The sequence below is a fragment of the Sabethes cyaneus genome, chromosome 3, assembly GCF_943734655.1.
Source record: "Sabethes cyaneus chromosome 3, idSabCyanKW18_F2, whole genome shotgun sequence".
Lineage (NCBI taxonomy): Eukaryota > Metazoa > Arthropoda > Insecta > Diptera > Culicidae > Sabethes > Sabethes cyaneus.
In genome coordinates this window covers 245957452-246101630 of record NC_071355.1, presented here as the reverse complement: position 1 = coordinate 246101630, position 144179 = coordinate 245957452, and the positions used below count along the sequence as shown (strand labels likewise).

The 144179-nt window shown below is 41.0% G+C and overlaps 6 protein-coding genes across 15 annotated transcripts in view; 2 read left to right on the top strand and 4 right to left on the bottom strand.

Annotated features, from left to right (window-relative positions):
- LOC128741020 (uncharacterized) overlaps nt 1-1189 on the bottom strand; it is a 5829-nt gene extending 4640 nt beyond the window's left edge. Inside the window, exon 1 of the mRNA XM_053836595.1 lies at nt 1-1189. This exon is cut by the window's left edge and continues 4640 nt beyond it. Coding sequence (XP_053692570.1) covers nt 1-1189 — 1189 coding nt within the window.
- A 9828-nt stretch (nt 1190-11017) lies between these two features.
- Nucleotides 11018-14250, top strand: LOC128742149 (facilitated trehalose transporter Tret1-2 homolog). 2 transcript variants are annotated; one of them, XM_053838384.1, is made up of 6 exons: nt 11018-11113; nt 11693-11867; nt 11978-12398; nt 12457-12809; nt 12883-13349; nt 13403-14250. In XM_053838384.1, exons 3-6 carry the CDS (start codon nt 11995-11997, stop codon nt 13553-13555), a joined length of 1377 nt encoding a protein of 458 aa, XP_053694359.1. In that variant the 5' UTR covers nt 11018-11113; nt 11693-11867; nt 11978-11994; the 3' UTR covers nt 13556-14250. The 2 variants fall into 2 exon arrangements, with proteins under 2 accessions (XP_053694359.1, XP_053694360.1); XM_053838385.1 differs by lacking the exon at nt 11018-11113 and adding an exon at nt 11518-11615.
- A 9878-nt stretch (nt 14251-24128) lies between these two features.
- Nucleotides 24129-38552, bottom strand: LOC128741019 (restin homolog). Its single transcript, XM_053836593.1, has 6 exons — nt 38454-38552; nt 38185-38391; nt 37943-38115; nt 37718-37884; nt 37447-37514; nt 24129-24338 (listed from the first exon to the last, which is right to left on the bottom strand). Exons 1-6 carry the CDS (start codon nt 38550-38552, stop codon nt 24129-24131), a joined length of 924 nt encoding a protein of 307 aa, XP_053692568.1.
- Nucleotides 38553-47147: 8595 nt separating this feature from the next.
- On the top strand, nt 47148-47597 carry LOC128741018 (callisulfakinin). The gene has a single exon (XM_053836592.1). It carries the CDS (start codon nt 47148-47150, stop codon nt 47595-47597), a length of 450 nt encoding a protein of 149 aa, XP_053692567.1.
- Nucleotides 47598-47914: 317 nt separating this feature from the next.
- LOC128743453 (piezo-type mechanosensitive ion channel component) lies at nt 47915-141231 on the bottom strand. 9 transcript variants are annotated; one of them, XM_053840032.1, is made up of 29 exons: nt 140565-141231; nt 124470-124881; nt 104174-104267; nt 97349-97444; nt 96747-97260; nt 96400-96688; nt 89498-89617; nt 89102-89195; nt 88623-88747; nt 88365-88562; nt 87739-88298; nt 87532-87675; nt 78074-79570; nt 77672-78013; nt 77449-77609; nt 70812-70871; nt 69223-69371; nt 68522-68806; nt 62758-63081; nt 62622-62704; nt 62149-62442; nt 61450-61527; nt 60997-61104; nt 60566-60731; nt 60086-60507; nt 50543-50864; nt 49295-50477; nt 48871-49096; nt 47915-48815 (listed from the first exon to the last, which is right to left on the bottom strand). In XM_053840032.1, exons 3-29 carry the CDS (start codon nt 104235-104237, stop codon nt 48500-48502), a joined length of 8220 nt encoding a protein of 2739 aa, XP_053696007.1. In that variant the 5' UTR covers nt 104238-104267; nt 124470-124881; nt 140565-141231; the 3' UTR covers nt 47915-48499. The 9 variants fall into 9 exon arrangements, with proteins under 9 accessions (XP_053696007.1, XP_053696009.1, XP_053696010.1 ...); XM_053840034.1 differs by having other exon boundaries at nt 62149-62439; XM_053840035.1 differs by having other exon boundaries at nt 88623-88729.
- LOC128743454 (uncharacterized) lies at nt 76142-77390 on the bottom strand. The gene is made up of 3 exons (XM_053840042.1): nt 76874-77390; nt 76665-76814; nt 76142-76607 (listed from the first exon to the last, which is right to left on the bottom strand). The coding sequence occupies exons 1-3, from the start codon at nt 77030-77032 to the stop codon at nt 76248-76250; spliced, it is 669 nt and encodes a 222-aa protein (XP_053696017.1). The 5' UTR covers nt 77033-77390; the 3' UTR covers nt 76142-76247.
- Nucleotides 141232-144179: the final 2948 nt, after the last annotated feature.

The following is a 144179-nucleotide window of genomic DNA, read 5'->3' as shown; positions in this document are numbered from 1 at the left end:
GGTTAACTTTGTCCAGAAGATTCTGTAGTAGTTGTTCTGGACGACCGTAATGGCGACGCAGCTTCTCGATAACTCGCGGAATCGACTCAGGGAGGAGTAGTTGACCGGCTACCAATTCGAGAGCTTCGCCTTCGAGTGATTCCTGCAATCTCATTAGGTTCTCGTGGTTCATATAGCCACAGGTCTCGTTTGACGTTTTGTAGGCCGCATAGAAAAGAGGCCATTGCGAAGGTTTGCCCGAGAACTTCGGAAGTTTAAAGGTCAACCCCTTTCTCGCAGCTAGCTGAGCCTTTGTCGGTCCTACCCGCTTTTGACTCACTTCTTTCCCACTTTTCTTCTTTCCCGGTTTGCTCTTCATCGACGGACTGGACACTTCAGACTCTTCGTCCTCCTCTTCATCGTCTTCTTCGCTATCAGCATCTTCCTCGTCCTCGGTTTCACTCTGCTCCCCGTCCTCTTCACTGTCCGCACCACCTGCACCACCGTTCTCGAATTCTTCGGCAAGCTTCTTTACGTTTGCTTTGGTCAGCTTCAACGACTTGTTTCCTGCACCGGACGATCGTGCTTTACCTTCATCGGCCTTCTTCGGCGTGGATTTCGGCACCTTGCTTGTCGACAACTTCGCCAACTCTTTATCCAGATCCGCCATCTTCTTTTCGAACGCCCTTTGGTTCGCCTTCATTCGATCGATCTGCTCTTGCTTTTTCCGAAGCATTTCCTCCTGGAACACCATCTGCTGTTCTTCTTCTTCGGCGCGCATTTTCAACTCCATCTCCATCTTCTTCTGTTCAAACGCGCGCTGCAACTGTTTCTCCTTCCTCTTTAGCGTTATTTCCGCCTCTAGCTCCTGAAGCTGTTTCTTCTGCTTTTCTTCCAGTGCTTTCACCCTCGCATCTACGAGAGAGGATCCCTTCTTCGATTTGTCCGACTCTTCGGTTGTTTTCCGACTTCGAGACGACTTCTTGGCATCCTTCATCTGCTGGGATTTCTCCTGGCAATCCTTGTTTTGACAGTACCACTTTTTCGGGGCATGCTCTACCTGGATTTCCACACAACGGCAATGGAACCAGAGGAAGCATCCATCGCATCCGATCATCGGCTCGACGCATGTCGATGGACCGCATATTTCACAGGGAGTTTGCGTCAAGTCGACGCTCTTCTCCGTTTCACTTTCGATGTCGGAAGGCATTTCGTGGGGAGGTCCGAACTTCTCACTGTACACCTCACGTGTCACTTTATTTTTGAGATTGTTCCGGGACGGAACCAAACTTTCTGAAGCAGTCAACTATTTTTGTTAACGACGCTCAAACTGTAATTTATTTTCGTTAGTATACATTTTCTTTAGTTTTACTTACTACTTACAATAAAGTGGTTTCTTCTCCCACTTTGAACTTCCTTTAACTTTTCAACTTTTATTTGCTCTTAATCCTATTAAATAAATTTCATTTTGTTCACCTTTCAGTCCATTCTAAATATACTTTTCTAACTTACGATTTGTTTGAAATTGCTTGGTTGCCCAACTTCGGCTCAGCTACCCTAACTTTGGATCTCTATGTATTTCTCCTTCGTTTGGTATCTTGCTGTCGCTATCGAAGGTTTCCGGTTAATTTGTATGTTTTTAATCATTTATGTTTTTTTTACTCACAATCTAAATTCCTATAGCTTTGGAACTTTTTGGCGATAATTTTCCTTTACAGGTTTGCACCGTGATTCACCGTTCCTGCAGGTAAGTAAACAATGGTAAGTATCTTTCTTCATATTTCTTCACTAAATGGCTGTTTTTCTCCACTAACTTCTACTTACAGGTCTCGACACAGGATTACGGAACGATTTTGTCCCTCCTACAACCAAGCTCAATACTATTTAATCGAAAAAAAGGCTTTTTAAATTTCACTTTTAGCAAACTACAGTTTGTTTACTTCTAGTAGCATTTACGATGGCGATTTTATGCTCATCTTCTGGACCGTATTGTATTACTACTACTACTACATCTACACATACTCCATCTTCTTGTTTATTTACATCTTCTTTCTATCTCTATCTTAACGGCACCACTCATTTGACGTACCGCAGCGCAGTGTTACCAGATATGCTACTGCGGTGTTGCAACAGCCCGGTTTGCGTCCAGATTTTATTTTATCCTGGAGCCTTGATAATTTCTAATATATATTGGCACAGTGAATGCAAGGTCGGATGAACTCAAAGACGATAAACCCCGAAACTCGACTGCTTATTTCTTACTACTCTATCTCTTACCAGTCACTTCTTATTTCTCACTTCTTGAGTAGTCACTTGACGCTTCTCACTTTTCAATTTTACTACCACTTCTCACCACTCACTTTATTTTCATCCATTTATTTTCCATCTACTCATTTCGTACTTTTTACTTCTTACTTCTTCTTGTTTCATACTTCTTACTTCCTATTTCCTACTTGTTACTCCTCACTTCACACTTTTCACTACTGATTTTTTACTTATCACTTCTTAATTCTTACTTCTCATTTCTCATTTCTCACTTCTTACCACTCACTTTACATCTCTCATTCCTTACCCCTCACGTCTCAATTCTCACGTTTCACTTCTCACTTTTGACTCAGTTATGAATTGTCACCTTTAGCTTTTCCTTTCTCATTTCTCACTTTTTGCTTCCCACTTCTCGTCTTTCACTTTCCACTTTTTGTTTTATACTGTTCAGCAGTCTCATCAAAAATCAAAATCAACTGTGAATCAAGTCAATTTGATCCTATGCAGAAAAACTCACACAACGCTTCAACTGCTACCCGGAGCTATGCACATATACATACAAATTCGATGTTGAACAGCATAGGCATTACCTCGAGCGATAGGTAGCTGTGAGTGAGCGTGAGAGAATAAATCTCTAAAGTCTAAATAAGGCCATTGCAAATTATTTTTAACGTTTTTGTCCTCCCGCCCTTCAAAATTGGCTCTAAAAATCGGGGGGCTAAAAAAATTGTTAAACGGTTAACGGTTTTTGCATGGAAAATAATAACTTATGTATGAAAAGCAAGTATAGATTCGGGTTTCACGATTAAACTGCAGTAAAAATTCCTAAAAATTTTTTTTGTGTGATTAAAAAAATCTCTTTCTTCCCCCCCCCCCCTCCCTTGAGTTGCCCAGCATCCGAAGGACAAAAACTTTAAAAAATATTTGTAATGGCCTAAATCGCAAAGTTAAACTAAAACACGCTTTTTTTTGAAAAAAAAAAAAATTTATTACGCTTTTCAAGGTCAAGACTACAAACACGAGGTTTGGTCTAAAATACACATTTAAATTGCATGTTTATGTAATTCACATTAGGCTTTTTACTTTCTAGTTATGAAAATGTCGATTTCCGCGAAGGCAAAATGTAAATTCCGCCAATATGTTTGCCATCTTAATTCATGAATGTGTGCGGCATTTTTCGCTGCTGATGTTTTCTCTGACGGGTGGATTCTCTTTCGCTGCCAGCTGTGATAGAATTAAGCAAAAGGCTCACAGCTGAATTTGGTTCACATCGCATAGCAACAGAGACATTGCATATAACAGCGAGAGAAACTCATATGTGAGTTTGGCGCTTGTGATCAAGATTGAAATTTCATTGAGTTTTTTGCTGCTATGACTTTCTCAACACTGCTTTTCACTACTTACTTCTCATTTCTTACTATTCGCTTCTCGTTACTCACTTCTCATTATTCACATAAACAACACCGAGGAACCGAAGTGGCTCATTCCTTACAAGCAAAATGGTCTAAATGCGTTATAGTTAATTCAGGGCGACACGTTCACAGACCGCTAGTGCTGCTGGCGATCCGTCGTAATCGAGTCTCTGTAGGTTTACTCGTTTTCCTAGGGCTCCTAAAACATCTGTTGATGTGTCTTAATGGCTTCACCAGGAATTCTACGTTGTTTCCATCGTTTGAGATAGTTGGACAACTTGGTGTGCAGTGCTTCCAGTGACGGGACCCTTAAAAACCCCGCGATGTTGCTACACAATGCAGTGATGTAGCTCAATTCTATATAATCGTTGAGGCGAAATCGGCTATGCTGAAAGTGCCATCTCCAAGAACAAAAGCATCTGAACACAACAAGTCTTCTTCATCATCAATTCTCCTCGATTTTTGCAAGCGTTTTAACCACCAGAATCATGAATAAAATAATGAAATACGACAACGACTCCAGCCTTAAGAGCAGTATATACTGTATTAATTTGAGCAACATTCTCCACATGATGGAGTCAGAACAAGCTCAACTGCAACAGGTTTGTGTTAATATAGCATTTTGGGAAAAAGTCATGTTGCTCCATCGAAATGAATGATTTCACTTGGCAGAAACTCATACACAAGAATCTCCAGAAATCCGGTAATTTTCAAAAATTTTGGTTCGGAGTTGACATGGAATGGACTCCTGAAATTAAATAAAAAAGAAAACTTTCCAATTAAATTCGATACGCATTTCGTATTTCGACTTTCAGGTTTCATCAGTATCTGTTTTCAGTCAATCATGGAGTGGACTACCGTCCCATCCTCCGCACATGGGAACATCTGATGCGGAGCGTGAAAACCAAAATTACTGCAATTTTTTCGAAGAAATGCGTTTTTTCATTCATTAAAAATCGTCAATTGAGAACTCATAAAAAATTAAAAACTTGAAATATCAACAAACGGTTATGTAACAATTTAGATAATTCATTTTCATATGCTGGAAAAAAATTTGGGGCAAATTGGACCACTAGGTTGTGGGACACATATTCCGCCAGCTATAAAAACATGGTTTCAAGAAAAACGCGTTTAAAGTTTCGTATAGCGATGCACTTCCCTTAAGGCGACCCCACAGTTTTTGCCGTAACTTTTCAACGAGATCAGATAATAAAAAAATGACATATTTTTTTGAAACGATGGTTCTACAATTGATGAAGGGACGGTAGGGGAAAGAAATGGAAAATTTTTTGGTTTCTTTCCCCTTCACCAAAAAATTTTCCATTTCTTTCCCCTACCGTCCCTTCATCAATTGTAGAACCATCGTTTCAAAAAAATATTAATATATGTATGACCTCATTCCAAGGTCAAGACTAAAATCTTGAGATTAGTCTAAAAAAATGACATTTCTGAAGGTACAAGCCCCTCGATAATACAAAAAAAATGTGTTCAATGTTTCCGACTTTCCAGAGTAGGGTCCCCCCTTAAGGTAAAAAGCTGAAACAGCCAGCCAACTTTATTACCTTGAAATTGTATGTATCATACGAGTTAAAGTTTTACTGTCAGATTATTTATTATTATTTATTAATATATTGTCTATAAATTGTCATAAATATTGTCATAAGTTATTTGAATTCAGGCGATTTATAAATACGTTAATACTGATATTAAATCTGAATTCGTCAAACACTCGATTAAATACTAAACACGATCTTCTTACAGGTTCGTTCTGCACGTATTCGGTTTTATAATAATATAGTCTAAGAAACGGCCGAAGTCGGAGATTTCTTAGGGCAATGCTAAAACAGTCGGGTCAAAGTTGCGATCAGAAACTCCACCAATTCATTAACGTTCGTTGCCTCGCCGTGCCCTCGACACCGCAGTGACCGGGCACCCAAAGTAATAAAGCTTTGTTTTTGGCGGGAGAACTCCCTCAATGCTGTGCTGCACTCCCAAACTAATTTGGACACGCATTTGGCGGACGTGTGCCAGTAGTGCTGCTTGGCTGTCCGTGAAGATACCGATTTTCGCTTTCGTTTCAAGCATATTGTTGCACAGATGTATATTGCATATACTTCTGCTTGAAAAACGGTGGACCACTTTCCTAATGAGATAGTTTCCCTGATGCCGGGTCCGTAGACTCCGGAGCCTGTGCAGTCCCCCATTTTTGAACCATCTGTAAAAAAGCAGATAGTTCCAGATCGAAGATCGGGCCCTCCATTATTCCACATTGAGCGATCTGTTTCAATCACCTCATATGGAACGTCTATATTGGGCCTAGCTTCCATGCAGTCAGAGACTGAAGTTACTAAGGGTGTCAGATTGAACTCCCGAAGTATGCGAAGATGGCCGATTTGGTCACCTTCGAGAATAGTTTTACTCCTTTGCAACCGTAGTGCGCCGAGCTCTGCTTCCTTCTTCACATGAAGATGCAAAGGCAGTAAGCATAGCATTGCCTCCATGGCTGCAGTAGGTGTTGTACGCATGGCACTGGTAACTGTAAGACAGGCCAGGCGCTGAACTTTGTTTAGTTTGGCTTGGGCTGTCACCTCATTCACCTTTGGCCACCATACGACTGCAGCATAGGTTATCCTAGGCCGTGCAATAGTAGTATATGACCAAAAGGCTAGTTGAGGTTTCAATCCCCAGATTTTGCCAAACAGTGAGCTGCATGCCCAGATAGCTGAAGTTGCTTTGTTAACAGCATAATCTAGGTGGGCAGCCCAGTTCAGTTTTTTATCGAGAATTATTCCGAAGTGTTTGACTTCATTACTGAAGCCCAGTCTGACACCATTCAGTATAGGCGGAGTAATGGTATGTTTCCTTCGCCTAGTGAATGGTATAACGACTGTTTTCGTGGGATTTACATTAAGTCCCTCTTGTGAGCACCATAACATGGTGGTGTTTAGAGCTTCTTACAAGCGACTTGACAATACTGCGTCAAACTTTCCTCTGACGATAAGTACAACGTCGTCGGCGTAAGCAATGGTCTCATAACTAAGCTGTGATAGCTTTTGAAGGAGTGCGTCGGCCACCAGTGACCAGAGCAGGGGGGGAGAGAACTTCTCCCTGTGGACATCCTTTGATCACCGAAATCGTGACCGACGTATCTCCCAATGATGCTGTAATTTGTCTGCTCGAGAGCATTGCTTGAATCCAGCTCATTGTAGTGTGGTCGATTCTCTTTTGACAGAGAGCCGTACTAATTGATGCGAAGGACGTGTTATCGAAAGCGCCTTCAATATCAAGAAAAGCACAAAGTGCCGTCTCTTGATATTTGAGCGATTTCTCAATTAACGTCACTATGCAGTGCAGTGCGGTTTCCGAAGATTTACCGTGTTGGTATGCATGTTGATTTACATGTAACGGAGAGTTTTTTTAAAACTCATTGCGGATATAGTTATCCGTGATTTTCTCCATCAGCTTAAGAAGCGTTGAAGTCAGAATTATCGGTCTGAAAGCCTTAGGCATGGTTTTGTCTTTTTTGCCAGCCTTAGGTATGAGCACCACTCTTACTTTCCGCCAATTCTCCGGGATATACCCCAAAGTGAAACTGGCTCGAAAGAGGTTGATGAGCTCGGACATTATAACACCATCCGGACCTGGAGATTTCATTGGTTCAAAAGAGCTGAGTGCCCAATTGATCGAAGCCTCCGTAAACAATCGGCATGCGAGTAGAACCGAATCATTTGGCACATTGTGTAATGACCCATTCCACTGTTGCCCGCCTATGTCTTGTCCAGTGGTCACTGTCGAACCAGGAAAGTGCGTGTACATCAGAACTTCCAGAGTTTCCTTGGTGGTAACAGTGAGACTCCCATCCTCTTTTTTCAATTGCCCTAGACCATTGCAGTGGTCCTTAGACATCGCTTTCTGCAGACGCGTAGCCTCTGGCAGAGTTTGAATGCTTTCGCAAAATTTAACTCGTGATTTCCTTTTGGCTTTGCGTAGCTCAGCGTTGTATTTGGTGAGGGAAGCTCTGTAGTCTTCCCAGTTAGACGTGACTTTGGCCTTGTTGTACAGACGCCTTGCCTTCCGACGGAGATTGCTAAGCGTCTCATTCCACCAGGGCACATCACGGCAAACTGTTCGCGTGTTTACGGGACAGTTTGATTATACACGTCTGTGATCCTACATTGCAGGTCACTAGCGGCGATATCCAGCTCAACTGGAGTTAGTATATTATTATGACAGGAGTTACGTGAGGTAATCAGATGATACCTAAAGGAACTCCAATTGGTTTTCCTCGGATTCCTGAATTGTTCTCTCTTTAGAGGATTAGCCTCGAAGTCGAAAATGATATGCCTGTGGTATGATAAACTTAGTTCATCAGAGACATGCCAATTTTTGACTTTCTCAGCAATAGAGGCGCTACATAGAGTAAGTTCTAGGACCTGTTGTCTGATAGCGTTTATAAAGGTGGGGTCATTCCCTACATTGACATCGTTAGAAGTAAGATATTCAAGTAGGTACTCACCCCTGTTATTTGTGTCCGAGCTGCCCCATGTCGTGTGGTGCGCATTTGCGTCGCAGCCTATCACGTACGGCTTGTTGACTGAACATCGGTTGCTGCGCATGCAGTTTGAAATCATCATGGATATTAGCCAACTTCTCATTTATTTTGGATATTAGGCAAAATTGTTTCACGTCGTGTGCCTCCGGAAATGCAATTTTTTACAATCGGCTTCCGTGGGGACGTTGTTTGGGGTGTATACTATCATGTGATATTATGACCTCAATTTTGAAAAAAATGGCATTTTAGCCAATTTTTCATTTATGGGCGCTCTCTGCGCACCACCCAGTGTGAAGTGAGAGTGCGCCGTAAATACTTAAAATAGAGCAACACTTAGTTCAGCAATCTGATGGATTATAATTGACTCAATAAGTACCCCTTACATAACATTTTCGAATTTTGCATGGTATAGGTGTTAGAGTTAAATTAGCAAAATAGGTGCACTGAGTGCAGGACAGCCTTGGATGAGATAGTCATCCGCAAAACCATATGACAGATAGCCTAGACCCTAGACCATTGAGTTTCCTCAGTAGGCCATCCGTCACAAGGTTCCATAAAAGAGGCGTGAGAACGCCACCTTGTGGACATCCACAAACACTTTGATTCCAAATCCTTGCTTGCCGTAAGTACGAAAAAAGCAATCGGTTACTAAGCATTTGTTCTATCCACTTTATGATTATTGAAGGCACATTATGATAACGAGCAGCCTCCAAAATGGAAGCGAAAGATACGTTATCAAACGCGCCTTTACTATCCAAAAAAGTTCCTAAGCAAGATTCCTTTTGTGAAAAAGCAACCTCAATTTTATCCACCACATCATGTAATAAAGTGGTTGTAGACTTGCCACTTTGATAAGCATGTTGTGCTGAATGAAGAGGAACTTCTACTAAGCTTGTTTCGCGGATGTGGTGATCAACAATCCGCTCAAGTGGTTTAAGCAAGAAAGACTTTAGACGTTAGACTGATTGGTCTAAACCTTTTTGCTTGCTCGTATGTCGCGCGTCCACCTTTAGGAATAAACTTAATGGTTATTTCACGCCATTAAGTTGGGATGTACCCAATATCAATACTACACACAAGCATCCTTCTCAGAATGTGTTTGAAGTACTTGAATCCTTTCTGCAGTAGAATAGGGTATATTCCATCTGTTCCAGGAGATTTGTATGGAGAGAAGCTGTTCACGGCCCACTCAATCGCTTCAGTTGTGACAAGTCTCCGAGCAAAAGCCCATGAGTCTAAGCCACCCAAAACGATTTCTGGATCGTTTCGAACTTCAGGTTCCACACAGCCCGGAAAGTGACTATAAAATAGACAATCCAGGATTTCATTGTCATTCGAACAGTATTCGCCGTTCGAACTTCGAATGTTATTAACCTGATAATCTTTCGATTTTGACAGTATTTTATTAAGTCGACTTGCCTCGCCGAAACTGGAAACGTTGCTGCAGAACGTGTGCCAGCTCGTGCGTGCTGAAGATCGTAGAGCCTTTGCATAGGCTTTCCGGGCCTGCTTGAAAGGTTCCACGCCATCCCTACGACGTCTATTCCAGGTTCTCCTGCATCGTTTCTTTAGTTCCGCGAGATGAGAGTTCCACCATGGCGTTCCTCTAGTCGTTCTAAAAGGTTTTAGCGGTTGTGACATCTACAGCGACATCCAAGTCGATCGATAACTCAATCGTCGGTTCGAATCCTTGAAATTTCGTCACCAGTTCCTCCTCAAAGAGTTCCCAGTCGGAAAATCTCGGATTACGAAAAGTTGCAGCGTTCAAGGAGACACCCAAATGATCAAAATATATAAAGCAATGATCAGATATTGGTGTCTCATTTGAGACATACCATAGTGCCAACTCATGATTGATCCTGTTTGAGCAGTGGAAGCCACTATTTTAGTTTCGCCTGGTTGTCAAAATCCATGGGCTTGGGAAATTCACCTCGAAGTCTTCATTTTACCAAAACCTCTGACAGGATCCCTCTCACCCGAAGTTACTTGATAATTCGGTTATTAGGTTATAAGGTCAAAAAATGACATAAACAACCTGACGATTGTACCGTTATCCATGGTAGCACAAATATAGGAAAACAATGATTTTAATACTATCTCAAGCGTTCAGGTTTGTTTGAGCGCAAAATTCCGGGTGTTTTAGTGATCTTAAAAGGTGTACTAAGCCACAATTTATAACCCAAAGCAACCCGGATAGTGTGTTATTGCAAATAAATTGGATTGCCATTGACGAAGCGGGCTCCATCGACACCTGTAGCGTTCTGCCTATCGGATTTTTTCGTCGTCGTCGTACGCGCAACTGTGAAAAGCTTAGCTGGCTTTAATCGACAGGCATATTTTACTGCATTAGCCATTCAATATGCTAATTGCTTTAGATTATGTGGCTTGCTTGCTTGCTGTAACTACTTGGCTGAATGTTAATTGAACGTGGGAAATAGCATACCTGCCTGCAACATGTGCTGCGGCTGTGCAAACCTGCTGGCCAAGACTTTTAATCGCTAGTACCTAAACATCCTTGATCGTGCGGTATGCGGTGTGTTTATAATTTTAATTCGATTTTAAGCTGCGGCTTAATGTCTATTAATAATTTTCACCACTTTATTGTTATCGGTGGTTAAATATTTCACCAAAATCATTGTTGTTTCATTAGCCGACCCAGTTCCACGTGGAATTAAACGTAATCCCACCTGCAAACAATGCGAGAAATGCGAACAGCAAATTTGCACAGTTGTGTGCTGCTTGCTGTACATATTCAGAAGAGAAAGGATGCTGTGCTGCATTGCCGGCATCACGCCGAGCGTCAGTCTGACTGAATAGCGCGGTTGACAAACAATGGCATTGATATCGTTATTACACACCTCATTCCCGTCCGCTAATGCATGTTTTTATCCCGAAATAATGCCAGGTAAGTTACCCCATAATCCCGATGGCGCCTCATTTCCTTCTCTCATTTTATGCATGTCGCACAATAATTTTGCAGCATGCATATAGAAGAACTAGGGAGAGGTGCGGGCGCGTTTTCATTTTCAAACGATTCGATGATGATTCCATATAGAGCTGACTATCTTCATTTTACGCTTTCTACCTCGAAGCCTCGAACATGCAAACACAAAAGAATTGTCATCCATCTCAAATCATCATTGAGTCGGGCATATTTATGACACATTCTTTGTGGAACCATCAACCATCGCTTGGGAGATATAGAACATTCTGCCCCATTAGGCGCTGGTCGAATTAGACTGATTATACTGTATCATAAAACAATTAAATTGTAGAATGTTGACGCAATCTATCACATATTTGTCATTGGCTTGACAGCATAACAAAGTAGACGCCAATGCAAGGGAAGTACGTTTGATTTTTAGACAGACGGTTCAAAGCCTACTAAGCAGTTAGAAAATGGAAAAGTAATTCCTTTTGACATCGACATCGTCTTCGCAATTTCTTACAATTATTTTTCATTTTTCCCCCTGCATGCTTTCAGATAATCGCAGCCTTAGCAGTATCGATCGGACCGTTGGCAGCCGGCCTGGGGAAGGGTTACTCCAGCCCGGCCATCGCGAGTCTTCAGGAGCTGCAGATCCGTCAGCGTGGCAATTACAGCTCTTTCTCGGTAAACGACCAGCAAGCGAGTTGGATTGCCAGCCTTTCGTTGCTCGGTAGGTAACACACCTTCCACACACAGGTGTGCTAATCTAAAAAGGAAATTAAACTTCACTAGTAGTTGATATCAATTGCTCACCATCTGTGTCTTGCGTCTCGATTGCAGGTGCCCTCTTCGGGGGTATGTTCGGAGGCGCCGCAATGCAGTACGGCCGGAAGCGAGTGCTAGCACTGATGGCTCTCCCGTTTTCGCTGTCCTGGATTCTGACAGTATTTGCCAAATCAGTGGAAACGATGTTTTTCACTGCCTTCATCGGAGGTTTCTGCTGTGCCATCGTGTCCACCGTGACGCAGGTGTACATCAGTGAAATCTCATCGCCGGACATCCGAGGCTTCCTGAGTGCCATTCAGAAAATTGCCGGACATCTAGGGATGCTGATATCGTACCTGCTCGGGGCGTACCTGGACTGGCGGCAGCTGGCGATGCTGGTTTCGGTGGCACCGATTATGCTCTTCATATCTGTGATCTATATACCGGAAACGCCGAGCTTCTTAGTGCTAAGAGGTTGTGACGAGGAAGCTCATCGGTGAGTTTTAACAAATTCTACCTTTAAACAAAGTTATTCATTAGAACCTTTTTTCCAGAGCACTGCAATGGCTTCGAGGTCCACACAAAAACGTAGAGATAGAACTCGACACCATTCGATCGAACGTGCGTACGTCGAGAATTAACCTCCTCAATCGGATGTCCACGCTGACCACCACGACGACCGTAACGGCTGCCAGCAACGGGCAACCGCTTCCATCGCATCACCAACAGCAACAGCAGCAACAGAAATCGATGACGGGTCAATTGGCTGGAATAATCCGTTCCTGGCAGTTGCCACGCATTTCATTCGATGCCGTCGCAACGAACGTGAAAGCCGTCATGCGCAATGCCCGCCTAGTGAAGCCTGTCTCCATCACCTGTGGCCTTATGATCTTCCAGCGATTCACCGGTACGTACGATATTCCCTCCTCAGTGCAGTGTCATAATCCACCGAAACTAATTTAAACCGCCAAAACTTTCAGGTGCCAATTCGTTCAACTTCTACGCGGTCACCATTTTCAGTAAAACATTCGCCGGTATGAACCCGCACGGAGCGGCCATCGCGGTCGGGTTCGTGCAGCTGCTGGCCTCCATGCTTTCCGGGCTGCTGATCGACACCGTCGGCCGCATCCCGCTGCTCATCGTCAGCAGTGTGTTCATGTCGCTCGCGCTGGCCAGCTTCGGGTCGTTTGTTTACTACGGTCACACGAACAAACTGCTCGCCACGGCAAACTTCGACCTGGACGCACCGGTCGGCAACAACGACTGGATCCCGCTGCTGTGCGTGCTGGTGTTTACCGTGGCCTTCTCGCTGGGAATTTCACCCATTTCCTGGCTGCTGGTAGGTGAACTGTTTCCGCTGGAGTATCGAGGCATTGGTAGCTCGATTGCTACCAGTTTCAGTTACTTCTGCGCTTTCCTCGGCGTAAAAACGTTCATGGATTTTCAGGTTAGTTTGCTCAATCGAACTTAAGAAAGAGTTTTCAAGCTTTTCATTTTCAGAGTCTCTTCGGTTTGCACGGGACCTTTTGGTTGTACGCGTGCATCTCCTGTGCGGGACTGTTCTTCGTCATCATGGTCGTCCCGGAAACCAAGGGTCGCGACCTGGAAGAAATGGACCCCAAGTACGTGCGAACGCTGACGATAAATCGATGAGATATGGGAACGCACGTAGAGTATCTAGTATAGTATTTAATGGGCCCTCGCGCTACCTTGCTTTGTCGATATTTGCTTATCTAGCAGCAGCTGTGCGTGGCGTTACATTTTTTCACTTATACGATTGCTTATTACATTTAGCGTACATTGTTCGGGTGCTTAGCAAGGAAAAGTGGCGAGAATGACGGAGTGAGCGTAAAACATTTAAATGTTCCTAAGTAAGTTAGAAAGTGTTTAGCTGACGAATGCAACTGTGAAAGATGTTCAAGCTATAAACGAAAATCGTTGCTTAAAATTATTTTTTTCTATACATACTAGAGAAACTTACACGTGTAAATATGTTAAAAAAATTGAAAGGAAATCGTACTTACGGCAAACAATTGCAATTTAATTATTAAACTAAACTCAATTAGAAGAAACCCGCTTTCCACACACACTTACAATGCAGGTGGTAGTGATGTGTGCAAGAGCGCGGTCGAGTGAGCTGAATTTTAAGTTCGAAACTATTCACTATTAGGAACAGACAAGAAAAAAAAACACTGTACATATAGATCCGTTAAACGCACAAAGGAGTATTGATTAACGAATAGAACGACGCAATTATACAGATTAGTGTGATTCGGAGCAAGACTTTCTTGGCTTTGCTTTTGCTTGATCCGCGAACGAAGGCGCCGCGAATTTGTAGAGGTTTCCGGGGTAGGAGGAAAAATGCGAAATGACTGTGTCCAACGGAACCGTTTTCGATCACAGACATCTCTTTTTGTTTGACTAGATGTCATGACCAAGCACATAAAATCATTGGATAATATCTCCACCTAGGATGTTAGGATAATATTTTATCAGAATCATAAAATTGAAAAAAGGCTGCACAGATAGGTAAAACTAGAATCAATCACCACGTCTTTTTTTACGAAGCAACTGGACGGGTGTCCATACCGATTTTAAATTTAATGAGCCAAACTCAACCGACTAAAAACGCCTCAATACCCGAAAAACGACGAAGCTGTTTTAGTGTGGTTTCTACAGACGTTGCAGACTCAAGCTCAAAGTTTCTCAAAATATTCGAAACGTAATTAGCAAAAGAGCACGGTATTCCGGCACTCGTTGACACATTCAACAGGCGGATGTATTTCGGAAAACACTTCAATTATTAAATTCCTCGAAAAAATATTTCGCCTGCACGTCGAAGAAAAGCATCATGAGATAAGAGCGAGTTTGCTTGAGGCCGTGTCCTGCTCATACATGGATGAATCTTTGAAACTTCCAAAATATCCAAATCAAAATGCTTTCAAGTAAATTAACAGTTTTTGTTTTATCTCTCCCACGTTACAAATGAAGACGTTCTTCCGTGGTTTACTTAAGCAAAAGATTATGTTCCAGTAGGAGAAAATGTGTCGTATAAATTTTTGTGCAATGTATTGCGAAAAAAAATAGTAGAAAAAGTAGAAGACTACTTTAACGTTACTTCAACAGGGCGGCACGCGTACGCCAAAAAAGCGACTGAGTCTGCACGACCCAATAGGTTAGCAAGCGTATTTGAATTGATTGAGTCTAGAGCAAGTTGATGTCCTGAAAGTAAACCGTATATTTTTTCAAACGCTGACCCACGTGCTTTTAACGAAGCACGTGGTTTGGTTTGACGCTGGTTAGCTGCTCTTCGCTAGGTGATAAAGTAATTATTACTTTTAGCTTTCTTGATACGTGGAAGGTGTTAAAGTTGGGATCGCTATTCAGTGGATTGAGGTGCTGTTTGCAAACAAAATCCAGCAAAATCCGCTCGCCGTATATCGTCCTTTCTAGCGCCCATGCATTTTTTCGGCTTGCTTATCATTTTTTTCAGAAAGCCAGAAGCCATGCATTTAGTAGAGGAGATGTAGGAAAAATCCTCAGGCTGTTGGCTGTTCTATAGAAGCTCCGTTCATCGTTTCTATACGAGATGACTTTCGTAACGACGAGAACGTACTCTTCGTACTCTTGTTCCTTCCAACAGTACATGCAGAAGCTGTCGCATACGAAAACAGATCTGGTGTACATGCAAGCTTCATCAATCGCTTCATTCATTACTGCAAAGTACGGAATCATACGGAAACTACCTTCTCGGTAGGCGAATAGCATTTTTTTTTGCAAGGCTCTGTCTGTGCTGTGCTCTGTCTGCAGTAAACTTCAAATTATTTTCATCTTTCTTTTTTGGCAGAGCACAATAGAACGGAACGAAAGCAATAGTCTCCATTTGGTTGTCTTCAGGTGTCTCCAGATATATAGAAGTAGAAAGCAGGTGCTAAAAGTGAGGGTAAAAGTAAAGTAAGCCTATGTGTCTTCAAATGTCTCGTCGGAAGAATACCTTTTTCCCTTTTTTGCATTTCTAATGACAACTTTTACATCGAATTTGAGCCTGTCGTAGCATATTTTCATTGACATCATCGGATTTATCGTTTGTTGTTTGAAAAGCGTCTTCTAATCCTCAAACTGATCCTACAGTCCGCGGCTGATACTGCAGTAAATATGATCCTGAAAAGCAGCCTTTTCCAATAGCCGGTCACCTTCCCTCCAGATTCGCTGCAATCACCTTACCGGGATCGCAATATCCCCTGATAGGGCTGCCATCTTAGGCGTGTAGCATCTTAGAGATACAGCATTATTTCTTCAGCCTTATTGAAGAAGTGATAGGCTGGTGGCTGGAGCGAGACAGGTGCCAACCAGGGATGACTTGGTTTATGAACCTTGTTACCCTGATCGGCGACGCAAACCAGACCTCCCTAGGCTCTAGGAGGCCTGTTTTGAGATACTGCAGTCTGCGTCCTATTAGTGCTCAACAATTGCAGAGCAAGTGTTCCGAAGTTTTACTCTCGGTATTACACAGGCGACAAATGTCGCCTTGTTGTTGTACGAAACCGAGATTCCGAAGATGATATTTACTCGGACAATGTCCTGTCATAAGATCGGTAAGCGTGCTGAGATCGCTCTTATTGGGACTCAGCAACTTTTGAGTAACCTTAATACTCGGCGTTACAATTTTTCCGTATTGTTTGAGCGATGAATGGCCATCCAATTGGCCATGACTGTTCGGCTCTCCCATTGTTTCAGCTCCAGCACAGTCAGCGATTCGGCAGAGTGAATCTGGACCCCTGAATGGAGAGTTGGAGCCACATCCTCGTCTATCGACCCACTACGAGTCGGCATGTTGAGGATAGGCAACGAACAGGATTGAACTTCTGCTAGCGCATTTGCATAACGTTCAGGTACTGTTCCTGCTTCGTTTCTTTGTTTTCCGGCAGAGAGAACTTTTTTTTCAGGGGCTTTGGACCCTCTGCTCAGGTTCTCAGTAGCTTCAGATTCGTTCGAATATGCCTCTACAGAGACGCGTTACATCGCTCGCCTTATAACACTTTCTAGCGCAATGCTGAATAACAGGTAGGGAAGACCAGCTTGTCGAAGTCCTTTGCGAGTTTCGAATGGGTCCGACGTCGTCATTGTCATTGATGGCTCATACTGTTTCAAGTAGTCGTCTCTATTCAACTTAATCTTGGGCTACTCGTCGCCAATTCCCCAGTCGTCTCTTTTCCGGTGGCTTTTGCCGTATCAAGAATTCCTCTCCATTATACTCAGTCCTGGGCTACTCGTCGCCAATTCGTTGCGCGTCTCGACACACGCAAGTCGGCTTCAACCTGGTCGAGCCATCTAGCACGTTGGGTCCCACTATTCCCGGTGCCTGTGGAGTTCTTGAAGAGAACGGATTTCACTGCACACTTGCGACGTGGCCGGCACCGTAGTTTCCCAACTTTCGCCAGGTGTACAATGGAAATCTCTCCTAGTAGTGCCTGTAGCTCATGATTCATAGACTTCCGCCACTCTCTGCTTTCCGTTTGTAGCCCGCCAAAAATATTCCGCAATACCTTTTATTCAAATATGGCTATCACGTATGTCCTCCGTAAGTAAAGTTACTGTCTCAAGTCCGTAGAGAACTACCAGTCTTTTTAGCGTTTTGTACATCGTCAGCTTTGTGCGGCGGTGTATGCTGCCAGATCGAAGCATCTTGCTGAGGGAAAAGTAGGCTTGATTTCCAGCTCGAATGCGTCGTTGGTTCGTCTCAGAAGACGCAAATCACTTTCGTCCTGGTCGAGCAATCTTGCACGTTGAGCTCTCTTGTTCCTGGTGCATGTAGGATTGTTGAAGAAAACTGTTTTCGTCCCACTCTCGTCCCGCATCCTTACGACGTGTCCGCCCACCGATCCAGTCATTTTGACATTCATCAAATGTACGACATGAAGCTCTCCATACAGTGCCTGTAGCTCCGTTTTAGCCATGAGAAATCTAGTCAGCTACCCCGGAAAGTCATTTTCATTCAAGATTTTCCATAGGTCTTGTCGGCTTTGAAACTAACTGGCTTATGCCGCGCTTTGAATTTATCGGGGTTTTACTGGCAAAGCGCAGAAAACGAATCGATCTCAGTCGGATGTAACCTTCTCCGACGAACGACGAGTTTTATTTTTGCTTTTGCAGTGCTTTGCTGCTTTGATTTGCCCTCGGATGGCCGGCAGTTTTGCTTCGTCCTCTTCTGCTGCTGGACAATATGAAGCTGCGCGTTCGCGAGTGTGTAGGTAGCAGAATGTCTGCACACAGCAACGACAGCTGTTTGTCCTACGCTTGCATGAGTGGCGTAAGCGTCGTAAGCTAGGCTTCTCATACTCTCTCGCGTACGAGTAGGGATCGTTGACTTCTCGCTCGATTTCCAACGTTGGTCTACAGTGAGCGTCACATTGTTTACATCGTTCTTTTTATGCCATAGAATGCAGGCTTGCCTATTCGGTATTCTGTTCAGAATATGGAGCAAACAATCTTTGGCGTCTAGGGTATGAAGAAATGAGTGGCTCTGGCTGTAATTGTGCTCTTTCTGAGCAAGATGAGTTGTTATAAGAGAAACTCGGTGTTCTAATGCAAAGACTATGGCATGATCTGCTGCCACAACATTAGCTTTCAACGGCAGTGTACACCATATTTCACCACGATGGACAATCGTACGGGGACGTTAGACACTAAGAGCGAGTGGTTAGAATTCTTGTTCAGTCTGTGAAAAAACTCACATCGATGACATTAAAAAAGTGCCAATCATGCCAATCGGGACATAGACGAATCGAAATTAAAGCAATAGTCTTCATTTGGAATTCTTCAAGTGTCTCCAGATACATAGAAAGGGAAGGCAGGGCAAACAAGGCACACGGAACAGAAACAGTTTTGGTGTGCATTTTATTTGGTCTTAATTTCGCACACTTGCCATTCTTAGAAATGTTGACCGTACTACTTTCGGTTCAACTTGGCATGATTGATCCGAGATTTCGTCATTCGATTCCAGGTAAGATCTAAACTGGGATCAGTAGCGGGCAGGGTCGCTACATCCCCCCTCTCCTCTGAACAAGAGTGGCAACTGGCAACTGATTTTTCAATGTGGTCTTCATGTGTTCCAATATGATATTCATTGTTTTGTGGCCAGCATGTTGATTTGTACTCCGCCAACTATGGTCCGCAATACCCTCCGCTTGAACACAGCAAGAGCATGTGTGTCTCCGTGAGCAGCGTCACGGCTTCAAATCCATAATGGGTTCGACGGTACATCTGAAAATCACAGCTTTCGATTCCTTCCCTCCTAACCATGATAAATCTAGTCAGCTACCCAGGAAACTCGTTTTCGTTCAGAATTTTCCATAGCCCTTGTCGGTTTACACTGTCGTATGCGGCTTTGAAACTAACTAGCTTATATCACACTTTAAAAATAATCACAATCTACCGAATGCATGGTCTCATGGTCGCGAAGCAAATCGTTTCAATCCATATAATAGGCCTGTCCGACATTCTCTTTGGAAGTCCCCAGTTTGCGAAGAAAAGATTAGCTCTGCTTAGTTGTGTTCCTCCTTCTGTGGTTATAAGAGAAAACAGTATTCAGGCATCATGGCCGGACGAAAAATAACTTGGGAAAGCACTTTGTAGATTGCATTCAGGATAGTGCTCGCTCGGTAGTTGTCACAATCCAGCTTATCGCTTTTCTTGCAGTGTTTTAAGCTTGCAGTTGTTCGTAACCCGCTATTTGACAGAACTTTCCTGTATCATGAGACCAGTACAACGACTCAACTTCCTTGCGCTCCTCCTCTTGGAGACACTTCTTCTGGAAGAGCCGGGTTTGCAATATCGCACGGCCTAATGCGCTTTCCGCAACGCTGTTAATGGCTTTTTACCGGTACTCCAACGATCCTCAAGAAGGGGCATTATCGAAATGGCAGAGATTATGCTTAAGTAATTCCTTCCAAAACCTTCACTCTGCTTAAAACCTCTGCTTTAGCCTGATGCTGAATTTGAGTAATAAGTATCTTTTTATCTTTTAGGTTTTGTTTAGGAATTCTAATTTCGTACAATTTGCCAATTCGTACCATCTTTTCGAGCAGTTCAGCTGGTATCTCACCCGTGTCGAGTGCCAATCGTTACTGTACGTACAGACGACAGTCTTTACGTAATCCCACAGTAGTAGTCTCCTTCTCCTCCTGTAGCAGCATAGAACCAGAGCAGCTCGTGTTGTAGCAAGAACTTGCCGGCGTTTTACTCGGTTCTGGGTCATTCGTCTCCATTTCACCCGTAAGTCGGCTTCAACCAAGTCGAGACATCTAGGGGTTGTCGGGTTCTTGAAGAGATTTTGTCTGAAATCCCTGCATCCAAAGCGAGACATTATTTGCTGACCAAACTCACTTCTCAATGGATCCATTGGTTCGCGTGCAGCACGGCAATTTGAAACCACATGTCGACTAGGTTCAATTTTTGTATTTGGGGTCAAAAAAGATCCGTAATCAACGATCAACCTTACCGTACGGACCAATGATTCTGCTGTCTCATAGGCCATCCCAAACAGTGCATTTTTCTTGTGATAAATTTATGTAACGACATTTCCATTCAATAAGAAATGAGCTTCATCGCTAAACACAATTTTTGGTCACAAAAATCAAGTTGATCTGAAGCCCAATTTGGCTGTCGTCTACGCGGGTTTGGGCCAACGCCTGTTGGCATAAAATCTTCCACGTGGTCGAGTAACACAGTTCCAATTGTTGGTCCAACGGCGACAGATTAGACAATTCACGGTCCTCATTTAGTTGAGGATTTCAGAGGGAATTCGTGAACAACTATATACAAAGTATTCGGTTGTAAGATACTCGTTTGAGTTATGAATTCTTAATTCAAATGATGTACGAATTAATCGAAAAAATTAACAGCTTGGAATTTGTTTTCATTCCATAAACTGTGTAATGTGTAATTACGATACGTTTATTTAAGGAATTTCTACTCACCGTTTACGGTTGATACTCCTGTCTGAATCGATTATTTTTATATTCGTCGCAGCTCTGAAGAATTTTGAAATTTCTGGTTTTCTGTTTCTGTAAATAAAAACAGTTCCGTTACACAACGTTTAACATTTTTCAACCTCCAATATAAATACGCGAGCGAATGAATACTAGGAAAATAAAACTATAAACAACATCGAATTTTCACTTCAAAAACAGTACTGAAATACCTATAACTTTAACTTCATTACTCTTGTGCTTACCTAGGCGTAGTAATTTATACTCAGTTTCCGCATTTCTAGCCAAGTAATCGCAATTCGAGATAAATCAACATTGGTAGAGCCCATTAAATACTAAAGTAGTGCCATAGCGTGCCGTCAGGAAAAAAAATGACGCAAAACACCCCTCGATAGAAGCAGTTATTACGAACCGAACACATTCTGTGAACATAAGAAATGTAAAACCACAGTCAAATTATAGACAAAAACACTTTTAACTAAGCCGTGCAAAGCAAATTTACTACAAAATCAAAATAAAGCAAACTGTCCTGTTTTCTTAGTGACAATAAATTATTATCGCGCATAAAACTGTCAAACAAATGTGCAGATTGCTATGGAAACAAGCCTAATCATGAAGTCATGAAATTATCACGGGCAACTGCGTTGCTAACTTCGTCTGTTCGGGGACAATTCAAAGCGGCGTGTGTAGCAACATTTATTTATTTATATTTGAATAAATGCTAAACTATAATCAACTATAAATAGTCTGTAAGTAATTTGATTAAGCGAGCATCCACGTGGTGCAGCAGGACAGGGGCGTGAGTAGTGGAACTTTTTTTCGTCTACAAAACCATACCACATTTTAGGTGAGGTTGCCGAAACAAATCACACAGTTGACTGATGATTATTTCTTCATCTTCCGACTAAAATTGTGTAGTCCAACTTAACATATCGACTAATCAATATCTAGTTTCGAAAAATCCGATCAAAAAAAAAAGTACAAAATTTAAGCCGTATCAGTTTTGCGTTCTAAATTTCTCGACAGAACTCGATCATATCCTGAAAGTATTATTTTAGCTGTTTGTTTTTAATGTTTTTTAGTGTCTTCTCTCTTTCGGCGTACATCCAACAAACGCTAGGTACTTATGCATTAGAGATAATTGCGAAGCTGAATCGACTAAAACAAGAAAGAAACAAGAAACGACAATAATAGGTGTAATTAAAACTAGAGATAAATTATTCAAGGAAGAAAAAAACACTGTCATATCACGACAATAAGTAGAATTTACTCGATTATATGAAGGAGGGAATGACAGTACAGTGTAAAGATCACACTTATATATACATCAGTAAAATGTAACAATGTATGATACCTGTTTTATAAAGATTGAACAAAAAAAATGCAGAAAAAAAACACAGATCTAACTAATAATAAATTAGGCATCGCGACGAAGTCATTTGTGCGCTTTAATAACGCTAGGGTAACTTTTTGCTAGGAAACTAAAAACGGAAACGTGAAAAAATATATACTCTTTAGCTCTGCTGAAATCCAATTCTAGCCAACTCAGATTGAGATAATGTTTGCATATTGCCGAAAAATATGCTAGCTATTTAAATGATGGATGTAAAAAAAAACAAATAAAAAAAACACGACTCAAACACTGAAGTGTAGCGGAAGTTCTATTTTTTATCTATTAGCACTATCTAACAAACAAACAAACACTAGTTCTTGTTGATAATTTTCAGATTTTATTCAGAAAAAAAATAATAAAACGTCTTGAAATTAGACAGATTTTAATCTCTAGAAAATATCGTATACTTTCTCGCACGTTAGCAGTTCTTTGAAAAAGCGAAAAAAAAATTGGAAAAATGATCCTAATATTACTCGAAACATCGTCGGTTCAAACGGGGAAAAACAAAAACTAATAAAGAATTTTTCATTGCTATCACCTTTCAAGCTCACTATCCAAATGCCATAAAATAGATATGCATTTTTTAATCAACGCAATTTTAGAGTTGTAATCTTATTTTCCTTCATTGTTTAGTATTATACTGTCATGCAAATCTAGAAAATAAATTCAATTTTTTTTTTAATTTTTGAAAGAAACTTCCTTTTGTTTGGTTTATTCTCCTCCAAATCCTGTGCCTTTATGTTATTTGTTTCAAACAAAATAAAAAAAGATCATTTATACCGTGTTGAAAAAAAATTAAATTTTTAAACTAGAAGATTTTTTAACGTAAAATTCAAAATAAACTGGTAACACTAGTACCGCATTTTGTTCCAAACATAAGAGAATTCTAAAAACTTTTCGAGCAAACAAAACTCAACTAACGAGAGAGAACAAAAACAAATGATATAATAAGAATAGAGAAAAAAACCGAAACAGAACCAGCAACCAAAAATTAAATAAAAACTAAAATCTGAAACGTGTAGCATGAAACATAAAAACAAACATCCAATTTACTGAAAACTCCAAAAAAGTGTAGCTTTAAATGTGGACAATAAAATGATAGCGAATTTCAATGACCTACCAAGCGAAGATTTGATCAAGCAACAACAAAAAATAAAAATAAAAAATAGTTAAACCACTAAGTAGCCAATGATAGAATCCAAAAACAAAAGCAACCCATAGTGAAGCGAGAAAAAAAATATACATACATAGAGAGTTTGGACATAGTTTTGATAACGCGCTAACAAACAAGTGTAGTGAATGTAAACGTAAAAGAAACCGAAACGGAATCACGTTCCCTTGATACTACACTGCGGGTGTCGTTCAAGGAAATGTTGATCCTGATTTTATGCATGGATAATCCGGCCGAAAACGCACGCGAATGACGAACGCACGACGATGAATGTAAGTAAGCATCTAGGTAAGCTGGCGTTTTCTGTTTTTGCGATAAACCCATATCAAAGTGTTCAAATTAGTAAAACCAAAAATAAAAAAATTAACGCAAGGAAATCAATAATCAATCGAGACTAGATTTCTGTTCGAGAATATCATAATGGTAGAAACCTTCGGTTACGATGATAATCTAAATAACGATTGCTTGACGAAAAACAACAAACAACAACTTTTAATAGTATTTTGCCGAATATCATACATAGTAGCGTTTAACCGGGCGGGAACCGCAAGTGATGTCGCTTCAGCTAAACCTTTGTAAGAGCAAAGCAAAATAAATCTTATTTGCAATATTATTCCCAACATTGAAGTTTGATTGCCGCTCTAGTGTGTATGTATGTATTATACTGACCGCTTAGTTAGGGCCTTGTTCCGGTTGTTCGGCTGCGTCTTTCTTGGGAGTTTGCTGACGAACAATGTCTCCGCGCAGCTGGACAGCTTCCTCTAGCTGTCGAGTGAGACAATCCTGTAATGTCAGAAGACTGGAGATGTCCGCTTTGAGCTTTCTGTTGGATTCGCGTTCGTTCTCAAGCTCGTCGGTGAGAGTTTTTAGGTGGTTCTCGAACTGGAAGAAATAATTGAAGACATTTATTCGAAATATTCTTTTTTTATTTATTTGTATTCTCAAAAAACATTTTCACATGTTTTTCTGCATCTAACATCTTGTTAGATGCAGTAAAGCAAACGTTTGTTATTTTTTGTTTATTTAAAAATCGAGCGAAGACGAGGCGAATCCAGGAGACGAATTAACAATTATAAAGAATGAATCCCACTTGTCTTTTAGCCCTTGTGCTGGAAACGAAAGGTAAGCACATTGCAAACTGATTTGCAATTTGAAAAGCTAAGGGCCCAGATTGCTTCCTTGAGGAACTTCCTACGGATTGCTAAATAATACCGATTTTTCTGTACCGATCTCAACACATAAACCTAAACCGCCGGTCAAGTAAGACTCTTTCGGAAAAGCCCGAGAAATTGCAAGTGTTTCCATCCGACAGATCTTTCGACCACACTCTCATTCCAACGCAATCGATGCACTGATGGACCGAACGCTGTGATGAATGCTATACTGCAACGATCAGCTAAATCTCCGAAAAATTTCTGAGTACCTCAGAGTTATCGTATGATGCGTACGTTTTTACTGACACGTGGCTCGAATATGGATGATCGTATCATCTCTCGCCAATTATTCAGCAACGATTACAATGTTTTTCGGGTTGAGGGGTTGATGCACAAAATCGCCCTTGGTGGCAAGATTATTTTCCTTGACGTTGTCTATATCCCACCGGACAAAAGTAAGGATTGCAACGACAGTCAATTACATCTAGACACTGTTGTTAAAATCACGAATCGATCCGACTGTGACAAGATCATCCTTTTTGATGACTTCAACCAACCTCACGTTGAAGGGAGTGTATTGCTGATCCACTTTTATCGCACTTTCCACGAGCTTGTTGCATGTTACTCGATGGCTTGTCGTTTTGCCGTTGGAAATAACGTAACACGTTATCACGTTTGTAACACCAGGGATCGAATTCTTGACCTGATTTATACTTCCAATCCTGTTACTGCTATCAGCACAGCTGAAGAGCGTCCCGAACCGGTTGTCCGACCGGATCCCGATCATCCTGCTCTTCTGTTTGCCGTCTGCTTTCAAGGATAAACTGCGTTGCTGTTTTTCTGAGCCAGTACCTCCGTTTAGACCTCCCAAGAAACCACCTTGGTCTCATGCGGTTGAGATATTTGAGCAATGACAACGTTCGAAAATGTTCAAGAAATACTATCGACATAAAAACCAGTTTTCCAAATGCCAATTTGAGGAAGCGAGTCGAGTATACCGTTGTTACAATCGATTACTGTATAGACGACATATTAATCAGACAGAAAGCAAACTTACGCAGGAATCCGAAACAGTTCTGGTCGTTTGTGAACTCTGAGTAAAAGGAACCTGGTCTACCTACGTGTATGAGGTTGGGTGATCTAACCGTTTCTACTGACGATGGAAATTATGTAAAAATAGAGTAGGCCAAATCGACAACATTCACTCCGCAGTTCGGTGTTCCTCAAGGAAGTACTTTACGATCTCTTCTATTCGCTGTCTTCTTCAATGATGTCGCTCTGATCCTACCGAACGGTTGTATGCTGATCTACGCGGATGATTTGAAGATTTATCTCGCCATCCGCATGTTAGATGATTGTTTCCACCTACAGGATATGCTCGACAAGTTTACCAGATGGTGCCGACGAAATCGTCTTGTGATTAGTATAGCGAAATGTTGTGTGATTTCGTATCGGCGTCTGAGGAATCCTGCTTTGTTCAACTATTCCATCGGCGGGACTGTTTTGAATCGAGTCGACAAAATCAGGAATCTAGAAGTTCTGTTAGATTACCAACGGACTTTTAAAATGCACTGTATCTTTTGAGCAATTACAGCTCAACTAGCGAAACGATTTGACTCGACTATTGTTGATTGGAATGAAATTTTCCTGAACAAATTTACACAAACTTTTTTCTTAAACCCAGCCGTTCTCAAGTTATTGCACATTTAAAATTTACCCACAGAATGAAGTGCCGATTATTTAAGAAACATTTGAATTTTAAATTTTGGATATTTTTGAAAAATTTGTCTAACTTTAAAATTAAAAAAAAATCCGAAAGAGTGTCCATCGAAAGCTTTTCACCAGATTTTAGGGCATAATTTGAGCTAACTTTGAAAAAAAAAATTAGGCAAATCGGAGAGGAATGTTTTGAGATAATTGTCATTTTATAAGTTTTATCATGGTTTTGAAAAGTTCTTTCTTTCAGTTTTTTTTTTCTAAAAATACACTTAATTTCCTACAACTTTTCCTTTGAATCCATTTTGATCAAATAAGTAGTTTTCAAGATATGATATTTTGAAAAAAGTAATCTCATTTCTAAATACGCCCTTTTGAAAAGTTAATCGACGAAAAAAATCAAGTTTAGTGGAAAATGAGTTCTTGCCCAGCTAGCATTTTCATATGTATAAACAAGATAAATATCAGCATTACGTACAGATATACATGCTAATAAATCGTAATTAATGCGCAAAATTGGCTTATCCGTACTATTTTGGAGGCGATATGCGTGATTACGAATAATTTTAAGTGTTACGACTATATAAGTATTTATATACGATAATATCCGATTAAGCGCGACTCGCTCCGATTTTGTGCTGAAAATCGTATGTATAATAATATGAAAATGAAAATCGTATGTATAATAGTATGTATGTATAATCAACACCGACAGTCGAGTGAGACAGTTGTTTGTTTTCGCTGCTTCGAAGTTTTTATCTTTTGTCGACGAATAATTAAGTGATTTTCTCCAAATTTGTTCTAATCGTACTCTGTGGATTATTTAGTGACCATAATCAATAAAGTATACGTGATTCGTGATAGTTTGCTGAATATTTTGCTGATCAAAAACCGTTGCCTCGGTTCATCTACGATAGCACCTAGCTGCACGCTCTATTGTTCCAAAACAAAGTATAGTTCGATCAGAGCGTAATGGATAAAAAGCAATGTGGAGAATGCAAATGCGAAATCAATGATCTCGAGCCACTTCGTTGTGGTTTCTGCGAATCGTTTCTGCATATAAACCAGCAGTGCTGTGGTATTAATGCACGTGGATTAAAAGAAGCCTTTGCAGCCGGAAAAATTTTATTAATATGCTCAGCATGCAGAAATGAGCTCAAAGGCCGCAGCATTAGCCGCTATATAGATGAAACGATTGAATGCCCGTCACAGCCTCCCGTGCCCGATCTAACTACACAATTTCGGCAGCTTTGCGGAGTTGTCGAAGCGCTAAGCAGTAAAATTGACGCTTTTGCCTCTAACCCTATACCCGTTGCTACTCCATCCATATGCGATACTCCAATTTGGCCGGCTCGTGGTGCTAAGCGACGTCGTGATGAACACCAGCCCATCATTCGAGCGGCTGCTGAACGTGGAACAAAAGACATCTGTTTAGATGATCTGTCTGTTCCTTCTATCCTTCCGGCTGCACAGAATAAATTTTAGCTATACCTATCTGGATTGAACCCGCTCGCTACGAACAGTGACGTGCAAAAAATAGTTTCTTGCTGCTTGGATGTTCCTGATGCCATCGAAGTGATACGGCTTGTTCCAAAGGACAAAGATGCTACTAGCCTGTCATTTGTATCATACAAAATAGGTCTTGACCCTGCATTGAAAGAGATTGCATTGGATCCGTCTTCGTGGCCTGCAGGTTTGATGTTTCGTGAATTCATTAACCAGCCAAAAAACCCATCCCGTCAGACCAGAATGGAGCAAATGGTTTAAATGTAGAACGAGCTGTACCTATGGATTCGCATCACACTGTTATCGATTCAACTTACACTGGATACTCACCGACTGGATCTGGCCCGGGGCGCACTGATTTAAGCAAATTGGAAGCCCCCAATCCGCTCATCACAGTCGTGCCACTGCAGCCAGCGATCGTCAGCCGTCCCGGTCCTGTGTTTGAGTACGGAGAGGGGGTCTTCCAGCTTGCTTGCATGGGCAAGTATATTTCTATCCATAGTAATTCGACACCTGATCTCCCCGCACCTTCCAGACCTTCACATGACAACCTTCAACAGCCGTGCTCTGCCGTTGAGCAATCGAGCAATATTACAAACGACATTACCTTCCCTTCCACCGTCACCGACTGTACATTGCAGCGAACTAGTGTTTGCATGGACGACGTTTACATCTATTATCAAAACGTACGCAGCCTAAGAACAAAAATAAATGACCTGTTTCTTGCGACAAACGACTGCAACTATGACGTGATCATCATGACCGAGACTGGACTGGACGACAGCATCAACTCGCAACAACTGTTTGGCTCAAATTTTAACGTCTTCCGCTGTGATCGAAGCCCTGCTAACAGTGACAAATCTCGCTTTGGTGGTGTTCTGATCGCTGTCGCAGAGCGATATGCCAGCTGTGTGGTGCCTACTGTGAATGGTCAAACTCTAGAGCAAATCTGTGTTTCTATGACGATAAAAGGAAAACAGATTTTCATGTGTGCGACTTACATTCCGCCAAACCGCAGTCAAGACGTTAGTGTAATTACTAATTGTATATCTTCTGTTACCGAACTTTGCGAAAAATGCAAACCCGGTGACGCTGTCTTGATATGTGGTGATTTCAACCAGCCTCGTATGCGCTGGTGCTCAGTCGACAATGTGATAGAATGTGATTGTTCTCAGCTGCCATCGTCCAGCAGCACTCTTTTAGATGGCATGAATTATCTGTGCCTTAACCAAAGGAACATCGTACGCAACGCACTCAGTCGCATTCTTGATCTAGTGTTTTGTTTGCCCAACTGTATGGCCAGTGTGATGAACTGTTCAGTACCGCTGCTGCCCGTTGACTCGCATCACCCCCGCTCGAAATCTCCTTACCCACGCAAGTGGCCTGTGAGGAACCGATTGAAAGTCATTTTGAACGAAAACTGAATTTTCGTAAGATTGACTTTGCAGCTCTATCAGGTTATTTGATGAATGTTGACTGGATCGCATTGTTTGCAATTGATGATGTAGATGTGATAGCGGAGAACTTTTGCGATATGTTGAATGAATGGCTGTTTGCAAATGTCCCACTAATTCGACCAGCGTTTTCACCCGCGTGGTGTAACTCATATTTACGATACCTAAAACGTGTACGCAATGCCTGCCAACGAAAGCTACGTCGCCATCGGACGGTTGGTAATAAGCAAAGTTTTAAACGTGCCAGTAATGCATATCGGCTTTTAAATGCTTCTCTGTATAAAGCATATGTATTGCGTGTGCAAATGAATTTAAGAAAAAATCCTCGTGGGTTTTGGCATTTCGTGAATTCGAAGCGAAAAAGTGCTGCAATTCCGAAGAATGTATATTTTAATGGGATTACAGCGGAGTCTGCTAAAGATTCAAGTGAATTATTTGCCAAACATTTTGCTTCAGTTTTTGTATCGAATACCGCTTCAAGAATGGAAACTGATGATGCCATTCGCGACGTTCCAATGGACTTAGTTGATGTTGGAGTACCCACCATAGATTCTAATATGGTTTTATTAGCTGCAAAACAACTGAAACGGTCGTTTGTTCCTGGCCCGGATGGTCTACCTGCAGTTTTAATATGTCGCTGTATAGAAGTTTTAGCGCAACCGCTATGTGAGATATTCAATCGCTCCTTTCAACAAGCAAAATTCCCCCGTATTTGGAAGCAATCGTTCATGACACCAGTATTTAAACGTGGTGATCGTCAAAATGTTGTCAACTATCGAGGTATTACGAGCCTTTCAGCAGTTTCCAAATTGTTCGAGATTATAATGTGTACAAGGGTTCTCGGCGCTGCCAAAAATTATATAACGAAGGATCAACATGGTTTCATGCCCAGACGATCAGTTACGACAAACTTAATGTGCCTTGCAACGAACGTTATACATGGTATGGAAGAAAAAGCGCAAGTTGACGTAATTTATACAGACTTAAAGGCGGCATTTGACATAATTGACCACAAAATTTTATTGCATAAGTTGTCCCGACTTGGTATCTCTATGCAACTAATAACTTGGTTAGAATCATACCTTACGGAGCGTGAATTGCGGGTGAAGATTAATGGCTCTGTGTCACAACCGTTTTCTAACAAATCTGGAGTCCCACAAGGTAGCAATCTTGGACCACTGCTTTTCATTTTGTATTTCAATGATGCTGCTTTCGTTTTGGATGGATGTTCCAAGCTAGTCTACGCTGATGATTTAAAACTATACATGACAGTGCATACGCAAGAAGATTGTTCCCGTCTACAAAGTTCGCTGGCATCATTTGCTGACTGGTGCCATAGAAACAAACTTATTATTAGCGTGGAAAAATGCCAGGTGATGACGTTCCATCGTTTGGTACATCCGATTTTGTTCGATTATCATATTGACAGAGTTACTCTTACTAGGGTTACTAAAGTGACTGATTTGGGAATCCTACTGGATTCAAAAATGTGCTTTGATTTACATACTTCAGCAATTATATCGAAAGCAACGCGGCAGTTGGGATTCGTTTCTAAGGTGGCGAAAGATTTTTCGGACCCACATTGTTGGAAGTCATTGTATTGTGCTCTCGTCCGCCCAATCTTGGAAAGTGCGTCTATAATATGGCATCCTTACCAGGTTACATGGTGCCTCCGAATTGAACGAGTACAGAAACGGTTTGTTCGATTGGCGCTGAGAAGTTTGCCTTGGCGTGATCCTAACAACTTGCCATCGTATCCTGACAGATGCCGGCTATTGGGGATAGATACTTTGGAACGACGACGGAAGATTCAGCAATCATTATTTATAGCGAAGTTACTAAATGGTGAAATTGATGCCTCTGAAATTCTCTCAATGTTGAATTTCCGTATCCCAGGTAGAACTCTTCGAAATACGACGTTACTGCAGCCAATTTTTCATCGAACGGTGTTTGGGTATAATGAACCGTTCTCAGCATGCATTCGCGCATTCACAACTGTTGAAGACTATTACGAGTTTGACGAACCAAGTAAACGTTTTTTGTATAGAATTAGGTCCTTGTAAATTAGCTAAATTTTATTCATTAAGACATCATTGTCAGATGAAATATTGTCAAATAAACAAAATAAACAAAATGTATTGTTAGTTATTATCATTGTATACGATATAATCAACTTGATCCAACTTTATCACAGCTTAGTTACGATTTCGAATTTGTTAAGAGATATTTATGATAATTTCCACACTTTGATATACGAGTTGGTGCTAGCTGGGTGCGTGGTCATCAGGAAAATTTCATTCCAATCAAAAATAATCGAGTCAAAAATGGCCTCTTTTCAGCGTTTTGAGCTGGAATTGCTCTTTTGTAGTGGACGCACCCGCAAGACTTGCCTTCTTATGAAGACCGGTGTGTATTGATTGGCATCGAAACACTAGAAAATTGATGGAACACCAACTAAGCTGTCAATCAGAGATGGAGTGTATTGCAGATCAGATAGAGAGGGAATCGATCAAGCCGCCACCACGTGACTATTTACTGCTGCGTAAACTCCGATCACAATGAAATACTGAAATAGTGATCAGAAATACTTGTTTGACAGTATATGCGATCACAATGAAATACTGCCAAACGATGCGGGTCGGGGATCAGTCGTGAGATTGCGATCCACAGGATATCACATTGGCGATCCATTGCCAAATTGAACCATGAAATATATTTTGTATATTATACAATATATTGGCTATTCAGGTTGAATTCCGAACTCCAGTGCGTATTGCGAGACCATTATTTCAGCCTTATTTCTCACTATAACCCATTACTCGAATTTTTCCCTGAAAACGACCCATCTTCTTTTGCACCAGCCTTTTGACTGCTTGGCCACCATTTCCCAAGTATTTGGCAGCAGAATTGCAAAGCATTTTTCGTGCTCAGATTATCGAATGTACAATCTGCAGATTGCCGATTCCCAAAACTTATCGAGAATTTGTCCGTTGTGGAGCGATCATCTCTGTATGGATATTTGCCGACAAAGAATTCTTGCATTAGACCTGGTCTTAGTCTGTTCCAAAGACTAAGAATGCGGAAGAGAATTTGGTATGAAGTATAGAGAATTTTTTGGTGTATTGCTCCAATCGAATCAATGGTTCTTCTTATAACTATGACATTTGATTTTATCTAATCAGTCCTCAAGCAGTTCCTTGTTAACACGTATTGCGTGGTGCCAGTATATTGACTAGTTTTTCGACTCAACTGACATACTTTACCTAAAAAGCATTTGGTACAGTTAAAACTTTAGCATCTACTGGCTAACAGCAAAGTCTACGGTGGATATGGTGTTGAAGGGGGATGGAGTTCAACAAACAAACAACAAATTCAAAAACAGAAAATTTTTGAAAACTTCTAAACAAGATGAAGAATTTCATATTAGTCTCAACTGAATAGAAGCATTAGCGCACTCTCGCTAGCGCTGAAGTTGGCAGACTATGCTCTATGCTCTACTCCCTATGCTGAAATATGGAAACAATTCAAAAGGTTAACCCTGCTCAAGATGTTATTGCATGCGTAGTTACATTGGCAACTGCAGTAGTCACTCTAACAAGGCATATAGAAAAATATGCATTTTGCCAAAAGCAAAGTTGTACGAAGACGACGAAGGAACGGATCATGCTGACTGAATCATCTCCTCTACTGAACCCACTGTGGATTAGTAGTAGTGAGTCGTTATCAACGGATATTATTAGAGTATACTATTGGTGGGTATAAAATGGAGCGAGTTACCTGGAGGGAGTGTCAAACAGAGCTCTGGCTCTCTCAAGCTCCCACCTAGCGCCTCCTCGCAGATCTAAGTCAAATGATGACAGTCGATGGCCTTACCCGAAAATGCTTCATGTACTTACTGAAGCAGCTAAGCTAGGAGGTGCAAACTAGACCGCCTGTTCTCCATGTGAGGGGCGGCTCACACAGCGTCTGTCTCGAAACGGGCGACTGAATATGAAATGCTGTATCCTGCAAGCTATACCTAAGATGGCAGACCCATCAGCCAGCGGGATGTAGGTATCGCGACCCCGGTGACGTAGTATACCGAAAACTCAATTACCACGAATAACGAAGAAAGAAATTCAGGACGGAACGATCGGTATAGGACACGGCAAGGGACAAGGAAACGATTAAGGGATAATGATTGGAAACTTGGTACCTGGAATGCCCGAACTCTTCATGAACCGGCACGGGCTGGCTTGCTTGCTCGAGAGCTGCATCAACTCGGAGTGGAGATCACTGCTAATAGGGCAGTTCGGTGGCCAAATTCCGGAGAAAGGGAATTCCGTGCAGTAGACCCTATTGCAGGCACTTCTTTCAAGTACCACATCTACTACAGTGGCTGTAAAAAAGCAGAACATGGAGTCGGTTTCGTAGTGTTGGGGAAACAAAAGCAACGAGGCCCGTAGATGATCGCATATGCGTGTTGAGGATTAAGGGCAAATTCTTCAACTACAGCTTAATAAACTTATACGCACCGACAAATGAAAAATCCGATGATGCTAAGGACAGTTTGAGAGGACCTATGGAGAGTGACCAAAACACGACGTGAGAATCATCATCGGAGTTGCAAACGCGCAGATCGGGTGGGAGGAATTCTTCCGTCCAGTTATTGGAAGACATAGCCTTCATTTGTCGACCAATGATAACGGTCTGAGACTCATAAATTTTGCCGCGGCCAGAGCCAACTGTAGCACCTACTTTCCACGTTTGAATATTCGGAAACACACCTGGAGGCATCCAAATGGAGACTTTAGCTCTCAGATCGATCATGTCTTGATTGACGGTCGACACTTTTCGGATGTTATCGATGTACGGTCTTTTCGGGGACCAAATATCGACTCTGACCACTATCTCTTAGTGAGGAAGATTCGCGCAAGACTGTCGAACACGGCGAAAGCTCGCACTGAGAGGACGCTGCGTTTCAACATCCAGCGGTTAACGGCAGACGGCGTAGCAGTGGAGCACGCTAGGAAGCTTGACCAACGAATCGCAGAACGGGAGGTAGAAGGAGAAGATATAAATGGGCTGTGGAGTGTGGAGGAACATCCATGGTGCCATCGAAACAGCTGCGAGAGAGTTGGTAGGCACGACGCGTGGAAGACAGCGTAACAGCTGGTTTGATGCCGAATGCCAGAGAGTGACAGATGAAAATAACCAGGCCAGGGGTCGCATGCACACTGCGGCAACGCGTCAGAACAGAGAGAGGTGCAGAGAGACTAGAGCTGCGGAAAAAAGAATCCATCGTCTAAAGAAACGCGAGTACGAGGAGCTCGTGCTCGCCGGCGCAGAGGGGCGATACCCCAGCAACGACACACGGAGTTTCTATAAAACGGTTAGATACAGAAATTTTGCCATGCCTGTGATGTACAATGATAGTACTGGCAAACTTCTTACCGACAAAACGGTGGTAGCAGCCATGTGGAAGGAGCACTTCCAGACACTGTTGAATGGAGAGGTCAACGCGGAGATCAGCAGGGACCGAATAGAAATTGTAAGCGATTGCCAAGCTGTGGAGTCACCAACACAGGAGGAGGTTAAAAAGGCAATCAGTGAGCTTAAAAACGGTAAGGCTGCTGGGAAGGACGGTATCCTGATTGAACTTCTAAAAGGGGGGAGCGAGCGGCTGTACGAAGTAATCCACCGGATCATTGTCAGGATCTGGGAGGAAGAACAAATGCCGGAGGAGCGGTTGGATGGCCTCATTTGCCCAATTTTCAAAAATGGACATCGGCTGGAGTGTAAAAACTATCGAGGAATTACATTGCTCAATTCTGCCTACAAGATGCTTTCCCGTATCCTGTTCTGCAGACTGAGACCGTTAGCGGAGTCCTTCGTCGGCGAGTACCAAGCTGGTTTTCGTGAGGGTCGCTCCACGACGGATCAGATGTTCACCCTGCGTCAGTTGCTGGACAAGATCCGGGAGTACAACTTGCAGACACACCATCTGTTTGTGGACTTTAAAGCGGCGTACGATTCAGTTAAACGAAATGAGCTGTAGCAAATAATGCTAGAACATGGTTTTCCGACGAAACTAGTTACGCTGATTCGTCCGACGCTGGACGGATCCAAATCATGCGTTAGAATAGCGGGTGAGACCTCAGCTGCGTGACGTTGGATGGACTGAAGCAAGGGGATGCACTCTCTAATCTGCTATTCAACATTACCTTGGAAGGTGCATTACGAAGGGCAAACATGGAAAGGAATGGAACTATCATCACGAAATCTCACATGCTTCTTGGTTTTACGGATGACGTCGATATCGTCGGAATCAACCGTAGAGCAGTGGAAGAGGCCTTCATGCCCTTTAAAAGGGAAGCTGCGAGATTGAGACTTACCATTAACACCGCCAAAACGAAGTACGTGGTTGCTGGTAGGGAACGTGGGAGCCCAAGTGGTGTTAGTGCCGAGGTGGAGTTAGATCGGGAACGATATAAAGTAGTGGAGGAATTTATATACCTTGGTACACTCGTGACATGTGACAACGATGTAAGCCGCGAAGTGAAACGACGAGTTGCAGCCGCGAATCGGGCTTTCTACGGATTACGTAGCCCGCTAAAGTCCTGTAGTTTGCAAATTCGCACAAAACTGGCGCTCTACAGAACGCTAATCCTCCCGGTGGCCCTTTACGGACACGAATCATGGACGCTAAAGGAAGCTGTTCAGTGATTGCTTGGAGTTTTTGAGCGTAAAATTCTGCGATCTATACTTGGTGGCAAAATGGAAAATGGAGTGTGGCGCAGACGCATGAATCACGAGCTGTACCAAGTATACAAATATGCTGATATAGTGAAGGTAGTGCAGTGCGGCAGGCTGCGGTGGGCTGGACACGTGGCCAGAATACCCGACGAAAGAGTAGCCACAACTATTTTCTGCAGAGAACCAGGAAGAGGCCGTAGACTACGAGGCAGACCCCGCACCCGGTGGGTGTGTGCTGTCGAAGATGATGCACGTTCAGCTGGTGTACGTGGGATTGGAGAACGACAGCCCAGGACCGACGGTACTGGAGGACCATAATTCGTTCGGCGCAAAATCGGTCGCAGACCGTTGCCACTAAAGTATTGGTTTTTTGTTACGCGTGAATGATACAACGCAGCATTTCTCGATGCTTATGATGATACGGTTCCACTGTACAAAAATAATTTTCTGAAATTCACGGCAATCTTCAGTGTTTCTAACAACCGGAAAATTTTACAGGTCAACAGCATACAGCAAGCGTTCGATCAAACAGGTAAGATCGCAGCCATTGTGTTAGGCATGTGTCGGCACAGAGTTTAGAGATTTTGGCCAAGAATGAATCGCGATCAATTCTATCAAATGATATTTTTAAATCCCTGTAGATAGTGTCAATTTATTGGTGGTTCTTCAAAGCGTTAAGGCATTTTGAGGCAAACTCTAGTAGGTTTGTATTAACGAACGACTGGCGTAGAAATCGTGCAAATCGATCGAGATATATCGCTTACACTTAAAGAATAGGTAGTCATAGACAATCAGCTCTAACAATTTGAAAGCAGCACATAGTAACATAATTCCTCGATAATTTTCCATGTTTCGCATTGCGCCTGAATACTGTGAATACTGTGAACATGAAAGATTGTTTCCAAAGAGTAGGAAAAACTCCACTGAACACCGACTTGTTGAATATCACGGAAAACGATTATTTGCCATAGCTGTTCGCGTTCAATTGTATCGTATGCTGCCCAGAAATCCACGAAAATATGTTGTGTAGGCACGTTGTACTCCCTAAATTTCTGGAGGATTTCTCAGAAAAAAATTTGATCCGTAGCAGCACGGGCCCGCATAAATCCCACCTGATACTGCCCTACAAATTCTCTTGCTATTGGGGATAGACAACGCAATAAAATCTGGGAGCGGTAATTACAGCTATCTAGCCGATCGCCCTTCAAAAGTCCTGCCGACATGATATTTTAATTTATCTCGAAATGAGGACATGAGGATGGAGACATAAGTAGATTTTCCAAACGTCCGAAAACAGTACAGTTTCATTTCACAGTTTTATATGATCAAAACTGGTGCCTATTACTTTGTTATTGAGACTTAAGACTTCGATAATAGTTCAGTTTTACTGAAAGCATAAAATACAAAGACCGAAAATATAAATACCTTTTCGTTGACTTCCTCTTCATTTGTGGACGGCTTCTGCTCTACTGTCTGCAGTGAGATTATTTTCGCTGCAAATGGAAAATTCTGGTAAGTTCTTATGAATCCAATATTATGCATATTGACAAAAAGACATATAGACATAAGCCAGAGCGGTCCAGTATCACAAAAGAGAAAATAGATGCTTTAAGTATAGTATCATTTTGCTATAATCCGATCCTTGAATCTAACACGTAAAGTGAAATTTATGGATCTAAGAGCAGAATTAGATTACCTTTCAATTCCAGCACTTGCTGCTCGAGGGTACGGTTCTTTTCCTGTGTTGCGACCAACTCGTTTCTGGAACTGGTAATTGCAAGAGCTGCTTCCTCGGCAAGCTTCTTTGACGACTCTGCAGTTTGCGTGAGCAGCACGTGCTCTGCTTCCAACTTTTGCAAGTGGCTGCAGCGCGTTAACAAAATCAGGTAATCAACTATTGCAGTGTGTTCAACAAACTTACCCATTCAAAGTGTCCATCGCCTTCCAGATCCGATCAACACTCTCAACCGGCTGGTTGTGGGATGTTTGCAACACTTTTAGCTGTCCCTGTAGTTTGTTATTTTCGCGTGTCAGTTCCATGATTTTGGTTTGACTCGTTTGAAACTTGGCCTTCAACCGTTCGTGATCGTTGGTCTGACGAACAAACAATTTAAAGGTTAGGTTCAAAACTGTTACAATTCTAAAGTTCACAACCACACATACCAGCGCTTCCAGTTGCACGTTCTGTCGGGCTGCATTCTCCAGAACACCGGTCCGAACGGAATTCTTCTGATTGAGCGCGTCCAGTGCAATCTTGAGCTGATCCCGCAGATCGGTAACCTCTCGCTGGAAGTTTTTCGCATCCTGCTCCAAGCCGTGCCGGGACTGGCTGCATTCGTCCAGAGAGGATTTCAGTAACGTAACCTCATTCTTGCGTTGTCGAAAGAAGTAACTTTTTGATCGTAAGATGTATGTATGTGAAATATACTTACACGCCTTGATTGAAGTTCGCAGATGCACTTTATCAGGCGACTGCGAATATTTTCCAGATCAAAATCGTTTTTTGCAAGCATAAATTCCTGATTGTCCATCGTACACGAGTTTGTGACTGAATCGATCGTAGTGAACACCGTAAACAGTTCACCAGATGACTGTACAAGTCATTGAGATTGTTTTTCTGTGCACAGTTCATCCAAGATGGCTGTGAGGAAGCAACAGTCACTCGAATTATTGGTAAACAACTTTTTGTAATCCGTTTCAAAGCTATAATTCATTATGTTAATATTCGGTAATTCTTTGACGAAAATTGAGAGATTGATTAGAATAAATTAACTCGCAACAAGCAATGTACAACCATGTGTGAGCCTCCTGACATGCGCACGTGGCGTTACGAGTGACATCGATTGTGACCGAATCCGTCTAAAATAAACATCGGTCGGTAGGTGTTTTTAAACATTACTGATCGATAGGCTTATCGTAACGCTGCAGCTGTGGGAAACAATCGGATTAGAACGGAAGACTGCAAACGAAGGTAACATCAAAGAACGGCACAGAAGGGTTTTGGTTAAGGCAAGAAGCCTCACACGGAGCTTACCTTATCTTCCCAAAATACACAGCTTGATTCTGATATTTTCAGTCCACTAATTATAAATTATAAATAACGTATAAGGTTTCTCCTAATAATTTTCAATTCATGTGAATTTTTAAGTTAGGAATCCTATACCGCAACACAGTTCAATTATAAAGGGTAATAACAACATGCTTGTAGTTCAAGTTATCTGATTGGGCAAACCGTTTCAATAACAAACAAAAAGACAATTTTTTCGTTGAATGTAGTATTTCTGCAGCTTAATGTCTGCCGATTGTGCAAAAGGAAGACGCCTTTCAAACGCTAATTGACATATAATCTATCCTATACGCAACATGTAGCACTATTTTTGCGGATTTTGCTCAACTTTTCCGTTTTCTTGCTGCTTTGAAGTACTACAGTTGAATGCATTTAGCGTTACAGCACTTAAACGGATGACTACATGCAGAAGCATTTTCCCCCAAGAACGTGTCCCACATGAGACCGAAGGGACTCAAACCATAAACGGGAAAGTATTGTACTGCTGCTAGACTATTAGATCATTCCTCCGTTGAATAACAGCCTTATTCAATGCCGAAATTATCTAACATCCGCACCTTCTCTTCCGTGGTGTAATTTATGTACACTCTTTCTCACTTTTCCATTGGCAATACGTAAATAGACCAAGCCAGGACTACTTTACGCTTTCAATTCTCCATAGAATATAGAACATTTGTCGTATAAAAGCCGTCGGTTAGGCGAAGAAACCCTCCAGTGTCTGGTCGCGTATGCCACCGAACGGTGCAAAATAGAAAAAAAAAACGATATGGAAACACCCACCCGTGCTATGAGGTTGGCAAAGGAAAAAAGTCAGCAATTTTTCGCCTGCGAATCGGAAAAATTCTCTTACAAAATTGAAAAGTTTCTCACCGTCTACCACGGGTATAATCAGATTAAGCCGAAAATTTTCCCCAAACGCCTGTCGACAATGTTTTCCGCCGATGTCGTGTCCACCGACGAGGACTGTCGGAGTGAATTTTTTCAACGCAACACGACATCTTTGCTGCGAAGGCATCAGCGCGAGAAAGGAATCCCAACCGGCGGCATCAGCGGAGATCGTTCAGTGGTGGACAAAAGCAGTAAAATTAGAGTTATCCTACCGGTAGCAGCGGCACAAACGGCAAAGACCAATGGTCAACCAATAGTACGGTTGCTTGCATCGCCACGCACAAAACGATCTGCCGGTGGCGGACCGAGAACACCAACGCGGGTAGTGCTGACAACGCCGGACTCGAACGGCAGCGCCAAGGACGGTATTTTGTGCTCCAGTGTGATGTTGACCTACCGGGAGGATCTTTTCTTTCCGGAGAAAGATATGGTCCGCAAGGAAAGTGATGTGTGAAGTAACCAAGCGGAGCTTGTTCTATAATAGTAACAATAATTAAGTAATTAGAATTAGAAAACACGTTACTGTAGGTATAAAGTGATAAATTATAAGGCTGTTAATTGTGGTTGTAGTGTAATTTACACTTTTCGCTGGTTAGTAAGAAGTAGTCAACAATATCGTTTCGGGCCTGACTGAGAAACATTTTTTATAAGCCATGCTAATAAATCAACTGTTTGTTCTTCAGTGGGAATTAAAAACAAATCGGAGCTTAGTGCATATTGCATTCTCGAACAATGTTATAGCGATCTTAGCATTCGGAAAAAAATAAACCCGGACGATCAAAATCAGAAAACAAAATGAAAGTAGATCGGTTCAATCAGTGAAAACTAAATCAAAACTTTGAGTGTACATTTTATTTTAATAAATTTGTTTATGTTAATAAAGAAAGTTATCTTATTTTTCTGTCCATATCCACTGCTCCAGTAGAACTCCAAAGGTGTTTGACACACTTTCCTCCTGTTCTCAAAACTATAATAGAAGTTCTTTTATTCATCCTTTAAGAGTATTTGCTACTTTTAATAGAATTAATGAATGCTACAAAATAAGAAAAATCCTAACATTTGAGTCGGAGGTGTAGGTTAATCTCTCGATTACGTTATGGTGTGACCATTTGCCCTATTCTGTATGTCACGTCGAGTGTCACTCTGCTCGATTAGTCCACTTTTCGTATAATGTATAAAGTCCCATGCGATACGATTTTGTTGAGTTGATTTTTGGTACATTTCTAGTACGTGGTATAACCTAGTCAACTTCCAAAAATCAACTTTATTGGTTAATGGACAGCTGACATATCGCGATGGGCGTACATCATCACCCATCGGCTTATTCGGGGGATTTCTGTCTTTGAAGATATGATGAAAACTCTATCCAGCTACTCACCAACGATGTTGAAGTTCCACGCAGTCGGGCTCTTTTTGTTCTTGAAAGCGATGACCAAGCATTTCAACACACTGATAAATGAACTAATTCTTTTTGCATCAGTCGGTGAAAATAGGTAAGGAACGTCGGAATTCGCTGCAAAATGGACTTTTGACAATCAGGAAGAGTTTCGAATCATCCGCACGCAGAAGTCTGCATCCGCGAATCATGGAAGAATTTTTGGAAAAAATCAGTGGTCCATTGTGGCTCCCTTGTGGGATACCAGACCGGGTCCCACCTTATTAATTTCGGTTCATCAATATGCACCATCCAGGATGAGGGATGACAAGCCATTGTTTCAATCGTGCCGATTTTGACCTTATCCAAAGAATTTTAACGAATATCGACTGAGATGCAGCCTTGGATGCGAATGACGTTAACGCTGCTTAACGCTGATTAACCCCTAATCCAAGGTGTCATGCGACCCGTGCCGAGGGATGAATGATGGGGGGGGGGTTCTATAAATACTCAGCCGCAAACGGAGCCTGTGGAGTACCAGGGCGCCCCCCACAGTAATCTGCCCTTACCTCATGAGGGGCTCTGATGCAGCGGACTCTTTTTTCCCCTCAAATCGTGGGACTTTATATGGATAAAAACATAATAAATTTAACTTCAGTGAGCGTGACAGATTAGATAATGCGTTCGCGAGAGGTGGAATCCAGAGATCTCCGCCAATGGATACAAGTGGAAGCGCCAGCGTAAGCGGAAAAGGAAGCGGCACATCTGTCGCTCCAACTGCATCTACGCCGGACGCAGCGATGACCTGCCTGTCGCTAATAAAAGCAGCAAACCCGTTCGCGGCAGGAGGCATCCAGCGTTCTCCACCAAGGGTGAAGAAGGATGCACCTAGAAGCGCTAGTGTGGGTGGCAAAGGCAGCGGTGTGCCTACCACGCCGGACACAGCGATGAACGGCCCAGCGCTAATCAGGGCGATGGGAAAGAATAGGGATGCACTACCTAAAGTGGTAGCAGCGTCACAGCAGCTCGATATAATCATCGAGTTCACGTCAGGTCGCGGCAATTTCTCAGAGACCTGAAGCAGAGCTTATTCATGCTTCGAAGAACCTTGTGTGCAGCGACCAAAACGCACAACGACCTCGTGGCAGGCAGTACAGGCAGTATAGGCGGATGCCTGCCCGTTGACAGGGTGTCGCAACGCGACTGAGAAAGCTACGGAGAGCGCTACCAACAGCAGTATTGCGTCCGCCTGATCGGTAAAAGCCCCCAGGCGAAACACCAAGACGAGTAGCCCGTAGATCGAAATCAAGGCCAAGAAGAGAAAAAGAAAGAAAAAGGAAGCTCCACCTAAACCGACAACGAAGCGAGCGAAGAAGGCCGACGCTCTAATCCTGAAAACGGACGAGTCGAAATACTCGGAGGTTTTGTAGGCCATGAGAGGAGATGTCCTACTCAGGGATCTGGGCGCGGATGTGCGGAGCATCCGCCGCTCACGCACTGGCTAAATGTTAAAGGCTCGAGTTAAAGAAGGACGCCACCAAGAAAAGTTCCGCATACAAGTCGGTTGCGGAAGGAGTGCTCGGGGAGGAAGTGCAGGTACGTGCTCTCACACCAGAAATGACTCTCCAGCTTAAAAACCTGGATGAGATCACCGATGTGTGCGAGGTCGTACAGGCTCACAAAGAGCAAAGTGGAGTGGTGGTGGCAACCGGGGTGGTTCGCCTGCGTAGGGGTCCTGTCGGGACCCAGGGCCACCATACGACTCTCGCTGGCGGACGGAAGCGAAGCCCTGAAAGCTTCTAGGCTAAAAGCGGGGTGGTCGGTATGCCCACTGAGCGTGCTCAAGCAATTGGAGGCTTACTTCCGGTGCTTCGAGCACGGGCATAAAACCTGGAACTGCAAGGGGCCAGAAAGGAGTCAATTATGCAGGAGATGTGGCAGTGCTGACCATAGAGCAAGGGACTGCGCGGAGCCGCCCAAGTGTTTGATCTGTACCGATAAACGGGACGCAGAGCACGTAACGAGAGGTCCAAGGTGCCCGGCTGGTGTGCCGGAGACCAAGCCACAATCATAGTGCAAGTGACACAACTCAACGTGAACCACTGCAGCACGGCTCAGCAGCTGCTACACCACGTAGTTTCCGAGTCGGCAACGGACATTGCCATCATCTCGGACCCATATCGCGTCCCTGCCGGAAACAGTAACTGGGTCTCGCATAGGTCCGGAACGGCTGCTATATGGACGACAAGCAGGTTCCCGGTCAAGAGATAGTGTCAGCCGCAGACGAGGAATTTGCGGTTGCGGTGAGTGGAGTGTTCTACTGCAGCTGTTTTGCTCCGCCGAGATGGTCTATCGAACACTTTACGCGGATGGTAGACCGAGTATCAGTTGTGCTGACTGGTCGAAGGCCGGTGGTTGTGGCGGGCGACTTTAATGCTTAGGCGGTTGAGTGGGGAAGCCGTCGCGTGAACCATAAGGGTCGGATTCTGCTTGAGGCTCTGGCAAAGCTCAATATAGATCTGGCCAACGTCGACACCATAAGTACCTTCAGTAGGAATGGAGCGGAGTCTATCGTCGCGAGCGTGTGACGCCACCATGCCTAGGAAAGGCCGACCTAGTTATGGGAGGACACCGGCTTACTGGTGGACAGATCGCTTTGCGGAACTCCGCGGAGCGTGCCTTCATGCGAGGAGAATTATGCAAAGAGCTCGTTCGGACGAAGGCAGGGCTGAATGTCGAGTAGCACTGGTTGCTGCACGCGCAGCGCTTAAGAGTGGGATAAAAGCTAGTAAACGAGCCTGCTTTGAAAGGTTATGTGCTAGTGCCAATACGAACCCGTGGGGTGATGCCTACAGTGTCGTAATGGCAAAGACCAAGGACGTGATGGTGCACGCAGAGCGGTCACCAGAGATGCTGGAGCGGATCATCGAGGGCCTCGGGCCGCTGAGTCGTCCCACGGCCGACAGTATCTCAGTATCTCCAGTATCTCAGACCATAGCGTAAGATGGTCGGCCTCCATGCCGAACATCCAAAGTAACGTAAGCGACGGCGGTTTAGAGGCCGGGGAGGAAGCGACGGTTACCAACGAGAAACTCATTGAGATCGCTAAATCCCTAAAGGTGAGCAAGGCACCGGAACCAGACGGAATCCCGAATTTGGCCATTAAAGTGGCTATTTTCGAGGCTCCCGAATTATTCGGGGCAGTAAAGAGTAGATGCCTGGAAGATGGCCACTTCCCGGACCTATGGAAGCGACAGAACCTGGTCCTTTTGCCGAAACCGGGAAAACCTCTGGGTATCCCCTCATCATATAGGCCGATCTGTCTGCTTGATACAGCGGGCAAGGTGCTGGAGAGGGTTATCCTTAACAGATTCGTACAGTACACGGAGGGTACAAACGGTCTTTCAAGGAACCAATTCGACTTCCGTAAAGGCAAATCTACGGTGGATGCCATCTTGTCTGACACTAAGTCAAGGTGGCAATCCAGCGTAAGAGGATGGGTATCCGCTCTTGCGCAGTTGTCACGCTCGACGTGAGAAATTCGTTTAATAGCGTTAGTTGGGACTCCATAGCCAACTCGCTTCTGAACGTCCAAGTGCCGGTGTCGCTGTACAGGATTCTGGAAAATTATTTCCAGAATCGTACCAGAAGTCTACGGTGAATCTGTCGGAGAGGTTGAGTTGATGGCTGCCCACTCTATAAGCATTGTTGAAGATTGGATGCGATCCAGGAAACTGGATCATACAGGAAACTACCATACAACGGAGGTTATCGTGGTGAACAACCGCAGGTCAGTGCAGCAAGCAAATATCAGCCTCGGGGACTGCACTATTTCGTCAACGCGGTCTTTAAAACTCCTGGGAGTCATGGTCGACGAGAAGCTCAAGTTCGGGAGCCACGTCGACTATGCCTGCGAGAAGGCTTCCACAGCTATTTCGGCATTGTCTCGTATGATCTCTAATAGCTCTGCGGTATATGGCAGCAAGCGAAGGCTATTAGCCAACGTGGTCTAGTCCATACTCAGGTATGGCGGGCCGGTGTGGTCATCGGCGTTAGGTACCAAAAGTTATCTAGCCAAGCTGGAAAGCACCTATCGTCTCATGTGCTTGAGATACGCCGAGTGCGTATCGAGCAGTTTCACATGACGCAATCTGCGTCTTAGCGGGTATGATGCCTATTGGCATCATCATCAGCGAGGACGTACAGTGCTTCAACCAACGTAGAACTAGAGGCTTACGGAGTACCACAAGATCGGCCGCGATGACCCTGCCATGTGGTCCGGGCATGGTCTAATTCCACAAAACGGCGATGGACACATCGACTTATCCCGGAACTATCCGGGTGAGTCAACAGGCTTTCTTCAAATGCCCTCGTTTTACGGGCGCGAGAAGTAACATGATGACAGTGAGCGGACAGGACACTACTCCGGAAAACTTAGTCCAAAGGATGTGTTCTAGCTCGGATGTCTGGGGAGCGGTCAACGCGACTGCTACCCAGATTGTACTTGAGCTACAAAACCGCTGGAGAGCCGAAGTAGTCTTCTCAGATGTAAGGTTCTCTAAGGTGCTCAGTAGATTTCCCTACGCATAAAAAAACACGAAAAAAAGGCAAGACAAAACACGAAGTTGGTCTATGAAACTTTTTCCTTTCCGTTCTCGGTAACGGCCTGCTTCGATTCATTAACCTGTCGAACTTACAGCGCCAGTAATCAATTGTTTGGCTATAGAGGGTCAGGTTTTAGAATTTGTCGAGTCATTCAATTGAATCAACAAGTCGTCCAAGATCCTGTAATCAACTTCATGCTATCGTGTCTTTGTATGCTCCCTGTAAACCTAAAACGGAGTTTGCAGCTCCATTAATAAAGAAAAAGACCCATCGCTGATACAATTCACACCAGACTGGACGATAACTTATGTTGCATTCCATGTGTCATGTGACATGAATTTCAAGGTGCTCGGAAGTTAAGCTTGACTGGGCCTTGACGAAATGAACAGTCTTAAAATGTACATTCTCGGATTTTTTAGGCGTATCATCCAACATCTTCTTACCGAACTCCCCTAACACTGGTGAGATTAACGTTGACTCGGTTCAATTAATGGCTAGTTGAGCCACTAGGATTGAGTCGGAAAATGTTCAACTGTGTGCATCTTTGTCATCTGCACGTCTCAGAAAATTGTACTAATTTACACACAATTTGCATTCAAGACACAGTACTTACTTTAAAAATCTGCTTTTCAATATGTAGAATGCGTATGAATAATTAAATGTAAAGTTAAGATTGAATGATTGTTTACCATTTCTATTTTAACTAGGTACTTCTTCTGGCAAATTACGAGTTTAACTCGAGCAATAATTTTCGACGTTCACGATTGAGCTACGTTTTCAATATATTCGTAATAAAACTTTTCAGTACAAAAATAAATAAAAATATCTTATGACGTGATGATCCTGACGGGAGTTTTTTTTATCTTACCAAACCACCATCGACACTTATTTATCAATAAGAGCAACACATCAAAAACTTAAACTGACATTAATTTAATTTGTTCTTTATTTTGCTTGGTCGGAAAATTATGCGCGCAGAATTTTAAATCCTCCGCTGCATGCCGCGCTACCCACGGTTTTATACATTTCGAAATCAGGGAAAGCAGAAAAAGAAAGATGAGATAATTGAATCGCGCTAAGAAGCGCACTTTTCAACCCGACCTGCTGTATATATTAATGATGCGCTTCGGATCAACAGGCCAGTACCGTTTGCAAGCCGGAAGCAGAAACAACACACGCTAAACTAACGGAATGACTCGTCTAACGGTGTCCTTGTTGGCCACCTTGATAGTGTACTTTGCTTACCAGCTGCTGGCGAGTGAGGCGCTGCCTACCAGCGCAATTGGAAATTCCCCGGGAACCGCTGAAAGTAATCTACCAAGTGAGGAAAATGTGATCAAAAGTGTGAACAAGTGGCTGAAAAGTGCATACAATCAACGACAGCGAGCAACGTCGGCAAAGGCCAATGGAGGCCGCTACGGACCCCTGGCTCTGCTACGACGGTCACAGAATCCGGTGGAATCCGCTGTTGTTGCTGGTGTGGGTGGCAAAAGTCCGTACAACTACCTGTCAGACGTGAGCTTGTTCGAGGACGACGATATCGAGAAACGGTTCGACGACTACGGCCACATGCGCTTCGGCAAGCGAGGCGGCGAAGGTGAACAGTTCGACGATTACGGTCACATGCGATTCGGACGGTAAGGTGTGTGCGGTGGCAAACGCTGCACTGCACACGCTACTGCCGAGCTTTGGCTTCTCGCTGTACGTCCTGTGAAATGCCCCCTACTTACTGGTACTGGCGGCGGTGGCTGGTGACTTCTGTTGTTCGCTTGGTCGATTTTGTTCGGTTGATGCCGATTGTTGTATAAAAGATAGTGTGGAATAATGCGATTAAATAACACCTTAGAAAAGTGCTGAACCAGAACGACGATACGCGCATTCTTGTGCAATTGTGAAAGAAAGCCCTGTTTTTTTTATACATTCGGATTGTTTGAGTGCTTTCAGTTTGTTTAAGACCGTTTACAAATTGTATTTTACTTAACCTACAAAAATAGATTGCTATAAATCTTCGTTTTTTTTTTGTTTCTCAAAGGTATATCGTTTCTGAATCGTGCACGAGTTTGATTTTATAAATGACCGCTTGGTACCTAGTCGAACCTAAGCTAAAAAATAGATATGTGCAACGAATGCGATTTTTTTTGCTTCTCGCCAACTCACCACTGGCGTTTCCAAAGATAAATAGACTAGAATTATGACGCGAAAAAAGTGGATTATTCACCATAACTTTATCCGGATGCTGTATGCAGCGGAAATGATTTCTAATTATTTACATCGTTTCTTTTTTTTTTTTGAAAACCATTTTAAACAGCGGATTAATCTAATTCAATCTTACAATTATTTTATAACTCAACCGAAAGCATAAAAATAGTATCATAAACTAACTAATTTTATTTGATCGCAACTACAACTGAGTTCATGTTTAAAAACATAAACTGAACGGTGATTGCGTTCTATTTAACAATTGTTCAATAAATAGGCAAAATTATCCCTTACAAAGTAATATCACCATCGATAACTGAGAGTAAAATAAGAGTTAAACCTTACTATTCATTCTTTTTGCGCGACTTCGAGCTGGTGCTCATCGAATCGCTGTCATCGTCACCTTCCTCGTTTTTGGGCCGTGTCCATTTGATCATCGTCTCCGGCGAGCGGTAGAGGAAGATTAGTTTGGCAAATAGGTCTTCCTCCAGGGTAAATTCAAGAGATTCTCGCACCAGGTAAATGTCCAGGCAGAGCTGTAGCACTCGATCCACGTACGGCAGGTCCTCGAACATGATTTTCGAGCTTGCCCCCGAGAAGATGCTGGTTCGTAGCATCCGCGAGAAGACCAAAATCAGCGTGGAGTAGATACCGATGATACTAAAATTGAGGAGTCAGGAAACCAGGCCTTCACCGTAACATCGTAAAAACTTACCCGCCAGCAGCGATAGAACTGATCGTACTGGGAAAGATCTTATCGTTAAACATGTACATCACCAGGTGTGAAAAACAGTCGGCATACGGCATGTTTATGAACATTGCCGACGTCGGATCGGTACAGTTCTCTTTAACTTCCCACCAAAACAGCGGAATAGTGTTGTTCATGTGGGTTTGGAACAACCGCAACGTTATGTTGCGATAGTTTCGCTCGCTTTCGTCCGCTATTGAATAAAACATTGACAATAAACATAGTGTAAAGGATTATAAAAAATATTTCCCAGCTGTTGCTTTATAATGGAGGCGCATGGTTTTACACAGCAATCAACATAAACCGTGCGTCTCCTTCGAATTTATCAGTTTAAATTTTTTTTGGAAAATAAAAACATTTGATAAATAGATTCAAAAAACGTAATACTTACTGTCCGCAGCGGGAATCAACTGGTGAATCGGTTTGACGGTCCCACTATTTTTCACCTTCAAAAACTTTGGCATCAGATAGGGCAACGAAACGGTCATGTTCGTGTCGGTGGCGAGCATTTTCACCAGTGCCGCCCGAGCCGGATCGTCCGGTTCCAGTTCGTAGGACTTCTCCTCAGAAACCGTGCCCGGGTTTTCCTTGGAATGTGACTTCCGATTGATAGTATACCGGAAGCGGCACGTCAGCGTTGCGGTGGTATTCAGATCGTTCAACAACCGTGCCTTATCCGGTGGGGAAATGTTCCAAATTGAGGTAGAGTTCGCTCCCAGTTTCACAGCCGCCACATCCACCGGCTCATAGTTTGATAGAAAAGTTAGTGCTGTTTTATCCTTCGAATATGGAAGCATAAATTTCTCCCACTGCTGATCGTTTAAACCATGAATGTTATTGTCCTGGGCAGACATCATGTAAACCGGTTCATACGGACCAATTCGAAGCGACACAGAAACGTCGTAAGGGAGATTCGGCTCTCCAACAGCGTTACTAAAGGCAAACAAAGCCAGTGGGAACCAAATCAGCAAAATTATTCCAAACATCATGCCTCCACCCATCAGGTACTTCACGAGAGATCCCTTCTTTTGACCCCGAGGAGCCGGTAGATCCTCCTCCAGCTGCCGCATACATTTCAACTGATAAACATTCGTGAAAATATCCTCCATTTTAAGCCAATCAAACAACGTCATCGAAGTATCGGTCCAAATCCAATCCATCAACGTACGCAGTTCAAACAAAAACGGAATCGTCATGAACAGTTTGAACCCGGTAAAGTTGATCATGGTAAAGCCCTTGGTCACAAAATTGCCCAAAATTCTCGCCGGATACCCACAACGGATTTGATAGGCTGAAAACAGCAGATAGAAGCATTTGATCAGATAGTAGTAAACCGGCGGGTTGGTTGCGTTGAAGCTGCGTTCGGTCGTCGCTGGCAGCACAAAAAACATCCAAATGTGTAGCCCGATGATGAGGAAAAACTGAAACAGAATCTTGCCGACCATGTACTTCCGCAGGTACAGTGCTCGGTCAACAACGATCAGGAAGAACTGGATTATCAACATCAACAAAAAGGTCATTGGCACTTTGTTCTCTTCGAAGTAGGAAAGTACACCCCCATCACCTTCCTGCGTCTGTAAAAGTTTTGCCAGAAATTAAATTTATTCAGTTTAAGCTAATTTGAAATTAGTGTACTCACCCCGAAGGCGGAAAACCCAAACAGAATAACGAAAAAGTTAATGAAATCGCACAGAAACAGATAGCCGTACACGTCGGCCGTCTTGCGGGACTGTCGATCCAGCAGCTGACTGAAGAAGTCCTTCACGTTGGCGGTGTACTTCAGGAACGAATGTTTCACGATCTGCGGAAAATAGTCGGCCGAATCTTCGCTGTGATGCGTAACGCACACCAGCGCCGTTCCGTTAACCGTATCCTCCGGCAGCTGCCGATCGGCTCCCTCTTCGACCTTAACCATAGTCAGCTCGGTGACGGCGTCCTGCCGTATGATGAGCGTTTCACGTCTGTGGGGAGAAAAAGAAATCGTTTAAGTGTTGTTCCGATAATGTGGTTAGTATTTTTGGAGGATTTCACAAGAAATAGTTGAGGAAAAAACAGGATTAGGAATAGATGACACGTTTAGTATTGTATTCTTAACAGAAACTGAAATATTTGCGCCATACTGAGGGAGACGCTAGATTTGTAAAGTAGATTCAAAATTGAAACATATAGAGGTTGTAGAGCCAGCAGAAAATGCCTCTCAATATAGTGTAGTTGCTGTGATTACTAAATAGAATTAAAAAAAATTATTTCAATTCCACCTAAATTCCAACACGACAAAGCTCGTACAAAAACCAATATACAAAAGAAAATTAAACTAAAAATAAAAAAATTGCAATACGGTTACAATCGATGGCACTCTTAGGTCTAATACCATGGAAACCAAAGGTTAAACCGCAATATTATTTCTAAATAGTTCGTTGAACTACTTTTTATTGGATAATTATGGTATTATAAAATCGGTTCAGTGATTCAAAAGCTTTGAATTAAAAAACAAACATCCAAAGACAAAAATGGGTAAAAATTGTGGTTTGGGACCACCGTGAGGCATGGCTCACGATTAAAGTATTTGAGAGAAATTAAACGGATCTAAACTACTTCTCTGTGGAACACCGGACTTACTGCTTCTCGTCGGTGCCAAAGTTAGGCAATAGCATAGGGGTACAAACTGAGTTGAATACATCGAAGAATGTCATGACTTGACGCTTCTTTATCAACAGACTTCGCAGCCAGTTATTAGAGAACAGCACAATTACGGGTCTAATGCAACGATCGTACTAACTCTAGTAGTACTGCCAAGCCGAGATTCGAACACATGACGACTAGCTTGTTAGACCAGCATCGTACCTTGAAGCCAACTGAACGATTAAGGGTGAGGACTGCTCATTTGCGGTCCCAGCCTTGAGAAACTCCCATTTGGCCGGATATTGGTCTGACAAACCAGCCGTCGTATGTTCAAATCACGACTGGAAAAGACCGTTGAAATTAACAGAATTGTCGAAGGCAGGTAGGCAGAAAAATAAGAAATCAATCAGCAATCAGCGAATGAGATTTTGTACAAATTGCCTAGAATCTACGATGAAATCAAAGGAAAACCTTTTCGAAGTGTCTTTGGGATCGATGCGGCACGAACAGTCCTATGTAGAAGCAGAAGTATTCTAGTTTCCGAATTCATGTATCCGTTGCATGCGTGAGTGATAACACAAGAATTTTGTGTTTGGACTCTAGGATCACATGCAGAAAGCAATGTTTGGGGCTAAATTTGAACATTCCCGACCCCCTGTAATTCGTACTGAGAAAGTTTCATTCTAATACAGAGGCCATTCTAATACATAAGGCGCTATAACCTTGGTCAATTTCCGGTCAATTTCAAACACGGAAATTACAAATAATCCCGAAGACTAATCAGTTATCTCATTTTGATCTGTTCCTCATGAACAGAATGAATGATGCAGGCTTGACAATGTGACTCCCTCAAATATTTCCTTTCTCCATCAATCCCAGGAAATGCTGCACCTTCAACCGAACCAGTTGAAATGTAATTCAAAGAGGCTTCAATTTGAGTTCTACAGAAGCTTTGTACAATAACTTTGTACTCCGACTGGCCGAAACAAATGTGTTTTTACTACCCTTACTGCAGTCACCCAAAGTCCACCGAAATTAGAGGGGTGAAGAGGAATCAAAACGGAACGGATCAATCGGTATAAGACACGGCAAAGAACAAGGAAATGATTAATTGATGAAACCTGGTCGAGCAATCTAGCACGTTGGGCCCCTCTATTGCTGGTGCCGATGGGGTTCTTGAAAAGAACGGATTTCACTACACAGTCATCCGGCATCCTTACGACGTGGCCGGTCCTCAGTAATCTCCTAACTTTCGTCAGATGTACGATGGGAACCTCTCCAAGCAGTGCCTGTAGCTCGTGATTCATACACCTCCGCCACTCTCCGCTTTTGGTTTGTACTTCGCCAAAAATAGTCCGCAACACCTTTCGTTCAAATATGGCTAGTGCACAAATGTCCTCCGTAAGCAAAATTACTGTTCGCCTCAAGTCCGTAGAGGAGCCTCTTCCTACCATATATTTGGTTTTCGACGCATTGATTTGTAACCCTATCCTCCAAGCCTCCGTTTTTAGTCTGGCGTATATTGCCTCTTCCGTCCCAAGGTTTCTAGTAATGATGTTGAAGTCGTCTGCGAAGGCTAGAAGTTGGATACTCTTGCTGAAGAACGTTCCTCTCGTTTCGATGCCCGCTCGCCGGATCACACCTTCAATAGCGATATTGAATAACATACAGGATAGTCCATCTCCTTGCCACAACCCTCTGCGCGATTCGAAAGGACTCGAGAGTGTCCCCGAAAAGCGTACGTAGCACTCACTCGCTTCAAAGTAACTTTGATCAGCCGTGTCCGTTTGTCCGGAAACCCCTACTCGTGCATTATCTGCCATAGCTGTTCTCGTTCAACTGTATCGTATGCTGCCGTGAAATCCACAAAAATATGATGCGTGGGCATGTTGTACTCTCGACATTTCTGGAGCAGGGTGTCGATTATCCAGCGAAAATAATATTCCCTGACTTTTCTAGGATTTTCCAGGTGTATTTCGAAATATTCCAGACGCAAAATATCTTCTTAATTTCACTTTGCCACTTTGCTTAATTTGTGGTACTCTTGAATTATCATTTCCTAATGAATTCATTTTTCCTTTTTAATTCATTTTTATTTGCAAAATATCTTAAAATTAATTCGAACTTAATTGACGCACATCGAAATTAAAGCATTGAAATAAAAATTGCAAGATGTCTTTTCGGAAAAAATGAAATAGTCTACTGGTTTATCTAATTGCCAAAGGGATGAACCGTTTTGCCTGTTAGATAACATGTAATGAATGGGAATATATCCGCTTCAAACATTTAACTATGCAAAACAATAAGCATAAAAGCTGGTCTTTAGTTTAGAACATAATTTGAAGGTATTTTTGGACTCAAAGCCCGATTTGTCTGACATTTCGATTTGCTATCAAAATTTGCGGAAATAATAGTTCCCCAGGAATATACATTTTTTTGATACCAAATGACTCAACGAACATCGCGGCATCATTGTATTATTTAAAACCTGACCTTCTGCTTTTATTCGACCTACTTGCAGCTAGCTTTTGACATTCAGGAAAACGGGATTGCGACTCTATCGACTTTCTGCTCGCAGTCGAATTTCAACGATGACTGATTTGTTAGACTAAATCTGAATTTTGAGTCTGAAATGGTCTTTCATAAGAATGCGCAATAAGCGTAGGTATTCATGAGTGGTCGACATGAGTATAAAAATTAAAGTCCGGGTTCTGGCCCGTTCAGGTTGAATATCGTAGTAAATTTTCAAAGGCTGATCTTGGTTTAGTTTGATTAGTCCTCGTTCTAGTTACAGTCCGATCTCGGTCGGGCAGTTTGAATTTGTCTATAGACCAAATTTGATAGTATGGCTATTTTATGCCCCTTCCTGTACAAAATAAGCAGATTTCTATACACAATTTTTGGTCTAAATATCCGATCAATATCGAAGATTTCAAAAGATATTGATAACGATCAGTTAGGTTGTTAGCTCTGTGAGTTGAGATTTAAAGCAGGTCAGTCGCACATTCATGAAATTCAAAATTTCGAAACTCTGGGAAATTTGCACACAGTAGATTGGTTGCACGCGAGTAAAAATAACGTGTCATACGTGGTCGTGGACGTGGTCTATTTGACTTGGGCATACGCTAAGGCCTTGAATGAGAAGGTGCCAGATATTTGAAGTAAATGTTATCCTTGCGAAGTCTTAAGTGTTCCGGTATATTTTCTTCCCATGTCTAAAATCCCTGACTTCAAATGAAATTCCCTGACATCCCCTTGACTTTTCCAGGTTGAAACGAATTTCCCTGACGTTTCCAGGTTTTCCCTGATTTTCCAGGTAGTCGACACCCTGCTGGAGGATTTGTCGGAGAGTAAAAATTTGATCTGTAAAATCCGTCCCCCACAAAGCCCGCCTGATACTGCCCCACGAATTCTCTTGCTATTGGGAATAGACGACGCAAAATCTGGGAGAGTACCTTGTAGTTGACCAGCGTAATACCGCGGTAGTTACAGCAATCTAGCCGGTCGCCCTCTTTGTAGATGGGACAGACATCACCTTCCATCCATTCCTCCTGTAGTTTCTCCTCCTCCCAAATCCTAGAAATTATCCAATGAAATGCCGTTGCTAGCACTTTTTTCAAATACCAAATTTACTACAGTGGCGGTAGAAAGGCACAACATAGAGTCGGTTTAATATTATTATTTGACAAAAACAACGAATTGTTCAGGTGTGTTGAGAATCACTGAAGATGGGAATGCGCACATCGGGAGAGTGGAATTCTGCCGTCCTATTATTGAATTAATCTATGATTACGGTCTAAGGCCCACGAACTTTGAGACGACGAGAGATGTGACCATCAGTAGCACTTAGTTTCCACGTCTGAATATTCGGAAACACACCTGGAGGCATCCAAATTGAGATTCTAGCTCTCAGATCCTGATCGATGGCGACACTTTTCGGATGTCATCGACGTACGGTCTTGTCACTATCTCGTCATGTGTCAAGATTCGCGCAAGGTTATCGAACGCAGTGAAGGCTCGCACTGAGAGGACGCTACGTTTCAACAGCCAGCGGTTGACGGCAGATGATGTGGCAGCGAAATAAGCCAGAAAGATTGATCAACGAATCGCAGAATAGCAGGAGGAGAGGAAAGAAGATATGCTGTGGAATAACCTCCATGGTGCCCTTAAAACAACTGCGAGAGAGGTGATAGGCACGACGCGTGGAAGACAGCGTAACATCAGATTTCATGCCGAATTCCAGAGAGTGACGGATGAGAAGAACGCTCACTGCGGCTACACGTCAGGGCAGCGAAAAGGAATAGAGAGATTAACCCTGCGGAAAAAAAGAACTTATAGTTTGAAAAAAATGAGTACGAGGGGCACGTCCTCGCCGACGCAGAGAAAAGATTCGCTAGCAACGACATACGGAGTTTCTACAAAACGATGAGGTACAGTTATTTTGCCATGCCCGTGATATGCAATGATAGTGCTGGCAACCTGCTTAATGACAAAATTGCGATAGCAGCCAGGTGAAAGGAGCACTCACAGACGCAGTCGAATAGAGAGGTAAACATGGAGATCAAGAGGAACAGGATAAGAATAGCGAACGATGGTCAATCTGTGAAGCCGTCTACAAGAGGAGGCTGTACGAAGCAATACACCGGATTATTGATAGGATCTGGGCGAAAGAACAAATGCTGGAGGAGTGGTTGGATGGACTCATTTGTCCTATATAAAAAAGAACATCGACACCACTGTAAAAACTATCGAGGCATTCATCGCTCAATTCTGCCTATAAGGTGCTCTCCCGAATCCTGTGCTGTAGACTGAGACCTTTAGACCTTTGGGGATCGCTCCACGACGGATCAGGCGTTAACTCCGCTTCAATTATTAGACAAGTTCCGGGAGAACAATTTGCAGACTCATCATCTGTTTGTGGATTTCAAGGCGGCGTACGATTCAGTCAAACGAAATGAGTTGTGGCAGATAATGCTAGAACATAGTTTGTCGACAAAACTAATTGAGCTGATTCGTGCGACACTGGATGGGTCAAATTCATGCAGCAGAACAGCGGGTGAGACCTCAGCCGCTTTTGCAACGTCGTTGGATGGACTGAAGGAAGGAGATGCTCTCTCTAACCTGCTATTCAACAGTGCCTTGGAAGGGGCAATACGAACAGCAAATGTGGAAAGGAACGGAACTATCATCACGATATCTAATACGCTTCTTGGTTTTACGGGTGCCGTCGATATCATCGGAATCAACCATAGAGCAGAGGAAGATGCAAGATTAATGGAAAGTATCAAGATTGGAACTAAACGTTTATCTCTGCGTAGACAGTGCCGTCTCGGCCCGGCCTTCTACTGACCCGAGGATAATGCAGCCTAACGACGGCGGCGGGGGCTCCTCCAGCTCCGCTAATGGACAGCATTCTTTCGACACATTCGTAATTATCGAGGAAAATGGTACTCCGACCCCAAGTCGCAAGCAAGATGTCCTAGTCTTCTATAAAAACGCCGGTGGAATGAATTCCGATATTGAAGACTACCGACTAGTCGTATCGGATTGCTGCTATGATATCATTGTCATTTGCGAAACGTGGCTTAACTCTCAAACGATTTCCAGGCAAGTCTTTGAATCCGATTACGAAGTTTTCCGTTCTGCTAGCTGTTCGACGTGGATTGAAAGCAAGAGCAATTGAGAAGGATTCATGGAACTGCATAGAACTGGTTTGGACGGCCATCAAGCTGAGTGATCGCTTCCTTTTTTTGTGTGCCTTATACATCCCACCTGATCGTGTCCGGGACAAAGATCTAATTGGCGCTCACTGCCAGTTAGCTTACTCAGTTATGAGGGGCTCTACGCCGCTCGATGAGATAGTTATTTTGGGCGACTTCAATTGGCCAGATATCTCGTAGAAACCTGCCCATAGAGGTTTCCTCTATCCTGATTCTGAAAACTCTACGATCCATGCCGGTGTAATTAATCTTCTTGACAACTATAGTGCTGCAATGCTTCATCAAGTTAACCATGTCGTCAACGAGAACAACCGTTCGTTAGACCTCTGCTTCGTGAGCTCACAGGACAAGGCCCCATTCGTCTCAGCGGCTCCATGTCTGTTAATCAAGAGAATTCCACACCATCCTCCGCTGATCGTCTGCATAGAAGATAAACTCCTTCAGGACTTCGATGAATGTCCAGCTGCTATCTCATATAATTTCCGTAAAGCTGATCAACAAATATGCTGATATATGCTATCGATCGACATGTACCGAAAAGTAGTCTCCGCAGTACATCTCATCCCTCTTGGCACACGAATGAGCTACGCAGGCTGAAGTCATACAAAAGAGCAGCATTAAGACGATTCACGAAATTTCGTACGCTTTCACTAAAACTCCCTATACGAGGATAAACAATTCATACAGGCAAGTCAGTCGCCAATGCTTTACGCGGTATCAACGCAGTATTCAACGAAGATTGAAGCATCACCCGAAGTCTTTCTGGAATTACGTAAACGAGCAACGCAAAGAGTTCGGGCTCCCATCATCAATGGAATACAACGGGGAAGTTGCTGCCACTCCTCAGGATATATGCATGCCGTTTCTTTTCCAAGAAGTTTGCAAGTGTTTTCACCAATGAGGTATTGAGCGCGGACCGTGTTGCCCTAGCAGCCAACAACGTTACAATATATGGTCAAACGCGGGGTGCCACTGACATCAATGTCGAGATGATTTCGAAGGCAGTGACCATGCTCAAGTTGTCCTTAAATCCTGGACCCGATGGAGTACCTTCCGTATTCCTGAAGAGACACATAGACTGCTCGCTGACACCGTTGCTTCGTTTATTTCAAATGTCCATTTCCAGTGGGATTCTCCCGTCGTTTTGGAAAATTGCACATATGTTCCCTGTACACAAAAAAGGAAGTAAACGACATGTAGACAACTATCGAGGCATCACATCGTTAAGCGTAGTCTCGAAACTATTCGAGCTGGTGGTCATGGAACCTCTGCTTTCCCACTGTAAGCAATATCTAAGTGCTGATCAGCATGGCTTCACATTCCAGCGTCCTACCACTACTAATCTGCTGTGTCTTACATCATACATAACGGAGGGTATGGCACAACGAGCTCAAACAGATGTTTTGTACACCGACCTGTCGGCAGACTTTGACAAGATAAACCACGCCATCACAATTGCAAAACTACACAGACTGGGTGTTAGCGGTAACCTTTTGCAATGGTTTCGCTCGTATCTCACCGATCGACAGCTGGTGGTTGCCTGATGGCCTCATCAGGTATACCTCAAGGAAGTCATCTAGGTCCTCTGATTTTTCTGCTTTATTTCAGCGCCGTTAATTTGGTCATTAAGGGCCCACGACTCTCCGACATATACTGCCTCAAATCGCTATTCTGTTCGCTGGTGCGGTCAGTTCTAGAATACTGTTCGTCTGTTTGGAATCCTAACTGCAACAACAGCGCTGAAAGAATCGAGTCCGTTCAGCGTCGATTTCTTAGATTCGCTTTGCGAAAATTGCCATGGAGAATCCCGTTCCGTCTTCCCAGCTTACTGGCACTGGTTTCACGGAAATGGCTATAGGTTAGATGTTTCTCGACAGAATTCCGTTTTCTTTTTACGAATGGACTGGAAATTAAGTCTAGGTCTGGAACAAAATATGAATATTATTAAATTTCCATGACAGAAAAAGACAGGCGAAAGACATACCCCTGGATAATCTAGAATATCCAGTGTCCACTAATTATTGCAAATCTCGATATATTTTAAACAAACTTAGAAAAAATTTCACGTGTAATGCAATTGGTTTCATTCAAAAATGTCCTATTTTGAGAAGCTATAACCGTTTGAATATTTAAAAAATTTTGCCTGTCCCGAACGTTTTGTTTAAACCCAGAGTAACTCTGAATGTCTACCGGGTTCATCACTTATCCAGCATTGAAGTCATTTGATACGATTCTTTGTAAGCATTCACGTATAAGCACTTTGCAATTCAAGAAATAAATTAAAAGAATAATAAAACATGTAATACGAATAACTACTTACAAGGAAGAATTACTCAATTAGAAATTAAAGTATTCACAATAAAACTACCAATGATAGAAAGAACAAACTACAACATAAAACACAAGAACATAAGCAAACGTAAAATTTACCCAAAGGAATCAACTATTTTCAAAACAACAGCCGTCTTGTAACTTAAACTTTGAAACCCTTGCAGCAGGGTAGGAATTTCCAGCCCAACTTTAGAAGATTTCCTCGACCGAAACAGGGGCACGTGGTCCGAAAGGAACTGCCGCAACGTGGACCGTCGAGCAGCGCTTGTTGATTGAGACTGGGACAAGTCTAGACCAGTGGTACAGGTTAGTAGGGAATTTGTTGGTTAAAACAAGGAATTAGGTAAAAACAAATACCATTCAAATCAATTAGGTCCAAATCGGAAATGATGGAACCCTGCAGGAAAGCCTCTTCAAGGCGGGTTAAAAACCGAAACCTGTGAAATCTTAACCGGGTTGTTAGGGAATTGTTAGGTTGATTTCTATAATCTAAAAGCTACTGGACTTACTGTTTGTCCACCTCCTCAGCTGCGCTGATCAGAGCTTGCGTCTTTTCGTCATTGAGGTCCACCTTATAGAGACCCTCCTCGGGATCTGGTTCTTCGACGAAATCCGACTTCCAGAGTCCCAACGATTTTAGAATAAAGCGATGACAAAACAACACCAAAAGCAGCGCCAAATCGTACGTCGCATAGCCTTTCTTCTGTTCGATTCCGATGATCCTAGCCGGACTGAAGGGTTGATTCGGGGGGATCGGATTTTGATTCCACCAAAGCATTTCAAACTGGCAGATACACTTCAGCAGCACTACGGTTTGTGTGTAGGCGATCAGCGTAACCCAGAAGTTTTTCGATGGTCTCGGGAAAGTTAAGGTTCCCCAAAGTGTGACCATCAGTGGTAGCGGTAACGAGAGGAGGCTTGCCGATTTAATCTGAAATAAAAATAACAAATGTTATTTTCGATTTGGAATTATTTTTGCAGGGAAGTACTTGATTTAAAAACACCAAAAAGTAGCAGATGAAATCCGTGTGCGACAGGATAGCATACCAAGCCGCTTGCAGGAACTCCACCACAACGGTATGTTCCTGGCTGGCGAAATCCTCTTCCGAAATGTCGTCGTCTCCGGGATACTTATCGACGGACTCCACCGATTTGCTGCTCAAAATAAAACAAATCTCAATTTTTGACCTTCTTTTACGCGAGATAAGTTGAGAAAAAGTTAGTAAAAAGTTAGAAATATCATTTGTGCTTCAAATATATGTACACTCAGTGCAACCCCTGATGAAAAACAGTGAATAAGTATGTTCGAATTTTGCGAAAACTTATAGATAGGGAAAAAAAAACTATGGCGATGGATGAATTGTCCGACCACAAGACATTCATCACCGTAGATCTTCGGTTCTGGCATATACTGTACTACCTGTCCAGCGTATCACTGGAGACAAACTTGTACCGAATTCCATCGTCTAGTCCACGTTCAAGCGAGGGAGCCAGAATTAAAATCTCTGGCAGGATACTGCTACTGCGTCTACATTACATCGAGCATCGTCATGTTTGGACAGGGGATGAAGGGTGGTGGTGGTGTGAAGCGAGATACGAAAAGAAAAATACTACAATTTGCATCTATGAAAACAGCAAATCTACCATGCCACGGAAAACAAAATTATCTAGTTTTTGATTGATAAAAAGTGTGAGCTATCGGCTGCGGGGAACAACGCCATCGCTAGTTGCCTTGCGGTGAAAATACAATGTGTTAGGCATAATATGATGATGTCTCTGTCATCGATCGTTTCGCTTGCTAACGACCGGGCTTGAAACTGAAACGGGCTAACTTGGAACTTGCCAAAAATACAGTGTTAGAAAACAAACTCACTCTTCCTTCGGCTGTTGCTGCTCCCGTCGGGCCATCATCGCTAGGGCAGCCCCGAGTCCACTGACCTGGTGGAGCCGGCTGAGAAGGCGTGCGTGCAATGAATTGAATGATACCGAAAATCAACTTCTGGTCGAGTTAAAGAATTGTGATAACAATTTGTGTGCATTTTGTACAATTACTTCAACAATAACTACTGACATACAGAAATAAGCCATTGGATACAATTATTTTGGATTGGGATTGAAGCAAAATGGACTAATCCTGTTGTTTGAAACGAAAATTCATACAAACGGGGAGAATGTTGTTTGTTTGTACCATGTAGTTACAACTTCCCATGATTTATAATTTTAATCAATCCCGAAGTTTTGTTTTATAATATGTACAATATTGTAAAATTAATTCACATTGAAAAATGTTTCCCTGTTCTAATTATTTTTATAAAACACACCAACTAGCAGTAAATTAGTAAATATAATGGGCGGCAGTAGTTTTGTGAGTAAAACATTCGGGTACCAACCGAAAGAGGAACACTCAAAATATTCTAGCCGTTGCTGAGACAGTTTTTGAAACAAAATTCCAGATTTTAATCGAAGAGGAAGACAAAAGATCACTCCACACACGTCGAATTATATGTTAGTATGAGCAAGGTGCACTCTCGAAATGTCTAGAATGGGCTCGTGCAAAGCAAAAAACAATTACCCTTCGTCCGCAGGCTGTATGGCTGGAGATGACAGTTCATGGCTGCTTGCTATAGTGACAGCTTTGGATGAACTAATGGATGAGATTTGTTGTTGTGTTGGTGGTGGTGCTGGCGGTATTTGTAGCTGAGCTACGGACTGTGACTGTTGTTGTTGTTGCTGTGGTTGATCGGTAGATAAACGCAATGACGTTCTACTATTGCCTGCGGAACTACGTGACAAAGCAACCCTACTGGGAATCGGTGTTCCGGTAACGGATTTGCCACTACTTGTGCTAGTACCTGAGCGCGAACTACTAAAATGAAATCAAGATTCACATCCGTCAATAATTGCAAACAGACATGGCGCGGCTACATGTTCTATAAATAATAAGAAGGGGTTATCTACATGACAACGATTAAGATGACTTGTTTAGTAGACTACCGGCTTTACACCAAGCCATACCATCAGCATTGCTTATAATTAAATACATACCCTCCGGATCTGATTGAACCTTGCACTGGAGTCCACACCATACTGGAACCAGTCCTCATACCAGCTCCAAAGCCAGGAGTTTCCTATAATAGTAAAACTTAGACAAAAATACCTTCCAACATTAATCTCAACTCACCTTCAAAATCTTCTTCTCCTTCGCCAGCACTTTCATCACGTACCGGTAGCTTCGCGATACGCGATGCAAGCGCAACGTCAGCGAGCCGAGAGCTCCCGCCAGGAACGCCGTCACCAGATGGAGCCCAGAGAAGGAAAACTTAGACTTTTTCGCCTTGGCCGAATGCTGCTCCTCATCGCCCTCTTCATCGTCGTCTTCATCACTGATCAGACGGGTCTCCTCATCCAGCGTACCACCTTTGCCATGATGCTTCGAATCCTTACTAGTACCCGGCTTCTGACCGTCAGGTTCATCATCCTCACCCTTGAACGATGCCGCCGGATCCTGGTGATGTTAAAATAAAACGTGAATATGAAAAGCGATCGGATAGCTCTTTCATGTAGCAACACAAGACCAAAGCCAATTTCAATTAATTTTCCAAAAGTTTAAAGATGAAATTATTACAGCCTTGTCAAAGACTGAGTAGGTAATTGCATGTGACTAAAGCTGTGCGATCCAAGCGACAGTAGTACTAACTGCCTTATATCACAGGTTTTTTTTTTCGCCAAACCACCAAAAGGAATTATTTACACTGTATAGAAGAAAAACTGCTAATGAATGAAGATCGTTTGCATTAAATTTGGCTAACGATGTAGTGTTTTATGATAAATAATGAAATTATTTACAAAAGCATGTAGGTATATGATAGACAGTGGGAGTAAAGCAATACTCTTTGGAAAGAACCTTCAGCAAATTGACAAGAAAATATCTATGTTGGAGATGAAATTAATTTCTACTTACTCAAAAACGTATCTATGCTAAAAATAAACTTATTAGGTAGCGTTTTCCCAAAAAAAATAGTGAAATTACAATCAAATCATTCACAGCGGAAAACACAGTTCATGGGAACTAAAAAATTGCTACAAGCCTGCAAGAAAGCGCCCTTTTTATCGACTGACTCCACAGACGGTTATCACGGTAAATCCAAAAGCAAACCTATATCTGTAACTATTATTACTCTATTATTTGAGTGTTTCTTCAGATATGCCAGATATACAGTAAATTGGATATTTACCTCGTAAAAATGAGAACAAAAAGCACTTAGACACAACAGATTTCAGGTACACATATCGCATATCCCTAGCGAATGGCCTGCTGTGTTAACAATTAATAAAAATTATAATGACCCCAGATTGCTCCAAAACAATTTGTGAAGCATTACTAATTTTCAATGGCCTTGCCGGAGGTAATGGATGAAAAAACCATCTTCCACGGACCTCACCTTCCACTCCCATATGCCGCCCATGTGCGGTACCGTTGATGCAGCTTGAGCCACGTCAAGTTCTTCGGCAGACTCCAGCGGAATGCGGATGATCGATTCTTCCAACGCAACGCAGGTCTTCATTGGTCATTCCATGGTGGAATCCCAGAAAATCACCCCATGATATGGCGGCATTTGCTTGCTTCGGCCTGTAGACCATTCATCTAAGCTCGCAGGGCATCGCTTTCGGATCTACTACTGCTCCGATCTTGGCTTCAAGCGGGACGAATAGACAGACCTCGCAATGTGCTTCAATTGTCGTGCGAGATCCCGTGCGTCTAACGTTTGGTTAGGCAGCATTACCCTTTCGACGGTGCGTACTGTTTGCAACAATACCTTTTCGTTCTCTCCGAAACCTGACACCCACATATTCATCCGTTAGGAATCATTCTCCACTTCTGCAATGTTGACCATCCACCTTATCGTCAGCTTTTCGTGGACTCCAGCAACGCCCAAGCGATCCGTTAAGCTCTTTTCCGCCAGGGTTACCGACGCTGCTTCGTTCGGGAAGGCCAAGACAGTGATGGATTTTTTTTTCTGTAGGCTAACCGGAATCATCTGGAACAGTGTGCCGTTGTTCGTCCGGATGTGTGCGCTGCTTTCAATGACACCGTCGAATGGGACGACAGGTTCCTGAAATCCTGGCAATACCGCAACCATTGATCTATGCGCTAACACACCTTGCACTGCTTCAGATTCCTCCTTTCTTCGCTTCTAGTTCGACATTCGGCTTCGCTGTGGTTATATACTGCTTCATTCTCCTTCGACTTGCATTGGGCTTTTTCTGGTGTTGTTCGGGCAGGCCCGAACCTGACATTCGCTTTGCAGGCATCCGACAATATTTCGGAAAGAAAATGGACGAAAGTCCTCAGGGTTACTTTTTTCTTCCCTCGCTTGCAGCATACCCACTTACGCTTGTCGTTGTCTGGCAGCTTTTGAGTTCCGCCGTCTCCAATTGTTCGCAATAGCCGCTCGACGACTGTTCCGAAGGGAATGAATGATGCTAACCTTCCGGCCTTTTGTAGAATTTGTTCCGCACGACCAAATAACTGACGAAGCTTTTCGATAACTTTTGGCACTAATTTCGGTGGAAGCAGCTGCTCCCGAACCATCTCCAGAACTTGACCTTTCAGGCATGCTTGCAGCCGCACAAGGTTTTCGATATTCGAATACCGACAGGCTTCGTTGGACGCTTGGTATGTTCCAAAAAACAATGGCCACTCTTCCGGCTTCCCCGAAAAACTTGACAACTTTTTGCTTACCCCATTTCGCGCTGCCAGTTGTTATTGCTGTCACCAGAATCAAAGGGATTCTTTGAGGTGTATTGCTTCAATCGCTTATCGCTTCATCCATTGCCTTCATTTTGTCTGCAAATGACTTATGCTGCTTTTTCAACCGGTCTAGTTGTTCATCTTTTCTTTTAAACTCAAATTATTTTTCTTTTTGAAATGTAATCAGTATAAAATAAAGAAAAATATTCAACTAAATAGCCGATTGTCGGAATCCAAATTGCTGAGGAATTCGTTTAGTTCTTGCCATCAGATTCTGTACAGCCAGCTTTTCCATTTTGCTCGGTGCAGAATGCCTGTTTGCCCTAAACTGCTTTTCGCTTCCAATATCAATTTAATTTCTTTCCAGGTTGCGCTTGATGATGACCAAATGTTTCTCAAAAGAACGGAGAACTGCCCGTTATTGGCGGTATACCAGTACGATTACCACTCCATAGTCTTTGTTCCGCAATGGGCGAATGTCCAATACGGCCAAAACAGCACGGAACAACCGTGTTACTTCAGGAAAAGCATGAATGTTCTGATCGACGGTCCTGGCTGCAATAAAAATATCACTTTTCAAACGTCTGGTACAGATAGCTTGCCAGACCAGATATTTTTTATCGAACTTCAAGTTTCATATGCTTGAAAATGTCTGCCACCTTTTCCCTTCATGTTGTCGTATAAACCCCTTAACCAAAAAACTGTCTGAAGTCTGTTTGAACGGAGAGTTCATTTTTTATTTACCGTTTAATCGAGCAGCAACATCGTGTACGGTAACACGGTAACCAAGAGATATATGCTACTGGAATATTAAAACGCTGAGAGTAATGAAACAGCTGTGACATTTTTTCTGAAAATTACGAAGAGTTTTTCAAAAAGATCTCTTCTAACGAAGAGATATTAAAACAGCTATACATCCAGCTGAAGAGCACGTTTAACCAATATCTATTATTTTTCATTTGCCACATTGGATGACTATTCAATTCATCGGAAAGTAAACTGGTCGCTTTATCGTAACGCACTATAGTCAACGTTTTATAGGAAAAACTTGCCTAAAATAGTCCTACGTCAACCATACGGTAGTGGCTGTAACACAACCTTTTCGATTTTCTATCACCGCTTTTTCTACTTGAGCAGTTTACAATAGCTTGATCGCTTGTTTTGAATACCCAATATAGATATTCGGACGGTTTCATCCTGCGCAGACTTCGGGAAGTGGTCCATTTTCCCCAAAAATCGCGATAAATGCTACTTAAACAGTATAAAAACTTCTTTGCCGCCCGTGAAATGAACTCAAACAGCTTCCAAACGTTGTCAAAACATCAGTAGAAACAAATCTAATCCATTCCATACTGTGTGAAATGCAAGAATAGTCCATTTTGCCCAATTAACCCCTAAATACATAGCAAAACCTAATTAGAGCGATAAGGGGAATAAACTCGAATAGCACCAATTCATTCGAAGGACATCAGGAGAGTTGAATGTGATTGATTTAGTACCGTGGTGAATTCACAATCGGTCCGTTTTGCCTGATCTCTCCTAGTTCTACAGAAACACGTTCATTTGCTATTGCGTAAAAATTCGTAATTTTTCAACGATGGTGTCTTCAGAGAAGTTTACAATAAAATATAGTGTATCTTTTTAAATTATTAGGGTGATCTTATTTTCATCTATCAAAGTGATACAAACTTTTGTTTTTTTTAATTAGTTCAAAAAAAATTTTTCTTCAGAAAAATTGTAAAAAACACCAAAATGAGCAACTTCTCTGAATATAGTAACTATATACCTTTTACTAGTTGCGAGATATAATGATTTGTTTAAAAAGTACACTTGAAATACAATTCTGCTCAATAACTTTGCATCCAATTTATTTATTGCTTTCAACTGTTCTTCAAAGTAACTCAGTATGATAAAATACACATTTTTTCTGAAGACTGTTTTTGCCTTTGAGTTAGTTTTGATTGCTTTAGTTAGGTTATCTATGTTATGTATATGGGTGTGAATTGGGCAAAATGGACTATTCTTGCATTTCACACAGTATGGAATGGATAAGATTCGATTCTTCTGATGTTTTAACAACATTTGGAAGCTATTTGAATTCATATCACGGGCGACAAAGAAATTTCTATATTATTTAATTAACCTTTATCGTGATTTTTGGGGATAATAGGGCAAAATGGACCACTTCCTGAGGTCTGCGCAAGATGAAACCATCACTAATCGATTTCCTGCATTTTTTTACACATGAATAAGTATCTTGTAAGTTTCCAAACCAGCCAGCGGCTTCTAATTCTTGGGATTAAAAGCTCGTTTTTGCCCATGCGCTGGGACATAATGGGTAAAAGTTATTTTCTTTTACACTTTTACAAACAAATTAAAAGTATTTAAAGCATTTGGTTGCAAAATGGCTTCGATGGCTCATTCATCGATTAAGAAGAATAGTTCGCAAAAATTTGTCTTCAAACGGAACTTATGGGCGAATTCCAAAAAAGGCCTGGATTTTTTTACTCAGTGCCGAGACAATATTGCCCTATTTGTAAATATAATTTAGAGTCTAAATCAAAATTGACTTTATGCTCATATAAGCAACAAAAATGTTTTTGTAGTATTCGTAGTTGTACAAACTAGAAAAAGTCTCAGTATTGAGATGAAACCAATATTATATTTGTAAAGACAGGAAAAGAATTAAAGATGAAAATTTAAAAGTTTAGTGAAAATAGATCGTTTCCTTGAAGCAAAAGCTAAGGTGTGAAATTGCTGGAAGATATGTTCTGGATGAAATATAGTACAAATTATTTACAATAAATAATACTGAATCACCTTCAAACCATACAAAAATAAGCGAAAAAGCCAAATTGTTCGAATACTAGAGCGTGTCTCAGATGCTCGTTTGGGAAATTGCCAGAGATAAAAAAAACATATGCAGTGCTAATGACAAACTACAAGTGAGAGGGATAGCGGAAAACAGATTGATGAAAAAGGAGCAAACTCTAAAACCAAGTAACAGCCCAAAAAGATCATTCTTCAGTTAGATTGATCGCAAATTGTTAACGTTAACATCCCGTATGACATTATGCTAAGGTAAACACAGATCGGAACATGATGTTTCGGTAATTAGCTCGATGCACTAGTCGGAAAACAGTAAGAATGTGGGAAAAACAATCGAATCTACCAGAAAAAAAACAAAACTCACAAAATGAGAATGGCGTGGAATTGGTTCGGAAATGGCGGAACGATCCGTTGCCGTGGTCCCGGTGCGGTCTGTCGTTCCAGTAGTGTGTAGTTCACGATCGCGTATGCCGAATGATGCCCGCCGCAGAACGGGCGTTGAACTGCGCCTGGCGGCGGCGGTTGCCGCCCCGGTGGTGCCTTCCGGACCTACCGTCGGCGACGACGACGACGACGGTCGCTCCCCGACGTCGCCGCCGGTTTGTGCTTGTTCCAGCTCGGCGTTTTGCTCTCGGATTTTCGCTATCAACTACGCGGTCGTCGAAGGTGGTTGTTGTCGAAGGATGAAGGAGTCGTGTGCCAGGACAAAAACGGAATATGGCGGGTGCGAGAAATTATTGTTTTCGGGAGGAACAACGGTGCGGTTCGAGGGGGGAGAACCGTGGAAAAAACGGGATAATCGAGTCGGGTGTTGATTTTTTGTTTTTTGGTGAAGAAAAGAAAGCCGAAATCGTGCACGTGAGCATATATGTGGTATTGAATATTTTGAAAACAGAAAAAATTGATTTATAATTTTGAATCAATTATATAAAGGCAAGTAATGAAGGAAACCAAGTGGAAAAAAATATCTGGGAAAAACCCTTTTTACAAGTAAAAGTCAACCGAAGACAAAAAAAATAACGAACGCCTCATACCTGCACGGTGTAACGGGAAATCATACCATACCTTTCCTAGTGTCAAATGCCGACGGCTAAGACGACGCTCCACGGCCGATTTCTTGTCGAACTCCTCGTCGGAATCTCGCGGCTGCATCAGATCCAGCTCGAACTCATGCTCGGTGTCCTCGAACATATAGTAGTCACCGGATCGAATAGCTAAATTAATTGTGAAAATAAAGAGATGATTAGTTGAGAGAGGTTATGTGGTACATTTCCATAAATGACCAACTGTAATTTGCTGATTTGTTCTAGCTGAAACCGAACTTTTACCGAAAAAGATTACACAGTGGGTGTATAAGACAGTTGGTTGCTTTTTGTGCAAACACAACATCTAGGTTTAAAGTAATTTTAATAACATTTTAGAAGAGTTGTGCAGATTTGTAAAATTGTATAAATTAAAGTTAGGACTATAAGAACTCAAAGAAAAAATTTAAGTGCATCTGAAATCTAATCTTTTCACCGGCTGCTTATTACAATAATTTATTGTTAACAATTAGTTACGGTATTCCCTTAAATCTCCATCTCCATCTCTATTTCCATTTTGTTTTGTAGATACTAAAAACCAATATTTTTAATATAACTTTGGGGAAAATAGTTCATAGTATTTGATAACAAAATCTTACATAGATATTAAATTTCATCATAAAGAGAGTCTAATGATAATATTAATTGCAAACGAACAAAAATTGTATTCCGGCATGACAGCCGGTTTAGCTATCGATGAACCGAAGTAGTAAAATAAAAAAAAAATTACTGACCAATCTATGGACAGACATCCATAAAAATAAAATCAATGAATCCTATTTGTTGAAATTGAGAAAAATCTACAAAAAACTGAAAAAGCGTTAAAAAATTTTATATAAACTATAATAATACAAAAATGTAAATGATAAAAGACAGAAACACAATAAGCCAATCGACAGCAACGAAAAACTCACCCGGGTGGGGAGCTCCTCGGGAATTTTGTTAGTAGGTAGCGAAAAGCCTTTGCAAAAAACAGACGGGTGCATCCGAAAAAGAAATGGAACGGAAATCATACTTGAACTCGAAATCGAACTGCTTTCGATTCCCGACACATTAGTTACAGATGAACTTCGATGAGAACAGTCAGACTCGGCTGGAAGAAAATGTAGTTGAAAGAAAGTCACCTCTCCCAAAACAATAGGTAATAGGCTTTTTGTTTAGTGAAATCCTCTCGTTCGTTCGAAACGAGAAATGCAGTTATCACAGGAAGCTCAACGGAAACATAGCTACTTGAAATTTTTTATTCGGCAACCCAACTGAAGTGAGCGTGGCCACATGAACAATTGATTTAAAAAACAGATTTTTAATTAGACTTGCCACGGTCACTTCGGTTTCGGGGGTCCGAACCTCAACCACCAAAAAAAACCCTCTTTTCCTCTCCTTTTTTTCGAGAACATTGTACCACAGCGACAGGTATAGTACGACTGACTGTAAGGAAGCATTATTACGGCATTTTGGGTTATACCACAGGTGAGAGAATATGGTGCGTCACAAAAAGTGCGGCAGTAGTTTTTTTTTTATTTTTGTTTTCGTTAGAAGATTGTTGAACGAATAAAAGTAGTGGTTCGTTACCCGCTGATCTGTTCTCCGAAATTCGGCGCCATAGGCTCGGTCGGTGGGAACGTTGGGAATCTAAATTAGAAAAAATAAGGCACACAGGTTTTAGAGAAAATCATTTGTTTGGGAGAAAGAAAGAAAAACAAACTCTGTTTGGGATGTAAAAGAAAAGTTAGCAAAATCAGTTTTAAAGGGTTCAGAAAATTAGATAACAAATGGTGTCAAAAAGCTGAAAGCATTTGTATGTGATTTATTGTGCTTAAGTACACCGCAGAAGCCACATATTGCGTGTGCTGCGATTGTGGAGGTGCAGGGATTTTCGGAAAAATGGTTGTTTTTCGATTTTGATACCGCAAACCTAACGACAGCACATAGGAGAGTTACTTTGTTGGAACTTTAATTCTTTTATTTGTTGACTGGTTATTTACATTTTTTACAATTATTACCTTATGCTGCTGAATATTTCTGAAAAAAGAAAGGTGTATCTCACGAGTATGAAATTATTTACAAATTGATTGTTATTGGATTAGCTTGGAGGTATTGTTCCAAGCAATTGGATGATCCATCTGTAAAATTTTCAAAAGATTGTTTATACAGTGGCATTTAATAGCAACAATTATTGTCGAGACAAAAATCAATTTGCTATGGAATTTTTCCAAAAAGAAATCTGAAAACTTAGCAACGTGTTAAATGCCAAAGTATAATTTCTAGTATTTTGGAAGGTATCAAAACTATGCTTTACCGTTGCACAGTATTTTATTCAAACATGTTTAATTTGAGGTGAACTTAACTTTTTTAGATAAGGATTATAGAGAATCAAAATGCCCTTACATTGCATGGAGACTCAGTGTTTCAAGAAGATGTCATTTTGCTTTTGATTTTATATGAAAAGTTAGAGTAGCTGGAATTGGATTGGTAAAAAATATCTTGTGAAGAAGAGTGGTGTTTTTGTGTAAAAAATTCTGGGGAACACGAAGATGTTAACATCTTTGAGGTAAAAGATGGTAGAAATTTCCATTAAAAGCACTCACGGAATACATGATGACCAGAGTTTCCATTTTCACAGAATTTTCTGTAAAATCACAGATTTTTTTGTCATTTTAAAGCACAGAATCTGTGATCACAGATGACAGATATTTTTGAAAATCACAGATTTTCACAGATATGCTACATGTTGAAGAAAAGTTTATCAATTTTATCACTGGAAGCGAAATTGCACAAAAAATCGGGAGGTAAAGTTACAAAACCGAAATTACTGCACATCAAATTCAAAATTTACGAAGCGTATGAGTGATATTGCATAAACCGTATTGTTCAAAAACATTAAAATGCTAATTTTTCTTCATGGGAGTATAATTATGTTGCACAGATTTAGTAACAGATTTTTTTCGATAGTTTTACAGATTTTCACAGATTTTTAAAGGCACATTTTTAAACACAGATTTCAAAATGGCAACCCTGATGATGACGATTATAGGCAGCCAAAAATGCCGAATAATGCATTAATGTCATACTAATTGATTGATAACTTTGTTACTCATGAGTAGCACTGATAATTTGATCAATCGTTAGATGATATTTAAACGGAAATGAGCAGCTAAAGTTAAAATAACTCACAATTGTGGTAGCTATTTGGTAGGCTTGCACTTCTCCACTTCTTCTTCAGTTTGCCCTTCACAATAGGCAAGTATTCCTCCAGTATAAACCAGCGTTCATATTGATCGGATTTTAGGGGTCTTGAGAAGCACAATGTCGCCATTGTCGTTGTACCAAAGTAAAGCCTTGGGCTGTCTTGCTAAGACTTGACACTTCTTTATCGACAGCCGGCTGCGAAGACTGTTAAAGTACAGGACAATTACAGGGTTACTGCTGGGTTCGGCAAGAAAAAAAGGTACCGATTTCAAATGAGTTTTAGCGTTCACTGTCTTTGTTTTTGTACCAGTTTTGATGTCCTTTCGATGGTCTACAAGTGTCATGACACCCCGTGGAGCTCAACCAATTCACGAGCAGATCTAAACTAAATAAAAAGGTTTTGTATTCTACTAAGACGCTCCAAAAACTTCAGTCATGATTATTTGCGAAATTCACTAACAAACTTGTCTTATTGAATGTTTGGAAGTACGCATGTCAGTTTATAAAATACAGAACTATACACTTTTTATGGAAACTGATGAGACATTTCACTGAACTCAAACAAGTTATCGACGGCGAATAAACTGCGAATGCCTTCAGTTATAGGTTCGTTAGATTTGCGTATGTAAACCGCCGAACAACATACTCTAGCTTACAATCCGCTGCTAGCAGCGAAACAATATCGTTAAAAAACAACACGAACAGGAGGGGTCCCAATTTGTTACCTTGGGGAACAAAAAAGTTCCCAGCACTGAACATAGGACTTTATTGGTAACAATGAAGACATTTACAATAGAGAGGTTTACATTCATTGGCGTACCCAGACACAAGACACAGAAGACCGTACTTTCGAATTTGGAGGTTTTATTTGTTATTAGATTTTAAATTGAACTTTAAATTGAAATTACATTGAACTTAACATTGGGGTTTAAATCGAACTTGGAATTAGACGTGCAGTCGAAATTTTAAATCCGAAAATTGAAATTTTGGTCAAAATGTTTGAAATTGGCTTCCAATTAGACTTGGAATTGAACTCCAAATCAAACATTGGCCTAATGTCTTATGACAATGCATGCGTAGCATAATTTGTCCATCTATTTCGGTCCAAGGCAGCTGGTCTCCAGTTCCTCGGGCACCCAATGCTCGCCAGATCTCGCTCCACCTCGTCTTGCCACTTCGCTCGCTGTAACGCTCTTCGTCTTGTTCCTATCGGATTCGATAGGAACATCATTTAGTTGTCTGGCATTCTACTGTGTTACCTGACTCATAACGCACCCCTATTTTCGAAATTCTAAAATCTCTCATGCTTTTATTTTTGGAGTAAACATGTAATTTCTTATGTTATATAGTTGATATTTGTATGCTCTATTCGAATTTATGATCAATTAAACGAAAAACCACAAAGTTAGTGAGTTACGAGACCCTCCCCCGTATATAACGTATATTCGTAATGAGTCAGGTAACACAGTAGCAACATATCCTGCCCAACGTATCCGTCTAGCTTTAACCACTTTCGCGAGCTCGTGGTTCCTTCTTCACCTCCATACGGCGTTCTCTTGCACGCCGCCAAAGATGGTTCTTAGCACCCGCCGTTCGATAACTCCGAGTCTTCGTATGTCCTCTTCCAGCAGTGTCCACGTTTCGTGCCCGTAGAGAACAACCAGTCTAATTAGCGTTTTGTACAGTGTGAACTTTGTACGGGGGCTCAGATTGTTCGACCGCAAGTGTTTGTGGAGTCCGTGGTAGGCCCGACTTCCGTTGATAATACGCCTTTTAATCTCACGGTGAGTCAAGGTAAACGAATTCGTCGATTACCTTAAACTCATCCCCGTCGATTACCATCGTACTGCCCAAGCGGGCCCTGTCGCGCTCGGCTCCGTCCGCCAACAAATACTTCGGTTTAGACGTATTTATCTTGAACCCACTCTGCTCTGCTTCGCGGTTGTTTGGTGTACTGAGCTTCCACCGCGACAAATATTCTGCCGACCGCATCCACATCGTCAGCAAAGCATGTAAATTGACCGGATTTATTGAAAATCGTGCCCCGCATTTCGATCGCCGCTCGTCTTATAACACCTTCAAGCGCAATGTTGAATAGCAGGCAGAAAACACCATCGTAGCCATAATAAGTAGAGTAAGCTTACCCGGAATGCCGTTTTCGTCCAAACTTTTCCATAGCTGTTGTCGGTTTACACTATCATACGCGGCTTTGAAATCGATTAACAGATGATGCGTGGGGAACTCGCGGCACTTCCGTAGGATCTGCCGCAGGGTGAAGATTTGGTCCGTTGATAGATAACTTCCCACAATCTATTGGCTTTTGCCGATAGTCGATGGAAGATTACTTGAGACAGCACTTTGTAGGTGGCATTCACGATAGTGATCGCTCAGTAGTTCTCACAATCCAGCTTTCGACTTTCTTGTAGATAGGGCAAATAGCCCTGTCTTTCCATTCCTCCGGTTGGTCGTTCTGTATCCCAAATCTTGACAATCAGTTGATGCAGACAGCCGGCCAATTGGGTCGGAATCGAACATGGAGTTGGACGTGAAATTGGACTTAAAACGGGATTGATTTGGACTTTAAATATAGGATCTAAAATTATACTTGAAACTGAATTTGGAATCGTATTTTAAGTTAGACTACTCTGAGCTTTCAGCCTACAAGACTGTAAGACTAGTTCGCCTCCTTGAAATTAGATTTGAATTTAAACTAGTTTGTACTAAATTGAACTATAATTGAAGTACATAAACTCAAAATGAACTTGGAACAGGACCTAAAATTGGACTTGGAACTGAAGTTAGTATTGAATGTGGAATTGAACTTGAAACTGAGATTGAAAATGCACTTAAAATTGTGAATGTGGAGTTAAAAATTGACTCGAAAAGCGACATGAAATTAAAAATAAATAGAAAGTAGGATTAGGCCTTATAAAAGGATATGAAATGGGACTTAAAATAGGACATGAAATAGAACTTGTAATTGGGCTTTTCATGGATCATTGTAGATTGCTTTTGAATATTTTTATCGCCAGATAAACATTAGGAATGCTGCATATTAAGTTTGTTATGAACAGCATAAATTCTTCCGATTTATCACAGTTGGCATTAGTTTAGCACATAGTAATCAAGAAACGTCTGTGGGCTTTTCCATAACTAGACTACCACTGTCTGTTACTGCAATGAATCTCTGAATCACACTAAGCAGAAAGAAAAGCTTGAAGAGATTGAACAGAATCCTTCTAAAATTAATATTTTTTCTAATTTGCAAGGGACAAAACTGTTCCGAGTTTTTCACCGTAGTTACAAGTCTTTTTCTTCACGGCTTTAAACGACAAAACCTAGCACAATCTTTCAAAGAGTACAGAATATGCTATGTAAGGGTACATGGGTAAAACGTAGCTATTTGTGTCAAACCACTGTGCAATGGTAAACAAGTTTCGTACTAGACACAATTGGTTCCAGGAAGCTCCTAACCGGATAAGGCATATTTACAAAAAGCGAATACAATGAATCGGGAAAAAAGTCACGTGACTGCAGAAGTCTCCTGTGTTCGAAGCGGACATCACTGAAACGAAGCGTCTTAGTTCGCGTTTAGTTTTGCAATAATAGTTACACTCGTGATGCGACACCGGTGACCGGGATGTGGCCGAACGGATCGAATCCCGCAAGCCGGCCTCGCCGACCGGACCCCAGAAGCTACGACCGCGCGAACGTTTCCGGCCGCCGACCATATCGTCATACCGGGTCGTCATATCGTCGTCTACGAACAGAGAAGCTAGGAAACTCGATCGACGCCGACTGGTGGGATCGACGGTCAGCTCATCCGGTGCAACCGAGGTACCCATGCTGGACTTTCGCCGCTGCTGGTGACGGTAGATCGACCGGGGGGAACGTGGCGAACGGGGTGATGGAAGCGCATCTCCGCTGTCCTGTAAAGGGAGCTTGATTGATTTTGAAAGAATGATTCAAAGGGGGGAAAGAATAGTTGTGGATTACTTCGGCTGGGGTTAGAGTGTTGGACAGACGACGCGATCGGGGACTGACGGTTAGTTCATTGGGATTCGGCCACGAAACGGCGTTTAAACTGGATTGTCTACGGTGTTGACGGGTTTGCATTGCGGTTTTACCCGGGGGCAGTAAAGTGTTTGTAGTTTGAATTACTAAGGCCGGTTGCTCCTTCTGAAAGCGTGAAAAGCTGCTGTTATAGAGTTCTTGTTACAGCGGGAGGAAAAGTACTTCGCACGGAGGTGGTGAGAATACGGGAAACGTGTCATCCGGACTGCAAACGCGTCCCAACATTTCGTTGGGAGATTCGAATGACATACGCTGCGGGTCCAAGTAGGCGTCCAACGAAACTGTCATAAGAGCAGAGCTTGGTGATGGTGCCTGAAAAGAGATTTTAAAGATTTTGCCTTCCTTGGAACGTAATGATTGTAGATACCGACCTGCGTATGATAAGACCCTCGCGCAATGGTCAATCCTCCATTGTCCGAGGGAATGTCCGAAATACCCTCGCCTTCAATAATCAATGAACCACCGGCGCCATCATCTTCAATTGGCGTATGATATCCTGCATATGACGACAAACTATGAGTGCGTGCCATATGGTCACCGTCTTGATCTGACCAAGATCGAACCGAAAAGAAAGTGGAACGGAAAATCTCTCTCGTTAGTGATATTTTTGGGTGCTCAAAACTGTACTCGTACTACTCTAGTACACTACCGTGTGATGTGCGCTGCCCGCTACGGAGGTGAGGGTCCTACAGGTTCTACCCAATTTAAACTCAAATAAAATCAAACCAAACTCTTGTTGTTTCCTGTACTTACGGCTCTTACTAACATAAAACAATACTTACTCGTTCATTTTTGCACCCCCAAAAACAAAAAACCGAAATCATAAATTCATTTAACATTTTTTTTCACTTTCCCGTAACTCGCGAAGAAACAGAAGAAAACTCGACACTAACGTATATTTGGGGTTTTGTGGGAAAAACGAATGGACAGTGAAACGGAAAATTACCTTTGGCATGGGTGGTCGGTTCGTGTACAGGTTCCAGAATTTTTTGCTGCGTTGCCTTGATGCGGTCCATCTTCATCTTGATTTTCTGCAGTATCTGGCTTTCCCGTTCGATTTCCTGCTTTACATCTTTGATGCGAAGCTCCTCGATTAGCTCAGCACCCCTACAAAAAACAAGACACTTTGATTCCTTCCGATTAAATCACAGAATAAAACACCTTATTACCTGGAAGCTAAGATGGTACTAGCTTTCGTTTCATTTATAATGTGACAGAAATAGTGACTGGAAAGAACGCGTCGTTGAAGCAGCAGGAAAGCAAAACAAACTCCATCCCAAAACAGGCCGGAATCATCGTAAGGCACATTGCACTGCGTATCGTCCGGATCGGGTTCGACGTTACTAGGCACAGCGGGAGGTCCCTCTTGCGAGGACAGGCACGATATTCCAAGCAGCTGAACCAACCAACAGGTGTTGGCAGTCAGCTGCGTAAGGCACAGACAGCCCAACATCTGCAGCAACGTTTTCGTCGTTATCACAAAAACGTTGTATCCGATTAGCATATTCCACCTAACAAACCATAGAAACTTGATTTCGTATTTGTTTTACCAAAAAAATTAGCAAACTTACGCTTTAATTATTCCCTTGATTGGACGAAGATAGAAGTCTGTTCCCTGCCACAGGAAGGTAAACGATCCTATCAGGTAGCCGATCGAAAAGAGAGTTACGCGACTGGAACCCGTCAGGAAAACAATCGCCAACGTAAACCAGAAAAACACTAGGAAAACCCCCCGTTTCACTATGTCAAGCCAATTCCGCACTTTGGCAATAAAATCCGGCGTTGGATTGACGAACGGAACCGTTCCCAAACGATCGATGTCTTCCAGTACCGATTGGTTACTGCCACCGCCGAAATCATCCGGACAGGAGGAGTAGCGTGCCTCGATCCGGAAGACCAGCGTCTGCCGACAAAGGAACATCAGCAGCAAAAAATCGGCAACCATCTTCGAAGCTTGCGCTCGAAAGTCTTCCGTATTTTCCGGCAGCATTGCCCATATTCGAAAGTGGTCCAAAAACGGTATATCCCACGGATAATTTATACACAAAGCCGGTGGAAGACCAATAAAAATCACATACTGCACCGGTATCAGCGTAACGGTGAACCAGGTTATGACTTGCCACACTTTTTTAATACTATCCCGAGTCATGTGGAACATGATGCAAACCCAACAAGCGTAGAAGCAGGAGAAAATATCCATCCTGGATCCGATTACCACTATCAAAGACACGAGCGTAATTTCCACCCCAAACTTATAAAATCCGTAGTTGAACAGATATTTGATCATTCGAGGAATATCCCGATCCGCGTCTAGACGCGATACTTTCGGAAACATCAGATGAGGCGTTCGTGGTGATTGGCCCAGTCGAATCCTCCGAATGGTTTGCCTCAGCACAACGACGGCGTGAATCGTTACGACGATGATGTAGATCAAGTAAGGTCGTACCAGCTTTGCCAAACTACCGGCGGCGCCAGTCTTCTGAAAGCCGAACCATTTCGCATTGTTCAGCTCTACGTGAGTCGTATTGACGTCGATGTTCGGACATTCGCTTATGTAGTTGTTTTCGTTGATGTAATCCACCTGATACATCATCGTGGTGATCAGTAAAATCGACGATATAAGCGACATCACACGGGTGACCAGTACCAGGGAATTAGTGTGCGATTTAACCGCGAACACCGTCATGAAGATGTACAGCAGATGCAACAAACTAACCGTTTCTACGCCCAGTGAAAATGCCACTATCAGTATGATCTTCAGCAGGTGAATTTCGAAAAACAGCCAAACAATTTCGGCCAGCTGCGAAATCTGGTTGATCAGTTTTTGAGCGAATCCCTTGATTTCCTGTTTCGACAGCTTGCGGAAGCGTAGATCGTCCAATATTTCCGAAGTATTGTCATCGTCCGCCTTCGACTTCGGTGGTGGCGGTTTGCTGGCGCCTTCGTTCGCCGTGTCTGGATCTTTTTCGATTGGCGGAGCATCGGTTGTGCTGCTTAGTTTTTTCCGCTTCGAAAAAGTGCCGTAAGCGGAGCTGGTTTCCGATATCACTGGGATGTCGGATTCTTGACTGAAATGAGTTAAAAAAGAATTGATTATATACCTATACATACCGTGCCAAGACAAATTTGATTCCATTTCCTAGATTAGTTTTTCGTGACCATTTTTGGTCTTAAATGCCATCATAAGAGTGTAATAAAACCCAAATTGTTACTTTGGAAGCCACCCTTTCCAGAGGGGGAGGGGTTTTGAACCATCATATGAACCTTACCCGGCCTCATTTTTGTGTTATTTTTGGTTAATGTTTGTATTTTTTTGTTTTTTGTTGTCATTATTGCGTTGTTTCCGTGTCATTTTTATATCCTTTCGGGATTTTTTTTTGTAGCTTGTTGTCATTTGGGGCACCTTAGTTATGTTTTGCTAATTTTATGAGTTATTTACATACAATGTTTAAGTAATCTTTATACTATCTTTGAACTTTGAATTTTGAATACTATTTCTGTATTTGTCGTCCATGTCATTATTCCAATGTACTTTAAAGACATCACGTTACGTCTTTTTTATTAGTTTTTTATTGATTTAGCATCGTTTAGCGCATTTGTATCTTTTTCTTTTATTTTTGTATCATAGACGTATTTTTTACATGATTTTTGTAGCATATTTATGCATTTTTTGAGTAATTGTTGTATATTGTTGTATCACTTTTGTGTGGAAGTTTGTGAAGATTTTTAGTCTGATTTTCATGTTTATGTTTGTGTCTCTTTCATATCATTTTAGTATTATATCAAAATCTTTGAATATTTCTGCTATTGCTAGTGTCACTTTTGCATCACTTTGCATCACACGAACCCAATGCCCTGGCGGGTGTTGTGGGTTCGAATCCGGTTATAATCTCAGGTTATAGCTAGGTTCGACTCATGCACCTCCCAGCATTGGACAAAAGGTAGGAGTCAAAATGACTACTTGTCAAGCTTAGCTACCAATACCCCCCCCCCCTTCCTTTCCGCTCTTCCCCTCCTTCACCAAAAATTTTCATTTCTTTCCCCTACCGTCCCTTCATCAATTGTAGAACCATCGTTTCAAAAAATATTAATAGAATTTGCAAAAATCGCCATTTTTTCTTTCTTTACGTAGGTTTTTGCATGGAAAACAAAAACATATATATGAAAAGCAAAAACAGATTTGGTTTTCACATTTAAACTTTAGGTAAAAATGCCTTAGTTTTGCTTGATTAAAAAATTCTCTTTCCGTTCAGTTGCCCAACATTGGAAGGACTTGATGAAATATGTGTAATAGCCTTATTGACTAATGTTTTACGGAAGAGTCTAAAATTTCTTGAATTCGATTAGTTTTTGAGTTACGCAAAAATATCTGTTTTATTTGTGTGAAAGTCCTTATCCCGCTACCACAGACGTGAGGGGTCTCAAACCATCATAAAATAAATTCATGCCTCTAAAATCCCCCACATGCCAAATTTGGTTGCATTTGCTTGATTAGTTCTCGAGTTATGAGGAAATTTGTGTTTCATTTGTATGGGAGCCCCCTCCCTTAAAAGGGGGAGGGGTCATAATTCATCGTAGAAAAATTCTTGCCTCCGAAAACCCCCACATGCCAAATTTGGTTCCATTTGCTTGGTTGGTTCTCGAGTTATGAGGAAACTTGTATTTCATTTGTATGGGAGCTCCCCCCCCTCCTAAACAGGGTAGGAGTAGGGATGGGCGAACAGTTCACGAACCGTTCAAATGACCCGGTTCACAGAAAAGAGTGTTCATAAGAACGGCTCCTAAAAAGAACCACGGCTGTCGAAACCTACCCGAAGGTGGCACGAAGAGGTACGAAGCTTGGTTCGTGAATCGCAATTCGTGGTAGCAAATGAACGGTTCAGAGCCGCTCACACAAAGGAGCCGTTTTGTCCAATTCTAGGGAGGAGTCCTAGCTCATCAAAAATAATTCTTGCCTCCAAAAAACCCCACATGCAAAATTTGGTTTCATTTGCTTGATTAGTTCTCGAGTCGTGAGAACATGTGTATTTCATTTGTATGAGTCCCCCCCCCTCCTAAACAGGGGAGGAGTCCTAATTCATCAAAACAAAATGCTTGCCCCCAAAAACCTTCACATGGCAAATTTGGTTCCATTTGCTTGATTAGTTCTCGAGTTATGAGGAAATTTGTATAGAAGCCCCCCCTCTTACAGTGGAGAGGGGTCATAATTCCCCTTCTAAAGAGGGGAGAGGTCTTAATTCACCATAGAAAAAAATCTTGTCTCCAAAAACATCCACATGTCAGATTTTGTTCCATTTCCTTGATTAGTTCTTGAGTTATGCAGAAATTTGTGTTTCATTTGAATGGGAGTCCCTCCTCATAGTGGGGGGTGGGGTCTTTAACCATCATAAGAACCTTCCCTGGCCACAAAAATTCCTATATGCAAATTTTCACGCCGATCTGTTCAGTAGTTTTCGATTCTATAAGGAACATACGGGCAGACAGAAATCCAGTTTTAAAAGTATAGATTTGTATGGGAGTCCCCCCCTCTTAGTGGGGGAGGGGTCTCTAAGAACTCTCATAAGAACCTTCCCTGCCCACAAAAACTCCTACATGCAAATTTTCACGCCGATCGGTTCAGTAGTTTTCGATTCTATAAGGAACATACGGACAGACAGAAAGACAGAAATCCATTTTAATATGTATAGATTGTGTAACATTTTTTGGTTTTTTGGTGGCATTTTCCTATTATTTTTCATTTTTATATCAGTGTTTTCTTTCCTTTTGGGGTCCATTCCTCTTGGGATAACCTTTTGTTTTTTTGCATTATTTTTTTCTGCTATTTCTGTATCATTTTTCTGGATCTTTTGGAGCAATGTGATATAGAAATAATACAAAAGTGTATTATTTCTATATCATACTAGCTGACCCGACAAACTTCGTATTGCCACAAATTAACCTGTGTTGTACATAAATCATGAATCTCGGATGATCTTTGTCACAATCTCGAGTTTTGCAAGCCCCCCAGTGGGCGGCGCTTCCGACGGCGGGTCACCGGCAACACTCGCGACCTGACCGTCTCGTCCGTTTTTGTGGCCTTGTATTGACTAATGTTTTATGGAAGAGTCTCGAATTTCTCGAGTTCGATTAGTTTTTGAGTTTCGCAAAAATTTCTGTTTTATTTGTATGAGAGTCCATATTCCCCTACCACAGGGGTGAGAGGTCTCTAACTATCGTAAAATAAATTCAAGACTCCAAAATCTCCCACATGCCAAATTTGGTTCCATTTGCTTGATTAGTTCTCAAGTTATAAGGAAATTTGAATTTCATTTGTATGGGAGTTCCCCTCTTAAAAGGGGAAGGGGTCGTAATTCACCATAGAAAAAATTTCTGCCATCTAAAACTCCCACATGCCAAATTTGGTTCCATTTGATTGATTAGTTCTCGAGATAAGAGGAAATGTGCATTTCATTTGTATGGAAGCCCACCCTCTTAAAGGGGAGATGGGCCATAATTCGCTTTCTAAAGAAGAGAGGGGTCTCAATTCACCATAGAAAAAAATCTTGCGTCCAAACCCACTTACATGTCAAATTTGGTTCCATTTGCTTGATTAGTTCTCGAGTTATGAGGAAATTTGTTTTTCATTTGTATAGGAGCCCCCCCCCCCTCTTAAAGTGGGGAAATCCATAGAAAATATTTTTGCCTCCAGAAACCTCCACATGCCAAATTTGGTTCTATTTGCTTGATTAGTTCTCGAGTTATGAGGAAATTTGAATTTCATTTGTATAGGAGCCCCCCCTCCTAAAGTGGGTAGGGGTCCCAATTCATCATAGAAAAAAGTTTTGTCTCCAAAAACACCCACGTGTCAAATTTGGTTCCATTTGCTTGATTAGTTCTCGAGTTATGAGGAAATTCGTATTTCGTTTGTATAGGAGCCCCCCCTCTTAAAGTGGGGAGGGGTTCTAATTCACCATAGAAAATATTCATGCCCTAGAAAACTTTCACATGCCAAATTTGGTTCCATTTGCTTAATTCTCGAGTTATGAGGAAATTTGCATTTCATTTGTATAGGAGCCCCCCTTCCTAAAGTGGGGAGGGGTCCCAATTCATCATAGAAAAAAATTTTGTCTCCAAAAACACCCACATGCCAAATTTTGTTCCATTTGCTTGATTAGTTCTTCAGTTATGAGGAAATTTGTATTTCATGTGTATAGGATCCCCCCCTCCTAAAACGGGGAGGGGTCCCAATTTATCATATAAAAAATTTTTGTCTCCAAAAACACCCACATGCCAAATTTGGTTCCATTTGCTTAATTACTTCTCGAGTTATGAGGAAAATTGTGTTTCTTTGGTACAGGAGCCCCCCCTCTTAAAGTGCGGAGGGGTCCTAATTTACTATAGAAAATATTCTTGCCCTCGAAAACTTTCACATGCCAAATTTGGTTCCATTTGTTTGATTAGTTCTCGAGTTATGAGGAAATTTGTATGGAAGCCCCCCCTCCTTTTAAAGAGGAGAGGAGTTATAATTCCCCTTATAAAGTGGGGAGGGGTCTCAATTTACCATAGAATAAATTCTTGTCACCGAAAACACCCACATGCCAAATTTTGTTCTATTTGCTTGATTAGTTGTCGAGTTATGCAGAAATTTGTGTCTCATTTGTATGGGAGCCCCCCCTCTTAGTGGGGGGAGGGGTTTCTAACCATCACTAAAACCTTTCCTGGCCCCAAAAAACCTCTACATGCATATTTTCATGCCGATTGGTTCAGTAGTTTTCGATTCTATAAGGAACATACGGACAGACAGACAGAAATCCTTCTTTATAGGTATAGATTGCATTTCTGTATCAGTTGCTTTGTTTTGTTTTAGCTTCTTTAGAGTAGGGGAATGTCGTCGTGGTTGGACCGCCTTTTTGACATTCGCCCTTAACTTCCGTTTCAAAAAGCATTTTTAAAATCTAAATATATCGTTGAAAGGTCTAAGAATAAGCTACATTTCTGGAAAATCTTGAACTGATTGCTTAACAAATGATAAAGTTATAGACATTTACGTGAAGACAAAAAATGTTGTCATACTCGGGCCACGTTGTACCGGTTGGGCCACCGCAGAAAATCTAAGACATACGCATTGAAATTCTATATACAGGCATGAAAAGAATGAATTCCGTGAACAACGGCTCATATAGGTACAAATACCCTATTTTTAATTGCATTATTGCGAAATTGTGGCGATCTTGTAAAATTAGTATTGCTACAATCGCCTTTTCCGAATTGTACAATTACAATGAAAAACCAACAAAAATCTAAGTTTTTATCGTATTAATTTTGCTTTATTTCATCACATTTCCCGCGACTGACGTTCTCTAGCGAAAATTGCGCTTCTGTGCTTAAAATTATGGTGGCCCAACCATGGCTACACAAGTGGCCCGACCTTTACAATAAGCGCTTTTGTGGCATTTACCCCCTTACATCCTAACTGGACAGGATTTTTCAATATCCTTCGAATAGAGCACAACACACTTAATAAATTTTCAATATTTATCCCGATAATTGCATTTTATGAATCATTTCTTGAAGAAAAGTTAACTGCACCTGCGAAACTTTTTTTTGCATTGATTCAATCAGTGAATTCAGTACGCGTGTTTTGAATACACGATTGAAACTCCAATATTGTGAAAAGTTAGCTGTCACAGTAAGAAGTTATACATTGCTGGCATATACGTATCACGAGTTACTAAAACTGGTGGCCCGACCATAGCAGTGGCCCGACGATAACGGCATTACCCTATTTTTTTCTTTTTTTGTTATTTCATTATTGTATTGTTTCTTGTATCATTTTGAATCATGTTGAGTCAGTTTTCGTTTAGTTTTGTATCTTTTTGGTGCCTATTTGGCAACATTTTCAACTATGTCTGGTTTTTGTTATTTCTATGACTTTTCTTGGTCCTTTTCTCTATTTTTTGTTTTATTAATGCGTTTTGCATTCAATAATTACATCATCTATCTGACATTTTTGTATCACTTTGGTGTGTAAACCTGTAGGTTCACTGCTCATCACTGCTGTATTCATTTCGATGTTTTTTGCAATTTTTATGCGTTTTGGCTTTTTCTGTTTCGTTAATTTTCTTTCATGTTTCAATTATATTGGTATCTTTTTGGTACTATTTTCATATTTCTGTATCATTTTTTTGTTAATACCTTTGTTGATTATTTTATAGCGTAATATTTACACCATTTCTTGCAAAATGTTTTGCCAGTTTTGTATATTTTTTCTGTTATTATTTTGGTACTATTTTTGGGTCATTTCTGTATTACAGAATTAAGTTCTGTGTTGTTGTTAAGTTCTTTTACGCAAATTTCAGCATTTAGGCGATTTTTTTACGCAATTCGCGCGTTTTTCAAGTTTAGAATATACACGATGTTTTTCAGCAATTTTGATTTACACGGAACATATACTTGAGCGTATTTTTATTTTTATGTCCGTTCTTTTGTGTTTTTTGTTTGTTTTATATTTGTCTTATTTCTGTGTTATTTTTCTATAATCTACGTAAAATTTTCTGCCGATTTTGTATCACTGTGGTGCCATTTTTATGTTATTACTGTGATAGTTTTCAGTTAGTGTAGTTAGTTAGTTAGTGTTCAGATAGTGTCAGTTGTTTATTGTTTTTGTGTTATTTTGAAATGATTTTCGTGTGCTTTTTTTGTTTCAATTAGAGTATGTTGCTGCTTCATCGTAATTGCCTATTCCCGTCCTATCCCACACAAATTATTAAAAATATCTGCGGTTTTTATGACACACAATGGAAAATTAGTTATTCCCTAATATTTTAGTTTGTTAACTATCATACGCGATCAATCAAAGTGAGCTGAGATTCATTTAAATGCCATTTTTCATTCAAGAATTCCTAGCAGCCAAATTTCCTACGTTTTTTCGTGCAACGAAGAAGAAAATGTCGACTAATCGTTTCAATTTTCGTCATTCATAAAATGAAAATCACTCACGCAACACATTGTCGTTATTCTGCAGCCGGGAAAACTTGCATGACCTACAGACATTTTGCAGAATAACATTTGTCATGCCGTCCTACACAAATACACGCGCGCTAGCTTCGTAAACATTATTGTAATTTTTAGTTCGGACGATGACAAATTTTGATGGATGGATTTTAAAACGGTACGACGAATTTAGGATATAAAGTCAGATGCGTAATTTGAATAAAATGCTTTAATTATCGCTTTTTAGTGAATTCAAAGGGAATTCTGAAGGTAAGTGTGTTTGAGTCAAATCAGCAGCAGAACTTTTGGAGTATTCATTAAATCCACCTAAGAAATGATGAAAATTAGAGCGGTTACTACGACGGGAATTAGAAATAAACCCCAGCTTTATATCATTTTTGTATGATTTTTAATCTGTGATTTTTATACCATGTTAGTTCTTTTATTTTTGCGTCTTCTGGTTTTTATTTTGGCGTTATTTTTATGATATTTCTTGTGCCATTTTTGTATGATTTTTCTGATATTTTTGTATCATTTTATAACCTCAATCAATATAACCTTTGATTTCAAATCCACTATTCATTATTTTGACAGATTTCGTATTTCTTCTCAGACTTGCTCAATCAATTTCTAAACATGTACAACATTTTATGAAAAGTTAAGCAAATTTTTAATTTTTTTTTTTTTGAGAAATCTTTTTTACGTTTGGTTTAAGACAAAAATTATCAACTAAACGATGTACAAGAAAAATTGATAATTTTGTTTAAAGTTTACTATAAAAATCTTGATATTCAAAAAACAATATTTAACTATTATAAATCCACAAGCGTTGCTCGTGTACAAAATTTTAAAAAATGTCAAGACAAAACCCAGATAATTTTGAAAAATCCCCTATTTTATTATTCCCCAGTTCGTAGGTTTTCAAACTTAACCTATGAACAGAAAACTGTGATTCAATTCAATCATCCGCAAATCATTGAGTGCATGAAACTTTAAACTGAAGGTACCCCAGCCTAGACACGCCAGTGCAGTGGTTAGCAGTGTAACTTCTACTTACATGACTGGAATTTCCGAAATTTCCAGAAACTTTTTATGGCAATAGTGCAGCTGAATGACTGTGATGATAACGATCATGGTTGGGTTCACCAAATGAAGGAAGAGCTGTTTGGTCTCGTATGTTTCTAAGCCGATATCTTTTTGCCTGTTTGAAATTAGAAAATAGTTTCAAAATTCATGATACTTGGACAAAACCAAAACTACTCACAAAGTATCCGATATCTTGAGGTATTCCGTCCAGTACAGTGGGAACTTATCGAATTGGTAGGTATAGACTAGCACTAGGATCGACATGGAGTACACGATAACAGTCAGCCAGAATGCGTACATCATTTTACGCCAAATTTTGAACGAAAACTGGAATGTGAGTACGAATATCAAAAACAGTGCCATGTAGACTATCCGAAAGCCGGTCATCCTATTGCCCGTCATGCCCGATAGGAACAACGTGATCGCCACCACCCAGATCCAGAACTTGATCAGGAACGAGTTGATCATCGTGCCAGCGTGGGTGATAAAGGCGGAGGATTTCTTGTCCGGTGCTGGTCCCGCACTGGACGCTGCCGTCGTTGCTGCACCGACTGTAATCTGCAACGGTGCAGCCATATCGGCAATGGTGGACGTTCGCCGCTCCAATTGCTTTTCCTGGATCATCTGCCGAAGCGAAATCCAGAACATGGTGGTGAAAATCGATTTCAGCATCAGCGGCAAGCACGGATAGTCCGGATACTTGATGAGCCCTATCTGAGCGAGATTAATGCCGGTAATCTGTGGGGAAAAATTAGATCAATAGTTATGAGAAAATTCCATAGTTAATTCGACAATCGAACGCACATTGACAGTGGACGGCAGTTCATCGTCGGTGAGTTTCATTCCGTACAGATATTGAGCCAGCAGTAGCAGTTCTGCGTAGATGACTAGGAACGGACTAGAATTCAGCATATTTTTCCGCTGATTTGGCATGATCCAGATCAAATTGGCCCAAATGAGCAACACAAAGGTTAGCCAACTGTGGAACATTATGCTCCATGTCTATAAATAAAATTCATTATTGAACATGCTTTTCTCGATGACTAAGAACTAAGAACTTACCATCATAATCACGTTGGTGAAAATGTAACTGTTCTTGTAAATGAAACCGGCCACATTACCTACGGCAAGCATGATTTGCTCGAAGAAGCTTGTCGAGTCTTCCTCGTCTGGAATATGTTTACGGCCTTCAGTTAGGTTCACGTTAAGTTGCGAATTTTTCGGAAGACATTCAAAAACAGGACACGAACAGCAGAATAAAGCACCAGTAGTAGTAGTACGGTTTAATTTGTTCGTAAGTATCAGTATGAGCCACGTGTGCGAGCAATTCAAGTTCAGTGTTTTAAATTACAACATTGAGGCAAATATTTACAAAAGATGAGGCAGATGAGCGACATGTCGGTGTTAATTGGTTTGTATGTTTTGTGGTTCGAATGCCACACCGAATGAAAAGAAATAAAAAAATAAAACAATTTCATAGCAATTGTTTACACAATTATCAAACTTTCAACTGCATGAACCCACTCGTAAAAAAAACTTACCGATCATGTGCATTGCTATACTATCATTTTGTTGCGAATTTTGCGCATCGGATGAGGAGGCATCTCGTACCCTTCGCGTTCCACCGCGCATCAGCTGTAAATACGTAAACCGGTTAGAACCATCGTTTATCCCAGGAATTCATTATAACAAACATTTCAAAGACCTTTACCAATCAGTCGTATACAAGAGAATGAACAATAGACAAACAAAAGCCAATGTAAATAGGTAGTTAATAACGCGAGTGGTAAAGAATCTCGTTAAATGGCATGTAAGAAAAATTCAAACACAGAGTGTCACACATAAAAACACTTACACATAGTAACGGGAAGAGTAAAACGATACGCGATTTGCGAAAAGCACAATAAAATCAAAAAAGAAAACAATTTCATACGTACAGGTGTCCTCTCGTCCGGTGCATCGGACGACGGTGCAGGTTGGGAAAGTGGAACAATCGGCAAGACCCTCCGCGATTTGACCGCCTGCCGCCGGTTCGTTCGTCTCGTGGGTGATTCGTGCTAGTAAATCGCAACCACCGGCACCGCACGGAGATTGCGAAGCGCAATTTACACAAAAGCACATGTCCCATGTCACACGTTGTCGTCAGTTGCAGCGATTTATAGTGACCGTGTGATGTGTGATGGCGGTGTTTGGTGGTGAACGATGAGAATGACAATGTTGATGAACATGATGATAATGATAATAAATTGATAGATGATGTCACATAATAATAAATTTTCGCGAGTTACAGAAAAATTAAAGCAACAGCCAACGAATCAGACAGTTTTTTTAATGAACAGATCGAGTTAATATTTTTGAACATAGAAATAAAAGAAAAGAAAAAAAAAACAATTCATTTGTGAAAAGCTGAAAATAAGTTGAGCAACTGTGATATGGTTCTAAATTTGGTTAAGTTTACGAAACTAGGGTTATGTTTTGTCGTTTGTCTATGTCTATACAAGGAAAGGTTAGCTACAATAAAGTCTATTGTGCCCATGTCCCGTTGAAGTTAGAAGTGTGACCAATTGGGAGTTGGGAACAAAACTAAGTCGATTTCGAGAGGCATTTTACGAAAGGATTTCCTACTTATAGTGAAAAAAGTTATGATAATTTGGACAGACTCGCTTTGATTTTTAAGGAAATTTTACAATAAAGTTTGTTGCTCTTCAGATATTCACTTTTTGTTAGCAAATATACTTTCTTATATTTTTTGTCAGTGAAATTAAAATTCATAGAGAAGCATTCATGTAAACATATTTGAGTATCAACAATTATGTCCTAAGTTGCTTCCCTGCGGTACACCGAAATATATTGATAAAGAAATCAAAGTCAAAATTATCCCCAAAAGTTATGTTCCATTTAACAAATGGCATCAGATTTTATTTTAGGGCTTGGGATTGAAGTGATATCCAGCATACACCTGGCGGAAATCGGTTGACTGGTCACATTGCGAGGATGCCCGATAACAGAAGTGAGAAATCTGATTTCTTCAAAGAATAGAGGCGACCATTGTGCAAGATGGCTCGATCAGACCAGATCGAAGCTGACTGGTGAGTGGTAAGGAATTTGCGACGACGATTAATCTGGGACCAAGTGAAATGGAGACAAATTCTCGAACCCAGGACCACTATTAAACATTATTACAGGAGACGACTGTGCCTTTGCAATATTCCGTTGGCTGTCGAGATGTACGCCATTATTGGAATGTTGACCAACTTGACGTCGAGTACGAGAACAAGTAATATTAACAACTCATGGCGATCCTGCCAGGAGTGAAACCTGGAAACCCTATTGCGATATCGACGAGGAAGCCCTAACCAAAACACTCCTTGTATTGCTGCTTGGAACGAAGTTGTTAGATACGTCTTTGGGCACGTTTTCGCAGGTGTAATCGACTTAGATATTGAAGTTCAGTCGGCCATCAATCCACACCCCTAGGCGTTTCAACCCTTACTTCAAGATTATCGAGTGCCCCGCAACAATGATCTCCAGCACGAAACTAACACTTCATGGACCAGCAGTTCCGTTTTGTGGTAGACTGATTGCGATTTTACCCCTTGCATCCAGCTTCCGATTATATCTATCTAAGTGGCATTTCTATCTGTTACAGCGACCCTCCTGTTACAATTGACACGATGTCGTCCGCGTATCCAAGAATCTCCAGACTTCTAGGTAGAATCATTATCAGAGTACCATCGAGCATCCCTTTCCAGAGTGATGAGCCCAGGATTGAACCTTGTAGCAAACAGGCATATGTGTCTGTACAATGCTGAATCTCCGTGAGATTCTCCTGGCTTTGAAGAAGTAACCTTCGCCTAGAAATTTCTGCAGTACTCTTCTAAACATGTCTGGGTGCTCCTGCACTACTGCTTTCAGGGCCACGTTCTGGATTTCTTGCAGTCCGGATGCTTCTTCACGTTCAGTCTTTTTCCGGCTGCTATTAATTTTACGCTGGACAGCTGCCTACGATTAGCGTCTTCACCTTGTGTACCTTGCCATACGGCGCGAGTGGCGAGATGGTTTCGAAAATAACTCATCAACAATAGCCTTCAGGTTATCGGAACACCTTCCAGCTGGTGTCGGCGGATCACTAAGCTTCGCCAACACCATTCGGTATGTGTTATCCTGTAGTTCTAAGTAAGGTATTTTATGTTTTCAAATTAACAGCAGTTTTAAGAGTATAATCGTAGCAAGTATAGTATAGAAATTATCAAAAAAATTAACACAATTACTTGGATTCCGCCGTCCCGAAGTTTAATGTCAAGGTCGTCTGCAAAGGCTAAGAGTTGGGTAGTTTTGCTGAAAATTGTGCCTCTGTGACAAGTTTTTGCGAGTGTATATTCAGCTAACAATCCACTAGGGGCCAAAAATTGTAATTTCGGGACAAATATATTTGCGGTTAAACGGTGTGTCTCAGCTCAATGTAGTCTTCGGCAACTTTTTGAATGAAAAATTGATGCATTTTTTGAAGGGGTCGTCCAATATTTACGTGTTGCTTTATCAACAATTTAAGTAATAACTTTTTGAGTAAATTGTTTTTCACCTTTTTGGTTTCAAAATATTAAAGATAAACCAATTTCAAGTATTTTTTCTGAAGATATCAAACTTCTACCTTTTACCTTTTAATATCTTTTTAATTAATGCATATAAAGCAAAACAGTCTTCAGCAAAAATATTCCTCTTTTATGTGCAAAATATTTTTTAGAACATCACATTGAGCTGTCTGTTGAAATAAACATGTTACAAGAAGAAATGTGATTTGAGGGGTCGTTTATAAACAAAGGTCTATTGCTGAAAATGGGTAAAAGGTAGAAGTTTCATATCTTCACAAAAATTACTTGAAATTGGTTTATCTTTAATATTTTGAAACCAAAAAGGTGAAAAAAAGTTTACTCAAAAAGTTATTACTTAAATTGTTGTTTAAGTAACTCTTAAATATTGGACGACCCCTTCAAAATATGCATCAATTTTTTATTCGAAAAGTTGCCGATGACCACATTGAGCTGAGACATGCTGTTTAACCGCAAATATTTTGTCCCGAAATTTTAATTTCTGGCCCATAGTCGTCACTTTCGCTCGTCATTGCAGCCCGAGTAGCTGAAACCGATCACTCGCGAGGGCTCGCACTCCCGCCTGTGAGTAAAATCGAGAACGAAGATGAAAAAGAACAGAAAAAGTAATGCAAAATCTGGTTCCCAATGCGCCACTAGCCCTCACCGGCAGCTGGATGCTCACGAGTTTTTTGACTCGTGAGTGGACTATACAGAAAGACGCTACGACGTTGTGCGTTCGCGAGTGTGTAGGTAGCAGAATATCTGCACACATTAACGGCGGCTTACGTTAGCGTGAGTGACGTAAGCGTTGAATGCGTGAGAGTAGTGATCGTTGGCTTCTTGCGCGATTTGCAACATAGCAGAATAGTTTAATCCCTTGCCGCAACCCTCTGTGCGGTACGAAAAGACTCAAGATTGTCCCCGAGACACGCACATAGCAGATCACTCGCTCCAAGATAGCTTTGATCACCCGGGTCAGTTTATCCGAAAAATCGTTTTCATTGTAGTGCGTTTTTTGCCATGGCTATTCGCGGTCGATTGTATCATACGTAGCCCTGAAGTTCACGAAAATATGATACGTAGGCACATTGTACACTCGAAATTTCTGGAGGATTTGTCGCAATGTAAAAATTTGATTCGTGATAGCACGAAACTCCATAAACCTCCTGCTATTGGGGATAGACGACGTAACAAGACCTTGCAGGCGACGTTGATAAGCATAATGCCGCAGTAATTACAGCAATCGAGGCGATCGCCCTCTTCGCAGATGGAACAAGTCACACCTTCCATCCACTCATTCGATAGTTACTTCGTCTCCCTAATTCTGGAAATTATCCAGTAAAGTGCCGTTGCTTAATTAATTTACTAGTTGCTTAATTTAAACAATTAATTCTGCCGGGAGTCGGTCCTTTCCGGCGGCTCTATTAGTCTGCAGCTGACCGGTTTCTCGCCGGTTCTCTACAAAATTAGCAGCCGGGAGCTGCCAAAGCTGAAGGTCACATATTCCTCAACCTCTGTTTGCTTTCACTAACGTTGCCGGCAGTACGTCTGCGACTTATGTCTAGGGAATTGATGTCAGCGCGTAGCGCTTCTTCGTCTTCTATCTTCTTTGGCTAACTTCAGTTCTTTGGAATGGAAAAGATCCTTGACAACGGCCTTTGTCGTCTGCCTTCGTTGGCTGGCTGTATTTCTTCGAGTTATCGAGAAATTCCATATACCAATCGTACATCGGATCACCTGCTGATCGCTATGGCGGGTTGCAGAAGGTGACCTTGACCATCTCCGCGGAAGGTGGTCGTGATTCTTTCGTTGCATATTCTCACCTACATCCTAGTCATACCTTTATTAGACCATTTCCTCTAGCGTTTCTAGTGTATCTGCTCCCAGCTCGTAAGCCATCGTTAAAATCATCGACTATTATTAGTTTTTGTGAGTGAGCGAGGGTGAGTGGCCGAGGATGAGCAGGTGAGTGAACGAGTCTGAGCGGGTTAAGTGGGTTAGAGAGTGAGTGAGTGTGTGTGAGTAAAGGTAAATGGGTGAATGGAAAATGAGTGAGTTGGAGAGTGAGGATTAGTGAGACTGAGTGGGACAGTGAGTGAATGAGTGAGTGAATGTGCGCGAGTGAGTGAGTGAGCGATGATGGGGTAATGAGTGAGTCAGGGTGAATGAGAGAATGAGTGAAAGAGGATGGGTGAGTGAGTGGATGAGAGAGAAAGGGAGGGAGGGTGAGTGCAGAGTGGATAAGTGAAGGTGACTGGGAGTGAATTTGATTGAGTGAGTGAAGACGAGTGAGTGGCTGAGAACGAGTGAGTGAGTCAGGATGAGTCAGTGAGCGAGGAATGAGGGTGAGTGAAAGAGTAAGTGAATGAGTGAAGATGAATGGAAGAGTGATTGAGTGAGTGAGATAGTAAGTGAGTGAATAAAAGTGTGTATGTGTGTGACACTGTTTTAGTCACCTATTTCTCGGAGATGGGACGAATCATTTTGGGCCTTATTGATCTCCTTTGTAGGGTGGATATGCAATGTGAAGGCAATTTAAAAGAAGCAGCTGTCATAATTCTGGCCATCTCAAGCCGTTCTCTTTGTTTTTATCTTGTAGATCACTCTTTAATAGTTTATCTTTCAGATATTTCATTTGCAAGTTATGAGGAGTTGAAATTGAAATCTCTATTTGAGTGACTTTTAGCCTTCGGTTGGCTCACTTCTGCAATGAAAGTTCAAAGTAAAATTGTTAAACCCTCGTGACACGAGTTTCTCCAACACCGTTCATTCAACTTCAGAGATTAAAGTGAAAAGGTTTGATAAAACATTTGATATATTCATTCAAAATATCAAAATCTCTATGCAGCAATTTTCTGAACAATAATTCAGTCAAAAATTAAAGCAGTCTGAAGAGCAACTAATTCTATTTCTGAATCATTCATTACAATTTGAAACCACAAATAATTCTGTCCAAATATTCATACAAAAAATAAAATCCATCACAAACTGGTTGGGTGCAACATTGTCATAATTCACATTTCACTCAACCCCAATTGCTGGCTTGGGCAAAGTGAGTTCGTGTCGCGTCAATCAAGTTGGTTGGGATATTATAATGCTATTTGCCTATTTCTCGTCAGAGTAAAAATTGGCCGGTAACCGCCAACGGCGTGCCGTCACAGAACAGTGAAAGAAAACAAAAACACTGGATGGTGGTGGTTGTGGGAAGCCCTACCTTTAATGTGCGCTACGTTGATTCCAAGCCAATATCACACCGCACCGGGTTAGGGAGAGGAGCTACAACTATGTAAACCACAGATGCAAATATCGGTACAGGCGAAAATCAATAAAACTTGAATCACAACTAATCCATTAGCCATGCATTTTTCGGTTTTCTTCTAACTACTTCTTATGAAGGTGGGCACAGCTAACTAAAAAGGCAAGCGATAATTTTAGCTTCTAAAGGAAAAAGGAATGGAAAGGTTCTATTTAGAAGGTTAGAGGACTGATTCAATTGTGATTCGAACATGCAATGTGGTCATAATTTTTAATCATAAAACCATCGAAACCATATATGGCAGAAATTTCTTTCGACTGCCAGCAAAAAATTGATCCACCTTCAGTTTCACGACACATTTCGAATCAACATTGACCCAGTAACCCTAACTGCTACGTTTCGATAAAGGAAGTGAGCTGAAGTCGGTGGAAAGCACTACCGGGAAGCAAAAATACTATCACACCTTACGGGCAGCTCCACGCCACCGGTCGCTGGTTAGCGTCTTGCGAAGGATATTCTTTCTATGCATGCGAAATGAAATCTGCCGCTGCAGGCGAACTCCGCTTTCGAGCTGGTAGAAGAGCTCTTGCCGCTTGAGCTCCTTCTCCGTCAACTGTTTTCGTTTCGTGTTTTTTTGGTGGAGGAAGGGTGGTGTTTGACAAAAGCATGACAGCAGCAGCAGCAGCAGCAGCAGCATCAGCAGCATGAGCGGGGTTCGAGCCAATGTGAGGAATTTCAATTTTCAAGTGGGAATTTGTAGCGCGGTAAACAGCCACATTAGCGTATCGTTAATAAGTCAAGTGAGAAACAAGGAATTAGTCATAAATACAGGTTAGCTAGCAGCTGCTTCTCTCTAACTAGCGATTTTAGTTACAATCCTAAATAATAAAAACTAGGAACTGTTCTGTTAGTTATTTGTTAGTCTTGCCTTGAAAAATCCCAGTTAGCATTTATCAGGAAACTTGCAACCATCAACGAATGTAATACTTACTCTTGGTTTCATAAGAAGTGATGAAGTGATTGATATACAATAGTAACACAGCATCAGTACAACCGGATTGAAGTAATAATCGGACCCTAAGTCGCTGTTGAAGTACACGTAACGAATGTCGGTCAAATTGTCACAGGACGAGCTTAAGATGGGCGTCAGTGCGAATATCCGGGCCAGCGTTTCGTTTGCCGGCAGCAGCTGCTGGGGCCATGGATTCTGGTAGGCCAGAAAACCCGTGATGTGTATAAATAAAAACACTAGTGTTATCCTTAAAACTACTCCAAATGCTCTGCAAGTTTAACGAATCATTAAGTAGGAAGTATGAAAACTACATTCAAATCCCTCACCTATTCAATTCTTTGTAACATGCCCACCAAGTGGCGGAGCCCAAAAATATTATAAAATAGATCCCACTGGGAACGGACGGTTGCAGTACGGCTGCAAGGCAAAGCATTGCCACGCTCAGCAGGACACCGAACTTGGTGAGGAATGCCAGTTTTTCCCGGCTCACTGGATTGGGATCGCACCGCAGCGATAGCACCTCCGGTGCTTCCAGCGAGCTGGGACTGGCCGGCACCTGTCCGGAACCGGTACTATCCGCCGATAGTTTCCTGAGTATCACAAACACAATCACCGCGGTGAAGCTCATGATGATCTCCGGCGAGATCCAGTAGACGACCATCGACGGGTCGAGATCCTCGAACTTCACCAATCCAATGTGCCGCAGAAGCAGCTCCAAAAACTGACATGATTCGATCAGTTCATAACCTAGCACTATAAACACTATTTGAAAGGTGATCTGTCCTACTAGAAGCAAAATGCTGAGTGCAATGTATATCTTAAAATAGATTCCGGTGGAACCTGAAAGTGAAAGCAAACAAGCGTAACGTAGTAAATCCTCTCTCAGTAAGTCAGTATAAGTAAGTAAGATGCGGGTCAAAGTGTTTACCTTTTATACTTCTTGGCGTTGCTACTGGCACAAACGGTAGACAAAGTAGGAAGAACAAATACGGAAGTGATAGTCCCACCGGCCTCATCAGGCAACCTGAAAAGGAAATTATGTTTTCTTTAATACGAATGGCTGATTGAAATCGTTATATACATCGTTTACATTTTGAAATCATAGAAATTACTTTGACGTATCATTCAATAACAAACAGTGAATAGACTGAACTGCACTGTTTGTAACGATTCAGTTCGCTGTGAAAGTAGAGTAAATGTTGAACAAAACATTTGTCGAAAGACGATGAAGAAAATTATTTTTTCGCAGTAAGAACTAGGATTACATTCAAAAGATTACGTTAAGACGAAACATGCTTTCCTATCACCAATTTTGTAAGAAGAAACAGCGACTCAAATATGCAGTATCAAAAAATGAAACAATTGAAAACAAAGCGATGTTGATGTTCAATAACTTTCAGTTTGTCCAGAGAATTTAACAAAAATGGATCTAAGTCGTAAATTTCATTCGAAAATCGTTTCGTGGCCGCCTGAAAGTTGTCTAGAAATTATCTAAAAGTTATAGAAAAGACGACTAAAGTGCATTTCAAAGTAATCTGTATATTGTCTAAAAGTCGTCTAAAAGCTGCCTAAAATTCGTCTGAAAGTCAGCTTAAAATTGACCGAAACCCGTTAGAAATCCATTCAAGTTGTCCAAAAATTATTTGAACACCGTTAAAAGGCTGTCCAGAATTCTCCGGAAAGCAAATGGAAGACGCCTCAAAACCGTGTGGGACCCAGCTGTGTCTTTTAAAAAAAATCTGAAAGTCGCCTGTAAGTTATCTGATTATCATTTGACAGTCGTATAAAGATCGCTTGAAAGCCGTTTTAGACTCTTCTAAAAGCCTATCATCGAAAACCCTTCCGGAAGCCGCCTAAAGCCGATTTAAAACCACCTGAGTCACCATCTTGTCTGACAGTGTTTTGAAAAACCTCTGTATATCATCCAAAAGTGAACCACAAATCGCTGCATGGAAAGCGTCTGAAAGTCGTTAAAAGACGTTTAGAAGCCGTCTGAGATACATCAGCAAGTCATTAAATAGTCATCTAAAAGTAATCTAAATCTAAAAGTCATCTGTCATCGAAATTTTCTGAAAGCTGTAAGTGAAACGCTTAAAGGCCAGCTTACTCTATTTTTTAACTTTTAAAAATCATCTGAAAGTTGTCTGCACATTACGTGAATATTTCACAAGTCGTCTGAGTAATTTGGAGGCCAATTCAAATTCGTTTGGGAATCGTTTAAAAGTCTTTTCAAAGCCATCCGAAAGTCGTCCGAAACTCTTTTCAAAGTCATCAGAAAATCAAAGACATCTGAAAGTCGCTAGAAAGTTTTCTAAAATCATCAAAATATTACCTACAAGTTGTCCAGAACGCGTCTAAAATCCATTCGGAAAACGTCTGAAAGCCGTTTAAAAAACATCTAAAACCTTTTAAAAGCCATTTGAAAGTTAAACAAAATTAATCTAAACGCCATTTAAAAATCTCTCCTATAGTCATCTGAATCTAGTAGAAAACGTCTGAGAGCCGTCTGAAAAATTGTTTGTAACTTCCTAAATGTCGTTTGAACATTGTTTTATAGCTTCAATTATCTGAATATCTTCAAGAAGTTATTCAGAAGTTGTCCGAAAGCCGTTAGTAAAATGTCTGACGATGGTTTTCAGTTTGTCTTAGAAATTATCTGAAAGTTGTTCGAAAATATTCTGAACACCGTCTGAAGTCATCTGAAAGCCTTGTAAAAGTCATTTGAAACCATCAGAAAACCGTATGAAAGGGGTCTGACAATCGACTGAAGTTTTTTTTGAGCTTCTTAGTAGAATGCGAAACCTTAAATTAAAAAAAAGAAGAAAACTTTTTCGAAATTAAATTCTACTGCAGTAATGTTCCAATTTTGTCAGCTCCCGATTTTGTCTACCCCGATTTTATGAGCTTTTTATCCGATTTTGCCTATAAATAGCCTATAAATTTTGTTTACCTTTTGAGCTTTTAAACATGATTTATAAAACTTTTTAGCCTGCTTGAAACTATTCTGATTCTCTTGGGAGAGTTTTGGAATAAAATCATGCCTTCTTGGGAGTAATTCGGGGTCAAAATAAGGGTGTTTTAATAGTAAAATTTCTATAGTTTCTAAACAAGCAAAGATAGAGGTAGGCTATATCCAGCAATGTTAGGTATTTTCACCATTTGTACAACTTTGTAAAACAGGAAAAAGTCATACAACAACTACAAAAACAGCTAAAATAGAAAAACTGATTTTAACGATTTTTGATAGGATTTTTATATCTTCGCTGAAGACATAGAAGGTTACTGTCTTTAGCAAAATTTCTTATAATAATATGCTGTAAAGCTTTGCAGAACACATCAATGTGTTATATTGAAATTGAAGAAAAATAAAGTTTTTATAGCACTTTGACAGAAGGCGATAGAACCTTTAATTTTAAGAAACTCTTCCAACGGTTCCATAAACCTTCAACCAAGTTTTCTCGCTCAAAGCTAATGCGCACCCAAAAAGGTCCTGGACCAGTGTGCTGAGCCCGGTTCATTGTGCTTTCGGTTGACCAATTGAGGGGTAAAATTTAATTTTTAGTACAAGTCTTCGATATTGCAAGGTCTTACTCTTAAGTCTTGAATTTAGAAAAAAAAAATCGAAAAACAAATTTCCCGATTTTGTCAGCCCCATGGAACATTACTGTATTAATATTTGTTCCCTACAGAAACGTATTTCGCTTACGACTTCCAGGCTTCTGAAAACAGATACTGATGAAGGCGAAATACGTATCTGTCGGGAATAAATATTTAATAGTAGAATTTAATTTGGAAAAAGTTTTCTTCTACACATCTGACAATCGTCTGAAGGTCGCCTGAAAGTTGCCTGAATGCAATTTGGAAGACGTTTGACAGCTACCTGTAAACCTTCTGAAAGTTGTATTAAAATCATCCTAAGGTCATTTGAAAATTATCTAAAAGTCATATGAAAATCATCTGAAAGTGGCTTGAAAGTCGTCCATAAAATGCCTGAAAGCCGCCTTAGGAGACATCGTAAATCTCTCTGAGGTCCATCAGAAAGCCTTTTAAAAATCAGACGAAAGTCGCCTGAAAGTTGTTGAAAAATCATCTGAGAGTGGTTTGAAAGTCGTTTAACATTCAATTGGAAGTCGCTTGAAAGTCTTATTCATATGGAAAAAATGTTCTCTAGAAGTTATTTTGTAGACATTCAAAGGTAATTTTAGAGCGGTTTGAGAATATTTTAAAAGTCATCTGAAAGTGGATGTCGTCGAAGTCGTCTAACGGCCATCTAATAAATAAATAAAGGTTGTTTAAGAATCATCTGAAAGTAGTGTGAAAAACACCTGAAAGTCGTTTGAAAATTGTCACAAAGTCGGCTAAAAGTCATCTGAAAATATTCTTAAGATCTCTTGAAGGTAGTTTGAAGACCGTCTGAAAGTCGTTTGAAGCTATCAGAAAGTCGTATAACCGTCATCATATTCTCGTCTAAAAGCCTTTTGCAAAATGTTTGAAAGCCGCTTGAAAACCAACTGAAAGCCTTCCAAATCTTCCGACAATATAGCCTGCAAACCAGCTGAAAGTCAACTTTCATATTAAATCCGACTAAAACAGCTCAGAATTACAATCGTGTTGCTACATTAAAGTTAGCAGACATTTTTCCAGACGCTCGTTCACGTAAATTTACTAATTAATGGTCCTAGCCCCAATAGAAATGGCATTACATCAAACTAAATCTTTGATTAATACGGAATTGTGCCTCGAATCTCTAGGATTTTACGTCGGTCTGCATTCCAAACATGGAATAAAAGGCACAAATTGACGTAATCTACACTGAGCTATAAGTAGCGTTCGATCTAAAAAAACGACGGTGCTACATTTAGTTTTCGGAATTTGGTTTTTTTTGGAACAGACTTTGCAGTCAGCTGTTAAAACACAGAAGAGTTGCAGGTCTAGTGCAACCTTAACCAACATTTTTGTTAAAGAGTAATTTATTCAACCTATGCAATAGGTATTACCTGTGGAACAAGCACTTGATAACCTATTATAGTACAAAAACGTTCCTTAGGACAATCCTATCGACTCTTACAGACAACCTCAGTTGTGACGTGAATATGTGACGACTGGCTTATTACACCAGCTGTCGCTGTCGTACCTCGAAGCCAACCGGGAAGCATTCATTATCGGATCGTTCGATCGCACTGACTACAAAATGCTTCTTCAAAAAATTTCACGGTGCAACTGACCCGGAATATTTACTAAATGATTCGACCCACACTCAAGCATCTGTGGTTTAAGTGTGGGCCGAACCTACTCTTCTACTTTTCTTAGTTTACAAGTATCAGCTTGGGATCTCTTCTGTTCGTGTTATTTTTCAACGATATTGCTTCGGCTTGGCAGGAGATGACTGCAAGCTGAGATATTTTTGCGATGTGAAATTACATTCGGTAAAAAGTAAACTTGATCGGTAAACTGGTGATTATGATTAGTATCTCAACATCCATCGCACCGGAAATCCAATCGTGTTCAACTACCAACCGCCTGACGGAATTCCGTACAGTATTTTGCAGCGAGCTAAATTTTTGACAAACCCCTCAATATTTGCATGATGAAACATGTATCCTACCTGAACAACTTTGCTGTTTAGCTCATCAACTAATGACCACGGAATCTTCTATCTATCAACTGCCGCAGTAAGACATACCACTTCTTACTGTACTGTGTACTATCAGAATGTGCGGGGTTCACGTACCAAAACGAGTGATTTACGACTACTGCTTTCCAATTGCTACTAGACTAGTTATTGACCTCGGTTGCGATGTCTTAGTATTCACTGAAATCTGGCTTCGATCCGATATTCACGATTCACAGCTATCATCCAAATACTGTTCCTTGTCATACGACCGCAACGATACGAAGTTACCAGGGATCTCTTGAGGGTTGGAAGAATGCTCGATTCAGTCAACTTCAATCAAATATGCATTTTGATCGCTGTGCTTGTCATACTTCTAAATCGTTCAGTATGTATCTTCTGTATACGTCCAGGATCATAGAACCAGCTACGGACACCTTCTATTTAAGCGTGTATAATGTTAGTAGTGTCCCCGAATTAGGTATTACAAAGAATACTTTTAAAGAATTAGACACGTAATTTAATTTTGAGTCTAAATAATTTTATATCGAAGACAAGAACGCAAATAAATAAGGTATAAGATGCTGACGTTTATTGTCTGTCTGTTCGACTCTATTTTGTTGAATTTAACCAGCTTTTTGTTCTATTACCTCTACCTATACCTCTACATTTTTGGTACTGACTTCTTTTCTCTTGCTACAATCTCAGAAAAATGCCTTAATATGAAAAAAAACATAAATCGTCGTTTCCTTTTTAACTAAGTAACAGCATTTCCAACTAACCCAAACATGAATTCCAACACGATCACACCTAGCACCATAAATCGCTTAGTTTTCCGTTTCGTTCAGACGATCATGAAAAGCTACTCGACTCTATCCATCCAGTCATGATAATTAACGATGTTGCGCGTGTCCCACGTTAAACACACAGATTTATGCTCTTGTTTCACGTCAAAACGGCACTCACGCAACAAGATGTGTGATTAATCATTTATCGATCTGCTGTCCAGGCAATAAACGGAGCATCGTCATCGTCAGTCATTCAATTATCACATCATGGATGGGCTCGTCTACGCTAACAATGAGTGAGCTTGTGAGGAGCATTCAATGGAAAGACGATACATAGTGATGGTGTGGCTCTCCATTCATGGTTCTGCCGACCGACCATTCGAAGGGGGGGGGGGGGGGGGGTAAAGAAAGCGAGCGAAAGGTCAACTGAGGAGAAGGGGAATGGGGAGTTAATCCTTTTGTGGGTTTTTCCTGGCAGCGACCGAATACTGCTCTAGCGAAAACAGGATGGGGTAGTGACATAGATATGTAGACTGTCAATCGATATCAAACAAAGCCAAAGTGGAGCGTTGACCCACTGGACAAGTTGAGATCCTTTGATAATCCTCGTATCAAACTATTATTATAGACCATATCACTACACGTTATCAGTCAGGATTTAGTGGCTTCGTCATTTCCCACTGTATTCTGACAAGCCTCAAGACAATAGAAAACAAGAACCGACGTGTGTCTCCGGGAAGGTAAAATCACTGCCATCGTCGGAAAGGATAACAAAGTGAATAAATAAACCACGTGCAAACGTTTATTATATACGACGCCGTAACAAGGTGGTTGGTGATGCCTACACGAGGACGGTTATATTGCCGACTTTTATTTTATTTGCTACGATTACTTCACACCGACCGACGACCGACCGGCAGACGACGACGTTTGTTACACGATCTATTTCCCACGCACCTTTGGGTTTGCTGAACTTTGCTGGTTCGTTCCTTGGTTTGCTTTGTGTGTAAACATAAATGGGGTATCTTTCACGGTTTGCCAGGAAGAAACGGATGCTACATAACAGTTCCACTAAATATTTGTGATTGGGGCAGCTTTTGCCTTGCGCTGGGGACGACGCTAACCGTAGCGATATTTCATTTTATGGTTTTTTATGCGGATGAACTGGATTAAACCAGAGCGTGAACCAGCAGAGTCCAGTTGACCTATTTTTCTTTTATTCGCTGGTTGTAGGAAGGAAGTGAAAATACATAGGCAATAAGCTATCCTTCCTGCTGTTTGGCGAAAAAATAATCTTCCGCTATATTATAATTGACGTGTGAATAATAAAATGGGAAACATGGACGATACTTACATATTGCCAGAATCAGCGGCAGAACTAGTCGCTGGATCACCAAACAGGCGAAGTAGTTGGCCATTTTGGGTCGATGTCCAGCTTCGCTGTAGTCCTGCAAACGAGAAACATAATTCAATTAGACGGTCGCTTATAACGTATACTTATTTATAGTAATGGCAACTTTTTTCACGCCTTAACAACATACACTCATGTTTGCCGCAACCATCCATTCATTAGCTGGCTGCTAATAGCAGCCTTCGCAGAGAGTACAAACTAGGTTTAGTGCCCGCCCGGTTGAGACAGGCACACCAACCACACATGCAAACTCCCTGTTTCCCGCCAGCTAAATTAATTCAGTCAACTCGACAATTAGGTTTTAATTAATTAATGCACTCTATCATAATATTCATAATGGCCAGGTATGGTGAACACCATACATAATTATTAAGAATCCGCAAACGACCTTTTCCTTCAGCAACAAAAAATCATTTTACTGACAGTGACAGATAGAGTGAAAGGCTTGGTCAAGCAGACACGTGGCCGCCTATCGCAATGTGCTAAATATTGTGACAGAACACCGACCCCGACATGATGAATGTTTCCTACTGACAGGACAATATGGATCATTTCTTTCAGCCGGCTGTTTCAAATCTCGATGAAAGAACCATGGATTTTCCGCTCGCGGTCGACAATTTATTTGTTGAACCTGATGAAATAAAGCAGCCAAGTCCTAATAGTAATTGTAGATTCGAAAATATTCACCCAATCACATCAGATAAATTTAGAAATATTTGCTTTTCATTAGGAAGAACGGCTGGAGTAGATAACATAAATGCTAGCGATATTTAAGGATTGCTTTCATGTCATTGGTGACACCTTGCTGGTCTTGATTAATGAATCGTTACAAACTGGGTGCGTTTCTCAAGTGTAGAAAGTTTTTGGAACGATTAGAACCGAATCTAAATGACCCACTTCAGAAAAAAACCTGGAATTTGCTGTTAAAGGCCAACTGCTGGAATATTTAAGTAGCAATTCCTAGTTGATTCCGGAAACTGGTTGTGAAACCGCAACTGGAAAGACACAATAGTTGCTGCTTTTAATAATTGGGTATCTAGTCCAGTGGGTAACGAACTTGGTGTGTCCCAGGGAAGTGCATTAAGGCCCCTTTTGTTTATTATGTACATTAATGACCTGCACCGTGTTTTACTTTTTTGCGAAATAAATCTTTTAACAGGCGACACCATGTTAAGGACTTACGCAAAACCGTTATACACTTGAATGAAGATCTACGATCTCTAGGTAAATGGAAGTAAAAGCAACTGAAGTTATGATTGAAGATGAGGCAGTTGAGCGGGTTCGGGAGGGTAAATATCCTGGCGTGATTATTGAAAATTTAACGCTCACATTGACAATTTCGCCAAGGAAATTGCCAAGGAGTATGGAATTCTATGCTGATTGAAAAATGATTTTACTGTTTGAAGTAAAATACAGCTTTACAAATCAATCTCTCCTCACTTATAAAAGTCTAAGTCTAAGTAAATTAAAAAATATTACGCATTGACTGAACTGAAAATCCTCGCTCTGATTGGTCGCAATTAACCGTAGTGATAATGATCTTTCCATACGGTTGCGTTTAGGGGTGCGCAACTTTAGGCATACGGACGATAGGCATAATAGATGATAGGCATAATGGACGATAGGGATAATGGACGTTAGGCATAATTTACAAAACTTCGCTTTTCTGTGAATACGCACTTGAGCCAATCATCGCTCTTTCACAATACAATGAGAACCGGGCCGCCCATTCAACATAAATTCAATTCGCATAATGCTGTTTAGCTTAACGTCGTTCGCCATAAAAACATTTGTATAAAGATAAGGGACCATCTGGAAGAAAAACATTTGGCATAACGACATTTTGCCATAATTCCACAAAAAATATTTTATGACTTTTGGTAGATGATTCCAGGCGAGTGTTGCCGGCAACTAACCGCCGGAAATGCCACGGAGGGTCAGCCCTCCCCCGCAGAAATCACATCGACATAGGTATATTCGCGTTCCTAAGTCTACTTGACTCTTGTTAGTTTTCCCTAGCCCTCGCATTGTCTCACCGGGCTGATGCCGAATGGTTGAATACCAAATAACTGAAATTCAAATGGCCGAATTCCAACGACTGTCACAGAATACCGAATTTGCATTTGATCAAATCTCGAAATAGCGAACTCCTATTTGACCGAATCACGATCAATACATCGCAAAATGGGCATATTTGAGGGAAAAAAGTTTTTCTGACAAAAACTTTTTCAAGTCCTTAACGATAAAAAGGTATCACAGTATTCCAGAAAATTATAGCACCTACAAAAAAATGATTTATGAGTCACGAAGACTTTTAGAAAACATTTTTAATTTTCATAAAAAATACTGAAAAAAATAAAAATTAATTTCTTTTTTTTTTCCTTTTTTTCGGGTTATCCAACTGGTCGCTTAATAGCGTATAAAACTCTGCGCTGGGCCCTTTTGTGATGTCAACAAAGTGTCAGGGAGACCTCAAACATCAGTTCTATCTGACGAGACAGGCACTGGCGCCCACTAAAACACAGGTAGAGCCCCAAGCATAGCCGTCACGCCTATACCCGCAGGCGGAGGCGTTTCGGCCCTGCGCGGACTCCACGAACTGACTCTAAGATCTCTCTGCCAAAGGCCGGAATGTCATATTTTAAATATAATGATGATGATGACGATGATGATGATAATAATGATGATGAGAAGAAAAATAATAGATCGAATTTGTAAATGTGCTTTGGACTTTTTGTACCACTCGAGTTGCAATATGTGGTATAGTGAAGAAGTGGAGGATTCGTCAGCCCCGCCTGACACCGGTCTTCAACCGCGCGCTCGCTTTCAGTTTTCCAACACAAACAACCACAAATGAACCAATATGTAAGACAAATTTCGGAGCATTAGTGGTTATCAACTTATCAGGGCAAATTTAATCTTTCATCCCCTTAGCATTCACAGTGCATTCCCACGATACAAAGCAAATTGAGCGCAGCACAAGCTGGACGTTCGCGGTATTCGACAGAAGCTTCAAAATATAGAGACTCGCCCGCCTTCCAACCCTCGAGACCAAAGTGCTGTAAAGCTCTGGGCTTAAACAGAGCCCGCGGGCGGCCATCAGAGCTCAGGACAGCCACGAGGCCAGTGCAAAAATCCTACTCTATCTAGCAGCACAGCCTAGCCGAAACTCGAACACGCGACACGAATTGACTTAATTTTCCCATCTGCTACCTAAGAAGTGCTATTACCCGTAATCATTACAGAGTGGTCCTTCGGCATCCAATCGGATCTGGTATCCCGCTTACATACCCTTACTAACCCTAAGCCCCCGACCAACTCAATCAATCCGACATTTTTCGGAGATATTTGTGACAGTTGTGATAAATAGGGATGAATCCCAGAAAACTTCATCTATTGTCAGAGATCCCCATACTGGCCTTATTCTTAAACGGAATAAAAGCACCTTCTGAACAACGCAACAATCACATTTGGTAAATTTTTACCCCGAGTCCCACTTGAAATCACAAAAGTATTTTGATATATACCCACATTCAGAAGTAAACGTGACCGCTGTTCATTTACTGATTAGTTAAAAAGCCCTACACCACGACAAGGTTCAGTTTTATCGTAGGGGACTTTTAGAAAACATTTTTAATTTTCATAAAAAATACTGAAAAAAATAAAAATTAATTTCTGCACTGAAAAAAAAGCATTTCAAAAACTAAAAATCGATTTTTTTAATTTTTTTTTATTTTTTGCTCAATAACTTTGCACACAATTTTTTTTATTGCTTTCAAATGTTCTACAAAGTTATTCAGTATGTTAAAGTACACATTTTCTCTGAAGACTATTTGTAGCTAGGATGCATATTTAATTTAGTTTAATTTTATCGATGTAATATTTAGTGTTAATTTTAACACCAGGTTCAATGAGCAGTAATGGAACCTTCAAATTTTTGAAGAAACATCCACTTCTTTGATTAACCCATTTTCAATTATGTAAATACGTCCAGTATAATGTGAAAAATAATCTCGCAGCGAAGAGAAATATTGCAAATTTTGCCAATAGGTGTTATCATTAAAGACCAAGCGAAGGTGATTTTGTTGACAGTAGTTACATAAAAATCGAACAAAAATCAATGGAGATGTACCCACCTATATTTTGACGACGAGGACGTAAAGGTTAATACCATGCCTGTAAGCATTCCTTCATTCTTGCTGAAAATTTCCATCGATTTTACGGGAACGGAAAAGTGGTGCTCCTTCAATCGTTTATTAGTACATTTTCAATATTTTCGTCGTGATGTTTTCCACACACCACAGCCCCGCAGTGAATCATTACAAATTTGTGCATTATTCACTCACCCGCAGCATTCCACAGCGTAATTTTCACCCGCTTGGTTGGTGCATGATCGATTGCGGCTACCGTGTGTGCTCAACAATAGCAAAAGCAAATACCCGTTGATCATAAATCGCTATCAATTATACATCCGTTCAAGGTTGAAATGGCATTCACAATTAAGGTGGTATTTACAGTGTGTTTGATGTTTCGTAAGAATTGATGCTGTAAAGATTTCCTCGGAGGACATTAAGATAGCCGGATGTGAAGTTAAAACTGAGGTAGATTTTTTCCCTCAATTTAATTACTTTTATTTATTTCTCACAAATTCAATTAATCTGCCATTGCTATTTGACTCTGACTAAACAACTTTTTGATACTAACCATCCGCGTTGGTTCTTGATCGTGCGAAAAAACTTGGTTATGTCGAGTCGTCAAGATCATTAATTCCAACTGATGATGTCATAATCTAACTAACAAACAAATGAACACCGAATTCGCGAAATAAAAGACGAATCGAGAAAGAGACAGAGAGAGACATTTTACTACTTCGGAATTTTCTATACAACACAAACCATATTAGCATGTTGGTTGTGGTATGCATCTCTTACTATCAGTGTCCAACCATACATATTTTGACAAAGGTGTGTCACCCGTTCGGACACGCACATGTTCCTCAATTAGTTATAATTCACAAGTACGAGCTGAAATTTCTGCGCCCTGCGTGCAAAATATTACGAATGATTCTAGAACAAAACTCCCATCGTATCGCACGGCTTTTTCAACCGCCGCGACCGCGCCGCTAGAGAGATTAGCAATTCAAATTGGTATTATTCGCGTTACCATCCGCCGGCCCTTTTATTTATTGTTTTCTTTTTACTCTAAAATGTGGTGACCTTTTCTTCTGTTCTGATCGTCGAACCGTCCGTCGTTCGTCGTCGTATATGTAGGTGATGGACGCGCTTCAATGAAATGAGATTAATTTCTGATCTCTTTGATTGATGCCACTTGACTCCCGGTGTTTCGCTTTAGATTCGCCGGTCGAACTAGTGCGAAGGAAATAATGATTTATTTTGTGATTATTGCTTCTATTAGATTTACCGTCACGTTTTTTCCATGAAGAAAATGATTTAATTGAATAAAATATGAGATTTTATCGAGTACCAATGGTAGGTTTTTGTTTGACACTTGTTTAATATTTAACAATCTAGCGGTGATTTATTTATAACATTCCGGACAGTCAGTTTGCCCCGCGTGTGTGTGCTGATGTCATGCTTTCGACGATTATTCCAGTCTAACGGCCAACACATGGCAGTAAAATTGATTATCGGCTCTGTGCTGTGAAGTAGTGAGTGTGAATCTCCGGGCCGCTTGTAAATTACAAATTTCAGTGCACATACGCATCTCTCGTTGCCTGGCGATGCGAATCGCAGCAAGTGAACCCTGCATCCGCAGTGCACTCTTCGCTGTCAAAACATTTCAGAAGGCGATTGGAGCGTACTGGAAAAGTTCGGATTAGTGCAGTGTTTTGCGGAATTTTTGCTGATTAGAATGGTGTTTAACAGAACTGAGTTGGTAAATTATGTAACAAAACGACCGATGAGCATTTCCAGCTCAAAACGCTGTAAAACCCCATTTCTATTTCGACTAGTTTTGATTGTTGGATACCATTCTCCATTAAACAATTTTTTCATCAAGATTAACTTTTCAGTGACTCGAACTTTAGTTTTGCCATCACTGGCGCTAGACCGTGGGTTTTGAATCGGCAGTTCAAAATGTTTTACAAATCCATTTTTTCGAGTTTGACTGAGCCGTGACTAAGATTCTGAGACTGTGCGGTCGAACAATTGACGGTGGTGTCAGCGATCCTAGTATGATCGTCAAGGGCCTTCTGGACTTTGGAACTAGCCTTGTTTAAGGCTTCCAATGCCCAATCGACAAAGCTGCTGGGCTGCAAGCAATTGCATAAAGTATCATTTAACGGTATCAAAGCATATATTGTGGCAGCTCCGTGTCAGTAGACTTTCGCCGCTTTGCCTTGCCATGTATGCATAGGCAACCTTCTTATATCTTTACAACTTTTTGTGCCACAGGTTCTGAACTGCCTTAACCGAAAGCAATTGTTTCATACGGCTTACAGTTACAGTTGCAATAAGACACAGTACGAGGAGAATCATTTCCCGTGATAGTTGCGAAAAAGGTGTTGAAAGATGTCTCCGTTGTGAGGAAACTTCGCATGAGCTCTCCACCTACACCGCGGGCAAATTACGCGGGTCACATTAAAAATAGTGCAGGGTGGTCACACAACTTCTTGAAAAAAAATCCCGACTTTTTTTCGACGAATTTGTTTTTTCCTTTTTTGGTTAGAGTAAGCAGGGGTAAAAGTGCGATTCAATGATTTATCGGTGCAGATTCCGAGTAAATTAACTACATTGGCATGGATGGGTGACTACTTTGACAGCTTGAATCTAACGAAAACTTTGGTTGCTTACGAAGCATAGTTGCTGAATTAGGTGCAAATGTTACTTTAGGGCGGTTTTGATGTAATTTTTCGTTATACGGCAAATACGATATCAACAGGAGGATATTACTTGTTGGAAATTTGTAGCAGTGTTTTACATCACTCTCATATCTGTTTTGAAAATACGGTGAAAAGAATTTACAAAATATGTTTCCGTAATTCAATCTTACCCCGTCAAGCGCTGCGGGGTAAAAGTGCGATTCACGGACGGGGCAAAAGTGCGATTCATGGACGAGGCAAAAATGTACCTATAGCTAATTATATACAACTTTAGACACTATATTACAGATACTAGAAGATCTGAACAAAACTGTGTGCTCTATAGATGTTGGCCGAAGGAAAACAATGTTTTTCCGCTGATGAAACAAAGAACAGACGTTTGGAAAATTTTTGATCTGACGGAGGCTTCAATACACCAGCGCAAAATAGAAAGCTGCACATTGAGAATATTCCTTACCAAAACATAGCACAGATTGGAGATAATGTGGTTTTGTTAGCTACTGTTATGCTAATTTCATAGATTCGATCTTCGCACTTTTGCCCCGCTAGTGGGGTAAAAGTGCGAATCGGCACTTGATCAGAAGAAAGAAGAATTTATTTTGCAAAACACTATTACCGCAGATGATTTATTAGGTACTGCATCACTATAAAATATATTATGTTGTTGTCCTTCTTTATATCTCACGAAAATTGATGACAACTTCAAACATCGCACTTATGCCCCGCCCTACTCTACAGAATAAAGTTTACACAAATGTAGAAGGAAATGCTGGATACAGCTCTAGCTTCATTTATTCACCGAGCTCCATTCTACGGAATTCCTAACTGAGTGCTGCAGAGTGAGCTGAAACAATGAGAAAGCCGAACAGTCATTGCAATTGCCTAATCAATCAAGAAAAATGATCAAACCGTGTACTGAGATGACTAAAAAGATGTTGAGTCTCAATTAGACTATGAGAGATCTCCCTAAGGAACGTGCAATAAATTGCGCCAGCAATTTTATGGTCTCGAAAATCGTTCAGCAATACAACAACCGGTAAAGGATCGCATGTAGTGCCATGCCAACAGCTGCCACAGGCTCTGATGATGACACAGCTACCACAACAACGGATTAAGCCACACGTTCGGCCATCCAGATCGATGGATATAGACTACTTTACTTAGGACCAATAGGAGTTCATGTAAGACAACGATCGATGAAAAGGTGAGTGGCACTTGACGGTGCATGATGACACATTGCCTCACGGCAATTCGGAGATGTATCAACAATCGCGGAACTCCAGATTAAATTTTGTCGGAAACAATGAATTGGAGAAAATAGAGCCAATTAATAATGAAGCAGCAGAAACATGTACGAGTCTCACTGTAAAATGTGCTTCAATTGGCCGTTGGTACGTAAGCTCATAAATTCCTGATTTAGAGCAACTTTCAATAAATTCCCGACTTTTTCCCGACTAGTTTGAAAAAAAATGAAACAAAGATGTAGATAATGTCCTCAGTTCGAGACAAGACGTGAAAGGGAAAGAGCGGAAATTTAGGTAAGGGAGGGTCATTGAAGCAACGCTTATTAAGTTTGTATAACGTTCTTCTTTACCCAAGCTGGTGGATCCGCAGATCGACGCTAAGGCCAAGAAGAACTTTCTACAAATTTAATGAGTGTTGCTTCAATGACCCTCCCTTGCCTAATTATCGCTATTTCCCCTTCGCAATTTGTCTCGCCTTGGAGACATTATAACCAACATTTTTCTTCTACAGTTCACATCTTCTACAGTTCGCTCCGTCTATTCACACTTAAATTTTTTTACCGAACATCGTACCCAGCTAGCATTTTTATATCTATATAAAAGTTAAAAATCAGCATTACGTATATTTATGCATGCTAATAAATCGTATTTGATGTGCAAAACTGGCTTATCTGTGCTATTTTTAAGGCGATATACGTGAGGAGGAATAAATATACGCGTTTCATCTATATAAGTAACCATATACGATAATATCCGATTAAGCCCGACTCGCTCCGTACAGCTATACAATTCTGTGCTGAATATCGCATGAATGACAGCTATTATAATTATATATGACTGAAAATCAACTTGGGAGCACTTTATCAAGCTTTAGTTACAATTCCGAATTTGTTAAGAGTTCTTTACAATCAATTTCGTTCATTGATGTACGACTTGGTGCTAGCTGGGTAATTTTTTTACGAAAATAGAACTGCTGAACGATCGGTAAAAAGTTCGGTGATACCAAACGTTACTGAAGAACCGAAAACGTTAATATCTATTACCGAAATTTTTACCGAACGTTCAGCAGTTCTAATTTCGTCAAAAAAATACAGTGTTAGGTAAAATATCTAAGAGTGTTGTCAAATCTACCGTTATGCAGTATCAACTAATGCCTGAACTCATTATATAGATCAAGATAAAAAAACATGAGGTTGGTCTGAAATATTTTGACAAAATTTGATTAAACGTAAGGTTAGTAGATCCTGAAAAATGCCGCTACCAGTTGCTCAATTTGCCCGAATCCCTAAGAAGCTTTGTCATCTAAGGAATCAAAAGTTGAGGCTCGGATATATTTGAAAGAAAAAAACCTTTTATTTCTTCAGCTGGACAAACAAGAGCTACAGATATCCTTAAGTGGAATAGCAGATACTAAGAACTCTAGAAACCGACAAAATCCGAAAAAACGCCTCCAGGACTTGCTAAGCTCCACTGAATTCATCAGAGGAAGTTCCCAGTACTTCCAGGAAGTTATGTTTTTCGGCTTTGCAGTCAAATTGCTGATAAAAACGAATGTTTTTTTTTTGTACTTCCGACGTTTCGATTTATATTTAAACTTTGTCAGGTATGTATTAGAAAATTATCGTTTTTCGTCTATCGGCTCTATTCAATTTCGCTTTTTTATACAGTGCTAGCATTCATTTTTGCGTTAGAATTTTGTATAAAATTATCACAAAATATCAAAATTTGAAAAAAAACAACTTCAAAAATCTGAATTTGGTACTACACGCTACCTTTCCCAGAACACTTCCTGAAATACCAAATAACCCTATTGTTCCATCATTTTCCTCTAAGATTCCGCCAGAATTTGGACCTCTGATTTTTTCAAATATTGTGGATATCAGAAAACGAACTGTCTGTATCTGTGGCCTGAAAAGCGACATGTTCATTACAATCAGGACCGTCAATCAAGTAACATATGTGAACGAACCTTTCCTGCCACCTTTTTTGAAGCAACACGATTGTTCCGTGCTGTTTTGGTCGGATTTGGCATGATGATCATTATGGAACAAAGACCAAGAACTCACCCAACACTCCAATAACCCACCACTGAAGTCTAGTTCTACCTGGAGGCATCGGGTACACCGTCAGCTTTGATAGTCCGATTCAAAATGAAACCTTTAAACGTCTCCGGGTCGAGCTAAACATTATTTAGCCGTGCCTAAGGTTTTGAAAGTGCGATCAAACAAACTGCATGTTTCGGTGTTGCTGCTTGTAAGCGAAAAATAAAGACGGAAAGTGCCGTATTTGGCCCATTAGCAGCGGTTCCACCATCTCTGCTCTAAAAGAAAGCTGTAGATCAAATCTGTCCAGTTTAAGGCAAAAATATAAGTAATGTAGTAAACTACGTTCAATTAAAGCTTTATGTTTTATGTGCAAAATCAATATTATCTAACACTTGCGTTGACGACTTCTTTGGAATAATACTCCGTTTCATACCAATCTTTACCTCGCTTGCTCAATAACATAAGTTACTATCCGAAAGACATAATTAGGTTACCGGTTTGCTGACAAACCTGATGTCAATGAGTGACATGGCTTAAAAAACCAATCTCCGGGACATGCCACTAATTGTACTGAACACTATAAAAAAGGCAAAACAAGGTAACAAGATCAACCACTTCAACCAAAGTGACAGTTTGGGACTCACAGCCATACATAGCCAGTGAGAACGTTCACGTGACTCAGATCGCAACACACAATTCACCGGACCGGTAGCAAAATAATAAAATTCTTTGTTTGCTGTAAGGTACGTGGGGGAAACCGGCATTTCCCACAGCTATTGCTAGCAGCTAGTTGCCCTTCGATGCATATGATATGATGAGCATTAACTGCAAATACACCCACATCGCGGCGGTTCTATTGTAAATTGCAATGCGACCATGCGATGCACTTCAGCGTCTTCCGAGAGCTCTGCCTGCGCCTGGAACTGAACTGAAAGTTCCACCCAAGCGGTGACTGATGATGACGTTTCTTCGATGTTCGACGACGACGACGATGACGACGGTATCGTATTTCCCGATCGCCAGACGACGCGTCCCTATTCAGGGTCGGTGGCGTCCCACGAAAAACAAGTAGGTAGGTAGGCTCGTAGATATGTAAATGCATGCAATTCATGCAATGGTTTAGGGAACCTTTAATGACTGACTTAAAAGGGAATAGTGGAACGAGGCACGAAGGTCAGAAACGAATGTGCAAAACGATGAGCACATTTTAATGAAGTAATAAAGGTAGGTGCCAAGCCACTAAAAAGGGAATTGGAATCTGAATACAATACACATTGTTGCATTCCATTACCAGGGTGAATGCAAGGTAAAAATTATCACTTATAAGACGGTTCACCTCAACAAATCAATATGTTTTACGTTATTTTCCATTACGTTAGGTTGATTAAATTAATCAATCAACAGGACTGTTAGTCGACGGCCAGCCAGGTAAAGTTCGACGAACTAAAGAAGCCCTACTATTCTCCATTGGTAGAATTACTCGTTTCTTGACCATCACCTAGCATGTAAATACAGCTACAGTAAAACAAACACAAACAAAGTGCACTGCAATTGAACAAATTAACATGTGAACCGGTGAAGAAGCACCCAGACCCAGCTTACATGTAAATCAGCCGGATAAATACACGGCTCTCTGCAATGGCAAAAATTCGCCGAGGACGAAATTGTTTGCCGCTTGCACAAATGCAAAACAATTGCGTCATGCACAGGCCACAGCAGCCACACACTAGGCGGCGGAAAAAAGTGTGGCCGCGAATATTCTTCCGAGGCGTCAGACAGCCGGGTGGGTAGAGACAGTGTGACCTCACATTCTCGAACCGTTCAACGGCTCGCAATGTGCCATTATGTATGCATGCAAAACTTGTGTTATAGCGTGCCGAATTCAACTGTTGAAAGCAATTCGCCAAAATTCGTTACAATTGTGTTAAAACACAATCTCAACCCACCGAAAAATTGCCCGATTGTTTTCCGCGGTTTCAGAGCAATACTAATTACGCAGTACGATTGGTTATTTTTCGGAATGAAAATGGTCAAACTAGGAAGCCAGCCAATCTAGGCCGTGTCTAATCAAGTAGTTGTACGTGAAAATAGTGTTATGATTTAAAAAAATAGGGCACGGGACCACTTTCGTCTGCCTACTTCTGTTCTACGCATTGTGAATAAGAAACTGTTACTATTAGTTAGTAATAGTCCTCACGAGCACCGGCCTTCTGTAAAAATTTAATATGGAACAAAATAATTCCTGAAAGTGTAACCCGGAAGTCCAGAGTACTCCATCTTTCTACCATCTTCTACGGAGTATACCACACTCACGCGTTACACTGTGATAGAGCGTATATTGGATTTTTTATCAAAATGTACGGGGATGGCGGAATAAAGTTCGACGATTTTTTAATTGCTGTGGTGGAATCCAACTTCGATTGCCAATTTATTCACGGTATTTCGTGAATACAAAAATCACGTGGTGGTGGCTCAATGAGTTTAAGTGCTTCCATCGAGGGATCGATGGAAACACACATTTCAAACACCCATATCAAACACACTTATCTACCTACCCGTGATCGCAAAGGGAATCTGTTGAGCGTTTAGGATCACATCAGTTCCATCGAGGCTGTTTACTCGGACCTTAGACTTTCTGACTTTATTACAGGTGGAGGAGCGTTTGTTGAGAAAGAATGGTAAACTAGTAGGATGATACTGCGAAATTTCGGTGTGGGGCCAAAAATATACTGCGTAGTTCCATTACTGAGTGGGAATCTAACCCACACTCTCTCGACTCCGGTCCATGAAACTGTTGATCCTGTAGTTCCACTTGACGCTGATCATCCCGCTGTTGAAACGGTAGTGGATTTGTCAGTTTATATTGAATTTGAAGATATTGTCGGGTCGACTGGAGTCGCCTTGACCTATTTGTGACTGTTGACGGTGCGGTTAGTCACTTCAACCAAACTATGAAATATCTTATTTCTAATTGTGCCCCTGCTTTAATACTTTTGTTGCTTCGGAAGCGCAGGTTGACTCTGACTGACAACCCGCAGTCAGCACAGAATCTGTCGAAATACGAAACAAAACATTCTTTGACGGTCTTTATTGGTAAGAACAGTTTAACATCATCGGCGTACATTGGAATGTTTACTCTGTCGATAAGGGTGGGAAAATTGTTCATCGGTAGTGCGAAAAGTAACGGAAGTAGATGACTTCCTTGTGGCACACCTGAGTTTAAGATGAACGGTTGTGAAATTTCGTCATGAATTTTCACATACTGCATTTTGCATGTTAAGTGTGAGTTTTACCAGTTTAACAGCGAACCTCTAATGCCGAAATCATAGGCTGCATCCAGTACGCTACTTCAATTTTTCAATTTTCACAATCACAATTCCAATTTTAAGTTCAATTCCTAATTTGAAGTAAAATCAAGCAAAGTTATTTGAACCATATTTGAGCCCAATTTCATGCTAATAATAAGACTGTTAAGTTTCAAGTGTAATTTCGGGTACAATTCAAACCCAGTTTCATGTCCGATTATAAGTCCCTACGATATAACTGAACTTTGATCTGGTGTAGGGGTTTTTAACTAATCACTAAATGAACAGCAGTGACGTTTAATTCTGAATATGGGTATATATTAGAATATGTTGGTGAATTCAAGTGGGATTCGAACATTTCAGAAAGTGCTTTCATCTATATACACTCGAATCTCGTTTTACGTCCACTATTGGGGGGACGTAAAAAAATCGACCAAAAAAAGAGAACGTCAATTCAATCACAAAGTTTCCACAAGGCGGCGTAACACATCATGCGGCGCAAGCAACGATTGATATATTGAAACGTGCGGCAAATAAGAACAAATCGTGAATTCACGACCCGTAAGCCGTAAATTGGACTATTTTGGCGGGGCCTTGTAAAGTCTCTAGTTTACGTCGCTAAGTAACATACGATTGATGCTTCGGAGAAAACATTCGCCACGTTATCGATAATACAGGGTATCAGATAGTTTAGTGCAAATATTTCAGGGTGTGATAGAGCAGCACATTGGATAAAAAAAAATTGTTCTTCGTATAGAGTCAAATCTCAATTGTTACAGAGTTATTAAACATTTTTATGAGAGGACGTTAATTCAAATTTTGGGCGTAAAACGAGAGGACATTAATTCAAATTTTGGACGTAAACCGACAGGACGTTAATTCAAATTTTTGACGTTAAACGAGAGGACGTCAATTCAAGTTTTGGACGTAAAAAAAAGGACGTTAATTCAAATTTTGGACGTAAAACGAGAGAACGTTCATTCAAATTACGGACGTAAAACGAAATCACGTAAAATGAATGGACGTAAAAAGCGATTCTAGTGTATATCAAAGTGAGCGTGAGCTTGTATGTTCCGGCATGATTCCAAAACGCGGTGACCGTTTTCCATTAAACTTAGCACACATGTTCTTTGGCATAAGGGAATCAGCACTGGGGGGTTCACCAAAGGAGGAGTTTTCCCCAACAAGGGGGGAGGTCATAATAAGTGAAAGGGGTTGTGTTTCTCTTGCCTTTAGACCAATTGCAGATGCGCAAGAAGGCGATGGTGCTTATGGAGAGGGGGATGATGCTTGACAAAAAGGGGAGGCGATCTTTTATACGGGGGAAGAAGATTTAAATGGGTAACAGCAGGGTTGCCACATGCACAGATTAATCTGTGTTTAACAGATATTTGAAAGAAATCGCCTGCACAGAATCTGTATGCATAGAATACAGATTTTCGCCAAATTACACAGATTGAACAGATTTGTGAGCTTTTACATGAGAGTGAAAGAGACGGAAATAGCCAGCAAAATTACTCTTCGTCTCTTTCACTCTCATTGGTTTTCATTGGACAGATTTTTGCACAGATATTTTTCCTCGCCGTACAGATTGTCAGATTTTTCCAACAAAAAACACAGATTTATATGTGGCATCACTGAAGGCAACTGGGAAGAAGCGCCCAACATAGCTCTAGCCATCCCAAGCCCCTACCTAGCGCCTCCACGGGGCCATACCTGGAAATACTTCAATTTATCTAATTGAGTAGCCAAGCTAGGAGGTGCGGGGTCGTGCGGTTTTCAGTTCCTAACCTTACAAATGTAGTTTTGGGCGACCATTAAACCACACGACTTTATTTTCAAGTATTATATGATTTAAACTAATATTTTTGGCAAACTAATCTATTTTCAGAGAGCGAATTAAGGCGCTATATCCTTGGCCAATTGCAGCCTGGCTATTATGAGGATTATGAGAATTTTAATTACAATAAAAGATATACAAGCGCTGAGTAATAACGAGGCCCCGAGTAAGATTGGGCACTCCCAACGAGGAGGCAAGGGGGCTCCGTAGCCGCAAGCTTACCGAGTCTGCTTTGACAAGCGAGTGGTCGGGGGTTCGAATCTTAGTAGAATCAAGCCATTCGATGTCAAGTGACTTTAGCATGGGTTTATTCTCAGGCCCTCAATTACCCTTCCTTCATACTCAATTCTATATTTACCCACTAAAGCCTCTTGACAGTGCAAAAGTCTCTCCTATAGTTAAGTGTACTGGTCAGAAGAACAAATGGGTCCTCGCCAGGGACGGCTTTAATATGGGATAGTACTGGCAGTGAGGAATATTTGGGTAAAGTAGATCAAGCTTTGAATTTTACATAATTCATTCTAATGATGTTCCCATTTAGGCCAAGTGAGAATTCTGCTAATGTTGATCGAAGTATTCTAGAATGTATAAAGTCATCAAGAACACGATAAGCAAGGAAGTTCAAGTAAAGCTAACCAAGAAGATGGCGAGAACCGGTAAAGTGAACCAATGAAAAAAGGTAGGAGCATCATATTTAAAATCTTAGGTAATTTTTTGGATTCAGAAGGAAGAGAAAAACGTTTCAACGACCTAACGACATGATTGATCATTCGACCGTATTACGCAGTTGCAAACATATACTTATGCAGACTGCGAGGATAGCGTCGGCATGGCGCTTTTCGGGGTTTGGCGACGGATTCCCGTTATAAATACTGCGCACTAATTGTTTGGTCTCGAGGATTGGCAAGCGGGTGCGACTCTATGGTTTAAAGTTACTGTCGACTATCGCGAACGCCCAATTTACTTTATAGACCTATCTTAGGACAGTGCAGAAATGCTAGGGAGATGGAAGATGAAATTTGTTCCATGGATCGAGCCCAGATAAGTTAATAACTAATGAAGATCCGAGATTCGGCTTTCCATTGGTTCATTTGTGGTTGTTTATGATGGAAAATTGATGGCGGGTGCACGGTTAAGGACAACCGGTGTTAGGCGGAGCTGACGAGATCTTTACTTCTTCACTATACTACTTTTCACAACTAGTATAAGTAGTACAAAATGTCCAGAGAGAAGCACATTTACAAATTTGATCTATCTACCATTTTTCTTATCATCATCATCATATTTAAAATATGCCATCCCAGCCTTTGACAGGGAAATCACAGAGTCAGTTCGTCGAGTTCGCGCAAGACAAAGCTTCGTGTCCGATTAGAAGTCGATTATTTTAAATCCGGTTTCGTCTCCGATTTTAAGGTGAATTTCAAGTCCAATTTCAAGTTTGAAATGAATTTATTTTCAGATCTAATTTAATTCCAAATTCATCTCCGATTTTAAGGTGAATTTCAAGTCCAATTTCAAGTTTGAAATGAATTTAATTTCAGCTTTAATTTAATTCCAAATTCATCTCCGATTTCAAGACTAATTTACGTTCGATTTCATGTCCTATTTCCTCTCCGATTTCAGTCCAATTTCAAGTCCAGCTTCAGTTGCAACATGTTTCCAATTTCAAGTCCAATTTTAAGATCAATATGAGAACAATTCCAAGTCCATTTTCAAGCATACTTGAATTTGTATACGTATATTTGAGCTCAATTTCATGTCCCATTTTAGATCCAGCTTCAATGGTATAAATTACGAAATTTAGTTTTTACGCCGATTGCAAATGCAATCTCATGCCGTAAACGCACCTAATTCTGCGCATGGTAAAAACTCCCAGCCTTCTGCAAATTTTTAATTTAATTAACACATCTAGGAAAATATGTGTACATAGAGCTATTCATTTGAGAATGCTTTGATTTTACGCGTTTACGGTACCACTTTGAGTCCAATTTCAAGTCTGATTTATTTTGAATTTAAGTTCAATTCCATATTCGATTTAAGGGTAAATTTCAAGTCCAGTTCCAAGTTGAATATAAATCCAATTTCAAGTTCAATTTAATTTCAATTTCATTTCTGATTTCAAGTCCAATTTATGTCCAATTTAATCTCCGATGTCTTTCTAATTTCAGGTGCAATTTCAGTGCAAAGTTCATGTTTCCAATTTCAAGTATATTGTATAAAACTCTCCGCTGGGCCCTTTTGTGATGCCAACAAAGTATAAGGAAGACCTCAAAAATCGGTTCTACCTGACGAGACAGGCAATGTCGCCCACTAAAACACAGGTAAAGCCGCAAGCATAGTCGTCACGCCTATGCCCGCAGGCGGAGGCGTTCCGGCCCTACGCCGACTCCACGAACTGACTCTATGATCTCTCTGCCAAAGGCCGGAATGTCATATTTTAAATATAATGATGATGATAATAATGATGATGAGAAGAAAAATGATAGACCGAATTTGTAAATGTGCCTTGAACTTTTTGTACTACTTGAGTAGTAAAATGTAGTATAGTGAAGAAGTGGAATATTTGTCAGCCTCGCCTGACACCGGTCCTCAACCGCGCGCCCGCTTTCAATTTTCCAACACAAACAATCACAAATGAACTAATAGGAAAGACAAATTTCGGAGCATTAGTGGTTATCAACTTATCAAGGCAAATTTAATCTTTCATCCCCTAGCATTTATGCACTGTCCCAAGATACAAAGTAAATTGAGCGCAGCACAAGCTGGACGTTCGCGGTAGTCGACAGAAGCTTTAAAATATAGAGACGCACCCGCCTTCCAACCCCCGAGACCAAAGAGCTAGTGCAGTAAAGCTGTGGACTCAAACGTCTCTCCAAGACTCGCCCTCCCCATCGACAGACCCCGCGGCCGGCCATCAGAGCACAGGACAGCCACGGGGTCGGTGCAAAAGTCCCATTGACTCTATCCAGCAGCACCGCCAAGCCGAGACTCGAACACACGACACGAATTGACCTAATTTTCCCATCTGCTACCTAAGCACTTCTATTACTACCCGTGATCATTATAGAGTGGTCGTTCGGCATCCAACCGGATCTGACAGCTTACATTCCCTTACTAACCCTAAGCCCCCGACCAACCCAATCAAACCGACATTTTTTGGAGATATTTATAACAGCTGTGATAAATAGGGATGAATCCCAGAAACATTCATATCTTAATTATCAGAGATCCCCATATTGGCCTTAATCTTAATCGGAATAAAAGCACTTTCTGAACAACGCAACAATCACATTTGGTAAATTTTTACCCCGAGTTCCATTTGAATTCACAAAAATATTTTGACATATACCCACATTCAGAAGTAAACGTGACCACTGTTCATTTACTGATTAGTTAAAAAGCCCTAGACCACGACAAGGTTCAGTTTTATCGTAGGGCATTTTAGGTCAAATTAAAATTCAAATTTAAATCCAATTTTAACTCCAGTTTTAGGTCTAATTTCAAATTCAGGGTCAGGCCCAATGTAAGTCCAATTTCAAACCTTATTAATGGTCCGATATTGCGTACCGTTTCATTTCCAGATCAAGCTCTATTTCATGCCTTATTTCATGTTCAATGTGAAGTCCAGTTTCCAGTTCAGTTCAATTTCACACGTTTTCCGTCTTCTCTATAAAATTTAATGTAAAAAGTATCGTAAACGAACTTGGAAGTTCGAAGTTTTTAACCGAGCCTAACCTTTATGCTCAGCATTTTGGCGATTAGTAAATTTATTGCGTAAAAATAAATCCGCCATCCTACGATTGCCAACCGATTGCCTACAATTCATCCTACGAAAGTCAAAACCTTTTGTTTAGGACTACGCACGCCAGTCTACACGAGACCTTCAGAATGTTATCAGATTACTAACTCCAAATTGTTAAGTGAGACAGAATGTATTATAATTTCACAAAATTCTGACTCGCGGCTATACTCGACTTTGCAACTGACCTATTATATGAAAAAATGATAGCTTTTCCATCTATTCCATCGCACATCAAGTAGGTACTTGTTTATTCACGTGCGCGGGTTGCACATTTCACGTTACGGCATTCAATAGCGAAGATATTGTTGCACTTTCACCAGTTGTACAGTTGTAAATCCTCGCTTAAGTGATTCTTCCGTCGCTTTCGTTTGTCTTTCGCCACAATCGCAAATCGCGATACTGGATAGACAGAAACAAACAATTCACCCGGTTTTGAGCGTTTACCAATAAAAAAAACAACGGGCGCATCACGAGTTCTATTTTTGATGAGCCCATATGGAGAACACCCGAGCCGGCTGCGAATGGCACAATGCATTGTAAGTATGTATATACAACCATAATAACAACAAACCCGTTCCGCTAGGCTAGGGGGGAACAAAGTATCCACGATCAATTATTCAGTCCGGAAAACCTTAAGTCAAAAGAGCTCATATCGAATATCACCCATGCTTGATCCATTTGTCCTTGATTCATATTTGATAACCTTAGTTTAGCTGTGGATTGAACCAAAACGATTTCAAAAAGCACTATGATTGTATGGACTAGCGTAAACATAGTTGTATTGGGTATGGTGGGGTTTTTTCTGGTGAGAAAATGATTCTTCTGATTTTGAATCAAGCTAATAAATCTACTACACGTTAACAGAGCACTGGTATAAACACCAACCGAGAACATGAGCCGTTTCAGTGAGTAAAGGTTAATTTAATTGTCGGCGTAAATATTTGCACAAAGCCATTCATCCGCATCAACCTTCACTCGACTACACACGGACGGAGTGAAGTTCGAACTTGCACAACCCATCAATTCGTCAATTCGGTAGTTGCCACGACTGTAATGTTTCCCCGGAAGTGTAAACTTCCACAAAATAAAAAAAAATTGTGAATCAAAACCGTTCTTAGAAAAGACGCTGAACGTATGAGCCGTGATTTGATAAGACACTCACCTAAACCATAGACACACGATGATGATGGTTTCGAGGTTAATCCATTCGGCACTGGCAGATTATTGCATGCTGACAAAAACTGGACTCCGCATCCGCGTGTCGTTTTTTCAACATATGAAAAAGGACACTTTTTTGTCACTGAACTTATTGGCCACAAACTGCTTTAAGCAACTGTTCTGGTATCACTAGTTGAAACTATGTTTTCACAAAAATCACCGAATTAGGTGTCATCTACACAACAATCACTGACGGCGAACTGCACTGGTTTTTCTCACATTCTGATCCTTCCATTCTTGGGTTCGACGCATCAGCTACTGGAGGTCAAATCAACTTTTCTCACTTGAAATGCATTTCATTCGTGGTTGTGCTGATTACTCCTCAGCGCGAAATATTCGCGCTAATGCTGATTAATCTACAAGAGAAAAAAAAGAAAGCTTTAAATTATTTAATTATTTTTCAAATCCAAATTTTTATTGTTATGTCAGGATAAGATGTATTCTATTTCACTTGTAAAAAAAATAATTTTTGGTGTGCGATATCCAAGTTTACGCCCACCGAAAAACAACAATAAACATTGGCTTTGGTACCCAGAAAAATATCCATTCACGAGGCAAACCGACAGCGTGGAAAAAAAAGACATAGCGTTAATCATCATAACGCATCGAAAACACAGCAAGCACATCCCGTGTGCAAAATGAGCTAAATTGGCATCGGAGGAAATTATTCATCAATGAAGATAAATCTTGCCGTCTGATAAATTTTCCGCGTGCCCGTCCGCTTCATAGATTCTCCCTGTATGTGGTCTTTTAAACTTTCTCGAATAGATCACGGGTATTGTTATCAAATCGTCAAGAAGCACAGCTGTAACATGTCAACTATTCAAACAAATTTAATCAAATAAAGAAAATTATTTCTATAGATGATGAATAATAGCGGCAGAAATAGAAACTCTAAAGTTGTTTTTCAGGTGCTTCAAATTTTGACAGCTATCGCAGAAGTGCGTAAACAAAAAGATATTAGAAAGCCATTACCACTAGGTGATGATTAACACAGTAAACGCATCCATTTTCATCAAGTTGAACAATTCTCATCTGACGGTGGGCGAATGTAAGATGATTCATCCTGCTGAATAAAATGGGTGCTCCCTGCTTATCAGGAAACTTAATGGTCAAACGAATTAATTTTACTGAACAAGTGCGCGGGTGAGCCTGTTGTTGACCGAAGTCCAAAGCGCATTTGTTGAGCACCCAAGGAGAATCGGAAAGTAGAAAGAGATGAAACTTTTCCGTTCAACTATTTATTTATTTATTGTTCTGACGTTGGAGGCAAAATGCAACATACGCATTAAACTCAGTTAAACGAAAAAGTTTCCTCGCCTCTACATATGAGCCTGCTTTTTTTACTGTAGGAAGAATTGTTAAACATTATCGAAACGCAGCCAACTCAAATCTTCGGGGAGAAAAAGCACTGCCCAAAACAGCAGGGGTATGCGGAGTTGGAGCAGCTGCATCGTTCCATCGAGAATCATGGTGACGGGGAAAGAAATTTCGATGGTGCGACAAACGTGGAAGAGGTGCTTGCCCTAACGATAGGCCAAGTTAAGAAGGCCATCAAGCCGCACAGGAACAAGACATCGACTGGGAAGGATAACACCGAAGCGGAGTTTATAAAAATCGGACCATAAAAGTTGGCTACTTCTCTGCACCGACTGATATTTGGGATTTGGGATACTGAATAGCTATTGAAGGAGTGGAAGGATGAGGTTTGTTTGGAGACAGTTTTCGATAGTTTTAAAACTATAATTTATTTAAATTAATTAGAATTTGATAGCAAAGACAAATTTAAATAAATATTAAAAATAGCTGCTAGTTGGGTATTTACGAAGTTTACCATAAAAATTGGTCAATCATTTGAATAGGGACGGAACAAATTTTTACCATCCGACAGGACTTTCAGAAATGTCAGGAGTACAACATACCCAGGTATCCCTTTTTTATTGACTTCAAAGCAGCATACGATACAGCCGATCGAGACCTACTATGACAGATACACGAATATGGTTTTCCACATAAACTATCGCGATTGATCAGTGCTACATTGGATCGAGTGTTTCATGCGCACCTCGTGGGCACTCTCGAGTTCCTCCGAGATGCGGCGAAGGTTGAGTGATACAACGCGACGGCTTATCCTGTGTACTTTTCAGCATCACTCTTATTGGTGTAATCCGAAGAGCGGCCATCGAAACGAGGTAGGTGGGCAAAGTTAGCCCACTCCTAGGCTTCGCAAATGACTTCGATGTCATAGCCCATAGCGAGGAACTTTGTGGCGACGGAGGCAATCTACGTCAGACTATGAGAGGAGTTTAAAAGGATTGGGCTAAAACTAAATGCGTCAAATGATGCCGAAAGTGCGAAGAAAAAAGTTCTCTTCAATAACCCCACCGGCACCAGCAACAGCGGACCCAACGTGCAAGATAGCTTGACCAAATCGAAAGCGACTTGCGACGGCGAGACTAGGCGACCTCTGGATGGTCACCAGAGCCAGCATCAAACTAATAGGAAATTGGTCACGAGCGACCCAGAATCGAGTCGAATGAAAACGACTGCTTGAAATATCACGAGTCACCTCGGCTCTATGTGGACGCTCTATGATGACGACATTTGTTTACGGTTTTTAAAGAATGAATTCCTGACAGCCTATTTTGGTCAATGTTTCTCAACAAAATGCTACACACAAAGTCACATAAATTGATTTTTTTGCGAAATATCATCAGGGGATTCGCGGACAAAAAAAGGTTGGGAACCGTCTACCCATTTACTGTGGCTTGCTATTATAGAAATCATTCATCCACCAGACACCTCATTTGCCTCCAATTGCTCCTCGTCGCTTCTGCGCGTTTTATCATTGGCTGTGGTTATTGTGTTACTCCCTGTGAGCTTAATAGAAAAAATTGAGCCTCCTTATTCAATAGAAAGTGGCCGCAAGTTGACTACTTGTTCCGCTTCAATCAAAAGCGTTACCAGGATTTCTGATGCTCGACAGGCCACCGAAAGCGGTTTTCATTGAACAGACTAACCACTCCCACGACCCGCTCATATGTAGCGCTGAGGGCGGATTGAAAATCCATTTTTAGTTGAGGTTAGAGAACCCTTCCGACAACTGTTCGTTGATACATTTCATCTGTTCCTCGAGTTCTCTGCTGACGCTGATAAAATTCATGCTGTTGTCGCTCCAGATTTCCAGTGGGGATCCCCTTCGCACCAGGAAGCGTCAAATGGCTATCTCGCGAGAATGTGTGGATAGCGAGGGTACAATTTTCTGATGCACTGCTCGTAAGGCCCAATCTCGCTTCCGGTAGTGATGCAATCCGTGGAATACATGGCTTCGCCTTTTCACCTTGTAACAAATGCACAATCTTACCACCTTACGAAGCTGTGCCCGCAGAGACGGTATATAGAACCGCTGCCTAGGCTCCTAGCAGTACCTAGGCAAGAAGTCACACGAATCACTTCATGGTCATCCATAAAAGGAGATGAGATCTGTAGATTAGGCTTGATTTTTCAATCTTTGCAGACAAGCCTTACCCAGCGATCGCTTTCAACGGATCACTTCTTCCGAAAAGCATATTCTGCGATAGGATGTGCGGCATAATACATGGTTTTCGTTCTTCTTGAGTTTCCTTTTTTTGTCGGTAGGTTTGGCGCAAGGTACTTCTTTTTCGACTTCTTTAGATTTTGCACAACACACAACGGGAGATACCAAACATGACGTGGGTCGACGGATTTTTTTTTTTTTTTTTCTCGCTTTGCTTCGTGAATGTACCTTTTATGATGATACTGCGCAACTTGAAATCTATCGTTTTATTTAATAACCGGGTTTGCTTTCAGTCGTCTCACAAAACACTGTAGTCTGCGCACTGCCATGCCGGAGCTGACAGGGAATTCCACGTGGTCATGTGGACCCAGTCTCGAAAGCTCCATCGACTCTCCAGGTCGTACGTTCGAAAATCATGTGCATCTTTTTTTTCACTGGCCAATATACAGCCCAACCTAGTCGGGTTTTTGCAACAGGCTCACTCGATTGAATCTCTCAGAGCAGCTTAGTAGCAGGCAATACTGTATGTCCCGTGCCTATCAATATTCCCGGTGTCAACAACTATTAATGTTGGTACTGGAACTGGAAATGTTGGTACTGCTTAGTTAGTTTGTCGTATCGAACACCAAGTAAACCAACAGTGCGGACATCTTCGAGCTGGTACCGGTGATCTACACCACTTCCTGATATTGCGATAGTAACTTGTTGCGAATCCTCTTCATCTCCAGTAGCATTGCATGCCCATGAGAAATATAACAAATACAGGCGCTTTCTAACGGCTTTAATACCTAGCGAATCCGTAATCTACGTCTCCACCAGCATTAAAGAAGATCCCTTCTATTAAGGTAAATGTATCGACATTCCTTCCGTTGCCGTGAAAATTCACCGGTGGAATACGGAACATCGTCTCTCTCTGGTTGTGGTAACAGAATATTAAATTTAACGTTTCAGTACTGGCACAAATATTTGTTGTTATTGATTTAAATAGTTTTCATTTGACACAGGTTGATCTCGATAAACTTAAATGATGATACTAATTAAGGAAAAGATTGAAGTCGAATCGCTCGTATACTACTTTAAGTCAAGTGGACACAAATCTTGTTGGATTAGACTGATCGTAATTTTCTTTTCGTACCTAGCCATTAAGATAATCCCTCGTTCGAAGATCTGTCGTTCCGAAACGTGTAATGGTTCAGCTGTTCTGTAATAATATTGCGGAGCAACCAATTTTCCCGCCTGTTTTAAGAACATAGCAACGAGTACCAGCAATTGATGCCAGTGCCTGTTGCTCTGAAAACGCATGCCAACCAAGAAGAAAAACGTATAAATTATTTTCTGCACAGCTTCGTGCAAAAATAGACCGCAGATTTTTGCCAGGATTTAAATTCAGAGAACGCTCTAGAGCCTATAGATTTTCATAAGAAAATTACGTGAATTTTAGGATTATCGCAAAAATATGTGAACCTATTAGGTCATCACAAAATTTTTATTTCTCCAGGGTTGGGCAACTGAAGGGGGGCGAAAAAAAAGCAGAGATTTTTTTAATTGAGCTCGAATCTCGGCTAGACGGTGCTGCTAGATAGAGCTAGTAGGATTATTGCACTAGCCCCGTAACTGTCCGTAACTGTACACTAATAGCCGGCTGTGAAGTCTGTCGATAAGGTCGATAAAGCGAAGGGTAAAGTCTTAAAACAGACTTTTAAGGGTCATTGCACTAGGTCTATTGTTACACTGTACCCCAATAGCCCTGTATTTTTAACGATTATTTAGAGTAGTGAGTAATTATCAAAATTATCGTACAGTAATGAGCCGAAGGGAGCCAGAGGATTCATTAATTATTGTGGATTAGAATAATGAAAGGAAACAACACAATGAGCGCAACCATCCAATTTTTTCCTCGATAACAGATAAATTAGTGACTGTCGTCTCAATTATTTCCTCTACTTTGTTCTAAATTAAGTAATGATCGCACAGTGGATCCTCTCCATACAAAAGCTGGACAAAAATAAAAAAGTTGTCCAAAGATGCTGAAAATGCCACCTAAGGGTAATTTTGGATTGCTGAATCTGATTTTTGCATCTAAAATGTTCTAAAATTATCATATGAACGTCTATGGTTGATTAAAAATATATTAATACTGTAAATCATATACTTTCTTTTTCTGCAAATACCTTTTATGTATTCTTAGTGTTTTGCAACAAACTGAACTACTAACATTAAAATAAATTGGGCAAGCTCATGCTTCCAATACATAACTGTGTTTAAATTTGAAGTATTATTTCATATTCAAGTATGTTTTGAAATAGATTAAAACTGTTTTTTTGGCTATAGTGTTTCTTGCTATCCTTGCAATTTTGAAGCAATTTGAAAGATATTGATGGATAACAAAAGTAATGACCTAATATGGAAGCGACATATGAATCAGAGAAAGATTTCGTTCGATTTCAGATATTTAAGATGATAAAGAAATAATAAAGAATCAGGCATGGCACAATCATTTTGATTCAATTCACATTCATTTGACAGTACCGTCTCAATCAATATTGAAAATTAATTCTATAGATGATGAATAATAGCGGCAGAAATAGAAACTCTAAAGTTGTTTTTCAGGTGCTTCAAATTTTGACAGCTATCGCAGAAGTGCGTAAAAAAAAGATATTAGACAGCCACTACTACTAGGTGATGATTAACACAGTAAACGCATCCACTTTCATCAAGTTGAATAATTCGCATCTGGTGGTGGGCGAATGTAAGATGATTCATCCTGCTGAATAAACTGGGTGCTCCCTGCTTATCAGGAAACTTAATGATCAAACGAATTAATTTTACTGAACAAGAGCGCGGGTGAGCCCGTTGTTGACCGAAGTCCAAAGCGCATTTGTTGAGCATTCAGGGAGAATCGGAAAGTATAAAGAGATGAAACTTTTCCGTTCAACTATTTATTTATTTATTGTTCTGACGTTGGAGGCAAAATGCAACATACGCATTAAACCCAGTTAAACGACAAAGTTTAATCGCCTCTACTAGCGTTGGGAGCATCGGTACCGGTACTCAAGAGGTTTTAAAAAAAGCAAAAAACGCCTATTTATTCATCAACACTCGTATTCTTAGCTATTGCTGAAATGCGACTTTAAGATGCACAAAACATTGTACGGTCATTAGTCTACATTCTAGACAACAAACCGTGCTTATATTATGCTACGCACAGAAAAAATGAAATATTGAAAAGTCTATCTCGGTATCTAACGACTTTGAGCGAACGGTACTCAGGGCAGCGAAGGCATAGCAAAATATTTGCCCTACAATCCTTCAGCTGTAATGAAAGCGAATTTATTTCACAGATATCTTTGAAATCTAGGTGAAGTCGAATTCTATTAAGCCAGAGCAACCTCAAATCTCTGAACTCAATCACTTCACCATTATTTTTCTCTTTGCTAATGAAGGGTTTCAGTCATTAGAGCCAGTCCTGGAAAAATCGCTTTATGGAATTCAAATTGCCTGTGATGAATATTAACCATATAGAATTTCCTTGAGAATCATACCTGCTGAGTTGCAATGTTGTTGTATATTCGTAAACTTCATTGTGCACTACAATGATCCTCTGACCGGCATGGTTTCATTCCCAGTAAAGCCGTAACTACGAACTTGTTAGACTTAATTACCACTTGTTCGACGGCTATGCAAGACAAAGCGCAAGTTGGTATCACCTATACGGATCAGAAAGCGGCTTCCGACAAAATTGACCGTAAGGTATTACTCCGTAAATTGTTGCGAATGTGGGCATCGAGCAGATTGGTATCGTGGTTTTTATCCTATCTAACTGGAGGAACGCTGCGTGTCAAGCACGACTAAAACGTTTCTTCACCATTTGCTAATATGTCTGGCGTTCCGCAAGGGAGCAAATCGGGAACACTTTTGCTCGTCATTTTCTTCAACGATGTTACATTCTCACTGGTTATAGCTGAACAAAATCGTTATCATTATCGTTAAATGCAACGTATGACAATTACCACCATATCTTAAAGGATATTGCTATTCTTGGTAACGGGTTCTACTGGATCCTAGGCTTACCGTCGATGCGCACTATATGTCGATTATTTCTAACTTGGCATGATTTCCAAAAATCCCAAGCACTTTACGAATTCGCATTGTGTGAAACTTAAGAATCGAGCGAGTCGAAAAAAGATTCATGCAGCGCATCTTCTGTGGCGTGATGCTTGGAATCTGTCAGCGTATCCAGTCTCGAAACGCTCGCTCGGAAACGAAAAATTATTTGGAGACTGCTTGCCGGCAACATCGATATTTGATCCCTACACACTATCGTTGCAACCAACCTATTGCTGCGATGGTTCGCCTATTTACTTCTGTGGAATCTATATTCGAGTTTGGGAGGTGTGCAACCCAATTTGCTAACTATAGGAAGAACCGAAACGCAGCCGGGAGAAAAAGCACTGCCCAAAACAGCAGGGGTATGCGGAGTTGGAGCAGCTACATCGTTCCATCGAAAATCCTGGTGATGGAGAAAGAAATTTCGATGGTGCGATAAACGTGGAAGAAGTGCTTGCCTCAACGATAGGCGAAGTTAGGCCATCAAGTAGTTAAAGCAGGTCACATTGACAGGGAAGAATGGTACCGACCCAAGCAGCATACTTTTGGCACTTTTAGTTGAAGAAACTTATATACGACTGAAATTGGTTCTAAATCAATTGAGACGACTGCTTTATCACAACTGTGTTAGTAGGGGAAGCGGAGCCTATCCAACTTTCCACGAGCGGTAATGGCGGCTGATGGGTACAACTTTCTGTAGGGCACAGTTCGGTTTTGACATTCAATGCAGGAGCGGTTACTGCGGTTACTATGGAAGCCACCACGGTTGTTTGGTGGTTGAGTGGAAAAATGTAAACATTGTTTAGTTTTCGCAGACCAGCCGACTCTTTTCATGGCGATACTATTTTGAACACTTTCGGGCATCATCCGGTCATCCTATACCCGCTAAATCGACCATGTTCAATGTTCAACATTCAATTTTTGAGCGAGTTCCGATGTTCACAATGAGGCTATTATATTCGTGATGACCGATGGATTCATTACCGGCCTAACAACCGAATAGTATATGTTTATGATGACTTTTTCTCTAACCACTGTTCATTATTCAATGGAATAAAAGTACTAGAGTTTTCCCATTAGGGTTTCTGGTGATCGACAAGCCAGCGAAAGCGGCTTTGACTGAACGGACTAGCCGCTCCCACTACCCGCCCATATGTGGTGCCGAGGGCGGATTGGAAATCGGTTTGAAGTTGGCATTAGTGAAAACTTTTAACAGCTGTCGATTGATATGTTTCACCTGTTTCTCGAGTAGAGGGAATCCCCTTTGTACGAGGAAGCGTCGAATGGTCATGTTGCAGAAGTCCGTAGACAGCGAGTGCTCTGCTTTAGATGCACTGCTCGTATGGTGAGACACGTGGCCAATAAGACCCAATGTTTCACGAGTGAATATCCAACCTTGACATAGGGATAAGGCCAAAGTAATCAAGGTCGACAAACGAAAACGATTGGATAAACGGGTTTAAACTCGCTTTCGGAAGTGGCACCATCTGTGGAATACTTGGCTTGGGCTTTGCTTTTCTACCTTGCAATAAGTGCACAATCTTACCACATTACAAAACTGACGCACAGGGACAACATATGGGACCGCTGCCTTCTCATTGATCACTGTTTCGTTATTTTCGTGAAGAAACGATTTGTGATACTAGTCTAGCAGTAGAACCAATAGCTGATGTGTTTTTGGTAGAATATTTGGGAGCTATGCTTCAAAGGGCATGAAACTACCAGTACCCCGGGCGAGAATCCATACGAATCACTCCAAGATCAACTATAAAAGAAGATAATTTTTATTTCTTTCAATAGTTCAACCTTTTCCGGAAAAGCATATTCTTGGACGAAAGAAAAGACCGCTTCTTGGGCTTTATTTAATTTGTCAATCGTAAGATAGCCACGTTGCAGTTGCTGCTTCTGTTGCTTTCGTTATACATTTTCTGTTACTCGGTGCACATTTGCGACTGTATGCAAAGTCTCAAACTTAGAGAAGAGATTCCATTCGATCAACTCATCCTGCGATGCGATGTGCTGCATAATACATGGTTTTAGTTTCCTTGCTTGCACACTGTTATGACCACGACACTTCGAATTCGAAATCCTATCGACCGTGCTCGTTGCATCCTACACAAGGCGAATATTTTTCAGATTTTTCACAACACTCAACGGGAGATACCAAACATGGCGTGGGTCGGCTGATACTAGCTCCTCTCGCATCGCTTCGCATAATTTGACGCCGAACGTTTTTTTCAATAGCAGGATTCGCTTTCAGTCGTCTCTGTATACTGTAGTCTGCAAGCTGCCATACCGTATTGCCAGATCATGTCGCCACAATAACCCAGTCTCGAAAGCTCCATCGACTCTTCTGGTTTCACTGGCCTATATACAGCCCAACCTAGCCGGATTTTTGCAGCAGTAGGGGGTGACCCTATCGACCCTCTCAGAGCTGTTTAGTAACAGTCAATACTGTATGTCCCACGTCATAGACTCATAATCAACAACTGGTGCATTCCGGAAATGTTGATACTGTCAGAAGTCCAAGTGAACCAACAGTGCGGACATCTTCGAGCTGGTACTGGTGATCTACACCACTTCCTGATATTGCGGCAGTAACTTGTAGCGAATCCTTCTCATCTCAAGTAAAATCGTTTGTCCATGACAAACGCACCCTAACGCGTAAAATAGCAAGCAAGCGTATCTGTGATCCACTTCTACTTCAGCGTGAAGGAATATCCCTCATCTATTAAGGTACCGTGTTCTACAATGGTAAAATATCTTCATATCTACCTATAGATTCTGGAGTCCCTCAAGGATCCGTGCTGGGTCCCCTGTTGTTCTCAATGTTTATCAATGATTTACCCACAGTTCTGCAATTTTCCTCAATACATCTCTTTGCAGATGATGTCCAGATTTATTACTGTGCCCAAAATAATGAAAGCACTCAAAACATCTCAAGGAAGTTCAATCATGATTTGAACAATGTTTTTCTTTGGTCGCGAAGAAACCTTTTGCCGATTAACACCTCCAAAACTCAAGCAATGATGATCAGCCGATCTAGAACTTTGATGGAGACACCATCGTTATTCATGAATAGTGAACGTGTGAATTTTTCTAGCACTGTCAACAATCTCGGTATGATTTTTGCTTCAAGTTTAAACTGGGATCTCCAAATAAATGTCCAGTGTGGAAAAATTTATGGTACGCTTAAACGTTTGAATCTAGCCACACGTCATTTCTCAGTCGATACCAAAATCAAGCTTTTCAAAAGTTTGATACTTCCACATTTTTTATATGGGGATTTTGCGTATTCGAATGCTTCTGCGGCATCTCTAGCTAAACTAAGAGTGGCTTTAAATTCCTCGGTAAGATATGTCTACAACTTGTCTAGGTATTGCAGTGTATCACATTTACAAGCTTCATTATTAGGTTGCAAATTCACTGATTTCTATAAGTTTCGGTCATGTTCGGTATATAAAATAATAAAAACAGAAACCTGATTATCTATTTTCTAAGCTGATACCACTCAGACAGACTAGAACGTCTAACTTTAATATTCCATCTCATCGCTCATCATACTATAACGAATCATTGTTCGTCAGAGGTATAGTAGTTTGGAATCACTTACCGAATGCAGTCAAAAATAGTACTTCAAAACTAGTATTTAAACGGAATCTACTATTAGAGCTCAACCGCACGAATTAGTTAAGCTTCAATCGAAAAAAGAAATAGTTTATTAGTTTGTAAGACAAATTTTTCTTTGATTTGAATTATATTGCACCATATCAGTCTTCAATTGTAACAAATTAAAAGGCAATAGCCTTACGTTACGAAAAATAAACAAATAAATAAATAAATAAGGTAAATGTATCGACATTCCTTCCGTTGCCGTGAAAATTCACCGGTAGAATACAGAACATCGTCTCTCTCTGGTGGTGGCAAGGCGCATTCAGCCCTTCGGATTGATTCCGGACTGCAGCATTTTCCCTGTGACCGGACGATGCACTCGTTGTCGTTGTCGCTGTTGTTAACCCCACGATACGTTCTGACACCGATAAAAGTCAATTCCAAACTTTTTCATACACACTTTGTAGTTCTGCAAATTAAAATTTCAATGCGGTATCGCTAGTCACTTTAAAAATTTCTAGCCTCCTCAAGAATTCCGCAATTAGAGTTGTCCTGATCTCATCAGGACCGAATCAGTGGTAGTGATCGCGGTTATAGACTTATATCGACGTGAATGAAGCAATGATCAGACACCGGCATCTTATTTGTAATGTACCATCGTACTATTCAGAGCATGATTCTGGTTGAACAGAGTATTAAATCTAACGTTTCAATACCGGCACAAATATTTATTGTAATTGATTTAAATAGTTTTCATTTGACACAGGATGATCTCGATAAACTTAAATGATGATACTAATGACGGAAAAAATTGAAGTCGAATCGTTCGTATACTAATCTAAGTCAAACGGACACAAATCTTGTTGGATTAGACTGATCGTAATTTTCTTTTCGTACCTAGCCATTAAGATAATCCCTCGTTCGAAGATCTGTCGTTCCGAAACGTGTAATGGTTCAGCTGTTCTGTAATAATACATATTGCGGAGCAACCAATTTTCCCGCCTGTTTTAAGAACATAGCAACGAGTACCAGCAATTGATGCCAGTGCCTGTTGCTCTGAAAACGCATGCCAAGAAGAAAAACGTATAAATTATTTTCTGCACAGCTTCGTGCAAAAATAGACCGCAGATTTTCGCTAGGATGTAAATTCCGGGAACGCTCTAGAGCCTATAGATTTTCATAAGAAAATTACGTGAATTTTAGGATTATTGCAAAAATATGTGAACCTATTAGGTCATCATAAAATTTTTATTCTTCCAGGGTTGGGCAACTGAAGGGGGGCGAAAAAAAAGCAGAGATTTTTTTAATTGAGCTCGAATCTCGGCTAGACGGTGCTGCTAGATAGAGCTAGTAGGATTATTGCACTAGCCCCGTAACTGTCCGTAACTGTACACTAATAGCCGGCTGTGAAGTCTGTCGATAAGGTCGATAAAGCGAAGGGTAAAGTCTTAAAACAGACTTTTAAGGGTCATTGCACTAGGTCTATTGTTACACTGTACCCCAATAGCCCTGTATTTTTAACGATTATTTAGAGTAGTGAGTAATTATCAAAATTATCGTACAGTAATGAGCCGAAGGGAGCCAGAGGATTCATTAATTATTGTGGATTAGAATAATGAAAGGAAACAACACAATGAGCGCAACCATCCAATTTTTTCCTCGATAACAGATAAATTAGTGACTGTCGTCTCAATTATTTCCTCTACTTTGTTCTAAATTAAGTAATGATCGCACAGTGGATCCTCTCCATACAAAAGCTGGACAAAAATAAAAAAGTTGTCCAAAGATGCTGAAAATGCCACCTAAGGGTAATTTTGGATTGCTGAATCTGATTTTTGCATCTAAAATGTTCTAAAATTATCATATGAACGTCTATGGTTGATTAAAAATATATTAATACTGTAAATCATATACTTTCTTTTTCTGCAAATACCTTTTATGTATTCTTAGTGTTTTGCAACAAACTGAACTACTAACATTAAAATAAATTGGGCAAGCTCATGCTTCCAATACATAACTGTGTTTAAATTTGAAGTATTATTTCATATTCAAGTATGTTTTGAAATAGATTAAAACTGTTTTTTTGGCTATAGTGTTTCTTGCTATCCTTGCAATTTTGAAGCAATTTGAAAGATATTGATGGATAACAAAAGTAATGACCTAATATGGAAGCGACATATGAATCAGAGAAAGATTTCGTTCGATTTCAGATATTTAAGATGATAAAGAAATAATAAAGAATCAGGCATGGCACAATCATTTTGATTCAATTCACATTCATTTGACAGTACCGTCTCAATCAAGCAGAATCTGAAAAAGCTATGTATGTGGCATTTGTAAAGCTAGTTATTATCTTCAAATTTGCTGAATAAAACTAGGCTGTATCTTTTGTATTTAAGGTACTATATGGTTGCTACCCCGTCGGTAACCAAATGAGCGTTCACTTGACTACCAACGGGGCAGCAGCATTGTAGCACACTGAATACAAAAGATACAACCCTGCTTTATTCAGCAAAATTGTAAATAATAACTAGCTCTTCAAATGCGACATACACAACTTCTTCAAATTTTGCTTAATTGGGACGGTACTGTCAAATGAATATGAATTGAGTCAAAGTGATCGTGCCAACCCTGTTCAGAATTCATCAAATTTGAGACCTTGGCGCAGAACGGCGCAAGATGCCACTATGGTTTTTGAAAACTAGACAAAATTTCCTGTAAGATGAAAAATGAGCGGTCGATGCACTAGTATGCACTCCTAAGTAGATGGCGTCCTACAGACCGAAACACTGTTAAAAAATCAAATAATAACGTGTATTTCATATTGTAACTTTTATAACAATGATGTTTTGTGAAATCTAAAAAATCCATTGGATTCCCAAGAAAATTTCCTATCAAAACAAATCTTTGCATGGACTGGTATTAAATATTTTAAACTAACTAAAACGAATTGAATATCACAGGGTGTAAAGTTTTCGCATTGCGAAATTCAACAAATTTCACTGACTTTGGTATCTTCAAAAAATTCTACAAGCTTTAGTTTTTACTCGATTTGCTTAAAAATTTGGCATATATATATTCAATGATAGTACATTTAAGAAAAAATATAAATAAAAATCGAAGATCGATTTTGGCATTTTTGTCCGACCCAGCCCCTCGAATTACATTTGCTTCGTTCAACCGCGCTGCTTTGAGACCCAGAGATCTGAAAAAAAGTGTTTTTTTTCTGTTTTACTTGTCTTTGACTCTGTCGTGGTCCAACGTAAATCAATTTTTGTTAAAGGTGGAGGAGCGTCTGGTCAGGAAGAATGGTATGTGAGAGAGAGTGTGGATTGTTAGAGTCCCACTCAGCAATATATTTTTGGCCCCACATCGAAGTTTCGCAATATCATCCAGTCTACCATTCTTCCTCGCCAAACGCTCCACCACCTTTAATAAAAAATGAAGTGTCCAAAATAAAAATAACGCCACTTATGTTTTCCTTCAAAATCAAATTTTGTTTCTCAAAATTCATCATGTAAAAGGGGTCGATAATGTGTATGAACCATTCTTTCGGATGACTTCAATCAGACAAACCCTGCCTGCCAGTCCTCACGTATCCACGATTCCGACTTTTCAGCTGACTTAAGTTGTCAAACTGCTTGCCGTTTTCGTAAACACGACATGCAAGAATGGGTCAGAGATTCTCGGTAGGATTCAGATCTGGATAACAGGCTGGCCACTCGAGAACCTGGATTTCTTTATCAGCAAACCTCAGTTCTGCCGGTTTATAATTGTGCATATTTGCATATCATTATTTTGCTGCGAAACAAAGCCTGGACCCCTTAGTGCCTCGCAATGTTTAATCAAGCTTATGTCCAACATGTCTACGTAGTTCCCGGAGAAAAATTCGAGGTCGGTCATTGTTTCAGCAAATAGGCAAAATATTATCTGGAAACAGTTTTTTACAAAATTGTACAAATGGCAATCGAAAAGTCCGAATTCATTTTTAAAATTTTCACTCCAATGTCGCGGATTTGTATTCTTTTCACACAGTGTTGCCCAGTACAGAAAACAAAGAAAAAAGTGTATGCATTTTGGGCCATTTGATGTAAAAAATTACAACCCATAAATCAGTAAAAATTATGAGGTTGATGAGTAGATTGACCTTGTAATACATTTTCATACAGTCGGTAAACATAAATAGCGCTTGGATGGTCTAGCGAGTGCCCATATTTAAAATAGAATCGGTGTGTCATAAATCTTCTAAACACAAAGTGTTGAATGACAACCGGGCACTGTTCCTAGACGTGTTACGGTTTGATACAGTTTACCGGTAAATCCTTCCCTTTCACAATCCACCCACCATGTGTAGGAAGACTGACTGTCTGTCTGCTTTTGTTTATTATCTCGCAAGCCCCGTTCTTCCCACCGACCGATTCGCTTTAAATACATTCACCTCGCCGTCCGAGCGGACTTCTAGGCGCCCTTATTGATGTGGTTGTTATGAGACTGGGAGACATTTTGCAACCAAAATGAATCACCATTCATCACAATCGCTCGAATACATGCACGGCAGCAATTGAACACGCGACTAGCTTACCGTGTTTGACACACCGACTAGTATTTTTTTTTTTTTTTTTTCATTTTCACTTGATCGGATAAATAAGCCACTAGGCCGTGAAGACAAACCGGCTACGGAGCTGAGCAACAACCTTGAGTGTGACGAACACTAGGCAATGTCACTTCCAATTTTGTCAACGGTTACTAAATATTTAATACTATGATCATGGTTTAACTTACTGTTTTCCTTTTTCCAGAGTTTAACTTTGTGCTATAAATATGCGTTTCGTCTATTATCTCTATTTGAATAGACAACTTTTCTACTAAACTCGGCGATTGTAACTGTGAGTGCCAGAATCCAAGCAATCTGTCATTGAAAAATCCGAAACACTTTGCTCACAATTTATCAAACAAGCAAAAACAGTAACACTTTGGCAATAAATACCAGGACACACCCACAATTTCTTCTTTAATGCATCCCACCTTTTACCAGCGATACCGGCACCAGAAAACGACAACACTAGGTATTGTGTGTTATTCCAAAAATTGTCCGCACCGCATCATCACCAGCTGATTTCGTCCTCCATACGACCGTCCGACCGACCGACCAACCGCCTACAATAAATAATAGTTACCGCGATCTGATTGAACGATTTTTATCGCCTCCTCCTGATGGTGCTTTGCGGATGGATGCCACCGGCGTCGTTCTCTGTGTGTTGTTATCACACCGTATAGCTCACGCTTGCGGATATGTACACCTTCCGTTCCGTTGCACTTTGTTTGCTTCTTCCACTATATTTACTAGCACTAGGGTTTAGTATGCTGGTTTGGCACATATGTACCTATATATAAAGCCTATGCAGCTGCCACACCATTTACATCATACGAGCGAGCGCAAAAACACGTCTTCACAGCACAAAGAACGACTCGGTTATGAACGAACATTGACAGCTGAGCAGCTGTTTTGGTTCTGTTTTGCGTATCAAAAGTGTAGCATAAACAGCTGAAATTAGGGTTGCTCGAAACAGAAAATCTTTCAATTGAGCTGATATTAATCAATAAATAGCTTTAAGCACGGCTTCAAGCAATATTATGAATTCACTAACTGTATGCACATCGCAGATGTACAAAATTTCATGGAATTCGGAAATCATACGGCGCAAACTTGCTTATAGCGAATTTGTTTATTCAATCCGGGTTGGAACTGGATGAATTTTTTGTGTTCATTTGCTCCTATCTGAAAGATAAAATTATTCATCCCGTTCCAACCCGGATTGAATAAACAAATTCGCTATTAGTTTGCTTATTGATGGTACATAACTGCTGGTTCGGCAAAACAGGGTAATTAAATCACAAAATCTCCACTGCCGACTGGACATGGCTTTCACCTAACGCCAGGACAGATTCTCATCAACAGCCCGATTGTCGTTGGTTAAGCTGCGTTGCCACCCAAGTAACATTTTTGTTGTATAATCGTTTCTTGTTCCACGGGAATTAGCTGTACAATAGTTTAATAAGCTATTATACAAATGTTACCTGGGCATGAACATCTGGGTTATCTACATGGTCTTTACGGATTCCAGCCGCGAGTGCTTCTCTGCAGATCTCATTCTTTTATTAAATATCCACTTTTCAGGCCACCAGGCATGAATGGTATATTGCAAGCAACGATACCTACGCATTATGCGGGACTGTCCCGGATTTGCAAGGCTTGTCCCAGATTACTAAGCGTCCCGAAAAATGTCCCACATTGATTAATTTTTTAATGGAAATAGTTTCTAAGGATAAAGTACAGGAAATTATGTTAATACATTGCATGAAAAAAATTTACTGCTGATACCGCTCGTCAGCCGGTGCACACCCTCCCCGGTTACGGCCTCGGCCAGCCGGCACCTCATATGACCAATGTCGTTGGTGACTGTTCTCTTCATCTTCAGCTTTCGCTTCATAATCCCCCAGTATTTCAATACTGGACAATTTGGTGCACTCAGCTCTTTTGAGATGAACTGATCCCTTGTCCATTGTAGCATGCATGCCGAAACAGCGGCTGGTTATCATGGGACTTAATGAAGGCCAAAATCTGTCTGATGTGGCACCTAGCCTTGTGTATCTCCGAATTCTTATCCGTCACAATATACTGGTTTTCACACAGTTGCCAATGAAACTGATCTTGCGCCAAGCAGGCTTGGCATACACATTTCGCTTTGATTTTGCTCTTTTGATTAGTGCTCTTCAGCCAAGCAAAATTTGAAAAAGTGGTGTATGGGGCATTTGTAGAACTAGTAATTATCTATAATATTGCTGAAGAAAGTGAAGTTTTATCTTTAGTATTTACGGCGCTGAAGGGTAGCAATGTCGTTGGTAGCAAAAAGAGCGCTCTTTTTGCTACCAAGAGGGTAGCAGCCTTATAGCGCCATAAATACAAAATGCACAGTAATGCTTACTTCAGCAATATTGTAGATAATAACAAATTCTACAAACGCCCCATACATCACTTTTTCAAATTTTGCTTGGCTGAGTTGCAGTAATCAAAAGAGCAAAATCGAAGCGAAAAGTGTATGCCAAGCCTGGCGCCAAGTCATGACCTTTTAACACGAACCCATCCCTAAAACCAATCTTGAATCTGCTACAAATCCTACCGGCTACCACCAGCCAGAGCATGAAAGATTTAAACCCTGAGTTTGGCTGAAATCGGCCCTCTTTGAAGCTTATTTATCGTCGAGTTAGACACATGCATCGCGTTTCGTCACCACCCGGCCGCACAGCCCACGAGACTGGATTCTAGCCTTTGTTTATTGTTTGAGACTTCTGTTGGGCTGCCCACCCAAGTAACATTTTTATTGTATAATAGCTTAATAAACTATCGTACAGCTAGTTCCCGTGGCAAAAGTGCTTGATAACCTATTATACAACAAAAATGTTACTTGGGCACTTGTAACCATTCCAAGACGGATTCGCCGTACAGTACAGCGGTCAGTATTTAGCTTTTTATTCGCAAAAGTATTGTGCTTTGCAGCTGTACCTGGATTAATCCAGATTATTTTCTCTAATGACAATGTATATGACAAAACAAAACAGCAACATTGCAATTGTCAGTCTTTCTCTTTCTTACTCACAGCGTTCGCATTGTCGCACTTTTTGTGCCAGTCGCACTTTTAGACTGCGGTGTCCAGTAAGGTGCAAAATGCATGGGGTACAATCCGTGATGCTGAGATCAGTCTTGACTTTCCGAATGACCCTCAACCGCAGTTGACGATCAAGAGTTGAACTCCAACGTCGGGCCTGCGCCTTACAGACAGTCCTGAGTGTTTCCTTGCATACCTCAATTACTCACACCACACCTGTTTTAGGATAATCCGTCAGTCCCGCCATCAGCCGACGCTGATAGATTCTGCAGGTGACCGCAAACTATTACTTTCATTTCTCCTCCTGCACGATGAATATCTCGCAACAACGTTACCTTCAAACTGTTTTTGCTACATTACTGTAGCAAATAAACCACAGTTTTTGCTACATTGACTGTGAGACCTGCTGCCTGATAGCTTTCGAAGAGATCGTCTAACTGGCCATTCGGCGTTGTGCGAGTAAGACAATATTGTCGGCTAGGTCGACGTTATATAGCAGATCTATCATCATTAGAGGATTCCAAGGCAATAGCCAATTAGGTATATTCTAGTATCTCATGCAATCTCATGCGGTGATAAGATGTCGATGTCTCATACCACTAGTAACTCCTATGGAGTCAGACAAAACGCCACTGTGCAACACCTTCCACGAGAACGCCGCGTAATGAGCAGCCTCGATGAGATGAGCTAGCTTATCTGGAATTCTCTGTGTCAGGAACTCCTTTATTCC

Coding starts and splice junctions, on each gene's coding strand:
- LOC128743453 (XM_053840032.1), bottom strand. CDS start 104,237: ATGGCCAACTACTTCGCCTGTTTGGTGATCCAGCGACTAGTTCTGCCG. Junction 89,618..96,399: donor CACTTCTTATGAAACCAAGA/GTAAGTATTACA, acceptor GCGATTTACTAG/CACGAATCACCCACGAGACG. Junction 87,676..87,738: donor CTCAAGATATCGGATACTTT/GTGAGTAGTTTT, acceptor AATTTCAAACAG/GCAAAAAGATATCGGCTTAG.
- LOC128741019 (XM_053836593.1), bottom strand. CDS start 38,552: ATGGACAATCAGGAATTTATGCTTGCAAAAAACGATTTTGATCTGGAA. Junction 37,885..37,942: donor GCGATGGACACTTTGAATGG/GTAAGTTTGTTG, acceptor AACGCGCTGCAG/CCACTTGCAAAAGTTGGAAG. Junction 24,339..37,446: donor AAGAGGAAGTCAACGAAAAG/GTATTTATATTT, acceptor TATTTCTTCCAG/TTCGAGAACCACCTAAAAAC.
- LOC128742149 (XM_053838384.1), top strand. CDS start 11,995: ATGTTCGGAGGCGCCGCAATGCAGTACGGCCGGAAGCGAGTGCTAGCA. Junction 12,399..12,456: donor TGTGACGAGGAAGCTCATCG/GTGAGTTTTAAC, acceptor CCTTTTTTCCAG/AGCACTGCAATGGCTTCGAG. Junction 12,810..12,882: donor GATCTTCCAGCGATTCACCG/GTACGTACGATA, acceptor CAAAACTTTCAG/GTGCCAATTCGTTCAACTTC.
- LOC128743454 (XM_053840042.1), bottom strand. CDS start 77,032: ATGGCACGCACTCATAGTTTGTCGTCATATGCAGGATATCATACGCCA. Junction 76,815..76,873: donor GAGGGTCTTATCATACGCAG/GTCGGTATCTAC, acceptor ATCTCTTTTCAG/GCACCATCACCAAGCTCTGC. Junction 76,608..76,664: donor TCTCACCACCTCCGTGCGAA/GTACTTTTCCTC, acceptor TCACGCTTTCAG/AAGGAGCAACCGGCCTTAGT.
- LOC128741018 (XM_053836592.1), top strand. CDS start 47,148: ATGACTCGTCTAACGGTGTCCTTGTTGGCCACCTTGATAGTGTACTTT.